Source organism: Equus quagga, chromosome 1 (assembly GCF_021613505.1).
Source record: "Equus quagga isolate Etosha38 chromosome 1, UCLA_HA_Equagga_1.0, whole genome shotgun sequence".
Taxonomy (NCBI): domain Eukaryota; kingdom Metazoa; phylum Chordata; class Mammalia; order Perissodactyla; family Equidae; genus Equus; species Equus quagga.
Window position 1 is genome coordinate 182,861,909 of NC_060267.1, and position 144,179 is coordinate 183,006,087.

The 144,179-nt window shown below is 38.3% G+C and overlaps 4 protein-coding genes and 1 pseudogene across 8 annotated transcripts; 4 read left to right on the top strand and 1 right to left on the bottom strand.

The window, feature by feature from the left end:
* Positions 1–20,231: 20,231 nt before the first annotated feature.
* AADACL2 (arylacetamide deacetylase like 2) lies at positions 20,232–48,720 on the top strand. Of its 3 annotated transcripts, none has more exons than XM_046666669.1 (6): positions 20,232–20,532; positions 23,392–23,614; positions 27,176–27,293; positions 29,092–29,263; positions 40,099–40,670; positions 48,690–48,720. In XM_046666669.1, the coding sequence occupies exons 1-6, from the start codon at positions 20,395–20,397 to the stop codon at positions 48,703–48,705; spliced, it is 1,239 nt and encodes a 412-aa protein (XP_046522625.1). In that variant the 5' UTR covers positions 20,232–20,394; the 3' UTR covers positions 48,706–48,720. The 3 variants fall into 3 exon arrangements, with proteins under 3 accessions (XP_046522625.1, XP_046522616.1, XP_046522634.1); XM_046666660.1 differs by lacking the exon at positions 48,690–48,720 and adding an exon at positions 47,915–47,969; XM_046666678.1 differs by lacking the exon at positions 48,690–48,720 and having other exon boundaries at positions 20,233–20,532; positions 27,224–27,293; positions 40,099–40,821.
* On the bottom strand, positions 43,807–45,441 carry LOC124242105 (polypeptide N-acetylgalactosaminyltransferase 1-like; annotated as a pseudogene).
* A 6,471-nt stretch (positions 48,721–55,191) lies between the features above and the next one.
* Positions 55,192–72,881, top strand: LOC124242109 (arylacetamide deacetylase-like). The gene is given in 6 exon segments (XM_046666717.1): positions 55,192–55,329; positions 64,381–64,603; positions 66,670–66,739; positions 68,013–68,184; positions 70,417–70,737; positions 70,739–72,881. Coding segments are annotated over 6 exon segments (1,200 nt in total). The 3' UTR covers positions 71,015–72,881.
* LOC124242074 (endogenous retrovirus group K member 5 Gag polyprotein) lies at positions 70,512–97,192 on the top strand. 3 transcript variants are annotated; one of them, XM_046666626.1, is made up of 6 exons: positions 70,512–70,649; positions 72,920–73,060; positions 79,080–79,366; positions 89,703–89,851; positions 90,230–90,289; positions 93,983–97,192. In XM_046666626.1, the coding sequence occupies exon 6, from the start codon at positions 94,137–94,139 to the stop codon at positions 95,505–95,507; it is 1,371 nt and encodes a 456-aa protein (XP_046522582.1). In that variant the 5' UTR covers positions 70,512–70,649; positions 72,920–73,060; positions 79,080–79,366; positions 89,703–89,851; positions 90,230–90,289; positions 93,983–94,136; the 3' UTR covers positions 95,508–97,192. The 3 variants fall into 3 exon arrangements, with proteins under 3 accessions (XP_046522582.1, XP_046522591.1, XP_046522601.1); XM_046666635.1 differs by lacking the exon at positions 89,703–89,851; XM_046666645.1 differs by lacking the exons at positions 70,512–70,649; positions 72,920–73,060; positions 79,080–79,366 and having other exon boundaries at positions 88,903–89,851.
* Positions 97,193–109,558: 12,366 nt separating this feature from the next.
* On the top strand, positions 109,559–123,945 carry LOC124242101 (arylacetamide deacetylase-like). The gene is made up of 5 exons (XM_046666692.1): positions 109,559–110,877; positions 113,616–113,838; positions 116,270–116,339; positions 119,085–119,256; positions 121,722–123,945. Exons 1-5 carry the CDS (start codon positions 110,740–110,742, stop codon positions 122,316–122,318), a joined length of 1,200 nt encoding a protein of 399 aa, XP_046522648.1. The 5' UTR covers positions 109,559–110,739; the 3' UTR covers positions 122,319–123,945.
* Positions 123,946–144,179: the final 20,234 nt, after the last annotated feature.

The following is a 144,179-nucleotide window of genomic DNA, read 5'->3' on the forward strand; positions in this document are numbered from 1 at the left end:
TTTTTGTCTTTCATGTCTTTGAAAAATATTTTTGTTTCCCTTTTTTTGAGCTTTATTGAGGTACAATTGGTATACAAAAGACTGCACACATTTAATGTATACAGCTTGATGAGTTTGGACATACGCATACGTCTATGAGACATCACCACAACCAAGGTCCCAACTATATCCATCACCCCCCAAAATTTCCTTGTATTCTTGTGTGTGTGTGTTACCAACATAGGCCCCCTGTGCAGTATGCCAGTCACCAAGACAAAGAGTTTTGCAGCAGAGAAAGGGTTTATTGATGAGGCAGCCAAGCCAGGAGACGAGAGAACAAGTCTCAAATCCACCTCCCTGAAAATGAAAATTAGAGAAATTTATGGGATAAAGGGGCAGGGTGGTCTGAAGTGTGGGGATAGATGATTGGAGGTGAGGAGAGGTGAGGTAATTGATGATCTGCACAAGCATAGTCAAGCTTCATGGCTTTTCATAGGACGCATGTTCACAAAATGGTGGCATTAGATGACCTGAGGGTGGAGTTTTCGGCCCCCTGATGTCAAAGGGTCACCTATTGGACACTTGCACAGGCCTAGTAGATGGGTTGGTGATCTCAGCTGACTTGAACTGGGCAAGGAGTCGACTCTCAGTTCCTGAAAGAACACTTAAGCACCTGTAACTGTGGTGCCCCAAGCATCAGAGATGTTGTCTGTAAGGAACCTTGTGAGAGTGTGATAATATATTACTTATCTACATGACTTTTAAATAAGCAGCACAGCTAACAATCGTAACAAACAGCTACGATTAATAACTGCCTGGAAAAAACTGTGTTACTAGCTATCCAATCATTAATGGCTATCTATCTGGCCACCAGTTTCGTGTGTGTGTGTGTGTGTGTGTGTGTGTGTGTGTGTGTGTGTCTGTCTGTCTGGTGTTTTGGTAAGAACACTTAACATGAGATCTAGCCTCTTAACATATTTTAAAGCACACAACCTTGTATTGTTAACTATAGGTACTATGCGGCACAGTAGATCTCTAGAACTTATTCATTTTGCATGACGGAAACTTTATACTCATTGAAAAGCATTTCCCCAATTCCCCCTCCCCTGGTCCCCTGGCAACCACCATTCTTTTCTCTGCTTCTATGAGTTTGGCTATTTTAGATGTCTTACCTAAGTGGAATCATACCATATATTTTGAACAGCAAAAGCCGGTGATTTTGTAGAATGTCCCGCAGTTTGGATTTGTCTGATGTTTCCTCACAATGAAATCCAGGTTATGCTTTTTGGGTGTTTGAGAAAGACCACAGAAATGATGTTGTATCCTTTGTAGGGCATTACTGTTGATGCTAAATTTAATCACCTGCTGAAGGACTGAAGGGGAGCAGCACACCCACTCCAAAACATGCCTCTTGGCATAAGGATTATTCTGAGAAACAGCAGACACAGGAGAACCTCTGAAAACAGAGCATGAGTGGTCCTGTCGTACGGGATGTTTCCATGTGTAACGGAAGTCTCTGTAAAGCCGTCCCCCTCTCTGCGGCAGGAAGACAAGGTTCTAAATGACAAGAGACTCTTCTCAGTGGAGAAGGCACCCACTTAAATCTGCATAGCAACCTGAGCCTCGTTGACCTTGTTTTCCTGGTCACCTCCCATAACTGGCCTCCCAAACTGTTCTTTCTTTTGCCTCTAGCCGGAGGTGGTATTGAAGCTGGTGGTTTAGGCTACCTTGGGGAGTTACTGACTTTTCCCTGGTGTTTCCCATGTACATGTTAATATACTTCTGCTTGTTCTTTCTCTTGTTAATCTGTCTTTTATTACAGGAGTCTCAGGTAAGAACTCAGAAAGGTAGAGGGAAAGTTAGTTTTTCTCCCCAATCCTGGTTATGTGCTCTACAAAGAGATGAGCGGAATGAATGTGAGGTGGCACGTTGCAGGCTATGAAGTGTGACAGGGAGCACAGAGCATGCAATCATTGTCATAACTGTAATGGGGATACAGAGAGACGGACAGAGAGTGCTGCCTGCTCCACTTGGACTTCCTCCGAGAGGACTGGGTGAGAGTGTTACTTATCTTAGAGGCGTTGAGGTGGAGTCCTTGGGGCGGAGCAGGTTGACTGCTGGGGCTGAGGTGTGGGCAGCATGCTTGAGGCTCTGCAGAGAGGGATTGTGACACATACTGTGTGATGAACACCGCTGGGGAGGCTGGACTCCTCCCTCAATGGTTTTCATGTTGCCTCATAAACTCAAAAAAAAAAAAAAAAAAAAGCCACGATTTGTCAAACAGGGCTCCCATCTCCCCAAGAGCCTTAGATTGATTTCCCTTGAACTGTGTGGTATTACTTCCTTTCAGTGAGATAAGAGATGCTGGTAAAATTCAACTGCAGGACAAACCTGTTCCAGGCCCTGGAACTGGGAGAAATGGCCACACCTACTGAGACTGGGAGAAATTAAAGCCAGCTTTATTGCTTCTGCATTCGTTCTCAACGTCAGTGACCCAAAGGCGTGTGCCATTACAAGGAGCACAGAAGCTCTTCAGAGACACAGAGACTGAGCCCAAAATGAAAGTCCGCGGCAGTCAGGTTCTCTGGGTCATCTCTACACCTTTGCACTCTGCTCTCTGCTTCCCAGATGCTGGTGTCTTCAGGCTGCCTTTTTGCCTTCCCTCATAACCACCCAACTCAGACTCGCCCATTTTCGAAGAGTTCAGTGCTCCCAGTTCTCTCTCTGCCTTTTGCTGTAATCAGATCTCCTGTTTTCAGAGTAGCCAATCTTAGCACTAATTTTGGTAATGATAGCAACAACAACAACATCAATGCTTTACTGCATATCAGCCAATCTGGTGTTATCTGATTAAAGTGATTCATACTTGTTGCTATATATATCATTTCCCAGCCTTTGAATACAAGATGAAGTAAACACTGACCACGTGATTCTCTGCTGGTAAAAATTTCCCCTCAATTTAAACTGCTTTAAATTTAATCTCCTGAAGCTTTATTATCCCATTTATGTCCTTTAACAGACTTAATCTGTTACAATTTGTGTGGGTCAGGTAAATGTGTGCATATGTTATTTAGAATCTTCTTGAATTACCTTCACCTTTACTCTTGCTAATTGTCTTGGTCCCTTTCATTCCTAATCTCTGCTTGTTCTAGTTTGCAGTGTGGGGGATCAGATTTGGCCACCCCAAAAGGTCTCTTTGGTTTGATTATTTTTAAGGACAAAAAGACTCTGAAAGAAACTTTTACCTTAACTGCCTAAAAGAATTTAAGATTGGGAAGTCCTGTTCTACGAAGGAGCTAATACCATAAGATAACATTGTCTATACATGGCCCAACAAACACTTGGTTAACAAACATTTACATTTCTATCTCCATGTAAATTGCCCTCCTCCTTTTTTCGGCCCAAAACCACTACCCCCAATATCCTCCTTTGTCTTTAGCTGAACATGGTTTTTAAGGTGGTGGCTTTGGCCATTCTAGTGAGTTACTCAGTTTTCCTGAGTTTCCCCCATGTAGACATGTTGTAAACCTTTGTTTGATTTTCTCCTGTTAGTCTGTCTCATGTCAATTTAATTCTTAGACCAGCCAGAAGGACCTAGAGGGGAGAGGAATTGTTGTCCTCCCCTACACCAGCTACTATTGCTGTTTTTGGATTGGAGACTTTCCCCTCTTTAGCCTCCTTAGACCTTAATGAATCAATTTGTTAGAATGTTTGCTAAATGCCTACTACAAGCAAAACACTGTTAATTTGAAAGAGCATGTCCAGAAACAAATATAACAAATGAAAATGTACAATATGTCAATGCAAATAATCCATAATCAATCTATAAATCAAAATTTGGGTGAGTTTATTATGAGCCAGATCTGAGGTCCAGCCTGGGCCCTCCCTTCCCTAGGGCACCAAAGAAGTAAGATGTACAGAGTGGCTATGTACCATCTTGGAACAAAGAGCATACATCACACATGATAGGAATGTCCCTTTTACAATTGTCACGAGATGCTTAGCTCACCGCAGATCAGTGGTCAGCAGGTCAGTGGTCACAAAGTGAGTGGTCACAAGGTGAGCACAGCAGGTCAGTAATTAATCCTTAGTTTAGGGAGAGATACTTATCCTAAAGGAAATGATGATACGGGGGCCGTTATGTCCTTATCTTTGGGGGCATCATTCTTGTCTTTGTAAATGTTTAAAGCAGATGTACAGTGTATGTTGAACAGACCATGTCAGGCCCTTTTGGAAAAACAAGGTCAGGCTGAATTAGTATTAAATCAAATGGCTTCCTCATATACTCCAATATATCCTATTGCTTTTCATTTATTTATCAATTAGAATGGCCAAAAGTCCTGGTTTGCCCAGATCAGTCCTGGCTCATGCCCATTTCCCTGGTGTGATTAACCAGTTTTACTCCCACAATGTCCCTGTTTTGATAAAGATTACGTGGTCACCTTTGCTTTCTGAGGGTAACTGGAACACATGGGGAGAATTACCTCACTCATGTCTGGAAGACAAAGGGGTGACTCTTCCCAAAGGGCTGTACTTGAGAACAGACCATATGGTGAGGAGACCTTTGCCTCACGTGTGGGGAAATCACAGGCAGGTCCAAGGTCATGGCAGCTTGAAAATGTGCGAATGCCTGGAAGGCTTTGCAAATCAGAGGTGTCTCTCTCCATTTCTAACTCAGGAGTCTGTCAACTTTTTTACAATTCACTGAAATCATAAATATCTCATTTCAACCTGGCACAGCACCATCATGGTTTGTGATATTTAAGATTTGATAACATGGTGTTACATTTATATTAGGCTTTATAATTTGTATTTCCTCTTCCCAGAGGTAGATTTTATTTCTATATACAATATCAGATTTGAGAGAATTTTAGTACTGATTTCATTCGTAGTTGGAAGTACTCTCTGATTTTTGGTGTCATAGGTTGACGTGTAAATTGATGTGAGACTTTTCATGTTCAGTTTTGAACTCCAGACAAGAAATATCCAGTTCCTGCAGTTCTGAAGGGCCTCGAGGTAAGCAAATCTGGGAGAACGGTCTACCCCTGAGTAGCAGAAACAAGTCACCTTTGGACATGATGTTTTCTGGTATCTTACACCAAAAATATGGATACAGATATCAGAAATCACGTGAAAACTTCCTAGTATTATTAGTCATTAGGGAGATATAAATTAAGCAATGATATACTGTGATACAGCTACGAAAATGTCTAACATTTTTTTGAGAGGCCATACCAACTATTGGCATGAATGTGCAGCAACCGCAGCTCTCGTATGTTTCCAGTGGGAATGCAGAATGACTCAGCTGCTTTGCAGAACAGTTTGGTAATGTCATATAAAGTTAAACATACACTTCCCATATGACCCAGCAGTTACACTTCTAGTTATTTATTCAAGGTAAATGAAAGCATACGAATGCCTGAGTACACCGTTTGTAAGAGCTTTGTTCATAATAGCCCAAATCTGAAAACAACCCAAGTGTCTCTCAGCTAATGAGTGGACAAACTGTGGCACATCACTCTAATGAAATATCATGCAGTGACACAAAAGGGGAAAATTGCTAGGATACAATAGCATGAGTTAGTCTCAGAAGCATTAGTCTAAGTGAAAGAAGCCAGATACAGTAGTATACATAGGTATGTGCCATTCTGCAAAACTATAGGGAGAAACATCAGATGTGTTATTTCCAGGAGATGGGTATGTGTGTTAGGGGTAACAACTCCTAATTGGCAATGAAAAAATGTTATATGTCATTTTGGTGGTGGTTACACGAATGCATGTTTGTAAAAACTCATTCAGCTGTACTGATGAAAAGGGTGAATTTTCCTGGATGTAAAGTATCCTTCCAGAAATCTGACTTAAAATTTTTAAAAATAAAATACTATAGCTTAATATTTCAAGATGAACTAGAAACATTAAGGAAATGATAAAAGAGATGAAAGAAAAACAAAACATTATTAGAAAACAAAGACATGAGTTGAGAGAACTCAAAGAATTTGAAGTAAAAAAATTATTTTGGAGTTGAAGACTAAAATAGAAGCAAGAAAAAAGAAAATAAATTCCATAAAATAATTTTGTAAGGGCCAGCGCAGTGGTGCAGCGGTTAAGTTCACATGTTCTGCTTCTCTGTGGCCTGGGGTTCGCGGGTTCGGATCCTGGGTGCAGACATGGCACCACTTGGCATGCCACGCTGTGGTAGGCGTCCCACATATAAAGTAGAGGGAGAGAGGGAGATGGGCACGGATGTTAGCTCAGGGCCAGGCTTCCTCAGCAAAAAGAGGAGGACAGGAAGTAGTTAGCTCAGGGCTAATCTTCCTCAAAAAAAAAAAAAAAGAAAAAAAAGTAATTCTTTAAGAAAATAGAAGGCCAAAAGGAATAAAATTTTTAAAATCAAAGAGATAAGAAAAAGTATAAAAATTTAAGGCAAAATAATAAATATAGAAAACAGGACAAGAAAAATAATATACAGAAAATGGAATCCTTGAAACAAATAATTCAAGAAATCATGAATTGAAAGCAAAAGTATAATTAAAGAAATCTTTCTGAAATAAAAAAAATATATATTTGGTTGTGCTTTTCGGCTCACCAAGAGACAAACCCATTGAGTTTGGCTAAAATACCAGACAATGTTAAAGATTTCTGGGGAGTAATGATCAGGGATCTCTGTCAGTGCACATATGGTAGAGTTCCTCCCCTGTTCCCTTAGGAGTGGAAGGCCTTGTTGACCACAAATGAGCACATGCAGACTTTCTAGTGATTTGCATTTTGAAAGAGTCCCTTTAGGATAAATCCGGAAAATTATGTTAACCATAGTAATATGTTTACTTGACTTTGTGCATAGTAGAGGGCAACAGAATCCTTGCTCCTTATGGTGTATATGTCTGAGTAGAAAGATAGCATGTATTGTGACAAGCTTAAAGGAAATGGTATTGTTTCAGAGGGAAGTTTTGAGCATTGTTGAATAAATTGATCAAGTTGAAATTTCAGTGACCACCTATACGTAGATTAGCTTATGTTTCCTTCTGCTTCGTATTTGTTTAGTGCCCTTACTAGTCAAAGTTTTCCTCTTGTCCATTTTCAATTTTAAGTTGCTGGATTTCAGGGACTTTGTGATTTGGATAGTAAAGAGTATCTGAAAGGCTCATTAAAAATAGGCTTTTCATAAAAAGGAAATAAGTTAGAAACAGTATTTTTGAGCTCCTTTCGTGTTCTAAGTTTTCTGTGTATGTCCCTCTGTTTCCCACTATCCTCTAAATAGATTTGAAAGTTTATAGAGGAGGAAGCTGAGATGCAGAAGAGGTTGCAAAGCTAGAAAGTGAACCCATGTCCTTTCTGCCAAAACAAACCAATTCCTGTAGGGTTTTGGTTTTTAGGATCATGATGATGGGAGACTAAAAGGAGAAGTCAACAATGGAGAGTTGTTGCCAGTTAAGAGCGAGGACAGTACCTGGAGACAAACCAGGGGGACTAGTGTGCTGGTAAACGTTTAACTGACTCTCCTGAGTAGTGTTTACTGGTTCTGTGCTGTACACACTAGATCCCTGGCTGATTTCAAACGGTCAATGTGATGTAACTGAATCCAAAGTTGGGAACAGATGTGCAGTAGCACACCATTGCATATTTTTTCTACCATGCGTTTACAAGAGACATAAATAAACCCATGAGCATAGATAATAATTTCATAAAATTAATCAGGAAGTGATCAGTTTTAAGTATTTATTACCTTTGTTTTTAATATAATTTAGTTGTAAGTTTATATAATTTCACTTTTTGCGATGGCTGTGTTTAACAACTGGTTTGCAAAATAGCTGAACATTTACAGTCATTTCTTGCCTGCCAGTCTGAGCTGGCTCCTGTACCTGCTGCCCTGCCTCCCATGAGAGATGGCAGTGCATCAATCACATACACCGAAGGTCCACTGTCTGCTGAGTCCCTCTTTTCCTAACTGCTTTTAGTGCCTCACCTTCTCCCTGTGCATCGCTCTCACTGACACTGCTGCACCTGGATTTAAAGGGCGTGGAAGAAGTGAGTAAGCAAGTGACGTTCTCACAGAGAAACTGGTAGGTTGTCTCCCCTGATTATCAAATGTGTCCTTAAACTTCAGAGCGACTGATGTTTATTTTTAATTTTTTCAAAAAAATTTTATCTTTTAGAGCAGTTTTAAGTTCACAGCAAAATCAGGAGGAAGATAAGAGATATCCCGTGTATCCCACACATGCACAGCCTTCCCATTAACAACATCCCCCACCAGAGTGGTACATTTGTTGCAATTGATGAACTGACATGGATATATCATAATGGCCCAAAGTCCATAGGTTACATTAGGGTTCACCCTTGGTGTTGTATATTGTATGGGTTTGGAGAAACATATAGGGACATATATCCATCATTATAATATCATACAGAGTATTTTCACTGCCCTAAAAATCCTCTGAGCTGCACCTGTTCATTCTGCCTATCCCCATCCCAATCCCTGGCAATCACTGATATTTTCGTTGTCTCCATCTTTTTCAAGAATGTCATATAGTTGGAATCATACAAGATGTAGCCTTTTCACATTGGCTTCTTTCACTTAGTAACAGGCATTTAAGTTTCCTCCATGTCTTTTCACAGCTTGACAGCTTGTTTCCTTTTAGTGCTGAGTAATATTCCATTGTCTGGATATGCCACAGTTTATTTAGCCATTCACCAACTGAAGGACATCTTGTTTGCTTCTAAGTTTTGGCAGTTATGAATAAAGATGCTATAAACATCGATGTGGAGCTTTTGTGTGGACATAAGTTTTTAACTCCTTTGGGTAAATAGCAAGGAATGCAATTGCTGGATCGCATGGGAAGAAGAAGTTTAGTTTTGCGTCTGTTTATTTCTGGTAGTGAGGTGTCAAAGTCTCTAACTACGATAGTAGATTCATCTATTTCTCTTTGCAGTTCTGTAAGTTTTTTTGCTTTTAATTTTTTTATTGAAGCGTAGTTGACATTCAATATTGTATTAGTTTCAGGTGTACAACGTAGTGATTTGACATTTATATCTATTATAAAATGATCACCAAGACTAGTCTAGTAACCATCTGTCACCATACAAAGTTATACGGTATGATTGACTTTATTCCCTATGCTGTACATTACATACATCCCATGACTTACTTATTTTATAGCTAGAGGTTTGTACCTCTTAATCCCTCTCACCTGTTTTGCCTGCTGCCCCACCCCCTTGCCTCTGACAATCACCAGTTTGTTCTTTGTATCTATGAGTTTGTTTCTGTTTTGATTTGTTTGTTCATTCGTTTTGTTTTTTAGATTCTCCATAGGAGTGAAATCATGTGGTATTCGTCTTTCTCTGTCTGACTTATTTCACTCAACGTAGCGTCCTCTACATCTGTCCACGTTGTTGTAAATGGCAAGATTTCATTCTTTTTTTGGCTGAGTAATATTGTGTTGTATACATGTACCGCATCTTCTTCATCCATTCATTTATTGCTGGGCACTTAGGTTGCTTCTGTATCTTGGCTATTGTAAATAATACTGCAGTGAACATAGGGGTGCATGTATCTTTTTGAATTAGTGTTTTCATTTTCTTTGGATAAACACTCAAGTAGAATTGCTGGATCATATGGTAGTTCTATTTTTAATTTTTTGAGGAATCTCCATGCTGTTTTCCATAGTGGCTGCACCAATTTACATTCCCACCAACAGTGTACAAGGGTTCCCTTTTCTCCACATCCTCACCAACACTTCTTATTTGTTGTCTTTTTGACAATAGCCATTTTGACAGGTGTGAGGTGATATCTCGTGGGTTTGATTTGCATTTTCTTGATGATTAATGATGTTGAGCATTTCTTAAGGTATTTGTTGACCATCTGTGTGTCTTCTTTGGAAAATTATCTATTCAGGTCCTCTGCCTATTTTTTTTTAATTGTTTGTGTTTTTTTGATATTGAGTTGTTCGAGTCCTTTGTATATTTTGGATATTAACCCCTTATCAGATATATCATTTACAAGTATTTTCTCCCATTCAGAAAGTTGCCTTTTCTTTTTGTTTATCATTTTCATCACAGTGCAAAGCTTTTCAGTTTGTTGTAATCCCATTTGTTAATTTTTGCTTTTGTTGTCTTTGCCTGAGGAGACAGACCCAAAAAAATATTGCTAAAACCAATGTCACAGAGCTTACTGCCTGTTTTCTTCTAGGAGTTTTATGGTTTCAGGTCTTGCATTTAAGTCTTTAATCCGTTTGGAGTTTATTTTTGTAAGTGGTGTAAGCGAGTGCTCCAGTTTCATTCTTTTGTGTGTAGCTGTCCAGTTTTCCCAGCATTATTTATTGAAGAGGCTGTCTTTTCTCCATTGCATGCTCTTGCCTCCTTTGTCATAGATTAATTGACCCTGTAAGCATGGGTTTATTTCTGGGCTCTCTATTCTGTTCCACTGATCTGTGTGTCTGTTTTTGTGCCAGTGCCATACAGTTTTGATTACTATAGCTTTGTAGTGTAGTTTGAAACCAGGGAGTGTGATAGCTCCAGCTTTGTTCTTCTTTCTCAAGATTGCTTTGACTATTTGGGATCTTTTGTAGTTCCATAAAAAGTTTAGGATTATTTTTTTCTAGTTCTGTGAAAAACACCATTGGTATTTTGATAGGGATTGTATTAAATCTGTCAATTGTTTAACAGTATTAATTCTTCCAATCCATGAGCATGGAATATCTTTCCATTTATTTGTGTCATTTTCAGTTTGTTTTATCCATGTCTTATAGTTTTCAGAGTACAGGTATTTCACCTTCTTGGTTAAATTTATTCCTAGATATATAATTTTTTTGATGTAATTGTAAATGGGATTGTTTTCTTAATTTGTCTTTCTGATTGTTCATTATTAGTGTATAGAAATGCAACAGATTATTGGAAATAAACCTACCAAGAAAATAAAGCATGATTATAAAATCCATTATTTTAGATACTAGCATACAATTAAAAAATAATTAAGCCATGTATAAAAGAAGCTGACAGTAGAGTGATGGGTTTCGAAAGAAGTTACTTTTTTTTTTTTTCTGTAAAGATTGTCTCCTGAGCTAACAACTGTTGCCAATCTTCTTTTTTTCTTTTTCTCCCCAAATCCCCCCAGTGCATAGTTGTATATTTTAGTTGTGGGTCCTTCTAGTTGTGGCATGTGGGACACCACCTCAGCATGGCCCAATAAGTGGTGCCATGTCTGCGCCCAGGATCTGAACCAGCAAAACCCTGGGCCACTAAGACAGAGTGCGAGAACTTAACCACTCTGCCACAGGGCCGGCCCCAAATGAAGTTACTCTTATTCTGAAACTCTAAGCATTTGAGATTCCTCCAGAGACAATGGTAATGCGCTACTTTGTGCAGTAATGTCTATATAGTTTTATTTGGAATTAATATTCATAAAATATTTCTTTCCTTTGCTTATTTTCTCCTTTCCTTATTTATTTATTTTTTATACGCATTTACTATGTTCATTTTTTATTTGTTTTCTCTTTGATAGGCTTTTTTTTTTTTTCAAAACATGACTCTTATAATTGAGTGTTGAGATAACAGACCGTATAATGGAATTGGGAAAAATGAAGTCTTTTTGGGAAAAGAAAGGTTTTGCATTTAGCTTCCCTGAAAGGGAGGTTAGAGCCAGGTATTAGATGGTTAAAAATGTTAAAGGCAATTTCCTGGAACTCTTAAGGGGACGCTGGGGTTAGGACTATTCCCACCTGCTTGAGACCTTTTCCTTGGCAGCACTCCTTCCCCAGGAGGGTCCCCAGGGCTGTGGCTGCTGCTGTGCGAGCTGGACCAGTGTCATTAATCTGCGACCAGCTAAAGTGTTGCTGCTGCCTCTTCATGCTGCCCGTCCTGCTCCATCCTGGTTGCAATTAGTAGAAGAAAACTTTGATGTTCTCCCTGTGCTGCCTAAAAAGATTTAAAGCCACTTTTAATCAATGCAATGGCCTTTGGAGGTTCATCTTCATACTGTTATTTCTCTCTAAGTTCTGTGAAATTTGCTTTTGAGGAAATAGGAGTTCAGTTGTCCATAAGCAACTGGAGTTCTTCTCTTTCAAGACTCTGACACCAGGTCTGGTCTTGGACAAAGCCTTACCTGAATCACTAGAAGAGTCTAACTGTGGTGCCAGTTATAAAGAGCTTCCTCTCCAAATGACTGTTAGTTGTGAGATGTTCCAGAACTACCACAGATTTCACTGGCAGTTCTCTTTGTCTGATGCACTGAAGTCTGTCACACGACTCCAGGTAGGTGCCCTGCCAGCTATTGTCTGACTTGCCCTTTGGTGGGAACTGAGTAGTAACTTCCATCGCCGTTCCTCAGGCTGTCAATGTCTCAGGTTAGTGCAGGCAATTTGAAGCCCCTTTGTGTAGCCCTCCCATGTGAACAAGGGCCACTCAAAGTTTCCCAAATATCTCTGAAGGGTTTGGTATTCGCCCTTAGATAACCCATAACATATGGTCTGTTCTGGAGAATGTCCCATGTGTACTGGAGAAGAAGATGTCTTCTATTGTGGTTGGGTAGAATGTTCTGTATATGTTTGTTAGGTCTGGTTGGTTTATTGTGCTGTTACAGTTCTCCATTTTCTTACTTGAACTGTCTATTTCTGCTTCATTTGTTAGGAGAGTCTGTTAGTAGATGCATAATCATTTTTAATTTTTATCTTCTTTTGCTATAAGGAAACTGTTACTAATATATAATCTCCTTTTTTATTCTTGTAGCTTTTTGGATTTAAAGTCTATTTTGTCTGATACTAGTATAGCCATACCAGCTGTCTTTTGGTTATGATTTGCAGAGAATATCTTTTTTACGTCCTTTCACTTTCAACCAAACCTTGTGTCTTTGGATCTATAGTGAGTTTCTTGGAGACAGCATATGGTTGGATCAATTTTTTTCTTTATGGAATTTTTATTTTATTTTATTTTTCCTTTTTGTCCCCAAAGCCCCCCAGTACATAGTTGTGTATTTTTAGTTGTGGGTCCTTCTAGTTGTGGCATATGGGACACTGCCTCAGCATGGCTTGACAAGCGGTGCCATGTACGCACCCAGGATCCAAACTGGCGAAACCCTGGGTTGCCAAAGTGGAGCACGTGAACTTAACCACTTGGCCATGGGGCTGGCCCCAGTTGGATCAAGTTTTAAAATCAATTCTGCCAATCTCTGTCGTTTGATTGGAGGGTTTAGTCCATTTATAATTAAAGTAATTACTAGTAAGAATTAGTTCTGCATTTTACTATTTGTTTTCTATATGCCTTACAGTTTGTCTTTCGTTTCCTCCATTACTGCTTTCTTTTGTTTCATTGATGTGTTTCAAAGTGAAACATCATAATTCCCTTCCTAATTCCTTTTGTGTATATTCTATAGATACTTTCTTGGTGGTTACCATGGAAATTATATTTTAATATTCTAAAGTTATAAAAATCTGTTTTGAATTAATACAAACTTTTATAACCATTATTTCTTCAAATAGTCTTTCTGCCCCTTTTTTCCTATTTTCTTCTTGAATTCCCATAGTGTGTATGTTGGTCCTCTTGACAGTGTCCCAAAGCTCCCTTAGATTCTATTCACTTTTTATTTTTTCTGTTCCTCAGTCTTGATCATTTCAATTGTCTTATTTTCAAGTTCACGATTCTTTCAATCTGATTTTGGACCCCTCTAGTGAATATTCCAATTCAGTTATTGTACTTTTCAGCTCCAGAATTTATTTTCAATTCTTTTTTATAATTTCTACCTTTTTAGTGGTATTCTCATTTTGTTCATAAATCATTTTCCTGTCTTCATACATGTTTTCCTTTAGCTCTTTAGGCAGCTTTAAGATAATTGTTTTAAAGTCTTTGCCTAGGAGGTCAATATCTGAGTGTCCTTGAGGGTAGTTTCTGTTGATTTATTTTGTTCCTTTGAGTGGGTATGCCTTCCTGTTTCTTTGTATATCTTAAGTTTTTGTTGTTGAAAAATAGACATTGCAATCTTATAATGTAGTAACTCTGAAAATCAGATTCTCCCCTTCCCCTGGGTTTGCTGAGCTTTATCTGTTTTTGCTTTTAAATTTTTCAGGAGAGTCTCTGTGCCAAGGATCAGCCTGAGGAGAAACTTAAGGTCTTCTCAGGTGTTTTCTAAGCCTACATCTTTCTCTGAGTGGAGACCTTCTAAATTCCCTTGTATATATGGTTGCTTTTGATTAAATGTTTGGCTCCTGAAATTGGAAAAAGGGAAAAAAGAATGGCTTCTTTAAATCCCCTGGAGACTGCCTCACCTATTGGGAGTTGAAAGAATGACAACTAGTCTCTGTGTCATTGGAACACAGAACCCCAGTATTTGAAGGAAAGTATTCTTAGTCTACCCCAGCTCCAGCAAGCTGCACTGGGAGTGCTGGCATAGCTGCTTCCCCCAGGGCTGAGGAGTGGGGAATGGGTAGCCACTATCGCACAAAAGGCTAAAATTGGCCAAAATTAACCACAACCAACTAGCCAAACTTGCTCCTGGAAGCATCAAGTATTCAAGTAGACATGAGTTCCCAAATAGGTACTCCAGAAAGGCTGCCAGTACAGTTGCTTTCTTGGTAGAGAGATGGATTCCTGGTGCTTCCCATTCTGCCATCTTCCCTGACATCACTTGTTCCTTCATTTTTAAAGGATAGTTTTGCTGGGTCTAGAGTTCTCATTGAAAGGTTTTTCTTTCAGTATTTTGAGTATTTCGTCTACTGTTTTCTAGTTTCCATGGTTTCTGATAAGAAATTAGCTGTTAATCTGATTGAGGATGCTTTGTTCTTACTGCTTTCAAAATTCTCTCTTTGTCTTTGGGTTTCACAGTCTGATTTTGATGTGTCTAAGTGTCTGAGTTTATTCTACTGGGAACTCACTGAACTTTTTGGATGAATAAATTAATGTAGTAAATCAAATGTGGGACATTCTCAGGCATTATTTTTCAAATATTCTTTCTGCTCATTTATCTGTCTTTACTCCTTCTAGGATTCACATTATCCATATATTGCTATAGTGGATGATGTCCCAAAGGTCTCTGAGGCTCTATTCATTTTCCCATTCATTTTTTCTGTCTGTTTCTCAGTTTGGAGTATCTCACCTGGCTTATCTTCAAGTTTACTGATTCTTTTTTCTGCTAGTTCAAATCTGCTCTTGAGCCCCGTAGTGTTTTACATTTCAGTTTTTGTACTTTTCAATGATAGAATTTCTAATTTTTTTTTTTTGAGGAAGAGTAGCCCTGAGCTAACTGCTGCCAATCCTCCTCTTTTCACTGAGGAAGACTGGCCCTGAGCTCACATCTGTGCTCAATTTCCTCCACTTTATAGGTGGGACACCTACCACGACAAGGCTCTTGCCAAGCAGTGCCATGTCTGCACCCAGGATCCGAACCGGCGAACCCTGGGCCACCGAAGCGGAACGTGCGCACTTAACCGCTGCGCCACCGGGCCGGCCCCAGAATTTCTAATTTTTGAAAACAATTTATTTCCCTCTATGTGTTCTCCATTTAGTGAGACCCTGTCTTCATACTTTCCCTAGGTTCTTTAGACATGGTTTACTTTAGTCCTTTGAACATATTTAAAATATCCGATGTAATATCTTTGTCTAGGAAGCCAATATATGTGCTTCCTCAGGGAAGGTTTCTATTGACTGATATTTATCCTGTGTATCGACCATACTTTCTTGTTTCTTTATATGCCTCGTAAATTTTTGTTCAAAACTAGACATTTTAAGTAATAGAATATGCCAATTCTGGAAATAAGATTCTTCCCTCTTTCCAGTGTTTGTTGTTGATCTCAGATGTGGTTGCTGTTTTTTTGTTTAATAACAAATGGGGAAAATGGCAATTAAAGGATTAAAGTATAAATAAATTGTGATCTATGAATACAAGGACATATTACTAGATGTTAAAGGTCACAGATAGTAGACAACTGTGGCTTGAAGTCTGAGGTCAGGAGATGTTAACTGCAAAGAGGCTCAAGGAAATTCTGAGGTGATGGAATTGTGGTATTTATTTTTTATGGTACAGAATTATACAGGCGTATGTATTTGTGAAAACTGTTAAAATTTATACCTAAATGAGTAAAATTTGACGTAAATATTTGATTTAATTATAAAATAAAGGCAGATAATTTTGAAAACTGATGAAATCCATAAAGCAGGGTAAATAAAGATGCTCTGCTATACATTTAATATAACTACAGAAAACTAAAGTCAGAAATAATAAAACACACAGACAAAAAAGTTAACCTCCCAGGAAGCAGTAATTAGATGAGCTCACAAAAGAAAAAAAAAAAGCCACAAAGTAGTGGAATAACGTCAGTGCTGAAAAAAATAGGTGTCCACACAGAATTCTACACTCTTTACAGCATATTCTTCAAGAATAAAGATGAAATAAAGATAATTTCACGGGAATAAAAATAAAGAGAATTTTTCACTAGCACACTCAGAATAGGGACATATTAAAGGATGCTCTTCAGGTCCAGATGAAAGCACAAGGATACAAAAGAGAAAAAAGTATGAATATATTTATCTTGTATGTAAGCAATACTTATGTTTTATTTGTATGCCTAGTAGGCATCATGCATGAATGTCAGTGTTGTTTGGGGTTTTTCTGAGTCCGTTCTGGCTGCTATAACAAAATACCATAGATTAAGTAGCTTAAACAGCGAACATTTATTTCTCACAATTCTGGAGGCAGGGAGGTCCACCCAAGGTGTCTGCAGGTTTGCTCCGTGGGGAGAGCCCGCTTCCTGGTTCCTAGACAAGTGTCTCTTTGCTGTGTCTTCACATGGCAGGAGGTGCAAGGGAGCTCTCCGAGGTCTTTTTGTAAGGGCGCTATCCAATTTATTATGACCTAATGACCTCCTTTGGGTGCCACCTCCTAACCACCTCCTGGTTGTTAGATTTTCAACATGTGAATTTTAGGGGGACACAAACATTCAGTCCATAGCAAGGTTTAAAGGAATATTCATGTGCCCGTATCATTAAGAGGTCAAGATTCATGCCTGCTATGTAGATTCAGTTTGGTTACTGGGACTACGCTAAAAGTCTACACTTCTTCAGGAGAAGGTAAAGAAATGGAAATTGATTAACCTCACTTGTTAGGGATCACAAAAAGCAACATAGAAGGGATTGAGCTGAAAATCAAAAGCAGAAAAAGTATTTGACAAGGGGGTAGGATCAGAGAGAAATTGAGGGGGCTCATTCTAGGAAGAGAGTTGTAACAAAAGCTCCAGAGGGCTTATATGGCTTGTTGTGATAGGGTAACTTCCTTCCGGCACTTGAAGTTGGCCTGGGTTACAAGATAAAAGGAGCGGCACTGTGAAGATGATTGGAAATGTACAATGCTCTCATGAGGAATTTGGATTTCATCTGGGAGGAACTAGGGAAAATATTTCTTACTATAAAGGTGACATGGATAGAACTGAGGTGTGGGAAGGGACCTCCACAACTCCACAGATATTAGTCGACTGATAATGACACTGTGTGATGGAAACCTGTGGGGAATGAAATAAGCACACTCTGTCCTGAACTATGCGCGTGGTGCTTTATAACCTCACAAACCAAAAGCCCCAAATTGACAGACTATCATGCACGTAAAGGCCTTATCCTTACTTCATTTAGCGAGTGAAAAAAGATAAACATTAAGGGTGACCGTAGAACGATGCTGCTGACAGCTCTGTGAAGTAGGAAAAGACCCACAGCCGTGGAATCTGGGAGAAGATGGGGTGAATTTCATCCCTTCTTTGTGTTGTGCATCTGATCTGTTCTCCTTCTGTACTAAACAATGGTGACCCAAGGGACGTGTAAGATTGTGAATGTAAGAGACCTTCAGCACCCAGGGCTGAACCTCAGGAACTTCAAAGTAGACAAATTCTTCGGACGTGTTTTGTCTGCACCCCTTTCTCTAGGTCCCCAGGTGCTTTTGACCTGTGACTGCGGTTGGGGATCTAAAGTCCCCCTGGAATCCCACTATGCAGCCCTGGACCTTCCTGAAGGGTCTTATGCTTTCAACTTACCTCTTTTCTGTGACCTCAGCAATAAGAATAAAAATAATATTCACAATAATAATGACAATGACAGTAGGTAATATTTCTTTTTTTTTCCTAAAGATTGGCAGCTGAACTAACATCTGCTGCCAATCTTCTTTTCTTTTTCTTCTTCTTCCCAAAGCCCCTCGTACATAGTTGTATATTCTAATTGTAGGTCCTTCTGGTTGTGCAATGTGGGATGCCACCTCAGCATGGCCTGATGAATGGTGCTAGGTCTGTGCCCAGGATCTGAACCGGTGAAACGCCGGGCCATCAAGTGGAGCGTGCAAACTTAACCTCTTGGCCCTGGGACCGGCCCCAACAGGTAATATTTCTTGACTGCTTACTATGTGTTAAGCAAACTGCTCTGGTCTGATTAAGTAATTCAGTCTTCACATCACATGCCTCTGCTCATCTTTCCAAACATGAGAAGAACAGTGTCAGCCACATGATATGTGGCTTTTGATAGATTCCATATACCTTCTCTAAACTTCTTGGTATATATTACTTGGTATATATATATATACCTTCTCTAAACTACTTGGTATATATATATTAGCAGTGTATCTGCTAAATACTTGTGGTTAGCACCTCCTCCTTCTCATGGCTATAGCAAATATTTAGCTTCCTAACATCATTCCTCTTTCTTCTCCAGCCCCAAATTCCGTTCATTTGCATGTGTGTGGGTGTGTGTGTATGTGGTGGTGTGAAGGCAGAGAACTTATCTTCACCTTAACTCTGTATTTCTCTTGCTCCTGTCGTCACTGACCATTTCTGATTTTAGTTTCCACATGCCGTTGCTGTTGACGGATTTGAGATTTCCTCCTTCTTAGTATCCACAAGCGTTAATTAATCACTTAACCAGGACATCCATTAATTTATGTAAAATGTACATCTACATGCAGAGTTTACAAGGATAAAAAAAGTATGATGTCTTCCTTCCTTGAGAAGGCAAGCATACAAATTAAACTAAATTTGATGAAAGAGTTAGAATTAGGTTAAGACTCTATGTCCCAGTTTGTCCAGGACAGTTCTAGTTTATCTGAGTTATTATTAACAGTGTCTCTTTCACTTTTAACGATGTTCTACTTTGAATGATAAACTCTATTACTAAGTTATGCCTAGGGGATTCAGGGAAGACTGCAACATAGATGAATAAAAATAAATTTTTTTTTTTTTGGTGAGGAAGATTAGCCCTGAGCTAACATCTGTGCCACTCTTCCTCCATTTCGTTTGTGGGTTGCCACCACAGCATGGCTTGATGAGTGGTGGAGGTCCACGTCTTGGACCCAAACCTGCAAACCTGAGCCGCCAAAATGGAGCACGCTGAGCTTAACCACTACGCCATGGGGCCAGCCCCCAAAATAAACATTTTAACAATTAAGTTTATGATAGACTTCGTAGTTAATATTTCTACTTTCAAGAGATCCAATATATACTTATATTGGACAGCTGATTGGATTGAAATCTATCACTAAAAATTACTTCCCGTAAGTACTGCTTCCTGGTTGATGAGCTTGAGAATTGTGGGTTTATTGACCTGTGACTGTTCATTTCTTTACTAGGTCCTGACATATCAGATGGAAAATCTCTAGTTTTTGCATCTCTAAAGAACTTCCAGGTGATCAGCTTCATGCCCAGATCTCTCTCAGGCTCACAGTTTGTGGGAGGCATGAGACCAGTATTTGTCCTTGATGTTTCCTGACACCCTAGGCTGAGTTTTTGATGTAGATTAATTTGAAATATTTACCACTTAACCATATGAATGGAGTCACTATGTAATCCTTTAAAAAAAACAGTGTTTTCTGAGACACTGATACCAAACCTTGTGGTGCTTCAGTCTATGAAAAAGTTCCAGTTTGATGATGATGGAACTTAGACAAGACGCTACACCCCCTATCTTTTGGCCCAAAGCTTGGTCCACCACAACAAGCAGGGTTTGTTAACATGGTTAGTAATCCATGCTAATGGCATAAGCCTGGAGTTTGACTAAATATCAGCTAAAGTTTTTTTTGAACTTCTTGCAAAACGTTGCAACCCACCAATCACAAAATTTTCCTCCATGGCTTCTTCAGCACTGTCATTTAGGCTCTTGTTTATGTCTTAACAATCAGGCTGTTTCAAAATGACAATGGCATCCCAGGTGAGGAAACATTGTGCAAGTTTTTAATCACCTGCTAATAATACAGGCAAGAAGTGACAAATTACACCACCTGTCTCAGAGTCTATATAGTTGCAAAACAAGTTACTACTGAGCTGTAAAATTTGGATTGAAAATTAGCTGTCTGTTGTTCAGAAAACCATACTACCCGAAAGGGTTCCCAGTCTGTGTTTGTTCTGCTCTATATTTAGTACTCATAGAAAAGTTTTAATCTCGGCCCTCTGAAGAGGCTGGAAGAGGGATATCATGACATTCAAAGCTCTCTGTTTGGGGCTGCTTTGTGTTCTCTTTGATTTTTATATTTGTGTACCTGTACCAGGCAACATTGAAGAACCCTGGAAAGTAAGGGCCTTGGATGCATTTATTAAAACTATTGATTTTGTGGTAAGTCACATTTTTTCTCCTAGATATTGGGATGCCTTATTGACTAAAAATCAGTGCCTATGAACTGTCTGTTAATTACTGTTTTAAAATAATCATTGCTTGTTTCTTTGTTAGCATAAATCAGTTACATAAAATTAAGTAAATAAAACTTGCTGCATCTGTGCAAAACTGAGTGAGATAGATTTCTTGTTCCCAAGGACTTTATGTCTAAATGTAAATACCCTGTATATTGTGCTATGCATAAAATAAATGGCATTGTTGAAGGGAAAAGCTTTGAAGTTTATTTGATAACTTGGCTTAGATTTGAGTGGTCAGGGACAACCTAGTCCTGTAATTATCTTATAGTGTACAGGTAAGCATTATTAATGTTTGTACCTGTTTGACATTCATGTAGGGCTCTTACTATTTCAGTGGCTTCCATTGTGCATCTTCAGTTTTTAATTGCTGGATTTCAGGGATTGTCCGACTTGGAATATGCAGGATGGATTATGAATTCAAGCAAAAATAGCTCCTTAGTAAGAGGGAGTATGGTTAGATACTAACATTTTTGAGCTCTTCAAATGTATAGGCTTTCTAGAATATGTACCTCTTCTTATCCCCACTATACTCCAATTATTTTTACCAATTTATGGAGAAAGAAAAAGAGGCTCAGCAGAGCTCATGCAGCTAGAAAGTGACAGCTCCAGAATTTGAACTCAGGACTGCCTCATTTCAAAACCATGCTCTCTGCCAAACCGGGTGGCTGCCAGGAAGGTTCTTCCATGGTAATAACAATAAGAGGCTGAAAAGAGAAGGCAACACCAGCAGCAGATGATCGGAGAAGAGAGAGCAATCCATGGAACAGGAGGGAGGGGCTGTCCTGTGGTGCTTTGTAAGCAGATGACAGTTCTGTGAAACCACAGCCAGCTCCTGTCTGTGTCTGCTGAGTCTTGATATTTCTCTTTCTGATCACTTCTAGAGGCTCTTCACCATAACTTTCTTTCTCAACGCTCTTACTCCTTGAATTTACATAAAATGAAAGAATATGTGGATAAGCAAATGTCGGCTCCACAGAGAAACTGCTGCTATCTTCCTTGATTATTTCATACATATTTAAAACTCAGTGACTGATATTGATGTTATCACCAAAAATATAACATTAGCATAATATCCAACTCTAAACTTCTACTCTTACTTTCTCAGCTACAAATTGTTCTTACCATTATCCATCTATAGTAAAATTATGCAATTGATGTATTTGATATTGTATATGCATTACCCTTTATATTAAAAAATATAATAATAAACCACACACATAGTTACTTTAAAGATTATTCTACAGTCTTTGGTTCTATGGAAAACAATTTTATTCTTGTCAGTACTGAATTTTGTAACTCAAAGTTGTGATATCTGTAAGAAAAGTTAATTTTTCAACATATGAAAGGGAAGTGAAAATTAAAGTTCTTGATAAAGTGGCCTTCAAAAATGAATGCATTACTTTGCAGTCGTGTGTTAAATCAGAAGGTGGGGCTGGGTAGGAGAAAGCATTCCAACCCTGAAAAATTTCCTTTCCCCTTCATTGTATGTTGTTTACCTATAAACAGGGATACTAATAATAAATGCTTTGCAGGATTGCTCTGAAATTAAAGATCATGTATGCTAGAAGAGTACAAAATAATCTGTAAAGTGGTAGTTTTTGTTATGGTTTTAAAAATACTGAAGTGTCTGCTCAAGATAGAAAATATCTGAGAAATGACGAACAAGGCAATTTGGCAAAAGTCTTTTAAAAGCCACTTCACCAAATGAAAAATTAACCTAATTTACCAAAAACTTGCTTTCAGGGGTGCTCTTAAATTGATTGTATTCAATTAGCATGAAAATACTTAAGAATTCTTCTTAGCGAAGGAAACTTAAGGAAAGATTTATTGAATCCTGACACGTGCCAGGCACTCTTCTACGGGTGGTAAAAGTCCTAACTCACTTAACCTCTACTACAACCCACTGAGGGATTTCTTACTGTTCTTACAGTTGTGTAGATAAGGAAACTGAAGCACAGAGAGCAAGTAATTGGCTTAAGGTCGTGCAGGCAGTGAGTGGCAGTACAAGAGGCTGGTCTAGGAAAATGGGTGCAGATTTGGCTTTGACGCTTACTGGCTGCAACTGAGAGCTTTTGATTCTCTCCCTATCCTTAATGTCTAGGGGTTAGAAGTTCCCTAAGACCGTGTAACCTAAAACTTTTTGGAATAATTGTAGTATTGCGGCAAGAAAAGTTGTTTAATATACTATCGACCACATAATTTTTAGAGTTTTTCTTTTGAGTAAACTGTCCGGTGACATATCACAAAGGTCCTAGAGAAGCTGGTTAGAAATACCAAGGAGAGCTTTCTTCAGTGATATCAAATATGGGATTTGGGGGGGGGGGGGGCGTGTGCAGTGGGGGAACGAAGGACACAAATGTATTTGGAGTTGAAAACAGGATATTTGAATCGTTAGTAGTGTGGTCACAAATGACTTAAAATTTTGGATTAAATAAAATGAACAATAAAAAAAGGAAAATATGACAGCATGTCTGCAAAAAAGAAAAGATGTTATAAGACATGGAAAATTTTCAAATAAGAATTTACAATTAAGAAATAATTACAATACACATAAAAACTGCCAGTAAATTGGAAGCTTTTGAATGACATCGTTATCTTAAATACAGGATACTTGAGATTTTCAAAGGCAATAAGATTATGCCATAAGATCTATACAGTATGATTTGGAAATAATTTTTGCAAACATTCTGTTTATTTATTTTGTTTGTTTTTTAGTTTTCTCCTTATATGCATTTGATGTTATTTAAAGATGGAAATGTTTAATTTTGTTTTGCTCTTACAGGCCACATGTTTTGAAAATGCAGGTATTATGAAATATGAAGAGTTTGTATCGATCATATTCAAGCTGGACCATACCGACCCACTTTCAGATGAACACGTCACAGTGATTGAGACAGCATTTGCTGATATTCCAGTACGTTTGTACACGCCAAAGAGAAAGTCCAAAATGCCACGACGAGCTGTAATCTATATTCATGGTGGTGCTTTTTGTTTTGGAAGTTTCAGTAAGTTTACTGTATAAGGAAAACGTATAACTGGCTGTATGTTTTTGCTGTAAGAACTATTTTATATAAATATACATACTTATGTATACAAGCATATATACCTACTCATATGTGTAAGCAAAGCTATAAATATTAGATATCTAATAGAGAGAGAGACATAGACAGATTTGGCGAAAAAATATTATGGAGATTATGACTTCTGTTTTTGTTTTGCTTTTTGGTAATCACTTTCTTCTCCTCAGGTTTTATATTGAATAGAGTTACATCAAGTGAAAGTAGGACGTGGACAAGTCAGTTAGTAAAACTTTTTTCCTTTGGGATCAGAATATGTTGAAGAGCAGAAACACTGAAGTGATGGGGATGTTGGAAACGGTCATTTGGGATCACACGCTGTTGGCGCTAAAAGATCAACTTTGTCATTACTGATAACGACGCTCACTGTGGTAAAGCTCAGAATGCTTGCTAACCTTGCTTCTAAAAGGAAAACACAAATAGAACTAGGCAAGAATAAGCTCTTCCCAGGAAGTCCAGTTTCCTTACCCATCTCTGGCGATGATTCTAAGAGGCATAAATGGCAGATTCAAAACAAAAATGTGGATAAATATACCTTTATGAAAACTCCATCATAGAATGCTGGCATATGAGGGCCACTGTTCTATTTAATTCACATCATAAAATTAAATGAATAGAACTGAAGAAAGCCACACAGGTAATTAATGAATTTTTTTTTTTTTACCTTTTCTCTTTCTCTAAGTCCCATTTGGTTCCAAATAGTTTGAGAACCTTATAAAGATATCTACAATATAACAAGCTACACTTAACCAAATATTAGTAATGAGTAATCAAAGAGAAGATAAATATGGAAAATTAACAAGGCACAAAGACTCAGATTAATGTACAAAGCTCTAAAATGGTTTGGCTGCAATTGTGGCTTTCTAGTTTTCCTCTTCCTAGCTTTCTGACAATTAACATATGGGAAAAAACCATAATCAGTTACAAATTTCACAGTGACTTTGTCAAAAGAAAATGACTTAGGTGACTCTAAAAGAGATTAAATACTTTCTTCAGGTGAAGAGCCTCAGGGAGCATTTGAAGACCACGTGGCTCCTCAGTTGAAGAAGGGTTATGGGTTTTTTGTGGGCTGGGAAAAATTGAATGCGACCCCCTGCAGCTTCAGCTTAGGCAGCAGTACTCAACTTTGACAAAAACTCATGGTTGGGGGTCACTCCTCTGTTCATGTCCCTTGCTTGGATTGGTTGGTAGAATCCTGAAAACCATCACAAGAGTATTGCTTTCCACAAGCAATCACAATCACAATTACAAGAATATTGCTTTTGCGAGCCTTATGTCTTCTCAGCTGCTCAACATTCACAGTGTGGGGAAGGTAGCTAGCCACAGAGTAGAAACAAGGGGCTAAATGTAGAAGGCCAGAGGAAACAGGGAGCCTCTCGTGTTTGTTTTATTCTTTTTACAGTCTACAAGGTGAAAATTACAAAATATAAAACTGGATAATTTGCAACACTGAGATGAGAAATCCAGCTCTTGTGCTTTAGAAAAAGACTTTCTATTCTAGATAAACATCTTAAAACTCTTCGTACAGTTAGCTGTTGATTGTTATGATCATTCTTATAAGTATAGGCTGATAGCATGACTCCAAGGCATTCTTCTTTTCAGTTGCTTTCCTGTCTGCAGATTATAAAAGTAACCAGCCCCAAATAATCCTCATGCCAAAGAGATGTATCTTGGGGTGGCCAATTCCAGGGCCCCACAGGCTTTAAACATGAAAGTCAGGGGGTTTTTATATCTTGTACATTTTGGCCTTCATCTGTGCATGGACTTTCCTTGCAAATTATTGACGCAATTTTTAATGAAAACATTATTTTTCTACTTAAAAGACTAGGTCATTTACTTTTCTGTTTTCAAGGTTGTTACACAGCTGTGTTTAATTAGTTTTCAATTTGAAGTTTTGCTACTATGTGAGAAGATGCCTTGGAAAGTTTGAATTTGGATCACAACTCTAGAATTCTCTGGATTTCCAGAATCTTATAATAAATAAAGTCATAGCAGATGTCACAGATTTGCCAAGGTGTTGTTGCTGGGGCACTGATAAACTGGTGAGAGTACCTGGGGAGAGAAGTGTGTGTGTGTGTTTGTGTGTGTGTGGGTGTACGTGTGTGTTGCAGGGAGAGCTGATGGCTTGTGTGCCAAGCATGCCAGAATGCATATGATGAGGATTATTTTAGGCTGGTTACTTTTAAAAATTGCAGATGGGAAGGAGGCTCTGAAAAGTAGAATTTACTTACCCTTTGTTAAGAGGCACTTACATTGTAAAGGAAATCTCCATCTGTAAAGGTGTCTCCCTCTCTGTACCAGGAAGAAGAGGGGATGACCTTATCTCTAGAAACCCTTAATCAATGCCAAAGGCAGGGACTTAAATCTGCATTTCTTTACTGTTCTTGTGTGGTCATCTCCCATGATGACTCCCCCTCCACTCCCAACATCCTCCTTTGTCTTTAGCTAAAAATAATATTTAAGGTGGGGGCTTCAGCCATTTACTTAATCTGGTTTGATTCTTATCTAAGACCACTCAATAACCAGACCCCACCTGCACTGATACCATTTTAACAACTTATTTTTACATATTCTTTCCTTTGTCTTGTAAAGAGATAACTCACATACCTATGCCTTAAATTTAGCCCTACCCTCAACCCATGTTTGCAGCAGCTCTTTACTGCCCATGGGTCTTGTCCCCATGCAATTCCACACTATTCTCTGAATAAAAGAGCATTACTGCCAGACCTTGAGAGTCCAAGAAATCTTTCTTTTGACTCCGTGGCTCACCCACCCCACATCAGATAAGTACATCTAAGTGCACACACTGACTTGTCAGAGGCTCTCTCAAGATCTCTATCTTAAATGCCAAGGTTGTTGGACCATTTCATAATGTGGGATATTTAAAGAAAATGGAGGTTTTGAGGAATCATGTTATTGAGTGTTGCAGTTTGAGAGAGTCAATGCATCTATTAGTACTTTCTTTCTCCCCTGAATTCTAAACCAATTGAAAGATTATACATGGAATTCAAGTAAATGAAAGTCAAAACATGACCATTCTTTTATGAAGGCTTTGGAGAATGCATGTGTAGGTGTTGTTGATAGTCAGTCACCCTTGCACTGGAGAGATTAATCCGTCTGTAGTGGCTAGTGCTGCTGCCTACATCCTCTGCCTCCTGCTTGTGAAACTCATTGCCTGGAGGAGCTGAGGAGAGTGGAATGCCCCAGGTGACAAAGCATTCTTGGGAGGATCATTGTGTGCAGACAGCAGAAGGTAAGAGAAAATTAGAATGGGCTGAACCTAGTTTTTCCTCCCCAAAATACTGATGAGCCATGTTATCTTCCCACCCTTGGAAAGAGTGGCTGAAGAGACACTCCTGCAGACCATGCCATGCTGATTCCAGTCCCTCGCGTAGAAACGGGTGGGAAAAAAGATTCCTTGTAATAATGACAAATCACATTTGTTTCCAAGTTCATAGTTATAACATTTCTATTGTTTTTTAATTACAGGGAGTATTTTGATTTTAATTACAGGGAGTATTTATTTCTTCACTTCAGAGCAGATGTCTTTTGACTTCCTGAATAGATGGACAGCAAACAAACTTAATGCTGTTGTTGTGGGACTGGAGTAAGAAAATGATTTTCTTTGACCCCTGTGATTTTGCCCTTCACCAAGTAGAGGTTTGATTTCCAAATCAAGGCAGTTATGCCTCAAATACAAATTCTTTTAATTAATACATTTTATTTGTCAGCATTGCAATTCCTCAAAGGGGTCAGTATCTCAATATTCTCCTGTGATTGTGGGAATCTCTTAGTGACAGCCCAGAGCGATCGTTTTTGGAAACAGTGTTGCTCTAGACACACAAAACTACTAAAAAACTAAAGGCCTACTTATGCCCCAAGTAACATAGCTAGACAGGAGGAAATAAACGATTACAGATTTTTGGATGTTAGGTTGTATTTGGGCTAAGAGTAATTCTTGTCTAGAAGAATGTAGAAGGTAAAGTTTGAGATCAGCTGAGAATTTTAAGCCACTCTCAGGAAAAGTGATCTGACATTCTGGATTTTGCTACGACATACTAGAATGTCTTAGGATGGTCCAGTAGTTTCTTACACTAGTATAGTTTGGATTTCTGAAGCTGACATCCTCAGGAGGATTTTTTTTCTCCCATCTCTTCCATAGCAACAAAAGCATAATTAGAGACTTTTAATCCAGTAGTTTTTAGAAGACATTCTGACATAGTTTTTTGTTTGTTTGTTTAGCTAGGAAGCTATGGAAGTTTAGAGAAAAAAACCAAAGTGAAAATTTCATCCATCTAAAGAGTGGTTGCCATCATTGTCGTTATGGTTACTTACAGAACCTAGAAGGACTTCCTGTTTTTAGGGATATTTCTAATTTATAATATTAGACTGTTGTCCTTTTTACCTCCATAGTTTTTGAGGTAATCGAAATCTCATCAGTTTAAATCTTTTTTAATATAGTGATACGTTTGTGCATGGCTTATATATTCTATCAAATCCTTAGATTTGTGTTGTTTTTTGCCCTAAAAAGTCTAAATCTACTACATTTAAAGCAATAGACACCAACCTCTTTTTGGTACATACCTGTATTTAAATTATACTTTTTAGGACTTTCTCAATACGTACAGTTTATAATAAAATTTTAAGGATCATCTCCCCAACAGTTAATGTAAAGTACAGTTATTTATGACGTTTAGCATTCTGAAGATCAGAAAGGAAGTTAGCCCTGAGAATAGATAAGAGAGGTATTCTCCTGTTTTTACTGGCCTAAATATATAGGGGAAAAATCCACTTGTATCCATTAAAAAAATGATGTGATAATGTGCCTTACACATGAATCTACCAGAAACAAGCAAGCTCCCTAGCATATTTAAATGTTATTTACATTTCAACATTTTTATCTAGAATCAACTCCTCAGCATTGTCTATGATGAGGTATGAGCATTGCCAGCACGTAGAATTTTTATCTAAGTGATCTTGAAAAAAATAGGACACTGCTTAGAATATGCTCTCAGATCTGCAGCCTTCAAAAATCCATGGTGCTTTTCTAATACTGTTTTTCAATGTTTCGATCGCCAGTTACACTGAGAGTATGATGTAAGCTGCAAAGCCTCTCTGATCCAGAATGTAGCTGGACTAAAAATTACACTTACGACCTCAGGGAGTTCTCAACATTCTCCTTACTCCTCACACGCAATGCCACCTGTGGATCTGAGACACGAGGTTGACAAGCTGTATACCAGTTTTCGTTTTTTCACAAAATAGGAAGTTAGTAGAAAGCTCAAGTTTGATTTTTGGAAGATTAAACAACAGAACCTGGTGTTAAATTATGTCTATTTGGTATTTGAAAGCCACATAAATGGTACTTTTAAAAATTGTCTAAATCAATTGTTCTTTTTTTAAAGCTATAGACTAGCTCCTCAACACCAGTTTCCTGCTCAGTTTGAAGATAGCTTTGCTGCAGTCAAGTTTTTTCTTCAGGATGAAGTTCTTACAAAATACGGAGTGGATCCCACCCGAATCTGTATTGCAGGAGACAGTTTTGGGGGCACGTTAGCAGCTGCAGTGACTCAACAGGTACATAATATTTATCTTTGTGCTCTGAAGTAGAGGTTGGAGATCCTTTTTTTCTCTCATACAGATACCCAGTTCTTCCAGAGACACTTGTTGAGAAGACTGCCCTTTCTCATTGGATTACAATGATGCTTGAATCTAAAAATCAACTGACTGTAACATGACTATCTCTTTCTGAATTCTCTCGTCTGTTCCATTGATCTATGTGTCTCTCCTTATGCCAATACTGAGCTGACAATAGTTTTGTTCTTTTTTCTAAATCCATGTCTTTTCCATCAAAATATTAGGCTATCTTTTCAATTTATAAAAAATAAAGGCTAATTAGATTTTGATTGCTATTGTATTGTGTTGAATCTATAGATTTGGGGAGAATGGACATCTTAATGATATTGGAACTTCCAGTTAATGCACGTGGTATATCTCATATTTTATTTAGGTCCTCTTCAATTTCTTCAGTACTATTTCACTGTTTTCAGTGAGGATGTTTTGCAAATCTCTCAAATTTATTCCTGAGTTATTTTGGAAAATTTCATTTAAAATAATATTTTCCAAATGTTTATTGAAGGTATATAGAAATACATTTGATTTTTACATTGGTCTTTTACAATCATGTCCTTGAAAGATTCACTTATAAATTCTAGTAGTTAAATTTTTTTTACGTTTCCTAGGATTTTCTTCACAAGCAATCATATCTTCTGCAACTAGGAACAGTTTTAATTCTTCCTTTCCAATCTTTATGCTTTTCTTTTCTTAATTAGCGCACTGACTAGGGCCTTCAGTACAATGTTGAATGTAATTGGCTTCCTCTGTATCTTAGGAGAAAATTGTTTAATATTTCAACAATAAACATAATGTTAACTGGAGGCTCTTCATAGTTGGCTTTGTCATGTTAAGGAAGTTCCTTCTATTTCTAGCCTGCTGAGAGTTTTTGCGTAAGTGGCTATTGAATCTACTAAATGTTTTTAATGCATTTATCGAGGTGATTGTGTGATTTGCCTCCTTTATTCTTTTAATGTGGTATGTTATATTAATTGACCTTCAGATATTAAATTAGGCTCACATTCCAGGCACTTGGTCATGATGAATTAAAATTTTTATACGTTCCTGTTTTCCACTTGCTAAAATTAAAGATTTTGTGTTTTTTGAGGGATTGATTTCCATGTTTTAAAAATTCTTTGTTCAGTTTTGATATAAGCCCTCATTAAAATCATTTGGGAGCATTCCAACTCCTCTTTTTAAAAAATATCTTTCCTCTTAAGCATGAAAATAAAATGCTCAGAATTGGAGCACTTAGAGGAAGATTATACATGCACACACAGACATATATTTATTTGTTTGTATACGCCTATGCACTTGCCACTGTATACACACACATACACAAATACATCTATATAAGTACATATGCATATGCTTCATGTGTGTACTAATCTGTAACACACATGCACATGCAAAGCTCTTGTGTGGAGCCAGAGTGGCAGTGGTGGCAAAGCTTCACATGTCGCTCTGTACCCTCGGCCTCCTTCAACCCCACATACTCCACTTTAATTCCCTTTCTGTTTAGAGTTCTATATACATTTTCTTAGGGGAAAAAAATAAAATAGAATTTCATCACCAAAAAGAAAGTTTACAAACCGTTAGACTTGTTGATTCCTGAGGCCCTTTCAGCCTGAACTAATTTGCTGTGTATTTGAAATAATGTCTCTTATCTGAAGGATCTTGCTGGGGTGGAGTGGGGAGAGTGACGGGGAATGAAAATTGGAGACCGTCTTGCTTTGAGATTTTTACGCTAATTGCTCTGCCGAGTCATATAGCAATCTGTGATCTTGAATTTTATCTAAAACTGGTTTTGTGGATGTAGAGATTCTGAAAACTGTCCAACAGTTTCCCAGTAATCATCATGCACCATCTCGCCACACTATAATCTCGGCTTGCGCACTGTAATGTTTGCTTGGCACTATAAGTGAAGAAAGCTTTCAAAATAATGATTAGATGGTAGCCATAGAAATTTATTAAGAAATTTATTAAGAATTTATTAAGATGTGAAGACTGGCCTTACAGTTTTCTAGCAGGGCAATCCTGAATATTAACACAGCCACCGAAACCCGACACAATTCTCAATAAAATTTGTAGGGCAGTACAGATTGTTCTCTGGAAGTGAATTAAAATTTGACATTATTCTATTCTTTGAATTAGCTCATTAAACAAGAACATAGTATCTATTTAACTTCCTGATCTTCTGTTCGACGAGATTGTTACAGCTGAAAGTACGACATCAGAACTCAGTGTGCTTAGTGTGCTTACATAGCACAGAAAGGTGATTGCCATTATCTTTTCTTATTTATTTTTCTGGTCACATTCTAAGCTACTTGTTCTTCTTGGTCTGCCAGACTTTCTGCACGAGTTATATTTTCATCCAAGAGTTTTATTCCCCGCGCTAGGTTTGTGCTTCATCTGGCTCACTAGGATCAACTTTTACTGTGTTATTATTATAAATCTTTTTTGTTTTAAAGTCTCATGACCCTATGATTAAGAGTATGGTATAGATTTATGGCTTGAGGAACTCAGTTTGAACAAGAATACACCACTGAGAGATCAATATTGTTGTGGACTCTGAGAAAACTTCAAGAGAATATATTAGATTTGTTTTCCTATACAGATACAAAAAAAATCACTCATTGTCTCATATAGAATTCACAATATAAAAAGATGTTCTCATAGGTTAGGAGGATGAGTAGATCCGTAATTTTCTTTTGAGGACTTTGTCCACTTTTAAATTATAGTCCCATTATTAGAAGGTATGAAAATCATCCGAGATCTTCTGGAAACCTCATATAAAGTATCCTAAAATCCTGATGTTGTTTGCCTGTCATGATGATCTGGACAGTCACTACAGGAAAGGAAACTTTTCTGGACATCGTTTCTTAATCTTTAATTAAGAGGAACAAATATTTTTAGTTTAACCATAGCATTTAAATCCAATTTCACAGCCATCTCATTCAATTTTATTTTAAAGTAATCTCTGCATTGCTTTTATTTATTGAGGATCATAAATATCTTCTTCACTTTGGAAAATAATGTGAATTGATTTTAGACTCTGAAGTAATTGTGAAGTCCCACTTTCCTTAATTTTTAAAAACTATGTATTTCAGTATAGTTAATTTATAAAGGAAGCTATGATATTAGCTATCTGTATTTGCTAAAGTTTATAGTTTTGGTCTTTCTAAATACCCTATTCCTGCTAATTTGGATCATTTGTCATAACGTGGTAATGTGGACTTGTGATCTGATTTCGACAATATTTCTCTGGCATCTCACTACCATATTTCTCTGGCCACAAAAGAGCTTGCATGTTTGACACTTCAAAGATATTTAAAAATTTTCTTTAAAAAACAGTCTTAATAGTAAATATTAATAAGACACTATAATTCATGATGATACTTTAAAAAAAACTTTGCTGACGCTCACCACCCTTGGACATGGGATGATTTTCAGTAGTATGGATGCTAGTTTCTGCCATTTTTGTTGCTTCTCTCTGTGTTATCACAACATCTCAGTGTTATACAGACTACCTGAAATCCATTGAAAGCAGAAACATCTGTCCTCTGTTACTTTGAATCTTGCCTCACCACTGCTCTGGAAGCTTCTATCCATCTGTACTAACCAAATCAAGATGAATTGCAGAAGCCACTGTGTAGTCCCGGGATGGTCTCTGTCACCATTTATTAGATCTTGAACTGAGTAGCCCTCTCCTAGGACTGAGAGAGCTTCCTCAGCTCCTCTCTTATGGGTCAATCAGCAATATGTTAGTCAAGTGGAACACTTGTCTTAGGAGGTACCCCTCGCCTTCGGTAAAAAGATACCTCAGTAAGATTGCTACATTAAAGAAAAGATTGGCTAGCTTCTTTAGTCTGTAGAACTCACACACCCTTATCAGTAGTGCAAGTTAAGCCTGTACTGTATAGGGCTTTGGAATTATTACCTTTTAACATTTGAAGGCTGTTCCTGATACACCGTGACAGCAAAGTTGCCTTATCCTGAAGTGACAGGTGGACGTCAATTTGGTAGATAAGAAAGTTGTTTTGTTCCAGCCTGACATCAGAAATTCTGTTTCACTGCCACCAAATTTTGGATTCCAGTTGGTCCATGATTATGTTGAGGATGGTTTTAAGGAGGCACTGTTTTCCTTAAGTAGCCAGGGTTTTTGTTTGTTTTTTAAGATTGGCACCTGAGCTAATATCTGTTGCCAATCTTATTCTTTTTTTTTCCTTTCTCCCCAGAGCCCCCCAGTACATAGTTGTATATTCTAGTCGTAGGTCCTTCTGGTTGTGCTGTGTGGGATGCCGCCTCAGCATGGCTTGATGAGTGGTGCCATGTCCACGCCCAGGATCCAAACCAATGAAACCCTGGGCCGCTGCGGCAGAGAGCATGAACTTAATCACTCGTTCACGGAGCCGGCCCAAGTAAGTAGCCAGTTTTTTGCATGGAAGTTTAAAGGTCAGAGACATTCATGTTAGCCAGATAAAGAATAATGTGTTAAGAATTTCTCTCTATCTCTCTGTCTCTGCCTCTTTCCCTGACCTCCCTATCGCCTCCAAAAGACCTCCAACTTGAAATTCGTTTTGACTCAAGTCTATTGTCTATGAAGTGAAATGTATTTTCTTAAAGAGGTAATGAACAAATGGGCACCAGACATGCACTGCTTTTAAATCATGTATTATTTCCAAAACAAACAGACAAATCAACCAACCATCAAAGAAATCTCCTCTGTGTAAGTTCGCATGTGTACTGTCTTCTCTGTTTCTTTGACTACCTAAATCATCCCGCTACCTCTGCTAGATTGGGGCCCTCCCACCTCCCACCTCCTCAGGGATCTTTCGCTGGAAGTTATTTCCTTTCTTTCCGCTTTCTTCAAGATCTCTAACTTTATTTGCTCTTTCACGTCAGCATGTAGTCATTTCTAGGCTTTCTCATCTTAAAATCAAAAGAAAAAAGAAAGACAAAGCTAACAAGCCTTTCTTAACCCTTTATCCAATCTTCCATGCTGTCACTAGTCTTTCTTTTTTTTTTTTTTTATTAATGTTATGATAGATTACAACCTTGTGAGATTTCAGTTGTACATTTTTGTTAGTCATGTTGTGGGTACACCACTTGCCCCTCTGTGCCCTCCCCCCACCCCCCCACTAGTCTTTCTTTTTGTACTCAACTTCAATGAAAAGAAAATTATACTCTTTTCCTACATACTCGAATGTGCACCCTCCTCACTTTGTCACTGTGTTCTGCCCTCCCCATTCCTTTCCAATTGCTGTGGCTAAGTTTGTCAATGATTTCTTTTTTTCTAAATCCAAGGGTGTTTTTTGTTGTTGTTCTTTTATATAGCTTCTTATCCTCATTTAAAACGCTTGCTGAATTTTGTCTAAGAAAGCTCTTTCTTCCTGTGAGGTCTACAATAGTGCTCCCTCCTTGTTCTCTTCCAGTGTTATGTGAGACAAGCTCCTTCTCTGTATACTCCTTTAAACCTGGCATTTCCTGGGGCTCATCTCATGCTCATTCTGTCTTTTATCCCACTCTCTGCCCGGTCTCAAGGCTTTAGCTCTGATTTATCTGCTGAAGGCTCTCAGATCTGTGCCTTCCACTAAGACCACTGTCATGGGCTCAAAACCCAGATATCCAAATGGATTTCTCCACTTTGATGTTCCCTAAGCTCCAGAAACATCTCCAGGCAAACCTCTTCTATGCTGCATCTACATTACCTGAAGTAGTTTATACACAGTTACAGTAGAGAGATTATTCTATTGTTTGTTGCTTGTGCATATCCCCAACTAGAATCTAAATGTTTTGGTATCTGGGACAATAATTTTTTTTAATCTTTATATCTCCAAACCGTGACATCGTGCCTGTACTCCTCCCATCTTCTTCCTCTACCCTTCAGAATATCTCAGGGTTGACCTCTGCCTCTCTTCAACATGTTTTACCTGATTAGCTACTTTCTCTAAACCTGTCCCATTGCATAACAGAACACAGTCTCGCAGATTATCCTTAATTTGTCTTTGTGGAAAAAATTTAGAGGTTAAATAAAGACACTACCGTGCACACAGCTGGAATGAGCAGCACCCAATTACTCATCTTTGGAATCAGGTTGGTTTTGCTGTTTTCTTGAGAGGAGTGTAGGTGGATTCATTTTGTCCGCTCCCTGTTTATGTAGTCACTGTTTCTTCCCCTGGATCTTGGTGCAAATAAAGGAAAGAAGTCCATAAACGTTACATCAGAGGAAAGGAGGGTGAGCAATGAGGTACGAAATGTTGGCAGGGGCATGTCATGGAAGGGCCTTGTGAGATTCTTTTACTTGACTCCAAGAGCATTGTGAAGTCATTGAAAAGTCTTAATCACGTTTGTATTTTTAAAAAATACTATTCTCACAAAATGGAGAATAGATTGGAAGGTGAGAAAGGATGGAAAGGAGAGCATAGGGAAAGAATTGCAATAGTTTGAGCAACAAATAGAGTGTTGTGGATCCGGATGGCCGCAGTAGGAATGAGAAAAGCGGACAAATTAGTGAAATAAAAAGCGATGGGATCGACAGCCTGGAGGACTGTCAGACTGGGGACTAATGAATAAAGAAGAGTCAGGTAGGTTGATGGGAAGTGGGTTTTAGTGTTCCGTGATATATGCAAGAGGAAATTCCATGTAAAACACTAACCAGAATGTCTCACTTGTAGCAATTGCTCGTTGAATATTAGCAATCATGCTTTCTCGAAAAGTAGGTGGCTTCTGATCCAAAGTAAACTTCTGGGAGCTAGGTTTGTGTTTGAAAGTGGAGGTCAGGCCAGTCAAAAACATCTAATCAAGAGAAATAAGGGAAATGAAAGTAGGAAGAACTAGATAACAGACTAGATTAAACAAGTGATTAAAATGGTGAAAAGAAGCAGTGTATGATGATGATCCTCCATTTTACAGCAAGACTTACGTGGGGGAGCCGCCCTGTGGCCAAGTGGTTAAGTTCGTGTGCTCCGCTTCTGTGGCCCAGGGTTTTGCTGGTTGGGATCCTGGGCGCAGACATGGCACAGCTCGTCTGGCCGTGCTGAGGCGGCATCCCACATAGCACAACCAGAGGCACTCACGAGTAGAATATACAATTATGTATTGGGGGGCTTGGGGAGAAGAAGAAAAAAGAAAAGATTGGTAACAGATGTTAGCTCAGGTGCCAATCTTTAAAGAAAAAAAGACTTACATGGAGTTCGGGAGCCTATGGTTTCAGAAGGCTTCTGCGGTCTGAGCCAGGGTTTGTACAGGAGTTATTAAAGTGTTTTTCCAGGTCAGACACCGCCTCTGCATTCTCAAACAAGATGGAGCTGAGCCAATATTTCCTATGGTTTGCCTGCTGGAAGATCAACAAACATTTTCTGAAGCATTCCAAGGATAGGCTGTTGGGTTCCTTTTACATTTGTTTCAATGACAATAAGAAGTATAACTAGAATTTACTGAGTGTTTACTGTATGCCCAGAACTGTGCTATAAACGTGTTATCTCACCCCCACAAAAACCATATGCCAAATTTACTAAGGTCACATCAATTTTAGCAATCAGGAAACTGAGGCTTTACAAGGTGAAGCAACTTGTCCAAGGTCATAGAGTTAATATGTTATAAATCCAGGGTGTTTACCTGGACACGGGTATTGGGTATTGCACCTGGACATGGTGTTACCAGGAATCTAGTCTTTTTGAGTCATACAATCTGTCTCACTGTCCTGCTTCAAATTGGGTGGTCTAATAAAGAAGGACAGTGAATAATTTACGTGGGAGAATTTTACTTTAAATATCATAAATTTGAGATTAATGGTGTTTAAGTATAAAAGGAAAGTTCAAATGCACCATATCCATTGTGTTCTCATTGAAATAATGTTATTTACTGAAAAAGATTAAGAATAAGGATGGGCTTTGTTGAATATCTTTCATAACCGTTTAATGACTGAGTTACTCAAAGGTCTTTATTATACTTAAAAAGTAATAAAAAATGTAAATGGACAATTTAAGTTTAGTCACATGTTTCTAAACCTCAAGGATATTTCCACAAGCAGGATACGTTCTCTCAACTTTGTTGATTTTGTACTTTCATTCTTATTGTTTCAAAGTAATAACATCCTGAGATGAATGCCTTGTACATATATATTTTTTGCTCTCACATACATATGAGTTGCCTACAAAATGAGGAATACAAATCCATTCATGTGATATTCATGTCCACTCTATATGATGGTCCATTCAGGGCTTTTTCAGTACTAATGTTGATGGTTCAGAATTAACGTTTATTTACACCTTTGCTCTCTGAATAGCTAGTTATCTTTGAGTCTATGTGAATCTAGAAGTAAAGAACTAAGCTATTGATAGTTCAATAATTTAGAGTTATTGTTGGGGCCTACTTGTTATATATACCTGTTACTGCTTCTTGCATCTTATGACTTCTGGTTCCAAAGATAGTGTCTTCTTAAAAGAATTATAAACTGAAAGCAATATTCATTCACTCATTTTTCTATTTTTTCACATTCTATTGAGCATTTTGCTATCTTAGACCCACTAAGAGAGATGATAACTTAGATATTGAGTCAGCGTTTATAGTATTCAAAATCCAGTAGAAAGATCCATTATGTACATTTTTATAAGAAAAGGGGAAGTGATATTGGCCTGAAAGAGGTAAAGAGTTTTGGAAGTTTAAAGTAGACAAGAGAAAGGTAAGTTAACTTTGATCAGGTATTTACATGCATAATCACACATATATGGTTATAAGTATATATAAAATGTGTAGAAAGTATCTGAAAAGATTCACACCAGACTGATCACATAGTTATTCGGACTAGGGCAAAACTGCCAGATGTGCAGGATCCGATCAGCAGGTGTTCTTCCAGTATCTGGAGGGGCGGACTTTGAAATGAGTTTTGGAGGAGAGCGGAGAGAGAAGTAAAAGTATTGAATGGTAAAGCGACAAATGACATCATAGGGACAGCGAGCTGACAAATAGTGGCACTTTTGTGGGAAAGCGATTTATTTCACATGACATCCCAGAAAGGAAGGTCAAGCTAGGTCAGGGGTGGGTGGATTCTTTTTCGCCCCACCCCTGGGTGTGTGGTCGCTGTTTGTTTCTTTTCCTGGGTTTGGGACGTTTTCCGAGGGTGGGATGTTGATAGAGGACTTTTGCTCAGTAAATCTTCTGCCTGAGGGCCTTTGGGAGAGACTTGCCATCTAGGGGAGTTTTTGTCAGGAAACTTTGTCCCAGCTCATTCTCATTCGAAACTTGTGAAACCTCTAGCATCTTGGGCGCGCCTTGGGGAGGTGGTAGGTTGTCATTTCCCGTCCGAGGTGCCTCTTGGATTTCAGTTTATTCCCTCCTCGGGGTTCAGCCAGCGCTGTGGTAAGAGTTTGACTTAGAGACACGTCCTCCAGTCTTGGACTTTTCACTTGGAGCTGCACCGGGGGTTTTTCATGGTCCAGATGCCGTTTTCTCAGATGTAACCCTCCAGCTGACACACTTACTCCTTGGAGATGATTTCAAGGTTCTGTCCTGCAGTCTGCAGGGTCATCAATGAGACCTCAGGACACCCTTCACCTCTGGAGAGGAAAAAGGGCTCCTGGTCAAATATGCCTCATTTTCTTCTTACGCATCAAACTTAGTGAATCTCAATAAGGGTTTTTCATAGTTTTATCCCTTTGTTTCTCAAACACTTCACTATTTTTTCAGAATGTAAGTTACAGATCTGTTGGCTTTTTTTTGTTTTATATGCTTTTGCGCTTTGATAATGTTTCTTCAAATTTATCGTATTATGTTGGGAACTTTTGCTTGATAGCCAAATAACATTATTTTAAACTTAAATTGTAGTTTTAATACTATTTATTTTGAATTTCTTAGATTTTAAAATGAAATATTATTTTAATAGTTGTATTTATTTATTCTGTTAGCTTCGGTTACTTTCAGTCAAGAATTTTTGCAAACCTGTTATGTACTGTCGATTTCCCCCAGGACTATTATGTTTAGGTTGTTTCCATTGGTGATTTTTGACACAAACATCATTGCATGTATTTATCTCCCTCTCTCTTTCTCTTTCTATTTTGCCTCCTTGCCCGCTGTACCAAACTCATGCTATGCACCAACTCAACTGATGTTAAGGCACCGATTTGCTAAAGCAGATCGAACCGTGCTTTACGCCATTACTGTGGTCATGGAGCCAGCTTGCTGCTATTTCTCTCTCCACCTTGGATTGAGGAACTCACTGTGGCTGCTGCTTCCCGACCCCCAAATTGTTCTTGAGTATAACCCAATAGTGCCTCACCTTCAGCTATATGCCTTTTAAAAAAAATTCTTATTGAGGTATAATTGACATATAACATTAGTTTCAGGTGTACAACCTAATGATTTGATATATGCATATATTGTAAAATGATCACCACAATAAGTCCAGTTGGCATCTATCACCACTTATATTTACAATTTTTTTTCTTATGATGAGAACCTTTAAGATTTACTCTCCTAGCAACTTTCAAATATACAATACAGTAATACTAGCTATAGTCAGCATGCTGCACATGACATCCCCAGGACTTATTTGTTTTATCACTGGAAGTTTGTATCTCTCTCTCTTTTTCACACACACAACCAAAATTTTTTAAACTTTACTGTTGAAATGAGCTTCACATTTTTTCATGCCACTGAAAGACATCATCAATATTGTGAAAATAATTATAACATCCAACAACTTATGTAGATTTGTTTACCTCAAGATTGCTTAAATTATTAAAATTAACTCTCCTTGGTGTTTTGGAAGTCTTTGTCTTATCATCATGTTTTTTCAGGTGCAGAATAATCTTGAAATACAACATAAAATCAAGCTACAAGCATTGCTTTACCCTAGTTTACAGCTGATTGATTCTTACTTGCCGGCTCACCGAGACAATGAGTATGGTTTAATTCTGACAAGGAAAACAGGCATAAAACTCATAAGTTTATATCTCACTGCCAGTGAAACATTATCCCTGGCAGTCCTGAGAAACCAACATATGCCTCTGGAATCAGCACATCTCTTCAAGTTTGTTAATTGGAGTATTCTCTTACCCAAGAAGTACAGAAAGGACTACGTTTATACTGAACCAGTTCTTGGACGATGTAATCATTCACTTCCAGCATTCATGGATATCAGGGCATCACCTTTGCTGGCCAATGATTCCCAGTTACGGAATTTGCCATCAACCTATATTCTTACCTGTCAATATGATCTCGTGAGAGATGATGGCTTTATGTACACTTCCAGACTTCAAAATGTTGGAGTTCAAGTCACTCATGACCATCTTGAAGATGGAATTCATGGAGCTTTATCGTTCATGACATCACCACTGCATTTACATCTAGGCCTCAGGATAAAAGACAGGTATATTAGTTGGCTGGATAAGAATTTATAAGTATCTTTTATAGAAAATATATATAGCCATCACTTACTGGGTTGTAATTTTTGATATTTGTAGTTGTAAATGCAAAGAACAGCGTCACTTGTGTTGTGTAAATTGATATTTGAATCACAACGGTCTCCGTGTTTCCTTGAACTGGTTATTAATTTCTCTGACTCACAGAACCTGCATGTGTAAAATGTATATAATCCTGTTTATTTGGCCTTTACTTAGAGTTTATTATAATTATGCTGGTCTCAATAGAGACCAAAGCTTATTAAACTTGAGAAATAAAAATAGTTACTGGCAAGTTAGCAAAGATAGTTTCCAGACAGGTACAGAAATTGTAGTAGTGGGTAGAAAGAGGAAAAATAAGGGAAAAAACTGCAAGGTAATTGTATTAGTTTTCTGTGGCTGTTGTAACAAATTACTAAAAATTTGGTAGCTTAAAACAACAGAAATTTATTCTCTCAGAGGTCAGGGGGGCTGAAGTCCACAAGGAGTATCACTGGGCCAAAATCAAGGTGCTGGCAAGAGCCACGCTGCCTCTGGAGGGGGAGGTCGAGCTCCTTGCCTCTTTTATCTGGTGGCTGCCATATTCCTCACTGTAGCCACATCACTTTAATCTCGCAGGCCAGCATTTTCAAGTTTCTCTCTTCTCTATCTTCACAGGACTTCTCCTCTGCCTCCATCTTAGAAAAATATGTGCGTTTGCGTTTGGGATCCACCCAAATAATCCAAGATAATCCCCCCATCTCAAGATCCTTAATTTAAGTACATTTGCACATCCCCCCCTTTCTTCCCATATAAGTAACATTTACAGGGACTAGAATTTAGGTGTCTTTTGGGAGGCCTTATTTTTTTAACATTTTCAGTCAAATTTAATTTTTTAAAAAAGGCAACAGATCAACATTACAATCATTATAATTCAATCTAATCTACATCTGAACAATGTAGCCCATCTGAGTATGGAGTGAGAAAAGTTTTCCCAAAAAACTGTCAAATACATCATCTCAAAATACTCAAATAATAAATCACTTCTGCCAGCATTTTGTTGAGTGTAATCATAAACTAAAAACAAAGGTTTATTGCTGTAAAAACAAATCTGTACTTTGTAGGATGAATCTTGAGTATTAAGCGTAATCAGTTGAATCAAGTTAAGAAATTAAAAATGCAGCAAGAAATGTATGTGTGTGTCTGTGTATGTATGTGTCTGTGTGTGTGTGTATGTGTCTGTGTGTGTGTGTGTGTGAGAGAGTGTGTGTGTGTGTGTGTGTGTGTGTGTGTGTGTTGGGGCGGGATCTAGAAGCCAGTTGACCCAAGAGCAGCCCAGATATCAAACTTGTTCAGTTGAGACCAGACGTTATGTCAAATCTCCTTTTCTCACAAGGCAATTACAAATGGCAATTTTAACTGTCTGCAAACCACATACATTTTTTGAAATGTAGAAAGAAATGAACTATTTAAGAAGAACCACTTTTCTTCAGCTCAATATCAGCACCCAAAGGATAAAAAAAGCATACATGAGTATCACAAATGAAAACAAAATGAATGTCACTGGAATCAGCTATGTTTCCCCAGTTAGGCTTGCAAAACTGATACAGAAATTTGATACCATAACAAATTATATTTTCATAGTTCTGATTTAATTTCCTTTAAAGTCTTTTAAAATATATTTTTTGAGTTATGAAAATGTTTTGTTCATGATACTGAATCTTTTTGATTCAATACTCATTTGAATATTATGGTCAAGCCATTAAGTTTGGAAACATCCAAGCAAAGGTCATCAGTTATTGGCAGTGGGGAAGACCTGATTACATCCCATATCATGACCGATAAAATTTCCAAGCTTTTCGTTATCTTTTCTAGCTGTGTTATCCAGACATTGATGTGTTTCCACATTTCTTATCTCTCCCCAAAAGAAATAGTGACATGGAACTTGAGAATCAGGATGAATATTCTCTGGGTACCAGGAAAAGGGTTTGCGTTGTGGTTTGTGTCTTAGACCAAATCTTGTTGATCTAGCTCTGTAATCTACTTTTGTAACATCTGGGGAAGTTATATACAAGAATTTCCTGATTTCATCTATCCAAACTCTGCAGGTTATCTGTTATTTTTATTGATAATCTTCCCTGTGCCTCCCGGAAACATATAAAGTGTAGATTTCCAAAACACATATCCAAGGTGTAAGCAAGTAACAATTTCCAAAGTATGTCAACAGTGTCCAACACTAAAGGAAATTTCTAGGTTTTCTCCTCCTCAAATATCCATTCCAGCACTGTATTAATTTGCTACGACTGCCATAAGAAAGCACCACAAATTGAGTGGCTTAAACAACAGGAATTTATTGTCTCACGGTTCTGGAGGCTGTGAAGATGTGAAATCAAGACGGTCCCAGGTCATTCTCCCTTTGAAGGGTCAGGTGATGTGTCTATTCCAGGCTTCTCTCCTAGCCTCTGGTAGTCCTTGGTTTGTGGCAGCTCAACTCCAATTGTCACACAGTGTTCGCCCTATCCAAATTTTCTCCTTTTTATAAGAACACAAATCATATTGGATTAGGGCCCACTCTCATAACCTCTTTTTAACTTGACTGCTTCTATAAAGACCCCATCTCCAAAAGAGGTCAGAGTCTGAGGTACTTGGGGCTAGGACTCCAATTGATCTTTTATGGGGGACACAAGTCAACCCATAGCAAGCATGATATATTCCAATTTCTTAAAAGTAATTGTTACCAGCTACAAACATAGGTTTTTACCCACCACACAAGAGGGGCCAAGTAAAAACTGGAACACCAGGCCTATGGCAAGGAAAGAGTTTTTATTTTGGGTGACATCAGCCGAGAGACAAGAGTGAGACTTGTTTCATCTCATCCCCCCAAAAGAGAGGAGGTGAGGGGTTTTAAAGGTTTGTGAGGAGTGTGGCTGCTTATGGATGAGGAGGATCACTGGCCTTGCTGGTTGGAGCTTTTCCACCAGCCTGTGTTCAGCCTTGGGACACTGCTTACGGGGAGGGAGGGGATGATATGGAATCTGGGTGCTTATCCTTGGCTGTCTGTCTCCATGGCAGATAGTGCATTCTGGGGCCAGGGAGCCAGGGAGTAAGCAGGGAAAGAGTGCTTTGGTTTTAACCCCATATATGCTGGGTTTAATGTAGGGGAACTGATATCAGGGCCAGCATCTATGATCTCTGATAATCTCTGTCTATTGAAAAAGGGCTCTTGCCAATGATGATGGTCTGACAGGAAGAATCCGATCAACTCTCCTCAGTCCTCCTTCTCTTTGGGGAACAGGTTGTCAGCAAGAATTGAGCTTCCAGTTGAATACAATGTAGGTCACATCCTAGCCTGCCATTTACTCCAAAGTATCCGTGATGTATCACCTCATTGATAAGACATACTGCCATTGTCCTGTCATGTCTGATTCAGGCTAAGGGAGGCTGCAGCCACCCTGTTGTACGCTCACAGCATGAAGGTGATCCTTTGCCTTTTAGACACCGCAGCTCCTTTTTAATCTAGCTCTGACCAATCCAGAACTTTGTTCCATTTGGATTACATGAACCAGCAGTTTTTAGTTTTTTCACAGAACTCTCTAGAGGTTCTTTCGAAAAGTCTCTCATTGATATCAGTGACCAGGACAATTTCTTCTAGCACGTGCCTTGATGAGCGACTAATGACGCTATGGACAGGAGACTTCTGCAGAAGGGTGCTCCAGGCCTTGTCTCTGGAAGCCATCACCAACCAGCTCATAGGAAGATTAACTGGGTACATGTTTGTTTGACACCATCTCTAGCGGGAAGCTCTCTCTCCTTTTTTCCATCCCATGTGTTGTGTTCACTGAAGTCAAGCAGCAGGAACCTGTGCAAGAGTACCCAAATCAAGGAGGAGGCTGGGTCCACCTTGTGATATGCAAATTTTCTCATGTCACTTTAATTCAAATGTAAAATTTAGACAGATGGTCCTGACTTACTATTTTTTGACTTAACGATGGTGCGAAAGCGATAGCTTTCAGTAGAAACCATCCATCACAGTTTGAATTGTGACTTCTTCCTGGGCGCGCAGTATGTGATAGGATCCTCTCTCCCCATGCTGGGCAGGGCAGCAAGCCGCAGCTCCCAGTCCGCCACACAATCGCAGGCTTAAACAGCTGATACACTTAAAATCCTTCTGTCCCACACAACCCATTCTGTTTTTCCCTTTCAGTGTAGTATTGAGTAAATTACAGGAGACATTAACACTTCCTTATAAAACAGGCTTGTGTTAGATGATTTTGCCTGACTGTAGGCTCAAATAAGTGTTCTGAGCACCTTTATCAGGACTAACCCCAGGTAAGTCTGAAACTGAGGATGAAGGGGTGAAAATTTCCCTGCATTAGGGTAAAACTGTGCCTTGTGCCCACAAGGTTAATGTGGGAAACAAAATAACCCAAGTTTCTGAGCTTACCCTGCAGAACAGCAGGAGGACGGCTGATAGAGCGGAACTTTCTAACAGCCCCCTACCTGGCTAAGCATCTCGTAGCAACCTTCAGAAGCTAAAATGACCAATTGTGAACTTTAGACGTCAAAGACTGAAAATCTACCACATGCAACACAAGGAGCAGGCAGTCCCACCTGTCCAGAGGACTCAGAACTCCAGCCCCCAAGGCCGCATGCTCCCCATCCCCTACTTAAATCCCCAAATAAAAACCCTTGCTTGTGGCTCTTCAGTGAGTTCAGGATGCTGCCCTTTCTCCTTGCTCAGCTCTTTGCAATAAAATTCCTACTTTCTTCCACTACATCCAGTGTCAGAGATTGGCTTGCTGCAGGATGGGTGAGCGAACTCACTTCAGGTCTGATACCAAGTTGAGGAAGATCTGTATATTGACATGTATGTGTATATACATATGAAGCATGAAAAATACAACTATACAAATATCATCATTGAAATCATTATTTCATTGTTATTTCCATTCATGATTTCATCATTAATTCAATCCACTTGCATCGGAAACCACTTTCCTGCACCATCCCCGGGGGCAGCCCAGTCCTTGCAGTGCTCTGATGCCTGCGTGCTGGTGGGGAGGCTGCCCAGGCTTGGGTCTTTGTACCTAGCATGATAGTTGTCAGGAGGGCATCGTTATGCTCCCTTCAAGTCTATTTATGCTTCAAAAGCATTCAGGTTAACTGCTCTCAGTGTGACATCGCTTCAACTTTTATGTAAACTCAATGAGAAAATTTGCTTTCAATTGTATAACTGTGCTTTTTGCTTCATCTCAAAACATGTTGTGTTCACTAACCTTCTTGCTGTTGTGCACTGATAAGTCAGTCTTCAGACTCAAGTTCTGAGCTGCTGCGGCACTGCAAAAAGGCTTTGGTTGACCTATGTTGTCTTTCCTATTAGTTGTCACAAGGTACAGTGAGCATGACAGGGTCAAGTGTATAAGATTTTGTATTTCATCACCTTTGAGGCTATTTATCATTCCACCTTCTTCCATTAGTGTGACTATTTTGGTGTTAATTTTATCATAAGATACGTAAAATATTTCCATAGAGACTAAAGGGAAATATTTAACCAAATTGCTGGTGTCATAGTAATGTTACAAATGTTTATATATTTGGATATAAATGTGTCTGTGTGTACATATATAGTATTTTGGATATACACAGAAGTGAATATCCTTTAGAATGTTTCCCTACAATTAAAATATGGGTTGTACTTTGCCATTTGTGAAAAACAAATGAGGGATAAACAAATCAAAGATGATAATTTTTCTTGACCAATAAGACAAATAAACCCCCCTCCTAGGTTCATAAAATAAAGAAAATGCACCATTAGGAATGAAAAAAGACATAGGAAATGTTAAAATAATTAAAAGTGACTGCTACATGCTAATGAGGGCAAAATAGTTAAAAACTTAAGAGGGCATGAGTAAGATATAAACAGGTTAAAAAATAACCCTCCCTCAATTTGTAAAGTTGGAAACAAATTGGAAAATCAACCAATCATACATCGCTAGAGAAGACATCAGGGCCAGATGGATTCACAGTAGGGTGAGTTTTATCTAAAACTAGTTAATTTCAATGTTATTAAAATTATTCCAAGTGACAGAAAAGCAATTCAAGTCTCCCTGTTCCTTTTAGGAAGCAATCCAGCAGTGTATCAACAGAAGCGTGTAATTTGACCAAGCACGCTTTCTTCAGGCTGCCATAGTGACTGAGCACGAGAATATGCATCAATGTAATTTATTATATCAAAAAATTAACCCAGAAGGACCAAAAGCGCAAAAGACTTGAAAAAGGCATGATAAAGTTAATAACTGGTCCTAATTGATATAAATCTAAGAAAAATAATAAGTGAAAATTTGTTAACACAATAAAGGCTAAATTGCCAAATGAGAGAAAAGATTATCATAAATAATAAATCGCTGAAACATTTTCAGTTGAAATTGTGAACAGGAAGTGATGCATATTGCCACTATTACTGTTTATTCCTTGGATAAAATACCTCATGACTATTTCCAATTCAAAGCCAGGACTGCAGGGTGTTTATGAACATTTCCACTTGACACCTCTGTCTCCTTTTCGTCACAGCGAGATTCCTGGTTCTCATGTACATGGGAGATGACAGAATTATAATTATATTATATAAATAAAATAAACTATATTAAATATAAATAACTATATTAAATACATATATATATATCGTTTCATATATATCTCGTTCATCTGCTTTATCCCACATTACACAAAAATTGTTTCCAGACTAACATCCTACCACCAGCAATGTGGTTATTGAAAACAGTTTGAAATTTTTGGTAGGTTTTCTTCCTATTTGCTTCCCATTTTTAAAAATAAGCTTTCTATTTTGAAATAATTTTAGATTCTCAGAAAAGTTGCAGAGATAGCACAGAGAAATCCTGTACACCTCTCACCCATTTTCCCCGATTGTTAACATCTTACATAACTGTGATATGTTTATCAAAACTAAGAAATCAACATTAGTATATTACTATTAACTAAACTCCAGACTTTATTCAGACTTCACTGCTTTTTCAAGTAATGTCCTTTTTCTATTGCAGGATCTAATCCAGGATACCATATTGTGTGTAATTGTCATGTCAGTTCGCTCTCCTCTGCTCTGTGATAGTTTCTCAATCTTTGTTTTTCATGACCTTGACAGTTTTGAGGAGTACTGGTTAAATAGTTTGTACAACGTCCCTCACTTTGGATTTGTCTTCTGTTTTCTCATAAGCAGCCTGGATTATGGTCCTTTGGAAGGAAGATCACAGAGGTGAAACGTCCTTCTCATGTCATCATATCAGGGGATACAATGCTGTCAACATAACTCAGCTTATGATGTTAACCTTATTCATTTGGCCAGTGTGGTTTTGGTCGGATGTCTCCGCTGTAAAGTTACTTTTTCCTCCATCTTTCCATACTCTATTCATTGGAAGCAAGTCATTAAGTCCAAATACACTCAGGAAGCAGGGAGAATTAAACTCTACCTCTTGTTGGCAAGATCTACATAAATTATTTGGAATCCTTCTGTGAGGAAGACTTGTCTCTTCCTTCCCACTTGTTTATTTATTCAATCATTTACTTGTATCACTGGGGACTCCCATATGTTTGTTTGGTATCTGGGGTTATAAACCAGTACTATGTTATTTATTTTGGCACTCAAATTGCTCTAGCTTTGGTCATTTGCAGCTTGTGTCCCTTTGACACATCCCTATCCTTTTCATTTTGAGCACTTCCTTATTTCTGGCACCACAAGATGCTCCATGCTCATCTTGTATTTATCCTGCCCTAGTCCAAGAATAAGCCATTTCTTCAAGGATTTGGATAACAGTATTTAGGAATAAGCATCTGGCAATGGGTATGCTCATTGCTACTTTTTAAAATAGCTGTACTCTAGCTGTATTTTCAGAGCATGTACACCTCGCATGCTATACTCTCTCATAGCCCCCATAGTTCCACGTGTAAATACATAGTTAATGCTCATCACCAGTTTTGTTTTGTTGTCTCCCCAGCAATGTGTCTGTTTGATGCTTCTTCAGTGCTGTCTGATGCTTTCACGTTGACTTCCAAAGGAAGAACTAGTGACGATGATATTTCTGGCGTTCTTGGATAGTGATGGTCATTTTTCTTCAGCCTTTATACTTGAAATTAATTTTGGCTGGATAAAAAATCATTGAGAGATATATATTTTTTTCCTTTTGGCCTAAAAATTGCTATAAAATATCTGAAGACCTTTGGTTTTTTCCCCCATAAGTTATTTGATTTTTTTTTCTTTACGTGCGAAAGATTCTTATTTTTTTTCTTTAAAGTCTAATAATTTTTACTAAACTATGTCTCAGTGTTGGCTATTCTGATTTGATTTTTCCCAGGTATGTCATTTACCTTATCGATATCTAATTTCAAATGTATGTATTTTTAATTTTGAAGACGTCTTCTTGAATTACAGTTTTTAGGAGTTGTTCCCTTCTCTTGCTTGGGTTTTTCTTGGGTGGGAAATTTCGTCATATCGGGGTTGGTTGTTCTCTCCCTGTGTTAATTATTTGTTGGTTTTGAAAATCATTTTAGGGGCCAGCCCAGTTGCCTAGTGGTTAAATTCACATGCTCCACTCGGCAGCCCAGGGTTTGCAGGTTCGGATCCCGGGCATGGACCTACCCACGGCTCATCAAGCCATGCTCTGGTGGCGTCCCACATACAAAAAATTAAGAGAAAGATTGGTGCAGATGTTAGCTCAGGGCCAATCTTCCTCCAAAAAAAAAAAAATCATTTTACTCTTGTTCCCAATCTCTTCTTCACATTCACTTTTTTACATTTCCACACTATTCAGTTCACTATATTTGCTGTACAAGCCTGTGTGTTCTGACAAATGCATGCCCTCCTGTAGATTCCTCCAAGGAGGAGGCATAGACAGCTGCATCCCCAGACATTTCTTCCTGCAGCCCCTGGTTCCCAAAACCTACTCATTTATTTTCTATCTCTGTGAGTTCACCTTTCCTGGAAAATCATATAAATGCCGTCATATCATATGTGGCCATTAAATTCCTTTTTATTTTAAACTTTTTCTTAATTTTCAGGCTACATTTCCGCTATGACATTTTCTGTATTCTTTGTTCTTCTTTGTGTCCATTCTGGTCTAGTCTTCATTGTTGAGATGTTGTTTTGTTTCCTGAAATATTTTTTGGGTGTTAGTAATTAATTTTTGAGTTTTTATAATTTTGGATTATGTTGCTCATTAGCATTGATGATCAGTGTCTAACTAACTTTAGGCAATTTTAAAATATGAGGGTATGGTTTTCCTCTGCTTTTAGGGGAGTTTTTCTGCTTTGCTTTCATTGCCCAGAGGGACGTTGTTCTGCTTGCTCTTATGTTAAATCTGAGTGATATTTAACTCCAGTCATTTTCTGATGCTCATTTCTACATGAAATTGGTCATCTTAACTTTTCAAAGGGGGGGGTGTGATTTTATATATTTTCTGACTCTGTGACTCTCGAGCTCCCTTTTCTGTCATTCTTGTGAAATATTCCATTTTGTCATTTAGTCCACACTGTCTTTCCCCAGTCCTGCTCTGTTCCCTGTGGTCCCTCCTCACTGTGGAGGTCTGTCCTGGAAGAGGCTTGGGCTGCTTAACGTTGAGGGGTGGTCCGGCCCGCTCTCCCGGCCCCTTCAGCTCTAACTGCAGATGGCTTGTACTCACCTACTAACAGGATGCACAGATCCCTGCCAGTGTCACCTGCTTTCCAGATTTGTTCCCAAGGTGCGTGGTGAACACGTGCTGGTAAGCTCTGGGCCTGTCATGGGCTCCCTTGCTTCCCTCTGTTTCCTCCTGCACAGGCACTCCCGCCACACAGGCCTCCGAGGGCTTGGTGGGTTGTTCCTGCCACTCGTACTGGGAGGTTTGTGCACAGACTTTATATTCTGGCTCATATTTTCCTTCATCTTATGCTGTCCATAGATTTTTGGTTTTATCATCCAAGTTTCTCTGTGGGTTTTTATGGGGAGATTTGAGGATTTTTCGAAAGTTAAGGACCCATAGTGGAAGATTTTAACTCATTTATTTTCAGTGGCTGATAGAAAAAACAGATGAAAATTAATGAGAGGATTTCAACAATGCAATTAATAAAAATAATTTAATTTACACATTGAACCCAGTAGCAAATGATGTCATAATACACATTCTTTTCAAGTACACATGAAAGATTAGAAAATATTCTTGGCCATAAAACAGTTATTATCAAATTTAAAATGATGGGAACCATGTAGAGAATATTCTCTGACTACAGTGAAATCAAGCTAGAAGTTAATAACAACATGGTAATTAGAAAATCAGCGGTTTGAAAGTAATAAACATACTAAGAAATAACTTATGGTCCAAAAACTTCACTATAGTAATTAGAAAATACTTTGGATTGAATGATAATGAAAACACACACATATCAAGACTTGTGGGATGCAGATAAGCTGGTCTGAGAAGGGAGTTTATAACATACATTATAATTTCTAATGCATACATTAGGAAGAAGCAATGTCAATCATCAATTAGCTAATGATCCATCTGACAAAGTCTTCAGCTTGTATTTCACAGAATCCCCTCTGCCTTTCACAGCCTAGTCATCAAAATACTTCAAGCCCCCCAGTCAAACCAGACTGTCATGCCTATGGGCTTGTGCTCATACATACCCCTCTGCTTAGAAGACCGTCCTTTTAGCTTCCTCCTTTGCATCATAAATTGACTCCCTGTTCACGATCTAATCTCAGTGCAGGACTTATTGATACCCTTTATAAATGATTACTACTTTTGTTTCGCCTCCATTTTTGCTGTACAGACTTCTGTCAGTCGCTGTAGTGTTTTAATTATTTGTGTAGGGGAATATGGATCTCATTGAAGTAGTTCCATTCTTTTCAATCTTTTCTTTTTCTTTTTCCTTTGGAGCTGGAGGGATAGTTTGGCTGAGCAGCACAGGGGTGTGGGGTGGGAGAGCGCCTATGAGAGCATGAAGGCCATGAATGGCCTCTGTGTCTGGCTCCCACCGATTACAGATGGCCTGTGCTGGTCAGGCGTGAATTCATGGGGCCGGCCGGGTGGCACAGCAGTTAAGTGCGCACGCTGCGCCTCTCAGCGGCCCGGGGCTCGCTGGTTTGGATCCTGGGTGCGGACATGGCACCACTTGGCAAAAGCCATGCTGTGGTAGGCATCCCACATATAAAGTAGAGGCAGATGGACATGGATGTTAGCTCAGGGCCAGTCTTCCTCAGCAAAAAGGGGAGGATTGGGAGTAGTTAGCTCAGGGCTAATCTTCCTCAAAAACAAAACAAAACAAAACAAAAGAACTCTTGTTCACCATGTGACTGTGGGCAAAGTCCTTATTCCTCCCTGATCTTCAGCTTCCTCATTAGTGAGAATTGGTAAAATAATACACACTGTTAGAGCAGTTTAAAGTTGAATGAGGAAATCACTGTAAAGCCCGTAGCACTGAACCTGGCACATCGGTGGGCTCTCTTCAACCATTGCTTCCCTTTGGTCTGGGTCTCGAAGTCATTTAATCCTCTCCACTACTCTTCCCAAGTGAACACATGCACAGAAAAATTTCAGAAGTTAAGTTTATTGCCAGGCAAACTATACATAGTAGAAAACAATTGCACTGGGTAATTTTCTGAGGGGAAAAAGTCAAAGTCAAAGTTCAAACTGAAGTGTTAGAAAGGAAAGGGAGAATAGTTCATGGAGATAATGGTAATTAATGATTAATTAATGATTGAAATTAATTTGTGATTATGATATTTACAAAAATAATTAATTTAATGATTGCAAACTAGGTCAAAGGGTAGGACATATGAGTCCACAGGTCTGTACATTATTGGTTAAAACAAGTTTCATTATTCCTTGGTCCAGAAATAAAAATCTTCAGTTACTGTCAGTAAGAATCTGACTTAGTAAGTTTATTAAGCTCTTGGTTCTTTCAGAGCATTAGTGTTGGAACAGTTGATGTGAAATACTACAGCATTTAGCAACTAATGCTCTAAATTGAAAGTTTTCATTTTACACCACCCCTTTTTCCCTGTGAGAATCTCTTTAGTGGAGCAGAAAGAATGGTCATCCAACTTTTAGACAGTAAACACACAAAGTCCAACCAATAAGGATCACTGCAATACACAAATGGAAAAGATAACGATCAGCCACAGTTGTATATTAACTGAGATAGAACTTGATGTATGAAAGAGTTAGTAGTTAGATATAAAACTGAGAAATTTCCCTAAATGTCTTTATTTTAAAATAATTTTAGCTGGAAAATGTTTTTTTTCTCTAACTCACTAGCCCATCACCCTTTCCAAAACATGTGGCTCAATGCAACCTATGCTGTAAACCTTTACGATTTGCATGTTAGTGTTCAGCTCTTCTATTTATCTACATAAAGCCTTCTATAGGAATTCCTTCAGCCCCTCACTCCCAGCTTCAAGGGGGCGTGCTGACCTAAATGTGCATCCCCGATAGGATATAAACTCTTTGAAATCAGAAAATGTATTTTCATCTTTGTATTCCCAGCACCTCACAGCAAGCCAATCATATGGAAGGCAGCTGCATCAGTGTTGGCTGCTGGAATAGGGTCTGGATGGGTCCTGAGAGAACGGCACTTGTTTAGAATAACCAATGTGGAAATGGAAAAGAAAGCTGATCAGGGCAAGTCAAAAAATCACTGACCAGTGTGTTCATTAATTATGTTTGAGACCACCCTGAGATTTTCTCCCTAGGATTCCCAGGTAAATTATAGACATATCAAACTATCGCAGGAGGCTGTCTGTAAAGAAAGAAACAGAATCACATCATTTGTTAATTCTCATTAATACTTTGATTTTATTTTTTTTTATTTGAAGTCTTTTTCGGTATGATCTGTCAAGATGGACAGTAGACAGACTTGAGGTGTTGTCAAGTAACTTCAGGGTTGGTTATCCTCTAGGCCAGGTGCCCTATTGACCAAAATACTCTCAGTTTTCTTGAATACTTTATTATGCCCCAAATAAATTTGTCTCCCAGATGAAGCTGAGTGTGGAAAGAGAAGCTGATGTCAGTACCTGCCCAGTGCTGAGTTAGAGAGAAAAGGCAGATACAGGTAGGAAAAGGGGGATGCAGGTGCTGAAAGTTCAAGCAACAGTTCAAATAAAACTAAACAGTGATGCTACACGGATGTAACTAGCTCCTGGGAATCCCCACATCTCATTAATTTGCAGACTGTTGAGAGTAAAGACCTTAGAGCCAGAGGATCCAGGCTAACACAACAGCTTTGGAAACATGTAATGATGTGACCTTGGGAAGGAAAGCAAACGTCTTGTCATGGTAGTTCTTGCCTTCCACTGGTGACGTGAGGACTGAGTGATACCATACATTCGACACGATATGAGGATTAAGTCATACAATACTTGAAACTTGGCATAAAACTTACTTGCTCCTTAAGAAAATTCTTAGGGAGTTTGAGCAACTGAACTCTTGGGTCACTCAGCAATCCAAAGGACCTGTATTTGGTGATGCCACCGTTTCAAAAGATAGTCTCCAGGTTTTGTGGATCTTAACTACTTCTGTCTGGAAGTGACACACATGAACTTCTGTCAGATCCCTTTGTCCAGCACTAGTCCCATAACCTCACTTAACTGCAAGAGCAGAGATCTAAAAAGCACAGGGGGGCGTGGACACTCAGTGAGCAGTAAACGTCTCTCACACTACTACTTGTTTTCATAGGACCTTGACAAGTTACTTAAGCTTCTGATCTCAGTTGCTTCTCTGTAATCTGAGACTAATTAAACTCTGGGACAAGGGCGGTTGAATGAGCGCTCACGGAAGACTGTCCTGGCTTCGCTCTGTACTGCTGAACGAGCTCGTACAACTCTCTAGACGTCCCTCAGTCTCAGCTTCCCTCTCTCCCGTATGACAATAATCCTATTGAGGATTAAATAGATTGAATTGGTTTAGCACACTGCTTGGGGTACAGAGTAAGTGCTCAAAAACTGTTAGCTGTCTCCATGATTGTTGTATAATTTTAACATAATTAGTATTATTCATTGATTATCGTAATTGTTGGAAGACAATAAAAGATAATATAAACTACATGCGACCAGATCCATCTTACGTTGTAAAAGCTCTCAATACTTTTACAATATTTGTTTGCCTTCCTCCACTCTGAGGTTTGTTGTTTGAATTTTTCTATGGCCTAAAAAAAATAGTTAAAGTTTTCTGCATCTAGCAGTTGTGAAATGAATGTTTGTTTTTGACTGCCTAGCAACAACCCAAGGGTGTTGGGTTTGACAGAACTTCCAGACAGCAGGTTCTGTTTCTTTTGCATAGTCCTTCCTTTGTGCTTTGACTAAGTTTAGTTATTTCTGGATGGCCTATGAAACGACAAACTGACCAGTGAACTTTGTGTTCAAGAAATTGGGTAGCACTATGATCTCTACTGGGTATAAAATAATCTTTCAATGTTTCAGAAGCGCACTTCCTGTGCTGCCAAGTAGAAAGGGCAGAGAGAAACATCATGGGAAGAAAGACTATTTTGCTCCTGACCATGGGCATCCTCGGGGCATATTACGTCTACACCCCTCTACCAGATAACATTGAGGAACCATGGAGACTGGTGTGGGTGGACACGGTTTCGAGAAGTATAAGAAATCTGGTAAGTATAGAATTTTATCGACTCTGAATATTTAACAGTTTAATCAGAAGAAAAGTAATTTTCTGTTTCATTATTTTTTAGAATTTCTACTGTCTTGGAAATTCTGCTCTTAAAGTTTGCTTGCTGATTGTAAAAGCTTTTTTGCAATTTAACTCTTCCTTAATGCAGACTCCTAACAGAACGAATATGGAGGAAGTAGTCAATAGTTCTGATTTTAAATATTAAAAGGCAAAACATGCTGGCTGGGAAAAACAAAAGGTCTTATTGTGAGTTTTACGGCACGAATGCTGCCAGAATGCGGCATTTTAAAGTATGAACTTCGGAAATGGAAGAATTTAGCAGTATTGTGATTACTTAGAGAATTCTAGGCCATAATCTTGTATTCAGACATGAAAATACGTTCTCACTGAAATAGTTGTAAACAGGTCACTGGTAAAAAGCCAAGGGAAAATGGACGTGTGTGACTTCCAGCTGTCGAGGTTGAGCTGCTGAGGTGAAGGGCAGCTGCTGGCTGGCTGCCCACCGGGTGTCCGTGGCTGGTCCTGGGAGACCCGCGGTTCGTTTCCAGTGAAACTCATTGCTTGGAAGGGAAACCATATGTTATCTCTCTTAAGCTTCTCTGTAGCAAATTGCCTTCCTGTACCGAAAAAAAAAAAAAGAAAAGAAAAGAAAAGAAAATTCAAGTAGAGTTAGCCTGGGTATTATAACACTTAGCTCGTTTTATCTTTCCTTGTGTATTGTTTTAGGTGTTTTAACACTCTCTTCTGACATTTAATGTCGCTCTGAATAAGTGTGATACATGTCTTATTTTCATTTTCTTATTAGTGATTTGATCATCTTTTAGTATTCTATTAGGACATAGGTTGTAGCTGAATTTGGGTCAATCTCACTAGAATAGAATTTCAAGTCTTAATTTTTTAAAAGTTATTCTTGGGCCAGCCCCAGGGGCCTAGTGGTTAAGTTTGGTGTGCTCTGCTTCGGCAGCCTAGCTTTGGCCCCCGGGTGCAGACATACACCATTTATCCATCAGTGTCCATGCTGTGATGGCGGCTCATGTACAAAATAGAGGAAGATTGGCAACAGATGTTAGCTCAGGGTGAAACTTCCTCAGCAAAGGAAAAAAAAATTATTCTTGAATTGTATTTAAAAATAGTTATTTTGGTTCATTGTTTTGATTTCTCAGTATTTGGGTAAATTATGTGTATATATATTTATATACACACCTTTGTACACACATATAGTCCTCTTTGTGTGTCTTCTAAAGCAAGGTCGTTTTCTCTTTAGTACTTTTTAATCTTTTTCTTCGTTTTTCTTTCCTTTTGTTTGCTTTTCTTATTTCTATCAGATAGACTACCTTGGGTTTCTTTTAATTTGGTGTTTCTTTCTGAGATTATTTTGTTTTTCTTCTTCTCTTCTTTTTCTGAGTTCTACGGGACCAGTTTTCGGTCTCCCGTCATTTTGACTAGGGATCCCCTCCGGATATCGCTGTATCTTCCTTGGAGATGTGTCTTTCTGCTTCGTAATATTTCTTCTTATGTTATTTTAAAAATTCCTTTTACAATATCGTGTAACTCATTGCATCTGCCTTGTAGCAACTTTTTTCTAGTTTGTTTTCTTCGTGTGTTGGAGCCTTGCTATTTTTTATAGAACATAACACCTTGATTAAATGTTGTGAATACAACTTTTGTGTTATTTTTATTTGAATGAGATGAGTTTTCTTGGACAAGCTATTTCAAGAATGTGCTGGGGAGCAGAGGTAGGGTCAAGACATTTTTCTTTCAGTGGTTTTTGTGCTCAAGGACTCGTATTGCTACAGTTTGTTTCTGTGCCTGGATACCTGGAAATTCTCACCTATTCTTCCTCTCCAGCTCTCCTGAATGCCCTGGTCCCTCACTGACAGCTGTTAGCAAAGGATCCGGCCACGCCCTCCCAGTGTAGCCCTCCCCTTGGAAGTTCCTTCTCAGCTCAGTTTCCTGGGACCCTCCTGGGTGGCTCTGCGTTTCAAGGGCTGTGTCTCTCGCCATCAGGCCGGTTCCTTCCTGTCCTGCTCCTGGGAAGCTTTGATTGTGCAGAAGCTCTTTCATTCTGGGAGTAGATATTTCTTGTCTTTTTCTAGGATCTGCCACTTTTAGGGCCCTTTGCTCTCCTTTCTGGCCTTTCATACTGTGCTAACACCAAGGTTTTCTGGGCAGTTCTGCTGGTTTTGGCTGCTTTGGTCCAATACTGCACGTAATTTGTAGTTCACGAGTTTTCTGTGACTCTTGGTTCTTGGAAGAAATGGAGTTTATCTTTGTGATTATTTATTTGCTGTTTTCTTTCTTGCTCTGTGTGCTTTCCTACAGAAGAAAAGTGTAGGTTTACCTTAAAGCCCTCATGCCTTTTTTTAAAGAAAAAATCTAATTTGTTTGCTAGGTGTATGAGATTACCATACAATATGGCATCTTTCCAAAGTCCTTACAAAGCCCATTATCTACTGATGAAGTTGTCAAATTTTCTCCCATCCTCCTCTCCTCTCCCCAAAGAAACAAACCTTAACAACTTCTTACTGGAACTTAATGTTGTCTGGTCCTACTCTGTGCTCGACCCATCAATTTGAGCATAAGATAAAGAATGGCAAGACAAACTTTTAATAATTCAGTGATGGAGACCAGTGGGAGTCATGGAATGGAATCAACTGTTGACTGACCTGGGATGCAGCCTTATCTCCTAGGACAGGAATATCAAATATGGGTAACGACAATGCCAGTTCCCCTAGACTTCTCAGCAGTACCCTGAAGGTCCCTGAGGTTGCATGTAGGCTTGGTAACAAAGAACACTGCAAGTAAATAACACCATCGGATTTATCTCAGGCTCGGGATTATATGCACCTATGAAAAGTGTTTTCTGCCCTTAAACTGGGTTGTAAGGTTTTTCTTAGTTGCACTGGGACAGTTTGAAGCTTCTAGGTTTGAGGCAACTCCTGAATATATGTCTATATCATAACATTATTGCTTTTCAATCAAATTAGTCTGAGACACGAAATTAAATAATACAGAATAACTGGAAATGACCTTTCAATATATGAAGTAGAAAATTATAAATAGATCATTGTCAGTTTAACTCTTAGATTATGTTCCAAAATGCCCACATTTTAAAAAAAAGTATTGTTTTAAGTGATTTATTTGATGATTATATTTAATGATCCATTTATATCATTTATGTTGTTGTTGGCTAGTTATAACACGTTAAGCTGCTTGTTAATACTTACAAAGAAAGAATGGACAACTGTGCTCTGAAAATAGCTCCCCACAGTGCAGCCTTACTGGTTCCCAGTATAGATTCAGCCATATAGTCCAAGAAAGTTGGTTAGCTTCCAGATAAAGTGCTTTTCATAAGCACCTTTGAAATTCCTGTCCTTCTGGTCTTTGATCAAATTTTCTCTCCTTTCTCATTAAATATAAAAATTTTAAACTCATAATTTTTCAGATCTAATGTTGATTCTGAGATCAGTGGAGCGCCCATCAGAAACTTCCTTTGTGTTGGTCGGTGAGAATCGATGCCCCCCTCGTCCTACCTGAGTACCTGTTCAAGGTCTTTCTTCATTCTGCCTTTTACTGGAGATTGTGTGAATGTCCATTTTTACCAATGGTCCATGAAGGCTGGGACCTATATCACAGGCATCTTGCATTAATCCTGCTTTCTAGCACTGTGCTTTGCACATAGTGAACATCCAGTACATTATGTGAAGTTATATCACGTTCACTTGCATTGAAGAAACTTGCCTTCCAGGGACCGCCCCCCCCCGGGTTGGCCTGAGTCCCTGCAGAGACGTCATTGCTCCCAGAGGCCTCTCTGCTTCCTTCCCTCTGGGATCCCAGGGGATTACTGCTCCCAGTGCTTTTAAAGGGGACTCTGCTCAGTGAATTTGCCAATACGGTAAACACACAGGTTAGATGTAATTTCAGTGTAGCTTTTCTTTTAAAACCCAGGAAGGCTGCAGGAAATACAGTTTATGTAAGAGAAAATGAGAGTTCGGGTAGGAGTCTGTAAAAAAATAGGAAACTTTCCAAAATGAACATCAGAAAAAGAGTGTAAAATGATAAATTTTATAATAGTTAAAATGTAGAGGTGTGATTATTTTTATGACTATTTCTCTGATGCCAATTTTGTTTTGGTGAATCTGGAGTCCTTGGAAGGTTACAGAGACAGTGACTAAAGGAAGAAACTAGAGATTTAGTTACTGCAACTGGGGGAAAACAGGAGTATGACAGCATAGGAAAATCCCGGGGCCTGGAGTAAATCTGCGCACAGGGGAATGTTAACTTAGCAGGATATGTGTGTGTGTGTGTACTCACACATACACTCATATATAAATACACTCATATATATGCTCATATATATAAATGAATGCACTATATATATACGATTATATGTAAATATATTTCTGTCTTTGTATTATGTGCTTATGAACTATAGACAAGCATGAGGAAGCGTAGGAAAAAAGGGATGCAGATGACTATGAAGGAGTAAGGCAGCTGCATTTTCATTTCATTGGGAAGTTGTATAAAGTGTTACCAGTACTTAAAAGCAAGCCAGGGTCATATCTCAGAGGAAGAGGAATGGATTTGCTCCCAAGTCACCAGTTCCTGAGCTCCATACCACAACCCCAGCGGCCCCAGACCCTTTGATCCGCATTGGATCTGCTTGGGGGCAGAGCAATTTGCAGTGCAGCCTGGACCCGAGGCAGAGCCTCCCCTGTCTTTAGTTCCCGCTCAAAGCCAGCGGGCTGAGGACCAGGCTTCCTGGGTAAGTAATTGGGAGTATTTTGCTACCATAATCTGAAGTGGGTCACGCAGCCTTTTGCCTTTGTTTTAGTGGTGAGGGTACAAGATGTAGCAACTTCCTCTCCCTGTGGAAAGAATATTGCAGTAAGCCCCAGACTTACCAATGGCCAGAAACCTGACCAAAGGGCAAGTCCCTAAATTTCCATGAGGTTTACCATGCGCCCTTTGTTACGCATATGTGGCATTTGCTACTTCCTGATCACCAGATCCATAAGCTTGATGCCCAGTGGTGTGGACCAGTGTGATGTCCTGTGGCAGAGAGAGACAATCAAGGCCCTTGTGGACAAGATTATGCAGGGAGCAGGAGGCTCCCACAGACTGGAAGCAAGATGGTGATGGTGCACTGCTTTCTTTGCTGACTGGTAGGGAAGGAAAACCCTCTTGAATCACAAGCTGCACCCTGCATGCCAGGGGCTGTGTTGATTTGCCCATTAAAGAGGTCACATCTGGAATAGCAGCTGCAGTGGAGTTACCAACTGAAGACGTTTAGGATGGTTCCACCATCTTTCTCAGACATTCGTCTGTGCTCTGCACAAGTTATGTAGTCAACACACCCTTTACAAAATAAAACAGAGCCGGACACTTTACCACCTTGGTTAAAGCGATCAGGACAGATTTCAATCAGTAATATACTCTTGTAACAGGGAAGAGGCTCCAGCGTGACCTGAACAACTTCGATTTGTACAGAGGTGGCTGGGTGTTTTAAAGGGAGACTGGGAGTAGAGCAGGCAGCAAGTGAGTGCTCAGTAGAGGCAGGAAGTGAAAAATGACAAAGGTTGGTCAGTGTAAATGCAATTAGGCTGTCTGGGTCTGTCTGCGAGCTGGCAATTATGGAAGTTAAGATTCTGTTGTCCCACAGGCTGGGAGACAGCGGCCCTGTTCTTCCTAACAATTACATTCCGAAGGAGGGGCTTTCAGGTCCTTGGGAAAGATACATACACATCTCAAAGGGACAGAGGAAGGACTCACTATTGTAAGGCCTTCTAGCAAAGGCTCTAAGAAAGGATGGTCAGGGGCTTATCTGTCAGGTGTTGGCTAGAACCAACAGTTCATTTTAGGGGGAGCATTGAACTTTCTCAGGCAGGCGCTTTAAGGGGTTTAGGGTCATCCTAGCGATGGGACCTTGAGCTTGACCTTCTTAGCAACTATGTTAGTATTTGTTTAAGTCTTCTAACGTGGGGAGATGGGGGTGGATGAAACCATTTGTGTTGAGAGTCTGTAGTTTTTATAGGCCAGGCTGATGCCTAGTTGGGAAGGGGACTCTTAGGAGCTTGGCTAGTGTTTGGTCAAGGAGAGAATCTTTGTCACCTCGAGACTTGCGACAGAAATCATCATGTCTGAATTTTTCAAATCTTTGATTGTGGCACTGATCTTTGCAATTCCCTGGGATGCACTATTGCTTTGTTTCACTGTTTCAGTAGGGAGGAGCAGTTTCAAGTGTTGCTACATGGTCCTGACCTCCATAATGTCTCCCAGTTGATGGAACAAGGAGCCAATGGAAGGACACTGTCAGTAACCAAGTATGACTAATTCAACTACTCATTGAGAGAAACTGGGGGAATAAACACAATGTGGATTTTCAGAACCACTGGACTCATTTTAACATGGAATCAGTCTAACGCACTGTTTCACACTTGATATCCCCAAGCCCCCACTCTGCTTAATGGCCACAGTTGCTCTGGAGTTCCCAGGAATTAATACCATTTCAGAACCAGCGCCCAGTATTCCTTTTCCAAAATCTGAGTGTTCCCCTTTCCCCAGTATAAAGTCATCCAAGCCAAAGGTCTTGTTTTTCTTTGGGAATGCTAAGAAGCTGACTTATAGTACACATTTGTAACAGTGTTGCATGGACCTCCCTTAGGGCACCCTGACTTTCCTTCATTCAAGGGATCTGAGTCTGTGAAGTGGCTTAGCTCTGAAAATTGTGTGAGAAGCCATAACAATACAGATTAAGTCGGACTTCAGTCCATTGCCCAACCACAACAGCCTTCCAGACATCATGATCACTTAGTTGCTGACAGAGATCTCTGAGATTATGTCTCAACACTGCTGCTCGTTGCAGCAGCTACATAAACCTTATATTTGGGTTTTAATCTCTGCTGCTTGGCCTACAAGACTTTGGGAATCTCGTCGTCCCCACTGAAATCAGAAAGTCCATGTCAATGTCAGAATCTCCCACTGTCATTGCTGGACAGCAGATGACAAGCATCACAGGTAGTTTTATAAGATGCCAGGGTTCCACTCAAGAATATATTTCCAGCGTCTTAGTATAGAGTATGCTCTGGACTTTGGTGAAATACACAGTGTTGGGGTGGGTTATGGGTTATGATAATAAATTAGATCCAATATTACTATTTTCCTAGGGCTTTGGATTTCTTCCTCTACAATTTATAGAAATTTGGCCTCTAATCTTCCTTGAATGCATCCGCTGCTGAGGCTGGTTGCTATTGCTTCTGCTGGGGGAGGCTCAGTAGGATATGGGAGTTTAGGGTGTTCTAAATCCATATAAGTGTTTCTAGACCTGTACTCAGAATATCACTTAGATGTCAAAGATAGACCAAACTGTGACATTCAACTAAGACATCTGGCAGGACTGTGACTTCATCTTGCAATGTAATTCCACAATCTGGAAGATCAGAAAGAGATGTCAGAGAGAAGAGATTTCTTTTAGGGAAGGTGTGCAGAGTCTCTGCTTTACTGAGTGTGATTTCAGCTGAAACACTAAAAACTTGAGAACATAATTTTTCTTTCAGTAAACTTTCAAGTGCAGTCAATGCTTGAACTCATCATTTTTGCTGTAATGTTTTGTTACAACAGCTACTTGGTCTCTCAAAACTCTCCCTTATTAGGGATGATTACAAATTTTAAATTTAATAATTGTTTTGCTATTACATTTCATGCATTAACAGGTCCCATTTTACATTGGCAATAAGGCCATCACTATACTTAAATCTAACCAAGTCAGTTATCTAATTCCAACGTGTGTCTTAAGTGGTCTCCTTTCTGAGAACTCCTTCTAGACTTTATTCTCTATCTATCATGGCTTTGTTAGAATATCGACACTGCTATCAGTATCACAATAGAAATAGATTAAGAATGTGGAGTTTGAGATATACAACTTTGAGAGTGCAGGGGTGAAGAGAAGGCACCGATAATTCCAGCTGCCTACATCATTGAAGTGGTAGTTCTCGGAAGGACAACCAGACGCATCGAAAGCCACATGTTTGTCAATGTCCATATGAATGCCCACGGTGGCTCAGAGAAAATAATGGCTTTCCTTCATTTCTGCCCTCTCAATCTTGTGAGAGTCTCTCTGTGGCGTAGTTTCATCTGGCAAGGTGCTGTGGGAAATGTGTCTCCCTGACTCGCCTTTCAGGAACAAGGCAGGGATGACTCAGTGTTGAAAACAGACAATTTTGCTCATTCGTTTTGTAGTTATTTTATCTTCATATATTGGGGCAACGACTGACCCAGCTATTTAATTGATCACCTAGTACCATAGTCCACATGTTTTCAATTTAAGATTGGAGAATAAGGCTATTTGATTCTTGGAATCCCAACATTGTAAGTCCGTTATGATTTGGCATACACTCACCTCTTGACGTCCCTTTTCTGTCATGCATCCTTGTGTGGACCACACTTCACAGCCTTACTAAACTACCTGCATTTCTCCAATTGTAATAGGAGCGTCCCTCTGTCTGTTCCTTTGGCCTAGAGTGAGATTTCCTCCTTTGTTTGGCCAAACTCTACTCCCCTTTCAGCACTCATATCGGAGTCCACCTATTGTTTGAAAACTCCCCAGGTCTCACATCTAGGCAACTAGTTTATCTCCCCATTGACCTTTGCCAGAGTTCTTTGTACATGTCTGTGAGATGTGCAGTTGTGTTGTTTTATAACTGCTTATATATTCATTTCTCCCACTTGACTCAGAGCCTCTCTGAGTAGAGAACTTACCTTGTTTATCTTTGTACACAAAGTAGGAAGCATAGAATCTGCCAAGTTGTAATACTTCTTTGATTCTTTATCTTTTTCACCTGAGTCAACTATTGTGGTAAAGATTCTGAATCTCCAGTACTTTTAACTGTGTCATTCAGATTCACCTGTGACAACATGACCCAGGACCAGTGAGAGCATATATGCATACTTCTATGTTCATGAACAATGTTGGCATTTGATATTTGTAACCTGGTGTTAATTGATTTTTTTCTCTCTCTCACTCTCCTTTTAGGGTCTGTTTGTTGAACTATTGGGAATCACCCATTTTATGAACGTTATAACGTTCTTTATGTGGTTTCAAGAAGTTCCACCCACATCTGATGAAAATGTCACTGTGACGGACACAAGTTTCAACAACGTTCCTGTCCGTATGTATGTACCAAAACGAAAGTCAGAGACACTAAGAAGGGGTTTATTTTTTATTCATGGTGGTGGTTGGTTCTCGGGGAGTGCTGGTATGTGCCCATTGTTGAAAATTTTAGTTTCTCATATAGCTTACATTTTATTAAGATGTTGCCTCCAACATATCAAGAAGATATATCTGTTAAACATTGTCACAGAAAACAGAACACTTTAGCTGTCTGAAATTTATTTCTTTGGAGGTATGTTAGTCTATAGGAATTATTTTAAATCTCTTTCTGAAAGGGAATAATCAATACCAACAGCTGTAGCAAATCTCAGGTAAGAAGAAGAAGTGTTTCATGAACTTAGAAACGTATTGTTAAATGCAGAAATGATGAAATGTTGTAATGAAAACCAAAATGAAGCGAGTGGAATAGTGGATATGAAATGAGGAAATGGAGATGCTTACTCCAGTCTTTCCCTAAGCTTAGATATGAAGCAAATGAGAAGAAAGGTGTTAGATAGAAAAGAAGTACAGAGTTGGGTAAAGGTATTTTTATTTTTATTTGACATAAAATACGTATACTTTCAATTTATTTTATGTATTTTCTATAAATAGATCTAATATATAATATTTTATCAAATATATAATTTTACTTTATGTAACATAAAATTATATTTTATTTATCTATAAACATATTTCATATTACATATATTTTAAATTTATATATGGGCAGTCTATGACCATGTTTATAAGCTAAAGGTAAAGATGGCAGTTAAAAGTAGCGCACTGAGGCAACGGGGCGGGGCGGGGCTGCAGGGGGATGAGGTTTGCCTGACCTAGAGGATCTGGGAGGCAACTGGATTCACTGCAGAGGGGAAGTGTTGGCAACACGCGGGAGAAGGAACCCAGCTTTTCCTCTGGACTCGAGGAGAAGAGGTGTTGATAGGCATTGGTGTAGGTTGGAAATGTAAATTGGAGCAATAAAGGCTATGATCCTGTCTATCATTTTCTATAAATTCAGGCAGCACAGTCATCAGCTGGCAATGAAGTGATGTTTCTAAGACAAAACCTGACTATGCCATGATTCAGTTAGTTCTCAAGTCCCTACTGCCCAAGGCACTTCTTTAGAAAGCTATCCATCAAAGTACCCATGAAGAACAGGACTATGCCTACCAAGGTAAAGGAGCTAAGTACCAGCAAGCTCTGGAACACAATAGTATTTGCCTCATGCTTTCTATTTCAATATTAAATAGAAACACAAAAATGTGTGCTCTCATTCAAAATATAAGCATGACTTTATATAGTAAGTGTTAAATAAAAATTTAAAGCTTAATCTGTATTTGACAATTTAAGATTATTCAGCACCTGACTTTGGAAGCATCACAAGGTAATCTCTACTCCCCTTTTTGCGGCCCACATGACACAACCTTTGTGACAACCTCATATCCTGATACTTCTCCTTTAGCACTTTATGATTTCTCCCTCTTCTTGTTACTAGCAAAAGCTATTTTATCTACTTAAAATTTTCTTATATACAAAACGGAGCACTTACCCAAGCCCAATAGCAAACATGTGTGACCCATCCCCACCCCGTATACATGGTCAAAAAACTCCAGAAAACACCTTCCTTCTTGTCTGCCTGGAAAATATGAATACGGAAATCATGTCTCCGCTGTCTCTTCTTCCTCTTTACTCTTCTTTATCTTCCCCTGGCAGTTTTGATGAAGTCTAATACTCTTGCCATGCAGCTCTTTCTGTATCCCTCCATTAAAGCAATTACTATTTTGCATTATTGCTTTTTGTTTGTATGCCTGCCCCTCCCTGCCCCTGTTTCCAGTAGACTGTACTTCCTGAAAGTCAGGCCGTTCATGTTTATGTGTTTGTACTTTCAACACCTAATGCCTGCTGAATGAAGGGAGAAGAGATTAATGTTAAAGAGAATGAAGTTGGTTTAAATTATCCAGTGTGAAAATGGGGGGAAGGACAGGAGAGCAGACAACATGCATTAAAAGATCACTGAGTGAAGGATTCACATTCCATAACGATGATGCAATATTAGACATATTTTCCCCCGAACATTTCAGTGAGGAACAAGGTGTCGTAGTTGGCTTTCTGCTGAAGGAAACACCCATCGAATCACTTGTCAGTCTCTGATTTTATTTTCTTTTATCTCAGCTTGGTTTAGTTATGACCTTCTGTCAAGACGGACGGCTGATAGACTTGATGCTGTTGTCATTTCAACCAAGTAAGAGCACTGTTGGTTTGCTTGGGTTTTGGCCAGCTGCCTAATATAGTAAAATGTTCTCAGCTGTCTTGCTCACTCCTGGGTTATGCCAGGAGTGTCTCAAATGAAACAGAGACGGTGAGAATAGAGAAAGTAAGCTTGAGTATGACCAGAAAAGGAGTCAGAGAGAAAAGAGTTGTGTAGTTAGGTCAAGCATGGATCAAAAACAGGAAGTCAAGAAATTGTTAGAATAAAATTAAACTATTGCATCTTATGGACAAATGACCTCCGCTGGATTTCTAGCCTACTCCTAATTAACAGAGTGAATAAGAAGGAGAGCTTTGTAGTCAGGGAATCCAGTTCAAAGCCTCATTCTAGAATTAATTAAATGACTTTGTGCCAGTTAAATATTATTTTAGCTCAGTTTTCTCATATGTAAACTGGGAGTCATATAATATTTTCTATATCATAGAGTTGTTTAGAGGTTTAGGTGATAAAATACATTTAAAGCAATTAGTATAGTATATTTTTGGTATAATTCATCATTAAAAGCAATTAAGCATCAAATAACATATAGGAATTCAGGCAAAAGCTATTTCCAAAAAGTATTCTAGGGGCTGGCCTAGTGGTATAGTGGTTAAGTTCATGCGCTACGCCTTGGGGGCCCTGGGTTTGCAGGTTCAGATCCTGGGTGTGGTCCACCGCACATCAAGCCATGCTGTGGTGGCATTCTATATACAAAGTAGAGGGAAATTGGCACAGATGTTGGCTTAGGGACCATCTTCCTCACCAAAAAGAAAAAAATGGCGCTCTAGATCAATAATTAATAACAGAATATAAACCCAATGGGAATGAACAGAAAAATGAAGAAACTATGACAAAAAACAAACCAGTAACTACATGTGAACTTGATCATTAGATTAAATTGGAATGGAATAAGTCCTAAGATTTGCTTGCTATTTATTGTTTACTAATAAAGTATAGTAATTACAAAGAAAATAACATCTGGGGAAGTTTATTTAGGGGAAATTATTACCTGGGTTTTCTTTTTTTTTCCTTAAGCCTAATCCAAGTTTTGCATTCAAACCTTTACTTGTGTAAAAATGACTTTCATAAATGCCTTCACATCAAGCATTGACATAAGGATAAAGTCTGTCTTTGAATTTGTACTGGCTCAAAATATCAGGTTTGCTAAAGCAAAATTTTACTTTTGATTTTAGGGTTAGAGCTGCACACACACACGGTTTTTTATTAAAAATAATTGACTTGAAGAACATTGTTGTTCTGCCCACAGCTACAGACTGGCGCCTAAACATCACTTTCCAAATCAATTTGAAGATGTATATAATGCGACAAGGTGGTTCTTACGCCAAGATGTGCTTGATGAGTGCAGTGTAGATCCCGAGAGAGTCGGTATTTCTGGGACGAGCTCTGGAGGGAACTTAGCCGCAGCAGTGGCTCAACAGGTATGGTGCTCAAATTTGTTTCATTTTCTGAAAATATCCTGTACTTAAATATATTTATTTCAAATGTTAAAATATCAATGCCATTATGTCATTATATTAATGTATTAGAGATCATGGATACATAGAGATTAATATGAAAGCACTTTTATGTGCCTGCTGCTTTTATTCTTACCTCCTGCCAGAGTGTTTTTAATAAAATGATAACATCCCCTTTGTAAGTCATTAGTTTAAACAAAATTAATATGGTCAGCTAAGTATCACACTGTTTTGTTATATTAATGGATCTATTTGTGAAATCAATCAATGACACCAATCACCGTAACTAGAGAATCAGATGATTTTAGTATTCTTCAGTAGAATAAGCTAAAATTTGCATGAAAACTGTTGTTATCAGAATAATCAAATTGCCCATAGACAAAAATTTTAGCAGATTCACAGATATCGTTTACTTGTGGAAGGAATTATAATTTTCAGATATTAATTTTCATCCTATTTCTATGACATCTAGCTAAAACTGGACACTTAGTTACCAGTTTAACATGGTACGTAATTATAATTAGTCTAATAGATTATGAGTAAAATTGGTTTTGATACTGGTTATCTGACTTAAGAAATAAGCCAGGCACTAATAGATTAGAACAATGTGGCTATAGGAAAAACTTCCTTAGAGATTTGCAAGTGAATGTCTTCAATTTAATAATTGACTCTAATCACAAATATTGCACATTAACTTGTGCAATGAAACAAAACTTGCTTTGATTTTATTATTCACTTTTATACACATTTTAAAGTATATAAGCTTTGGCTTCCGGTACCTTTAAGATAACCTTCTCATGATTTCTGGCCAAAGGAAAGATGTGAATTCTGTGATTTGTTCTAAATATACTGCAGAGCAGATATCTGCTACTTTCCAGAAATTGAGTTCCATGTTCCCTACTCATTGTTGCTCCGAGAGGCATATTGATGAATACAAAGAACACACATCAGGAGACAACACAGATTTTTGGAGCTGAAGGAATGTCTAACTGCGACCTTGGACAAACCTAATCTCCTCAAGCATCAGAGTTTTTTTTTTTTTTACTGTATTGCATAATAAGCCCTTCCTCTTATGTAGGTCAGGTCAACTAATTCTGACCCATAATTATTAGAAATCTGGATAAAGTATTCTGGAAAGCATCAATGAGCTAAGAAGATATGAAAAATTGCCAGGCCAAAGGTTTTTTTTTATACTTTTTGTTTTTGGAAAGGAAGATTGGCCCTGAGCTAACATTTGTTGCCAATCTTCCTCTTTTTGTTTCTCCCTAAAGCCCCAGTGCATAGTTGCATATCCTAGTTGTTAGCATTCTAGCTCTTCTATGTGGGATGCCACCACAGCATGGCTTGATGAGTGGTGTGTAGGTTGGTGCCCAGGATCCGAACTGGTGAACCCCAGGCCGTCAAAGCAGAGTGTGTGAACTTAACCACTCAGCCATGGAGCCAGTCCCCCGAAATGTTTAAAAAACTAGAAACAAAACCCTACAACAATAAACCCAGGACTCAATGACCTCTCCACCCTAAAGGCATATGCCAATCAAAAGGATTCTGTTCAATCAAGGTGAGCTCTGGAAGCTTTTCTCTGGGCTAGAGAGTTGAAGTCAAATTCCAGGGCCCTCCAAATATGGGGACACACATGCATCCAATTAACAGGAACATTTTACTACACCTCAAATATATGCATGTTAATTTGTAGATAAATTTGTCTTAATGCACTAGTGTAATTTGAATATTTAGAACACATAAATGTTAAAATGAATTAGACTTTTGCCCAAGATTCATCTGTTTAATGTCAGAGCCAAATTAGAATTCCTAGTTACATGATCTTTCCCTTAAATAGGAATGTCTGTTGGTATAATAATATATGTACGTAAACTTTTTGCTTAAAAAGAATCAGTTTCCTCTGATTGCCGTTCTTGGTCGGGAGAGTAGATCACAGAGCAGACGTCCTCTCTCCCACTCCCCATGAGGAAAGTTGTACACATCACTTGGTCTACATTCACGGTATTTAAGTATAGACACCCAATCTTAGATATAATATTGAAAATTGGAGAGTTTTTTGAGACATATTTCTTGTTGTTTTTGATTATCTTTTTGAGATTCTGAATTTACCTCATGTAAACCTATTGTTTTTAAATGAAAAAATATATTTCTAAATGAAAACTATTCTTTGAGCAACTTATGTTAAATTGTTTTCAGCTCCTAGATGACCCAGATGTCAAGATCAAACTCAGGACCCAGTCTTTAATGTATCCTGCCCTTCAGTCTCTTGATATGGACTTGCCATCATATCGGGAAAACGCACATTTTCCGCCTCTGTCCAGATCATTCGGGGTCAGGATCTTGAGTGAATACTTTACCACAGACAGATCACTTGAAAAAGCCATGCTCTTCAATCAGCACGTACCAGTGGAATCAAGCCATCTGTTCCAGTATGTTAATTGGAGTTCTTTGCTCCCTGAGAAGTTTAAGAAAGGGCAATTTTATAACAGTCCAACTCTTGGTAGCTCTCAGTTGGCTAAAAAAATATCCAGGGTTTCTAGACGTGAGGGCATCCCCCTTGTTGGCTGATGACAGAAAGTTGCATCGTTTACCCTTGACCTACATCATCACCTGTCAGCATGACGTGTTAAGGGACGATGGATTCATGTATGCCTCCCGACTTCGGAACGCTGGAGTTAGGGTGACCCATAACCACGTTGAGGACGGATTCCACGGAATACTTTCCTATCATGAATTTAAAATTGGACATAGAACACAAAATCAGTATTTGAACTGGCTAAGTGAAAATCTGTAGTAAAAATCTGAGCAGTGGTTCATAAAAATACACAAACCTCAAGATAGGAAACAAATTAGTGAGAATCAAAGGGTGTTTGAATTGCTGTGTATCCGCGTGACCTTTCTAAGTTCCTCATAGCTATAGCGTTGTTGGTTTATTTTTTTAACTCAGCGGTTTCTCCTCTATTCCTTATTCTGTGTTGTTTATTCACTTCTATACCTTAGAAAATATCTACTTTCCCACATATTTTTTTCTTGCTATTGTTACTCCTTTTTTCTATCTCTAATTTACAGCCCTAGTTTTTTGATTGCCTGGTAATATTGCTGTTGAGAAGACAGTTTTGAACAAACTTGTCTGGCTCGTGAAGTCCCAGAACTTCAATTAGTGCGATGTGGAGCCTCCAGATGCCTCCTGGTGGGCACTAACATGAGTTGTGTGCTAACTCTTCTTCAAAGCGTTTGCCTCAGTATAATGTCTAGCACTATAAAATTCACTTCTTAATGCAAACCTGTGCTACGAAACAAAAATAATGCCAGTGATCTCTCAGGTACTTTAGGGAAAAGCAGCTCTATTCTTGTGAGCAATTAGGAACACTGAAGTGGGAGGCGGTACCTCCACATGTAGCAGTGATGAGTGGAGCTGAGGACATGGAAGAAATAATAAAACTGAATTGAATAATTTGAATCTCTGAAAGTTCTTATGTCCATATGGGCATAGTAGAGGGAAAACTAAGATTAAATTGGTGTGTTCTTGGACTATCTTAGACAGTTTGGGCTGGTAAAACACAATACTAGAGTGGTGGCTTATAAACAACAGAAATTTATTTCTCACGGTTCTGGATGCTCAGGGTGTCAGCATAGACAAGTTCCAATGAGAGCAGTCTTCTGGGTTGCAGACTGCCAGCTTTTCACTGTACCTCACATGGCAGAAGGCAGGAAGAGGAAGCAAGCTCTCTCATGACTCTTATGAGGCCACTAATCCTTTTCATAAGGGCTCTACCTTCATGACCTCATCTAATCTTAATTACCTCCCATGGGTCCACCTCCTAATACCACCACATGAGAAGGCAGGGCTTCAACATATGAAATGTGGGGAGACACAAACCTTCCGTCTATGGCATGTCTATGGAGAATAGACTGTAGCAGCCACATGTTACGCAACGTTTGATAATTCTGAGGAAGCACTGAGGAAGGCAGCTCAGGGCTTCTCACGGTCACCAGAAATCAAGGCTATTGTCAGACAGAAAAAGGTGTTGTTTGGGGGATGGGAGAATCACAAACTTTCATTTCTATTTTTATTAGGAAAAACAGTAGCATTCCTGGAAGTCCCACCCAATATGTTTCTCATTTTATGTCTCATTTGACAGAATTTCATTTCCACGTGGACACCCTTAGCTGCCAAGGTTGCTTGAGGAGTCAGATTTTTTAACCTGTGCACATCATCCTGAACAAAATTAGTATTCTTTCAAGTAAAATAATAAGTGAGGAATGGATAGGCAACTAGCAGATAGGCCACAGATTCCATAGGAATAAGTGGCGTAAATTACTTGTGGAAAATACATAGGAATGTTTGGGGTCATATATTACATGGGATGGAGGTACAAATGAATCGTATCTGTGGTTCCCAATGGAACATCATTGGGATATTTGCGTATTGTAATGTTTGTATATTCAGTTAGTTGAACAGGGCTTTCCTTTTTCCTTTTTTACTTGCGTCTCTATGTCCCACTCCTTTACCTCCTTCAATCACCTACCCATCAATCAAAATAATCTGTGTTAATTTCCATGTGTGGACATAGTCTTAATTTGAAATAGGAAGCTTCATTTAAATATGGACACGAGTCATGAAACAAAATAGCTTGTTAAAGCTATGCACATAATAATGATGCAATGACCTGATATTAATTGGACTGTGTTTTTCCAGAATTCCTGCCTGAAGATACAGTAGAGGGCGGGAGCACTAACTAACACAGCAACAGCAACGGAAGAATTCCCTGTTCTTCACCTACAGGTTAAATTTCTGGTACAAAAGTCGATCCAGATCCCTACTTTTGGTTTCTACAAGGTAAAAAAGATGAATAATTATAGGCATCCCCACCTCACCAGGAGGCTTCTTGCCAGACTGTTCTCTCTCCTGACAGCCTCCTGTATCATGGTGACCAACTATATCACCAATGACTCTTCCATTATGTAGTCATCTCCTGGCCTCTGAGTACTGGCTCTTGTGTCTCAAAGATTTCACCTTTCAGCTCACTGTTACTATCTCTAATATTACAACTGGGGATCAAAATCGGGATGGATGATACAACTAGAGACATAGACTTTAAGTTGTTTGACTTGCACCTCCCCCGCAACGATCTTGTCCTCCATTCTGCACAAACCATTTGCCCTTATGATCTTCCTTAGACCTCATTACTGACAAAAACTCAGTAACAAATAGGGTAACTGTCACCTGCTGTCTTTTCAGGTCACTCCCACTAATACTCCCAATTTCCACAATACTCCAATTTTACAATTCCTCATTCTGCTCTTATTTTTTAATTTTCTTCCCTACTCAGATTAAGTTCTACAGTCAGTCATTATAATCAGTTCCTTGCACACACCGCCTGCCCCGCCCCCCCAGCTTCCATCTGTCTCTTCTTCTCAGTCACATTTTCTGCACTATCCTTGTTCCCTGATCTCTTCTCAGTGGAATGTTTCTAGTCTCAGGACTCATGACTTTCAATGATATATAAGCTGAAACCCCAACTCACATCTCCAGCCTGGGTCTTCTTGACTCCAGATTAGTATCTACCCATTTGCATACTTGAAATCTCCAGTTGAATTTAAATAAACACCTCAAACTCAAATTTCTGATCTTCTCTCAAATAACTACCAATCTTCATCTCTCTCATTTCTGTAAATGGCAACTCCATATTTCCAGTTATTCAGGCTAAAACAAACAAAAACAAAACAAATGAACAAGAAACACATCTCTATCTTTGGTTCCTTTCTTTCGGTCACAGATATTATTGAATCCTCTCAGCCAAAATAAATCCCTGTATTTGATCCTTTTTTATTCTTGTTTCATTGCTGACACCTTGACCTAATGGACTCTTAATTTTCACTGGGAATAGTCCGATAGAATTCTAACTGATCTCTCGTCTTTCACCCTGTGCCCTTCAAGTCAATGTGCAACATGTCAAGCAGAATGATCTTTGTGAAATGAAAGATCATGTTACTCCTCTATTCAAGGCCCCCCAAGGTCTTCTCAGCTCAATAAGACTGAAAGCACTGACCACTAACCACTCTAACTCCTCTGGCCTCTGAGTTCATCAAACATCCCAGGAGGCTCCAACCTCATCATGAAGGTTCTGCTATCTCTGTGTATTCAATGCTCCTTCCTTAGATACTCACATGACTCACTCTCTTACCTCCCTAAATGTTGCTTTGTAAACTCCACAACAACCACCAAAATAATGAGATATTGCTAATAAGCCTTAAGTGAAGGCAAAAGAGAATCATAGAAATACTCAATTCAAAATAAGGCTGGAAAAGAGGAAAATGGTACAAAGAACACATGGGATAAGTAGAAATCAAATAGCAAGATGTAAGCCAAACCTGATCAATGATTACATAAAATGTAAATGGCCTATACATCAAATTAAAAGTGAAAGATTGTCAGACTGGATTAAAGTGAAAGCTCCATCTGCAATCTAAGAAAAATCCCCTTTAAATTAATAACTTAGATTAAAAGTAAAAAGATTGACTAAGACATACCATACATCTTGTATTCATAGGAAATCTGGAGTGGCCGTATTAATATCAGATAAAGTAACTATCAGAACAAGGAACAAAATCAAGGAAAAAGAGAATATTTCAAAGATAAAGAGGTCAATTCATCAAGAAAACAAAAGCATCTTGAATGTGTATATACCCAGTGGCAGAAATTCAAAGTGAGGGAAGCAAAGAGTGATGAAATTAAAAGGAGAAATGGCAAATCCATAGTTATAACTGAAGATTTCAAAACTCCTCTCTCAGTAATTGATAGAACAAGTAGGGAGTGTCGATACAAGTAATCAATAACCAATCTATGGATAATAAGAAAGATACTTAATGAGCTAATGTGAGGACTAGTCCCTTCTCCAGGGAAGAAAGCACTCTGGGCAAATGTAGTTTACAGCATGGTTTTATACCATTTCAGAACAAAGAACATCCATCAAGCATGACAGGAACACAATTTCTTTTTCCCCCCAAAGTCACAAGGAGAGGTTTTGCTGAAGTTTAGCTCGTTCACAGAAGGTCAACTTGACCTTGGTTCTCTGGGAAGAAAAGCTTATCTTTAAAGAAATACTGGTATTGGCGTCAGATAGGGAGACATTACATCCCTATCTTTAAAGAGTGCATCCTTTGCTTTGGGAAAATGTTTGAAGCAGATGTACAATGCACATTTGGTGAGCCATAAGTCAGGCCGCTCTGGGAAAAACAAGTTTTAGACTAAATCAGATTTAAACCAGAATGGCTTCTCCATATACCTCCATATGTGAAAACTTATTATCATTCTTATTATTTTCATCAGGAGCAAATTATAAGTTCTTGAATAATACCACCATCCAACTTGACCTAAATGATATCTATAGAACACTCCACCCAACAACTGGAGCATAGACATTGTTTTCAAATATCTATGGAACGTTCACCAAGATAAACCACAAGGTGTACTGACTCATACAAGTCTCCTCGCCGCTTTTAGTTTTGTGTCAATATATATTAATTAAGCATAGGCTTGGGAGTGTTAGGTGCCAAAAGATTACCAATAATCAGCAGGTTTTAAAGACCCGAAAATGAGAATGAGAATACTATATATTTCAGATATTTAGTTTAGAGAACCAGAAGCATATGCGGCTTGTAGCTACTGAAGAGTAGATTCATTATCAACTTTGTAATAAGCCTGGACATGCTGTTCTCGAGTCGTGTTTAGTAACGATTCTAAAGGACATTACACAGTGGAACCTGGATACAAGCATCATTATCAGTCTGTCAGTATATAATCTTGTAGTGACAGGACATTGTATACAAGCCACCTGGGATATATTTGATGCAAAATTCAGCATGACAAACAAAAACATAGTGGCCTATATAAGAGGTTTCCATACTTCAGGATTTAATGAACCATTAAGATAAAAAAGGGGTGAGGGGAAATGAAATGAGGTTTCAAGGTTTTAATTTTGCCAAAAATAAAAAGGAAATTCCAAAGAAGGAAAGAAAGAAAAGAAAAACAAAAATCCAAAGTGTTATCTAATACTAATTGAAAAAGGAAAGCTCTTTTTAACACTAAAGATGTAGGGTTTTTCTAATCTCTGAAATTAAAAAATAAGCTTATAAAAAGCTTATATTCAATTTTGTCTTCAATGGTGCAGCAGCTAAGATGTCTAAAGAAAACCTTTAGGTACACACAGCTCCAACTGCTCAATGAAATATGTAATGAATTTTTATAAATCATGAATGGGTTGGGTGAAAAGTTGAGGAATGTTCAGTGGCAAAAATGTTAAGAAAGTGCAAACCCAGATTCTTACCTGAGATTTCTCCCTGACAGTGTAAGTGACACAGTGAGTATCGCACGTCTAAGGCGATCAGGTGGCCTTATGTGGTGGGAGCTGTGTGCACGATAGCCCAGTAATAGGTGAGCCATCTTCTTTCATCAGGTAGTTTTTGAATCTATAATCCTGTTTTAAAATGTAGGTTTTATTACTATTCAGGTATGGCGAGGCAAACAGATCTGGAGACTACTGCCATTGGAAAGGTAGCTTGTTACGTATGCCAAGAGGAGGGGACACACCACCCCATGGGGGACTGCATGGGGAAGCACCGGGATTGGTCAGGATGCAGAGGGAGCAGGAGGAAATGTGGGCAAGAACCTTTTTTTGTGGTTTCCGTGGGAAGGCACAGGCAAGATAAACAGGAATAGGATCCGCTAGTTTGAATAATTTCAGTGGGCTCTCAGGAATAGTGGCTGTCTTAGCTGTCTGACACCTGGTCCTAGGGTGACTAGGACAAAGGAGTAATGGACCAAGGAGGCTGTGGGATATGGGTTCTGCACTGGTGGGATTGCGTGTGAAAGGTGTGCCAAAGGTGATTTGGTTGCTTATCTCTGGGCATCAGCTGACCCGGCCAAGGGCAGTCCTTCCCTGCTTAGCAAGACCTCAGATGTTGACAGACTAAAGTATAGAAAATAAAAAGACATCATTAATATAAACCCCAAAGCCACTGGGTAGCAACACGGGAATTTTATCAGAGACTCTGTCTGCACTTGTCCAAGTAGCAGACACCTCCCAAATTGTCCAGGCATGGACTACAGAAACTTTTAAAACACTTCCAAATACATAGAAATTATATTTCAAAAGTCTCCTTAACTTCTGAAAAAATAAGTTATTAAAATGAAACTTGCAAAATAGAAAATAAAATCTCTCATTCTCTCTATATACATGTATATATGTGGAAAGGTAGATATATAGATATATGGGCATATACTAAATATCATCCAATCTCGAGGATAAACCTGTTGTATTGAAAGGAAACTTCACAGTCTCATATACCTATAACAATATGTAAAAAAAATAGGCTCAAATTTACACTCAAGATGTTAGAAAAAATAACATAAACCCAAAGAAATCAGAAAGAAAATTATTAAATTTTAAAAATATCTAAATAAATAAAATTTGCAGAGTTAATTAATGAAATTTCTGGGTCTCTCTAGGTCAATAAGATTGATGAACCTAATCAACCTGTTATCCTAACTGAGAAGAAAAAAATGCACCAAATAAGAAAGGATAAATGAAAAAACACAAACACAAAAGAAATTTGTGACTTGGTTTGCTCAATAGAGACAATAAAGTTTTAAAATTGGAAAATAGATATTTTTAGCAAAATAAACATGAATCTAAAATGTATTTTCTATCTAAAAAGGTACATTACCAACCCAAAAATTTAAAAAGAATTTTGACCATGATCAGGTTACTGCCTTTCCCACCACAAAAAAGCAGTGTTCTGGGGTGGCCTAGAGCAGAAAATCCACCAAAACATAAACACGCAATTCCAGGGAACATTTCTGTCTCCACTTTATGAAATAATTCTAGCAAAACTAGAATGACAGTAGGAAATGAGAAAACTACAGATGCATTTCACTCAGGCATAGCAATGAAATATTCTAAAAGCAAAGAGAACACATTAGCAGATTATAAGACTAATACATTATGACTAAGAAGTTTTATATAAGGAATGAAAGGATTGTCAATATTTTTATTAGCAATAACATGGAAAATCATATGCATATCTCTAAATATAAGAAATACAAAAATTAATATTCACTTTTTAATTTTTATGTAATTTTAATAGAAGGGTATTTTCATGGCTAAATATAAGGATTATAATCCAAAATTAGTTTCATGCTAATCTCTATTAAAGTTAAATAGAAATCGTGAATATCCATTATTACTTTTACTATATTTTATTGTTCTGGATAGATACTATCCATCTCCATTCCACAAGAAAATAAGATTTAAAAGACGAAACAATTGGAAAGGACTTAAATTATGATTATTTCAAATAATGAATAAATTAAGATAATCAAATAAGAAGCTACTAAAATAGAAATTAAGAAGGGTGGCAGTTAGGAAATTTAATAAATGAAAATTGGTATATTTCATATAAACAAAAAACCACCAGTTAGAATAAAAGTTAGAAAATATTTACCAGTCTTCTCTTTTCTCTTCCTGTTAAGCCCCGTGTCCGTGGGCCCCTCTCTCTCCTTTGCCATCCCCTCCCTCAGTGCTGTCCCGCAGTGAGCAGTGTGCACCTCTTACTGTCTCTTCACTTTAGCGAGTTCTGTGATTTACTACGACTCATACAGAATTGTCACCCTTGGGCGTCCCTTCTCTTTTGGGGTAAGGGTGGGTAGTCATACCTCAATCTTCTGCCTTTCATTTCCTTCTCTCTTCTGGGTGGTTTTTCCAGATATGTCTCTCCTGCATCCCACTCTGTAGAGATTTGAGGCAAGAGCTTGAGAAATGATTGCTCTAATTTGTTGCTTACTCTTCTATTTACAGGTAATTTGACGTTTGAGGTTGTGTAGTTTTACTTGTTCTTGTTGAACTGTGTAGTTTTTTGGGAAGATGTTTCCTGAGACGTAAATTTTTTTGGTCACCAATATCCCTGACTACTTGGAACACTAACAATTGAAAATTAGAACATAAAGGATGGTTTTAACAACATACTAAATCCAGTGGAAGTGAATATTAGAGGACTAAAAGAGATCCAAAGAAGTGGACTGCATCACAGACTGAGAGAAAGATGTGGAAGATTTGAGAAATTAAATACACGGAGAACGAAGACAGTAAGTACTGGCGGCTAATTTGCGATCCTTGCCCTAATGCATAGTATATGGTTAGGGCATATTTAAATTTATTTTTCCATGAGCTGCTAGTTCATAATCTTTCTCTATTTTTCTATTAAGTCATTGCTATTTTTATTATTAATATGTAGGAATGTGATATATAGTAAAGGAAATTAATCCTTTGTTGCTAGATGAGCTGTCACTTTCTTTTGAGATAGTCATTTGTCTTTTGACAAAATTTGTCTGCATTCTGTAAAATTTGATGTGCTATTATTTTAAAATCAATTTCAAGTTTTATTGCATGGTGATAATACATAATCTAATATGTCAAAATGCTTTAAAAATGGTGAATTTTTAGTATGCAAACTATATTTCAATAAAGCAGTTATTTTAAAAGTGGCATCAAAAAACCATGACATATTTAGAGATAAATTTAGCAAAACATGTCCGAGACATGTTCACAGACAAACGAAAGCTTTTCTATGAGAAATTGAACATGTCCTAAATGAATGGAGTGCAATAACGTGCTCACTGTTCTGAAGATTCGAGGCTGTTGAGATGTCAGTTCTGTAAATTTACCGTCATCCAAGTCTAGCTCCCCAGAGGCTTTAAGTTAGTTTTTTAAAGGAAATGTCATGTTTATTCTAAAACACGTATAGAAATAAAATGGATATCAAAAAACTATTTTTTAAAGGGAAAATATTTAGAGACCTTACAGTCCATGATTTCAAGAAAAATAAAGCTACTATAATCAAGGTAGTATGGTATTTCAATAAGGGTAGGCAAATAGATAATAAAATAGATTCCAGAAATTAACCCATACATGTACGGTCAATTTTGGAGACAAAGTTGCCAAAGTAATTCAGTTCCAAAAGTATAATAAATTTTTTAATGGTGCTTAATCATTTGAATATCCATTTAAAAAAATGCTTACCCCTGACCCTTACTGCACACCTATACAACACAAAAATTAACTCAAAATAAATCAGGAATTTAAATATAAAAATCTAAAACTTTAAAATTTCTAGAAAAAACACAAGAGAAAAATCTTTGTGCACTTTATTTAGGCAAAGATTTCTTAGACAAAACGTGGGACAGAAAAAGTCACCGGACATAAAAGGAAAACAGATAAATTGGATTTTATCAAAATTCAAACCCTTTACTTCTTGAAAGACACTATATAGAGAACTAAGATGAAGGGAAATTACTTGCAAAATATGTGTGCTAATGCACTTGGGTCCAGCGTACATAAAGAGCTTTTACAATTCTATAACAAGAAAAAAAATATCTGAGGAAAGAAATGGATGGAATATTTGAGCAGCTACTTCACTGAAGAAGATATATGAATGGCCAGTAGGCACATGAAATAAATTCAACATTGTTAATCGTTGATAAATAGTTTATCCATTTCTTATAAAGCTAAACAGAGCTTATTAGATGGCCCAGAAATTGCATTTCCAAAAAAATATGAAAATACATATCCTCATAAATACATACATATATGTTCAAGACAGTTTTAGTTGTTATGGTCAAAAGCTGAAAACAATCCAGCTGTTCATCTCCTGGGGAATAGATGAACTGCCACATCCGTGCGATGGAATGCTGCCGAAGGGTGCGAAGGAGCAGAAACCAACATCTGTGACAACGTGCAACCACTTGCAACAACACGGGGCATTCTCAAAAGCACAATGCTAAGTGAAAGAAGTCAAATAAAAAAGAATACATACCGTGTGATTCCATTTATATCTGAAACTCTGGAAAAGGCAAAGCAATGGGACAGGAAGCCGATGAGTGGTTGCCACCGGCTGTAGGTTGAGAGAGAAGACAACTCCAGTGACTGTTAGAATGCTGTACGCGTTTGTCAAACTTGAACTCTACCTTTTGAATTGACGAATTTTACTGTATGTAAATTTGACCTCAATAAAGCTACTTTTTCAAAAAAAAAATGACGGGACACCAAGAGAGGGAAAAAAATAGTGACTATGCAACACGTTTGAGTATGTTTGAGGCAAAGGAAAGCAAAGGATTGCATGACAGACTTCAGGCTCCCCGTGTCAACAGAGACAACATAACATAGAATCGTAATCAGGTGTGGACTTTATCTTACTGAAGTGTGTAAGTAAACTTTATCTTCTTGAAGAATGGAAAGCATTTATTCCTAAAAAGAATAATATCCATTATGCTAATATGTAGATCTACGAAAATAATCTGATCAGTACAACTTTCCAAATGCATAATTGCTATCTTTTAGATTCTGAAATGCTATCATTAAGCCAATCTATTTTAAAGGAAAATTTGTTAAACGTCACAGAAACTTTAGATTAGCATTTATAGTGAAGAGAAAATAAATGTTTTACATAGTTTTCAAACTTAAATCTAAGTTTATTCAAATAAAATAAAATAAAAAATTTTGTTTCTCAACAAAACCCTTTATTTTTTGAACAGGACTACATTTTACCTGGACTGTTGTGTCACATAAGCCATCAGTGCACTGCAGTGTCTGGTGTGCGCATTGTTTCAGTACGACACAAAAACACGATCTAGGCAGTGTCCAAAGATTGATTTAGTACAAATTATTTTTTCTAAACACTGATGTTGCACTGTCTTGTGTTTATTTGAATATTTTCTGAAGGAACTAGAACTTACAGTGATATTTTTGTAAATCTTACTTGGTAATTACATTGAACTACTTATTGTTATTTTGATTACAATTCTGTGATTTTTCTAGTATGAAAAAATAAATTGGACACATTTTAACACCTGAAGTGAACTCATACCACTGATATAGAGTCAAATGGAAATGCATAAGCTGGTGCAATTCCTGGGACCGTCACACAAAGAAGAAACTGGAAGAAGGTGTGTTGCAAACTTTGCAGGAGGCGATAGCACTTTTCTGTAGCAGAGCAAAACGAGAGGGTGTTTGTCTGTTGGACAAAACAAACTTGGATAATATCAGCAGAAATATTTAGCAAATGCATAATTTTAAGAAGTTCCTTTTCAAGAGTCAAGAAAGAATCAATACAATTATTCACCTGAAATCAGAATTAAATATTCAACCAAATTTTTGTAAGTGAGTTTTAACATGACCTGAACTTACAACTTTGGCCTACTATAAAATAGTCTGCATTTTTATGCAAAAAAGAAAACCATTTTTAGATGGAGAGATGGCTAAAACTATGTATTTACATAAACAGCATGTATATAATACATATAATATATATGTATTACTTATTACAGTTATGGAGTTTGTGTTAGAGGATTATGAGGTAAAGACTAAAAGTGATAGTTTAAAAGAAGTGAAATATCTTCGTTTAAGCCACCAAACAATTACATGTAGAATACAAAACTTTTGTAATAATACCAAATGTCAGTTGATTAAAAATTTGAAAAATTCCAGCACTTTGTTTTCGTTTTAGGTGAGTTGTGTGACATGAGACACATCACTTCCCGATGAATACTTTGGGTATGTTCTGTCTCAGAAAAACTCCACATTTGTCAATTTGTGATCAAAAATATTGAACTTATGGCATAGACATATTTGAATATTTTACATCCATCAAAGAATAATTTTAACTAGACATGAAAAAATTATCATGACAGAAAGTGCTGCAGTTATGTGAGGTCAAGTTTCTAGACCTACCAGAATTTTAAAACAAGAGACTAATATTCCCCACGTGATACACACTGAAAAGATTTGACTCAGCTTTCTGAAGACAACTATGAAAAGCGCCACAGATCCTATTTTTAAAATCGTTCACTATATATGTGGAAATGTTATGAATCATTGCCAATTTACGGATCTATTGCAAGAAATAGAATACAATGATTTTAATCATCTCATGTTCTTTGAAAATGCTTGTTGTTGAGTGATTGAAGAGTTTTGCAAAGACTCACTGTACTGTTAATTCCAAATCAAGATTTTCTTGAAATGAAAAGAATGTTTGCCAAGTGTGCAATTATCACGTGCAAAGAATAACAGTGTGACTTGTTTCTCTCTTATGAATGAGCTAATTTTGAAACTCCAAGTAAAGAAAAGCTTACTTGTGACCTAGCTAGAAAGGTACAAAATTTTGTACCGAAATTCATTTTTTTCATAATAAAAATCAGTGAAAGTGATTTTCACATTTTTCTAAGAGGAATCAATATCCAGAAGATGTTAATACACAATATTTGAAGAACATGCAATAGATATTGACAAATTTAGAGTTGCTTTTCAATTTACTCACCACTCCTTTGAATTTAGTGTTAATTATATTGAGTTCACACAAGAGTTATTGAATTTTCTTAACTTGGGCAGATACAGTTTTGAATACACTTTTGCTCAAAAGGCCAATCAATTTTAAAAGATAAACCAATTTCGTCAATATAGATGAATATAAACATTAAAGGACAATGATTTTTCTTTTTTTTGAGGAAGATCAGCCCCTAACTAACATCTGCTGCCAATCCTCCTCTTTTTGCTAAGGAAGACTGGCCCTGAGCTAACATCCGTGCCCATCTTCCTCTACTTTATATGTGGGATGCCTACCACAGCATGGCTTGCCAAGTGGTGCCATGTCCACACCTGGGATCCGAACCAGCAAACCCGGGGCCGCCAAAGTGGAACATGTGAACTTAACTGCTGCGCCACTGGGGTGGCCCCAAAGGAAAATGATTTTTTGATATTCAATTCAGTTATTGAAAAAGTTTTGTGTGCTTATGAAAATTTGGGTATGTGATTCTACAGTTTCAATCAATTTTATAAAGGTTTAGTACAAAAATATCTTATTTTTATATTGATTATTATATATTAGTAAAATTAATTGAAGCTATTTTTACATTTTATTGAGGTTATGCTAGAAAGTTGACTGTTTATACTAGAAAGTTATACTAGAAAGTTTAAAATTCCATATGGCTTGCATGGTGGCTCCTATTTTCTGATGGACAGCAGTGATATAGATGATTCTTAACTTGTTTTCCTTGTGGATGCAATTTATTAGAAAGTTTACTTTAGCATATTTTATTTTTTTCTTTAAACTAGTCATAAGTAATGTGTGTACATTTTGTTGGAAGGCATGTAGAAGTTTCAAGTAAATTAGTTATCTTTGGCTAGGAAGAGACAATTGGGAGTATATATATATATATATATATATACATATATATTTTTTTTTTTTTTGATGAGGACGATTGGCCCTGAGCTAACATCTGTTGCCAATCCTCTCTTTTTGCTTGAGGAAGATGGTTGCTGAGCTAACATCTGTGCCCATCTTCCCCTATTTTGTGTGTGGGATGCTGCCACAAAATGTCTTGATGAGCGGTGTGTAGGTCCACACTGGGGATCCAAACTTGTGAACCCCGGCCCACCAAAGCCGAGCATGCAAACTCAACCACTGCACCACCGGGCCGGTCCCGATGGGAGTATATTTTAAATGTTAACTTACATATTTAGAAATATCCTAATGTACATTTTACTGTCCTGTTTCTAATTGAATGTCTCATTATATGTGTAGTTACAACTCACTATTAGAAGAGATACTAAAAAGAAGGCAAACATTTAAAAAGAGCTTTAAATCCCTTGTCTGCGAGAGAGGCATCGTAATTCCCTAACAGCTAAAGGCAAATTTATTCATTAAGCGAACATGTGCTAGAAGGCCACTACACACCAGCCTCTGGGTTGGGATTGGGTTCACAGCCAGGAGACAAGCTCTCAATGTTAAGCCTCTGTTGAGAGAGAGAAAAAGAGGGGGAATAATTAAAACACGGCATGTGCTGTGATCGAGATTTGCCTGTAAATGTGCAGGCTCACGGGTTAGACTTGAGCCTGTTTTGCTGCTCTCTCCAGAGCATAGGGAGTAACTCATATTGCAAACCCCACTGCACTTGCAATATTTCTGAAGCCACCAAGCTTGCCATTGTGAGAGAATCGCAAAGAAAAGTGAGGACATAGCTGTTTCTTTGCCCGTGTGCTGGCAAAGTCTTGGCACTCAGAGGCTGAAGGATGACAGAGCTGAAAATCTTGACTGTGGGAGAGAAGTTCCCCAAAATTCTTCTGCCCTCCCTGACCCACAGCTGTGCGGGCCAGTCCATGAAGGAAGTAGTCAACTTGTCCACTTCCTACTCCACAGTTGTCTCCTGCTTCCTGTCACACGGCCGGTGGCCCTGCCAGGTTGGGGCAGTACATTGCAATATTAATAATTGCCTGATTTTGAAGGGCTTATGTGTATGTGCATGCATCATGATTTATGTCAGCGTTTGCCTGTGTCTTTCTGCAGCAATAAATGTCGCTTCAGTTAAGTCCCTTTGGTCCATCAACAACTAATGACAGCCCATCTGATAAATAGATTGCTTGGAGTCGAGCTATTTTTCCCAGATGGGGTGAGAAGATTGAAGGGAGGAAATGCAAACACCTTCTTAAGGGATTTCTCTCTCTCTGAGATCTTTTGCAATAGCCGCGATGATATTTCAAGGTCATGAGCAGATTTCTGCGTCCTTGGAAAGAAAGATAGGTATTACTTGAAAAGCTGAGATGAATTTGGTGAGAATCATACACTCTCAAGTCACAGTCATTTTCTAAGCATGTGAGAAAAGCCTTAATTTGCTATTGGAAACATATTTAAATCTTAACACTGAATTGGGTCACAGAATATAAGATCCTAAATTTTAGTTATTATTTAAATTTTAAAAGCATTTCTGTGAACATTTTGGAAACATTCGCAGCAGCAAGATTGGAAGTCACACACATCTCCTGCCTGGGTGAAACTTCCTTTGAATATGAGTGAAACTGAATATCAGAAAAGTCAGGAATCTGGTTCACCAACAAGCTCTTATGTCACTATTTTTACAGGGTTGTGTCTGGTGCTCTGATGTACCATTATTTTTATTTCCTTTTTTTCTTCTCTAGTACACAGATTCATGTAAGAGAAAAATGTCCTTTTCCTGGTGAGCAGTATTCTTTCCTTTCTTGTCCATGCACCATGCTCCTCTCAACTCAATACCTGCTCATAGGTGAGGAGAAGAGTACCCATGGCTCACTCCCGAAAGCCTGACTTGCTTGAATCTTACCTAGTGCGTACTATCTGAAAGGGAGGGTGTGAGCTTGGGGACAGTGGGGGGCGGGGGGAAATCAACAAAAACTTTTTCATCTCTGTGTAAAAGCTGCATTCCTTTAATTTCTAGATTTTCACTTAGCGTGCATTATCCCTTTTCTCCATTTTTTAACAGATGAATAATCCACCAGCAGTCAAAGAGAAGAAGGTTTTGATTCTCATTGGTCATTATGCCTTTTTTCTACTACGCTGTCTGCACTGTGCAATCTTGGCCTTTGCTATGTGGCCACCCAATTTGCAGGAGCAGTTCTTAGGGTCCACGCATTAAATTGCCGCACTTGACATTTCAATCCAGCAGTTTAGGCAACAACGACGGGTAAAATTTTTTTAAATGAGGGGTGGGTTAATTCAGATTCATCTGGGCATGAATTTTAATTACGTTAATAATAATAATGTATACAGTGATACTAATAGTAGTTATAACATTACCGTTTATTGAGGACCTCCTAGATGCCCAGAGCTATGCTTCATTCTTTGCATTCATTCATAGTTTAATTCAAACAGCAACCCTATTAGATAGGAATTAACATGCCTTTGTCATAAAATTATTGCATCGAGTGGTCTAAGAACTTTCCCTTTGATCCTACACCTAGTAATTATGTGTTTCAATTACCTCATCTTCGAAATAGTAAGCAGAATATAGACTTACCATATTTTTTAAACAATATATACCTTTATTACATAGGCTTTGATTGGACAGAAGAGGGTTTATTTAGTTTTCTGTACCTCGACCTTACTCAGAACTCCAGCTTCTTGATCTCTAGCACATGGCAAACTCGATTGCACTGGGACTGAACTGGCCTCAGGGTGGTGGATGCAGGAGTGCACCTGCTGGAATTCTAGCTGCAGTCCACTGGTCTCGGCATCCTTTCTTCTCATTGCTCTTGAGCTCCTCCCTTCCTTCTTGGGATTCTGTTAATGAAACATAGAGACTGGTTAGATAGAATTCACTAGGGCTTCTAGCTCGGGCAGAGAGAGTCATCAAGAAGACTACCTGCTCAAAATTGCACTATTTTGAAGAGAAAGACACACACAAACACAAGATTGGGGAGAATCCTGAAAAAACTTCCCTTGTGGTGTAACCTTGGGAAGGGGACAGCAGCTTCTCCAGAAGAGTGACAGAAGTCGAGCAGGACCCTACCCTTGTTCTCTCTTGTGTGAAATGAAACCTTAATAAGCAGGTGAGAAGGGTGACAAGGCAGTTGTCCTTTGGGCTTTGGTGAAGACATTGCAGCTGTCAGAGGGGACAAAAGCAGCAACAGCAGCAAGAACAACCACTTTCTGTATGGGGAGGGGCAGTATTTAAAATGAGAGCAGCACAGTTAAGAAAATAATCTTTTTTTTTTTCAGCTTTATTGAAGATAATTGACAAATAAAATTGTAAGAGGTTTAAAGTATGCAATGTGATGATTTGGTGCACGTATACATTGTGAAATGATTTCCCATATGGAGTTAATTAACACGTCCATCACCTCGTAGACTTAGATATTTATTTTTGGTGAGAACATTTAAGCTTTACTCTCTTAGCAAATCTTAATTCTATAGAACAGTGTTGTCAACTATAGCCACCATGTTTTACATTAGATCCTCAGACTTTATTCGTCTGATAGCTGAAAGTTTGTACCCTTTTACCAACCTCTCCCTATTTCCTTCAACCCTCAGCTCCTGGCAACCACTTTTCTATTCTGTTTCTCTGAGGTTGACTTTTTAAAAACAATAGATCACACATATAAGTGATAGAGTAAAGTGTCTGTCTTTCTCCGTCTGGCTTATTTCATTCAGCATAATGTCCTCCAGGGTCAACCATGTTGTTGCAAATGACAGGATCTCCTTCTTTTTTAAGGCTGAATCATGTTCCACTATATGTGTATATTTCACATTTTCTTGATCCATTCATTTGTTTACAGACACTTTGGTTGTTTCCGTACCTTGGCTGTTGTGAATAATGCTGCAGTAAACATGGGAGGACAGATATCTTGACAACGGTCCTGGCAATGGTTTTTTGGATTTCACACCAAAAGCAAATGCAACAAAAGCAATAATGAACAAATGGGACTACACCAAACTAAAAAGCTTCTGCACAGCAAAGGAAAGCATCAACAAAATGAAAGGGCAGCCTATGGAATGGGAGAAGATATTTGCAAACCACATATCCAATAAGGGGTTAATACCCCAAAAATACAAGGGCTTCATTCAACTCAATAGCAAAAAACCAAATACCTCTATTAAAAAATTGGCAAAGGGTCTAAATAAACATTTTTCCAATAAAGACATACAAATGACCTACAAGTACATGAAAAAATGCTCAACATCACTAACTACCAGGGAAATGCAAATCAAAACCACAATGAGATATCACTTCACATCTGTCAAGATGGCTGCTATCAAAAAAAGACAAGAAATAACAAGTGTTAGTGAAGATGTGGAGAAAAGAGTACTCTTGCTTACTGCCGGTGGGAATGTAAATTGGCGTAGACACTATGGAAAAGAGCATGGAGATTCCTCAAGAAATTAAAAAGAAAAAAGAAAAGAAATCTGAATAATGAAGTTTAATTTTCACATATCTATTTTTATCTGAGAAAGGTTTGCTTTTTGATAAGAAAATGATAGCCCACAATTTCTATTACTTACATTTATTAGTGTGACATCACACATTTTCACTCTAATGTTCTTTGAAGTATATTTTAAAAAGAAGCTGTCTTGAGTAAGGAAAAACAAAGGGAGAAAGAATAGAGAGAAATGTGATAAGTGATATTCAAACATTTTCTGCTGGGCCTTAAGCTGCCATTTATTCCTGTCCACTGCTTCTCCCTACTGTCAAATAATAAAACAAAGACTATCTGGTTTTTGGTTTTTTTTTAATGCTGAGTTAAATGCCAGGCAAAGTAGACTCATCGGACAAGAAATTCACTGAGTAATTTCCTGAGGAGGAAAAGCAGACATTTTTAAGTACTTAGAAGTGAAGGGACATGGTTCCCAATGGCTGTGGTAGTTAAGAATTGAATACTAGCTGTCCATGTAGCACAGATGAGTCCATATGTCTGTACACAACTGGTTAAAACAAGTTCCAGTGATCATAGACAGGAAAGACTCTTCAGTTAGATTCAGGTCAAGGTACTTAACATTCGTGATTCTTTAAGAGCATTAGTGCCAGAAGAGCGGAGGTGAAACAAACATTGTTTTGATTCTCTCTTGGGCAAGTGCTGCTGTAAATTAAAATTTTTCCTTTATACCACCCACCCTCCCTGCAGGAATTCCCTTGATAACACAGAAAAAGGTGGTTATCCAAATTCTTTTTCTTGCTTTTCTGGAAAGCAGAACAGTGACAAAGAAAAAAGTATTCTTCTATTCAAGTCAGCAGAACCAGCTTAAGGACACATCTAGGATGTTTTTATTTCTGGTATGTTTCATTGGAGTTAACAACATATCAATTGGGGTTATGTATTAACCAAGATAGAACTGGAAAGAACAAGAGGTTACATATTAAGCTGAGAAATGCACTTTAAAAGTTGGACTTAGAACCTGTGCTGCAATGCCTTTCATCTTACGAGATCCTTTAGCCGGCTCCAGTCTACCAAACCAGGGACCTTTCTTAAACTTGACACAAAGTTACCTTTGCAAGTTCTCCATTATTCACTCTGAACTACTCCAGTCACTTAAGATATTCAATTTGCATGCAATTATATGGCTTTTCTTAAAGATATATTAAAGATAAAGATACATCATTAAAATATATCAAAACTTTTTTAATGAATCTCTTTGCTTGTCTCTCTTCTAGGGGGAATGTACTGCTACTGTATTTTCCAGAACCTTTGAGAATTAACATATTCTTCTCCAGGTTGGTGTTCAACAGATATTTGCCCAGTGACTATCTGAAGATACAATATATGGAGAAAAGAACACACACACACACACACACACACACACACACACGTTCTTTTACATAACCCATTTGTTATGTGTATAAATAAACCATAGTTTATTTAATCAAGCCTATTTAGGTGGAAACTTTTGTTGTTTTTAGTGCTTTGTTATTAGAAACAACAAAATGATATCACACGAATAACGTTTAGAGGCAGTTTTGTCTATGATAAACCCATGAGGTAGAATTGTTAGACCAATTAATTATTGCAGAATTGCCCTGTGATAATTTTCCTCTCTTACCAACATGGCATGGGAATATCTGTGTCTTGTCAGCTTCTTAGCAAAGTGTGTTGTGATTTTTCTGGATTTTGTTTTTCCAGTGTAAGTAATAAATTGTATCATAGTACAATTTTATTTTATGTTTCTCATATTAAGGGTAAGTCTTATAATCTTTTACGTTTAAGAGCCATTAGCATTTCTTCTCTTTGAACTATCTGAAAAGAAAGCTCCTTAGGCCCAATTTTTAATTGGGCTTTTGTTCTTTTTTATTTCTTTTTATACTAGGGGGATTAGGACTTTGTGAAAGGAAGTGCAAGTTTTGTTCCCAGCTTGTCTTTTGTCTTTAATACAATAAATTGGCCATGATGAGGTATTTCTTATTATTCTTCATGCTTTAAAAATTATAATTTATCAATATTTAAATTATAGCTTCTAGACTTCGATGAATAGTTAGAAAGGTGTTCCCCAAGACTGTAGGCGAATTCACTCAGAGCCTCTGCCAGTACCTCCCTGGCTTCCTGTTTGCATTTACATCCTTGTTCCAACTGGAATTTATGTTGATAAATAGTGAGAGATATAGTTTAAACTTTACTGCTTCCAGTACCATTTCTTTTAAAGTCCATAGTGATTTGAGTCCAATACAAAAGATTCATGCAAGTCAAGCCTCTAGGAAGGAGCCAAAAGGAAATGCCTCCTACAACATGCACTAAAATATATTAGATAAAGATAACACGGTGACTAGTGCAGTGCTCTAAGAAAAAGGGTGCTGGTGCATTCCATAGAGAGGGGCCACATTCCCTTAAACACACAACAGGTGGCCAAAAATGAGAGCAAAAATGGCAGTCCAGGGCACCATACTCAAGAAGGCTGGAAAACTGTGTCAGGAGCCCACCATGAACCCAAGTCCTGGAATTTTTTTTCTTACATTTAAAGGTTCACTTGCATTGGATGGAGTATTCACCCTGTCTGGGAATGTCTATGACTTCCAAACTTTCAGCTGTGATAAAGGTCCCAAAATTGTCCAGGAAAATGCTTTTGGAAATTAAATGATAACTAAATCTAGATTTTGTGTGACTCTAATGGATGCCAGTGATTAATTATGCTTCCAGTAAGCAAATCAAGGCTTTTCTCAAGAACTTGGGAAAATATTCAAGTTTTGATTATTTTTATGATTCTTGCCAAATTCATCTCTGCTTCTCAGTAAACACTTTCTTCTCATTCTGAGAGTCTTGGAATCTGCTGACAAACTTGGAACATCAGGTTTTGGTATCTCTGATGTTATGGACATTGAAGAGTTCTAATTGAATAGAGATACACCAAATTTGAGGTACTTCATCTTGGGCAAATAGCTCGAGTGAAAAAAGTATAATTTATGAAATGTACTCTTGTTGGAGATTGGAGAACAAGGAGGCCCCCTAAGAAAGCTACCTTTATTGTTATCCTGAGAATCTGTGTAGAAACCACATCATGGGGACTTGTCAATGAGTGTCTGAGCATCCAAGGACAGCAGTCCATTCTTTCTTCATATAAATATTAACATTCTCATCACCAAACATGAAAAATATATGGCCCATAACAAGAAGAAAATTTTATCCAAAGAAATAGACTCAGGAATGAATTAGCAGATATTTAATATAAAACAGCTATTATTAATACGACCAAGGATTTCATTAAAAAGGAAAAATAACGAGGATAGAAATGAAAGCTATAAAAAGCAACCAAGTGGAAATTCTAGAGCTGAGAAGCAAAACATCTGAAATGGAAATTTCAGCGTAATAATAAAAAGCAGATTAAACTCTGCAGAAGGAAATATTAGTGATTTTGAAAACAGAAAAAAATAAACTGTCAATCTCAAGTAAAAAGATTCCAATTCTAAAGGGAAGGGAATATTAAACATGGATCTTGAGTTTGATCTTGGCATCTGGGTCTTCTAAGAGCTGAAAAACCAATTAGAATATGTTGCTTAAATAAATCACTTTAATTTAAAAAATAAAATAACCACAACACAAAAAGCTATTCTAAAACTTAAAATCCCTAAAAATAAAATGTACACATCTCAATAAAAATCATAATATTAAATAACTTTTCATACTAGATGTTCATAAATTAAATGTAAGTTTTAATTTCCAAAACAAACAAAAAAATCAATACCAATCTCCCCAAAAAATGTGAAGGAGGATCTTTTTTTTTTTTAAGATTTTATTTTTCCTTCTTCTGCCCAAAACCCCCCAGTACATAGTTGCATATTTTAGTTGTGGGTCCTTCTAGTTGTGGCATGTGGGATGCTGTCTCAGCATGGCCTGATGAGCGGTGCCAGGTCCATGCCCAGGATCTGAACCAGCAAAACCCTGGGCCATGGAAGCAGGCACGCAAACTTAACCACTCAGCCACAGGGCTGGCACAAGGATCTTTGATTATAATGTGAATTTCATACTTATGTAACTCGGGCTTACAATCTGAGGTATTGCATATATTTGATCCTCTTTCTTGCTATTAAGAATATGTTAGATATCAACGAGACTTGAGATATGGGAAAATGCTATTTCTTTTTTTAGCTCTGATGCTAAAGAGATGTTAGATCTTGGATAAATCTAGATCATGTGAAACAATTAATTTTTAATTTTGGGGGGCATTTCTCTGTCTTTTCTAGGTATAGTCCCTTTCTTTTTCCAGGAACAGTAGAATTTTACAGTTTTCTTCAAGCTAATTTTCCTGTGATGTGCTTCTGCTATTGGGACAAAATGATTATGGTACCAGTCAGAAAATATACACCTATTAGCCTATGATTTTTTTTATATAGTGATGTTTGGGTAAATTACTTACAATTTTCAGACTTTGAAAAGGTTGTCTCTTTCCAAACACTACCACGTTTATCTTGCATATGTCTGAAGCACTGGCATACTCAAGAAGAGTCAAACTGATTAGCAGACAAAATTGGTCGTAGTCTCTTATCGGTTAGAGCACTGGCCAGGATCAGGTACAATTTTAAATAGAAGTTGTAGCCTCCCCTGATGCGGGAAGGGTTAATAATCACTGGAAAAGGCTTGCCAACAAACTGTGACCCAGAGGTGAGAAGGCCGGTTAGCCAATGACGGGTAAGACCTCCACGGGGAGGCAACCTAAGCTAGGCATGGTCACCTGGGGGCACAGATGGAGACACGATATGGGGAGCAGGAGGGGCCGTTGCCTAGGAGGCCTTGCATGCTTCTAGACAAAAAAATACGAGCACAGCAATAACATGATAATATCAAAACAGAGGCCGAGGGAGGGCTCCTTGAGAAATCACTAAGAATCTTGGCATCCGCTAATTACATTGTCCAGAACACCTGTGTATGTTTAACAGCTGTAAGCTATGTATATATTGAAACGCTGGTTAGAATAACCTCAGAGTGGCCATCAGCCTTCTCCGCATCTATCCTGATGTGTACATTGGATTGCGACACCGACATGTGGTGACCCTGACGTGATCCAAGATCGGCGGCATTATTGGTGAGTAACGATATTGGGGAATTTCAACTGCCTTTCGGCGGTCCGCCGTGAGAATGATGGGCCAACAATTGAGGACCCAGCAGAAATTATACTTTAAGACACTTCAGCGGCTGCTGAAGGTGATTTCAGTTTCGGTTTCTCCCGCCGAGTTACAGAAGCTGTTGCTAGCAATATCTACACATTGCCCCTGGTTCCCTGAGGATGGTACCTTGGACATTGAGCTATGGGAAAGGGCTCGCAAGGCACTAAAGTCTCGCTTTGAGCATGGCCTTTTAAAGTATGTACATACCTTAACGACTTGGGGAACAGTACGTACTGCGCTGTTCCCTTTGTTGGATCTATCGGATGAGGAAAAATCGGCCTCTTCACCTGAGCGCCCTTCAGGCAAAGCTGAGGAGGCGCCGACACTGCCTCCTCCGCCTTGCTCGCCACCAAGAGACTCTTTTAAAAGGGCCGTTAGTAAATCTCAGACAAATTTTGAACAAACGTCCTCAGACAATGACGCTTTACCATTCCCCCCTCCTTTAGAGAGGCGTTTCGCCTTCAAGAACCCTCCTGTCTTGCCTACTGCTCCTCCTTGTACTCCACCCGCCCCGTATGTTGATTCCAGGCAGTATAGTGTGGTTCATAATTGCCTTCGGGAAGGATTAAACAGTGGAGATCCTGATGTTTTCCCCTGTGCCTTCCCCGTAATGGTCAATCGTGGGCGAAGAGAACTTCCTTTTTGGGTGTTTAAGGAGCTGAAAAAGAGCATTAGAGAGAATGCAGGGCAGTCACCTTTCACTGTTGGGATGACAGAGGCACTGGGAGCTGGTTATAGTATGCTACCCTGTGATTGGCTTTTGCTCGCAAAGACTCTTTTGTCGCATGCTGAATATACTCTTTTCAGGTCTGAGTATAATGAAATATCTGTATCCCAATCTATGGATAATCTGTCTTTAAACCCCCTCTCCCAATCAGTGCCGACATGTTACGGGGTGGGGGTCGGCCAATATGCGACGCCTCAAGCACAGGGTGAGGCAAATGGAATGTTTCATAGACAATGTTCAGAGGTGGCATTAGCAGCCTGGAAGGCAATTCCCCCTTCAGGGGCAGACAGAGCCACCAATTCCTTTGTGAATGTCCGACAAGGGCCAAACGAGCCATACATAGAATTTATTGACCGTCTCCAGCAGGCAATTGAGAGACAAATAGCTCATCCTGAAGCAGCTCAAATTATCCTGTTGAAAATAGCCTTTGAAAATGCTAATGCTGATTGCCAGTCTGCTATGTCTCACCTTAAAGGGAGAATTCATACTTTAGGGGATATGCTGCGAGCCTGTCAGGAAGTAGGAACTCAGTCATGTGGCCAAAGTAATGGCGGCAGAGTTTTCGCAGCTGCCCAAAGGTGCTTTTTGATAATGCCTGGTTTAAGTGTGGCATAACAATGGACACCGTGCAAAACAATGCAAGTCCGGTCCAAAAGATATCCCTGGTAAAGGAGGGCCAGCCGATATTAAAACGCCGCCTTCTAAACCATGTCTTTGGTGTTGAAGGGGATTCTATTAGGTGAATCAATGTTGCTCTAAAATTAACGTAGATGGTAATCTAATCAACCGTGACTTGGCGTCGGGAAACTCGAAATGGGGCACACTCCCCACAGCCCCGAAAAACCAAGTTTGGGGAGCTCTCAATCAGCAGGCCGACTCTATGTGAATGATTTCGTGGCGGCCTCCTCAGGAAGTGCCGGAGTGGATCTCATGGCCTCAGAGACAGTTGTCATAGATTGTGCTGACAAAACCTTTCTTGTTCCTACCAATGTATGGGGACCTTTACAATCAGGATATTTTGGGTTATTAATGGGACGCTCTAGCTCAGCTTTGAAGGGCTTAAACATCATTCCCGGGGTAATTGATGATGACTATCAAGGTGAAATAAAAATCGTGGTCCGTTCATCTAGTTATTATGTGATAGAAGCTTTGACGAGGATAGCTCAGTTAATATTAATACCTTACTTGTCCCCTGCTCACGCCTCCGCTGCCAAGAGGGGTGCCAGTGGCTTCGGCCACACTGGCGATGGTGCTTTTTGGATACTGTTATTAACATTAAATCAGCCCATTCTTACAGTATACATACAGGAGATTCCCTGTGAAGGGCTCCTGGATACTGGGACCAATAAAACCATTAGAGCCTTGCCCACTTGGCCTCCCCATTGGCCTAAAATCAAAACTCTGCATCTGTACAAGATGTAGGGGGGCTTATGATGCTTGAGGGAAGTGATCTCGTACTCAAAGTCAGAGGACCCGAAAACAGAATTGCCTTACTTACACCCTACATTCTTCCAACTCCATACTCCCTATGGAGGTGAGATTTGCTTTCTCAATGGAAATTATCTCTAAACTTTAAGCCTTTTTCCTAGGGGCCGCTGATGTTATTAACATTCCTCCCATACCTATTCAATGGAAAACAACTACGCCTGTATGGATAGATCAATGGCCCCTTCCAAAAGAAAAATTACAGGCTTTAAAGATGCTAGTAGAGGTACAACTAAAATTAGGCCATATTGAACCCTCAACTAGTCCCTGGAACACTCCAGTATTTGTGATAAAAAAGAAATCTGGAAAATGGAGATTACTCCAGGACTTGAGGGCAATTAATGCTGTCATGCAACCTATGGCGGCTTTACAGAAGGGATTGCCAAACCCTTCTTTAATACCTGAGAATTGGCAAATTGTTGTTATTGACATTAGAGACTGTTTCTTTTCTCTACCTTTGTGCGCTGCTGAGAGGGAAAAGTTTGCATTCACTGTCCCAGTTTATAACAATCAAGAGGTCCCTCAGAGATATCAGTGGAAGGTCTTGCCTCAGGGCATGAAAAGCAGTCCTACCTGTCGACGAAAATAATCCATAACCAATCTATAAATGAAAATTTGGGTGAGTTTATTCTGAGCTTAAATTTTAGGATTATAACCCGGAAGAGTCTTTCCACACAGTAACAGACCACTAAGAAGTGGGAGTACACAGGGTGGTTATATACCCTCAAAGAGGGTGTTTCACATATGATTGAAATGTCCCTCCCACAATAGTCACAAGATTGCCCTGTCGGCACAGCACTTGATGGACACAGCAGGTAGTGGGTCTGCTATCTTGGTGGGCATAGCAGGAGGCAAGTCTATTGTCTCCAGCTGGGCGGTCACAGGTGCGGGCAGCAATCAGTTTCTAGCCTAAGGAAAGATACTTAATCCTTAAGGAGACGCCAACGTTGGGAGGGGGAGGGAAGTTGCACCTTTATCTCAAGGGCCTTTTGCTCTTGCCATAGGGAATCTCTAAAGCAGATATACAATGCATGCTCAATGGCCTCGGTCAGGCCCTTTTGGAAAGACAAGGTCAGACCGAATTAGGTTTACACCAAATGGCTTCCTCATATATTCCAATATATCCTATTACTTGCCATTTTTATTTGTCATACCATATGCCAACAATTAGTAGGACATGTGTTATTAAGTTTTCGAAGGAAATACCCTACCAGACAACTTTACCATTATATGGATGATATTTTATTAGCAGCACCAACTAAAAATTTATTATTAACTGCATACCAACAATTAACTGAATTGCTAAAAGGCAAAGGCCTGCTTATGGCTCAAGATAAGGTACAGTTTACCTCCCCCTGGAAATTTCTAGGATTAATGATTGATAGAACCTGGTAAAGCCATTCATTCCCTCTATTTCCATACCCAATACTTTAACATTAGTTACATTGCAACAGCCTTTAGGAAATATCAATTGGATACGTCCTTTTCTTGGCATCCCGACACATTGTCCGAGTCACTTGTTTTCCTTGCTACATGGTGACTCTTCCCCCTCTTCTACGCGCACTCTTATCCCTGAGGCAAAACAAGAACTAAGCCTCGTAAACAAGGCTCTAACCTCCCAATTTTTAAATCACTTTGATCCGGAAATTCCCTTATGCCTTTATGTGATAAACACACCTAAAAGTCCTACTGGTATCGTCTTTCAAAAAGCGGGCAAGGTTATAAAATGCTTGGAGTGGATATACTTGCCCCACACACCAGCTAAGGTACTCTATACACATTTTGATGGAACAGCAGAGGTTATTCAAAGGGGACGTTTACGGTATTTACAATTGTGAGGCGCTGACCCTCAGACCATTTTTTTACCTTGCACGTCTTCTCAGTTTGATCATGTTATGATGATCAATTCACAAATACAAGTGGTTTTGCAATCTTATATGGGTGAGATTTCTTTTAAATCCCTGTCCCATCCACTCTTTCGTTTTTGTACACAAACTCCGCTTCACTGATGGCTCCGGAAAAACCAGAATAACCGGTATAGCTTGGTTTGCTAATAATGACTGGCAGACCAAAGTCTCTCACGGATATTCAACTACTCAAATTGCAGAATTGGCAGCTGTGTATCTAGCCCTGTGCACCTATCCTTCTGTTCCTTTGAATATTCTTACAGATCCCGCTTATGTAGCTAATGCTGTCCCACTTTTGCCCTCCGTTTTATACTTTCATCCATAAAACTGGCATCCTCTATAATTCTATGGGACAAGCTATTATTGAGCGATGTCATAGAACACTAAAGGCTGCTTTACAGAAAATGAAAGGGGGAAATGAGTATTATAAGAATGATCCACAGGGTATTCTCAATCACGCCTTATTTACTTTAAATTTTTTGAATCTAGTAGAGGATGGCACATCAGCTACAGAAAGATATATGGGTCAAACTCAGAACGATATGGCCCAGCAAAGGCCAGCATTACACACATCTGTTTCAACACAAAATCTTGGCAAAGTGTGGATTAAACGTCCTTATATGGATATCTGGGAGGGGCCTTTTATGGTTAAATGTGGGAAGAGAGGAGCTCTTTGTGTTTTGACAGATAAAGGCATTAAGTGGACTCCATCAAAACGCACACAGCCTGCTCTGGAATTACCGGAAAATGGACAAATGGATAAGTAAATCAGTTTTTGTCTTTTTCCTCTTTTCTTCTCTAATGCGTGTTGAGGTAATTTCAGAGCATGAGAATCTCACATATTGGGCCTTTATTCCTAATCTTCCTCTCTTTACTCTGGTTACTTGATGGCATGCTGATCCCCCTATGTCCTCTAACAATTCTGATTGGACAGGAGGAACCGGGGTACCTCCACAATAACATACAGGCCTGCGCCGAAAGGAAGAAGAACCTCTGCGATGTATGCTAATGATTTACCTTTTTGTATGGTTTTATCAAAACAAAAGCACAACATGTGTCACCTTTCAGGAACAAATGTATTTATATTACCAACCTAAGAAAGGACAACAGGCAGCCAATCTGACATACATTACTGCTATGTCAACATCTTACGAAGACAAAAGTAATGTCACACAAGTTCCTTCCGTCCCAAATTGCCGTCTAAAATCTGATTGGCGTTACCAACATTACTCAGTACAGGGTCCCCTTGCCATACAGCATATCCAAGGCGGGGCAACATCTTTGGGGCCAACATGCTGGATTGGGGACCTCATGGACGTCTTTTGAGTGACAATCATACTTGGGCCTTCAACAGATCAAGTCAGAAACCTATAACATGGAGCGAACACAGCCTATCTGGACCCCTGTTACAACTATCTCACAATGAGACAGTGTGCAGCCCCCTCACAAAGGAATATGGAGGGTCGGGTTGCCTTTTATATCACGGGGATTGTCCCACGGTAAATATGAGAATGCAACTGGCAATTATTCATTGACTCTGATTCGAAATGTTTCTGATACCGTTATGATCTGTACCACCCATCCTTATGTGTTATTATGGGGAAAAAATGTCCCTACTATCGAAGAATCTTCTAGTATGTGTGTAGTTAATATTTCTCCCTCGTATTGGTATTCTGATTGTTTAACACATTGTAATGTAACCTCATTGAATGTGACCTATGTAATGGTGTTAAAAAGAAGAGCGTGTATTTGGTTACCTGTTTCTCTAAATCGGACATGGTCTGAAGAGCGTGCTCTGCATATCCTCCTTGAGTCCATGAGAAAATTACGCCCTAAGCGGTTTTTGGCTACGCTAATCACGTTCATTGTGTCTGCGGTGATTATCATTGCATCGGCCGCTACAGCTACTACTGCCTTGGTTAACAGTGTTCAAACAGCCCATAAAGTGGAGTCCGTCTTGGTAAATGTCACTCAAGAATTACAGACACAGGCGGATATTGATAAAGGGCTAATGTCACGATTGCAGGCATTAGAGGCAGCAGTAGAGTGGCTGGGAGAGCAGCAAAATGCATTAAATATGCATATGAAACTAAAATGTGACTGGCAATTTACCATGCAATGTGTTACCCCCTACCATATAATAGCTCGCTGACATCTTGGGAAGAAATAAGAAAACATTTACAAGGGGCATTTAATACCTCCCTGGCCAATGACATCACTGGGCTATAAGCTCGGTTAGAGAGGCAGTTACAAGAAGTACATAAAGTGTTCTCTCAACAAATATTTCAAAACATTGAAAATGGGTTACACTGGCTAGAGCCCTCCAATTGGTTCTCGGGCCTCAATTTACGCATATTTGTTAATGCTGGTGTGATTTTGATATTATCCATGTTAATAGTTTATGTTTTACATCTGCTGTGCTCCCTGAAAAAACAACAAAGGCAACAAGAGCAAGCATTGGTTATGATGGGCCTTCTGGCCTCAGCACAACATGACGCCTTCCTTGCTTTAAAAAACCAAAAGGGGGAAATGTAGCCGCCCCTGACTCAGGAAGGGTTAATAATCACTGGAAAAGGCTTGCCAACAAACTGTGACCCAGAGGTGAGAAGGCTGGTTAGCCAATGACAGGTAAGACCTCCAGGGGGAGGCAAGCTAAGCCAGGCACGGTCGCCTGGGGACACAGATGGAGACATGATATCCAGAGCAGGAGGGCCCATTACCTAGGAGGACTTGCATGCTCTGAGATAAAAAAAACGGGCACAGCATAACACGATAATACGAAAACAGAGGCCGAGGGAGGGCTCCTTGAGAAATCACTAAGAATTTTTGGCATCTGCTAATTACATTGTCCAGAACACCTGTGTATGTTTAACAAATGTAAACTATGTATATGTTGAAACGCTGGTTATAATAACCTCAGAGTGGCCATCAGCCCTCTCCACATCTATCCTGATGTGTACATTGGATTGCGACACTGACAGAAGTGATGGTAGGGCATATCCAATTTCAAGGAGAAAATATTTAATGACTATTAAGTATGATGTTTCCTGTAAGTGTTTTTGTTTACATTCTTTTTCAAATTTAGGAAGTTCACTTCTGTTTCTAGTTTGCTAATTTGTTTCATCTTTATAGATGCTGAAAATTATCTGTAAACAATGTGCTTTTATGGAGATAATCACATGATTTTCTCCTTTAAATCATTAATTTTGAGAATTGTACTAACAGGTGTTCTGCTGTAGGACCTACCACACTCTGCTAGAATAAACTCAAGGTGATCATGATATATTACCCTTTTAATGTATTGTTCAATTTTTTTTGGTAGTATTTTAGTTTAGGATTTTGCATCTATGTTCATAAATGCGAGTGCCTGTAATTTTTACTTCTCAAACTGACCTTGTCAGGTTAAGAATCAAAGTATGTTAGCTTCTTAAAAATACAACTTTTACTATTTTTTGGAATTTTTTTTAGGACTGGCACTATTTCTTTTTAAAATATTTGTTAGAATTTGTTTTTGAAGTTGTTTGATCCTAGAGTGTGTGTATGTGTGTAACTAATATTAAAATTATCAGTCAATTTATTTCAGGGTAATAGGATATTCCTTACTTTTTATTTCTTCTTGTGTCAATTCTTTTTTCAATTAATCTTTCCATTTCATGTAAATTTAAATGTATTCCAGTAAAAGTGATCAAAGTAGCCCCCTCTTATCTGCAGGAGATACATTCCAAGACCCCCATGGAAGCCTGAAACTCAGGATAGTGCCAAAACCTATATATACACACATACCTATGATAAAGTTTGATTTATAAATTAGGCACAGTAAGAGATTAATAGTGCTTTGGGACCATTATTGAGCAAAATAAGGATTACTGAAACACAAGCACTGTGATGCCATGGCAGTCAATCTGATAACCGAGACGGCTACTAAGTGACTAACAGGTGGACAGGTGGTAGTGTAGACAGTGTGGACACATTGGACAGCATGATGACTCATGGTCTCAGGTAGGATGGAGCAGGACAGCACGAGATTTCATCACACTACTGGGAATGGCATACAATTCAAAACTTATGAATTGCTTATTTCCAGAATTTTTCCTTTATTATATTTGGACCACAGTTGACCACAGGTAACTGAAACCACAGAAGGTGAAACTGTGGATAAGTAGGGGTGGGCGGAGGGGGACACTACTCTATTGTATTTTTAATATCTGCAAGATATTTAGTTATATTCTTTTTTCATTCCTTATATTGGTTTATTGTGATTTCCCTCTTTTTGCTCAGTCAGTCTCATCAGAGATTAATTAATTTTGTTACTTTTTTCAAGGAACTACATTTGTTGACTTTATTGATCCTATTGTGTTTGTTTTCAATTCATTTTTTATGTTCTCATCTTTCTCTTCTTTTCTCTCCCATTTCATCTTTCCTTTTACTTTTGAGACATTATTTTTCTTAATTACATGAAATGAGTGATTACTTGTTAATTTCAGTCATTTTTATATTATTTAATACTCTATCTTTTCCTCTGGATATTGATATAGATGTATTTCATAGAGCATAATATGTAATATTTTCATTATAATGCAGTTCCAAATATTTTCAAATTTCCAATATGATTTCTTCTTTGACACTTGAATTAATCAGAAGTATCTTAATTTCAGAACAGGTAGGATTTTCTAGTTATATTTTATTAGTAATTCAAAGCATAATGATAACTGTGGACAGAGGACATAAAATAATTTGACTCCTCAACTTTTACTATGCATACAAATCATTAGGAATTCTTGTTAATGTGCATATTATTATTCAGGAAGTCTGCAGTAAGACCCATGATTCTCTATTTCTAACAAGGCCCAGATGCTACAAATGCTGCAAGTCCACAGCCTGTGCAATGACTAGCAGGAGTCAATATGCTGTCGCTCCTTTGACATTGTTTGAGACTTGGCTTATAACCCCAAGTATACTTGATTTTAAAAAAAGTGTTTTGTATGTTTGAAAACAATGTACATTCTGCTGTTTTTTTATAGTCATTAGTTCAAATTTGTTAGCCATGTTATTCTAACAATTATTGAAAGAGGTTTGTAAAATTCTTTCATTTTTGCTATTAATTTGTCTATATTTGCTTTATTTCTATTAGTTTTGCTCTACGTATTTTCAGGCTATGTTATTAAGTGCATACAAATTCATAGTTTTTTTCATCTTCCAGGTGAATAGAATTATTAGGAATGTTGCACGTTAACTCTATTAATAGTTTTTGCATCAAAGATTATTTAATCTGACGACAAAATAATTATACTAGTTAGTATTTTCATGACATACTAGTTAGTATTTTCATGACATACCTTTTTTCTTTCCATTTTATATATATTTATATGCAATACTTATATTTTATTGCATTTCCTTTACACAACTTATATTGGATTTTTAAATTGTCTCTAGTTTGGCATTGTGTGTCTTCTACTAAAAGTTTTAGTCCATCGACATTAAAATTTTTCTTAATCTTTTAGGTTTAAGTTCACAATCTATTATTGTGCTTTCTGTTTGTCTCACTTGTATGATTTCTCTCCTCCACATTCTTTTAGAATATTGTTTTGTTATTCCATTTTCCTGTGATATCTTTTTATTTGTACATTCTTTTTAGAATTCTTACATTAGGTTACACTACAGATTAAAATAAAATTCATTAATTTATCAGTCTAATATCAATTATATCTCTATTGTCCTCTTGGATAATAGAAAATTGTTAGAACACTTTGATGTTTTGATCAATCCCTTGATGCATTGGCTGTTTTCTTTGTGTGTATCAATTTCTTTCTAATTTTTAATCTCACAGGACATAATCATTATTATTTTATAAAGTCAATGTTCATTTTGGTTTATCAATACATTTACAACTTTTTTCCTGCTCTTTATTTTGTCCTGCCTCCTTGATCTTTTATCAGGGATTGATGTTCTTCTATACTTGAAATATCTTATTTAAAGTCCCAAGTGTCAGTATGCTGGGTTGTGAATTCTCTTGAATTTTGTTTGTAAAGAAAAGTCCTCATTTTGTCCTCAGACTTGAAGAGTATATTTATATTAGCTTTTCTCACGATATTCTTGGTGTCTATTCTATTTTGTATGTTTTATCTTTTAATCTGTCTGTTCATTATTATGGATAATTTTTCTGATCTGTCTTCCAATTTGCTACATTGTTTTACTGCAGTTAATATATTAACAAACATCTACCTTGCAACACCAAGAGTGAACTCTAAAGGATACTATGCACTTTGGGTGATTATGATGTATGAAGGTAAGTTCATAATTGAAACAAATGTACTATTCTGGTGGAAGATATTGATAATGGGTGAGTCTATGCATGTTTGGGGCAAGCGGTATATTGAAATTTCTTATCTTCCTCTCAATTTTGCTGTGAACCTAAAATTGTTCTAAAATATAAAGCGTTAAAAAAGTCCTACATTGAACATTTAATTTTTATGGTTAGTGTTTTCATTTTTTGAAGTTTTGTTTATTTTTCAAATCTCTCATATCATCTTTTATAGTTTCTCCTTCCATGAACATATTCTCAAGGTTTAAAATATATTTTTATTTATATTAAGTATATATAATACTTAATGTAGCATCAAGTCAAATGCCTACCAGCACAAGTCTGGTTTCCATCCATCACCATACAGTTGGCCCCCTTCCCCCATTTATCCCACTCCCTCAGTCCCCTCCCCTCTCGTAACCATTAATCTGTTCTCTGTATCTATGAGTTTGTTTTTGTTTTATTTTGTTTGTTTTGGGTTTTTAGAGTCCACATATGAGTGAAATCATGTGAAACTTGACTTTTGCTGTCTCACACTCTTCTTTATCAAGTTCTGAATTGTACACAAGAGGCTTGGAAGGACAGTGAATGTACCTTGCAAACTTTGGCTTTAGTGTCAAATACATTAGCCCTATATCTGTCAGAGATGTAATTTTGTCAGGGCAGGAATAGATATCTGGATTTCTGATGGTGCCATGAGCTGAATATCTAAAGGCTTAGTTTTATAATTTTTTCTTTCAGTAAACTTTCCATTGTGATCAGTACTTAAACTCATTATTTTCACCAAAATATTTCTTCGCCACAGGGACTTGATGTCCCAAACAGGCATTTCTGTAGTCACCATAGTTCCGTAAGAAAAATACCAGCTTTCTATGTATCTCTATCAGAATAGATAAAGAAGGGAAAATTAGATGTGCAGAACCATTCGTACGGTTTGGGGATAAAAGGAAGATGCTATTAATCTCAGTTGCCTGCCGCACTGCAATGCTATTGTGTCTCTGAACATAAGATATTTCTTATGGAGACATCATGTAGTTGGTTCTTACTTTTCATTCAATATGACAATCTCTGCCTTTTTATTGGAAGACTTGGTCCTTTGTCAATGGAGTAGTTGATATCGTTGGAATTATATTTGCCATTTTGCTCTTTGTTTTCTAAATGGTTTGAGTCATTTTTCCCTCTGTTCCTTTTGAATGTCTTATTTTGTGTTACTAGTTAAAACTTCTATCAATTCTTTAAATATGTTTGAGTTATTTTCTTAGTGGTTGTTCTATGAATATGCACTTTTAATTTATCACAATCTACTTCTGATTAATACTGACTAAATTACAGTAAGATATGGAAACGTCAGTGCAGAGTAACTCTATTTACCATCCCCTTTTCAGCTATCAGTGTTATATATTTTATATCTATATATGTAATAAACATAACATAGGAAAGAGAAAATAAGTACACACAGAAATAGGCTAAAAGCAAAAGGAAGGAAAAAGATATACCATGAAAACAGTAACTATAAAAATACTGGATGTATCTAATAATATCAGAAAAAAAATAGGCTTTAAAAGAAACATTGTTAGAGACATAGAAGGTCATCCACACAAAGTCTTTTCTGTTGGCCAATATGTTTATGATTTCCAGTGCTCCTCATTCCTTCTTGTGGATTTGAGTGACTGTGTTGTACCATTTCCATTCAATCTGAAGGATTTCCTTTAATATTCTTTGAAGGGCAAGTCTGAAAGCAACAAAGTCAGTCAGTTTCCATTTATCTAGTAATGACTATATTTTGCCTTCATTTTGAAGGATGGTTTTTCTGGATATAGAATTCTTGCTTGAGAGTGTATTTCCCCCAGCACTTTGTATATGTCATTCTACTGTCCTCTGCCTGCATTATTTCTGGTGAAAAGACAGCATTCTCTTAGAGAATAGATTTTGTATTAGTATCACGTGTAATTAGGTGACTAATTGCTTTTTTTTGGAAGGCTTAAAATATGAAAAATTGCTATGCATTTTCAGTATATTTAATCACTTAATCCTCAAAAAAATCCTATGATCTAAAAAGCATTATGGTGATTCCAGTACACAGATGAAGAAAGCCAGAGAGATATTTAACTTACACAAAGTCACTCAATTAATCTGAAAGACAGAATTTAAACCTCATCTTCTGTCTCTGGAACCCTCATTCTTATTCACTCTGATAATTAATGATTGACTAGAAATCCAAAGATAGCAATTTTGTCCTTGAGACGTCATATTTTAATTTTATTAAGACAGCTTGACACCCTGCCATTGACTCCCATTTACATTCACTATATCACGTTTTCTCTCTAACTCCATGCTGACAGACTCGAGCTCACTTTTTCTATCCCCAGTCACGCAGTTTCATCAGTACCACAGATTTATAACTATAGTTATAGCCACAACAAATTACCATGGAAGCTGAGAGTGTCATCATATATAAAGCCTTTAGCTTAAAACCAAACCAACATAGAGCTCTTACTTGGTTGACATGACAACAGAATCCAACAAGTGTCCCAGCTATCTGTTTTCATAGATCACAATTATACAAAACTGAAAAGAAAACAAAATGAGGATACTAGTTGGAATTGACAAACAAACTGATGGTTGTTTCCTTGAGCCGAAATCCTACAGTCACGTTTTTATATTTCCGCGGAATGACAAATCTACAGTAATGAACGCTACAGTTATGTTTTTATATTCCCTTAACTAAAACTTTGCTCTTCATTGACATGCTCTGGAGAAAATCAATCCAACATTAAACTCATCATAGCTGCGGATCGGGCAGTAGCAGAGTCTGTCTCCACCAACTGCTCCTGATTTACTTGGAGACTCACGGTTGCCTGGAGAATTGCACCTCATGTATGTCAGCAATTTTTGTGAGTAAATTTTGAAATTGATGTGGTGAAATTCTTGTTGTTTGGCTTCTTCTTTTGTTCCAACTGCTTCAGAAGAATAGCTAAAAGTAACAAGCAAAGAAAGCCTGGCATGTACAACTGTGACAAATGGGCACACAAATGCATTACTCATTTGTATTGTCAGGGTCCAGACAGGAAATTGAAATCATGCAGTGTATCAAACAGAGGGAATTTGATACAGATCATTATCTACAAAAGCATTAGAAGTTTAAAAAAACAAATCGCAGAGATTGGTAGCTGCCAGAAGCAGCGAGCACTCCTAGGGCCAGGTGAACAAAGGAAGAGGTAGTGATCAGAACCCACGTGTGCAGAAGGGCTGTTGTGCTTCTCGGGGCTCAGACCCCCCAGGGATGCCGCATGGCCCATGTGGAGACTGCAGGAGCTTGGCCCTTCAGCAGGCAGGGGTCTGGCTCTCGCTGGGAGTTCAGGAAGATGCTGCAGCAAGTATGTCTCTGGCTGTTAGAAGGCTGCCAAGAGAAACCAGAAGTAGGAAGAGGAATCCCTTTTCCTCTTTCCCAACTGCCAGTCTCCTGCTCGTGCTTACCATTGGCTGAAACTCACCAGCATCCAGAGGACAAGGAGGTTTGGAAACAGTCTGTAGAAGACCAACCCTAGCATTACAGAGAAGAATACAGAAAGGCAGGCTAGAATCAGAGACACTGTAAGGATATTGCTAACCGACATAAAATTAAATTAAATATAAAATATTTCCAGAAATTAAACACAAACTGAAACTAATGAACCTGACCACATATTCCATTGGTAACATTACACAAAGAATGAATTTCTACTGACTTTATTGAGTGCTTGAGTCAAGTAGATGAATTTAAGGTAGAAAGTTCTATAAGTAAATTTTCATGGTGATTTTACTAATTGCAATAGTGTTACTATTGATATTTTGAGACAATTTCTTATATTTCAGGTAAAGCAAATATGAAATAATATCAGCAATAAAATTTTAGGATAATAAAGATATATAGCTAATGCAAGTCCAGACTGGCTGGTTCCAAAGAGAATATAGGATGAGGAAAGATATAATTCCACATTTAAGAAATAGATTCTCCATTAGTAATAAGAAACTATTATGGTAGAGGTAGATAATTAGCTGTATGCCTTTGATGAGCTAATTAACCTTTCTGTGCAACAGTTTCCTCACGTTTAATATGTAGATAGTGCCAATTTGTCAATGCTTGGGAAAATTAAATGAGAAAACCATATGATATCACTAATGTTAGCAAAAATTATTATTATTACTACTGATAACTTTATTTATGTGAAGAAACCAACTCCAATGCTGGACTCTCCCTTGAAGAAAAGACTTTACGAGACTTCCTTAAATGGTGAGGACATAATACCTAGAGGCCAAAAAAGGAGGTTCTATAACAACTGAAACAGAGTCAAGCATCTCAGGGGTGGGTAAGCTTCACCACAGGACGGTGCACACTCCAGAAATTAGAGGGCGCACAAACAGGCAGAATCCAGAACGTGCACAAGCAGAGATGTCTTCGAGTCAGGCTCCTGGGTGACAGTTGGTCTGTTGCATTAATTTTAAAATCTACTCTAATATTGTTTTTATATTGCTTCTACACCCAAAATGAATGCATAGAAGGTATAAAAAGCACCCATGCAATTTAACTGTTTTTGTCAGCATGCCGCTTAAAAGCAGTCGACTGCATGGAGCACGTTAAAGGTTTTTTATTGTCCTTTTTGCATATCAGTGTTTCCTAATCTTACAGCAATAGCACATAAGATTCCAGTAATATAAAATGCTCACTTAGAAAACTTTATGAAATTACAACAATAAAGAGATTAAGGAACAATCCTGCGGTGTTAAATTTAAAATCATTATAAACATTTTTTTTTTTTAAAGATTGGCACCTGAGCTAACATCTGTTGCCAATCTTCTTCTTTTTCTTCTTCTTCTCCCCAAAGCCCCCCAGTCCATAGTTGTACATTCTGGTTGTAGCTCCTTCTCATTCTGCTATGTGGAATGCCGCCTCAGCATGGCCTGATGAGCGGTGCCATGTCTGTGCCCAGGATCCGAACCAGCAAAACCCTGGGCCACCAAAGCGGAGCGCGCAAACTTAACCACTGGGCCACGGAGCTGGCCCCTCGTCTATTTTCTTAAATCTATATTTTCTAGCTCTGTACCCTAAAATGGCCTGGCATCAATGAGTATGTCTAGTGCCAATTTTTTTTTCTCTACTTTCATTCCTCACTAGAGGAAACCAGAACTCCTTGAAGAAGTGGTTTGTCCAGGTCTCAGGTAGAGAAAATGTGGTTATATAGAAAAAAGATAGAGCAGGAAATACACTAAGGTGTCAACAGCAGTGATCTCAGTAGAGATGTGATTTATATTTATTATTTTCCTTTTGTATTTCCAAATATTCTCGGAGGTATATATAACAGGCCTGGGGGGGGAAAAGTTGTTTTAAAAGTTTTCTATGTACTTTCTTAGACACCTGGATTTTTCTGGCTCCAATATTTAAACTTATATGACGTTGGCCAAGTTATTTAACCTTCTGAAAACTCATTCTACTCATTGATGGGAAGACAATAATACTGGTCTTGTAGGTTTATGGTTTGGACTGATGTAGATTACATATACAAGTCATTTAGCATAGGGCCTAGATCGCAATGTAAATGATTCATAAATGCTCTCTATTACTGTTATCATTATCACCGTCACTATTTGTATAACTCTTCTCTCAAAAAATGATCAGGCTTAATTGCTAATGTTTCTGTTTCCTGCAAGATAATGTAGATTCTGCAGGGCAGAGATCATGGCTGTCTTGTTTCCTACCCTCTCGCTTTAAAAATGTGTATGTCTGTTTTCTCTTGTTCTGTGGTAATTTACTGTAGAAAAAAGATTCTGCAACACGTGTATTTAATATGGACTATTCTCTTTGCATTAAAAGACTCTTTCCCAAGCTATTGTTCAATCCCTGTTTGTTTACTGGAATACAAATAAGAGTGTGTAGTTCACACAGCTTGCCCAGGTCTCTGTGATTCACTGAACCTTGAACGCTTACTCAGTGTGATTATTTCTGGATAGCCAATGAAGGGTAAACCTTTTGCCAGCCCCAAAACTAGGTGAGCAGCTCTATATTCAAAAAGGAAGATAAAGCCTCTGTGTGGAGCTGAAACTCAGTACACTGTTCCTGCATATCAAGTAAGTTTACTCTGTGATTTGGAAGACAGAGGAGCGTAGGAGCTGCATCATGGGAAGAAAATCACTGTACCTTCTGAGCGTGGGCATCCTCTTAGCGTATTACGTTTACACACCTCTCCCAGAGAATTTTGAGGAGCCATGGAGGATGATGTTGTTCAACACATATCTGAAATCTGCAGTGCATTTGGTAAGTTTGGGGTTTTATGCATTTAGAAGTGCAGATGCAACCATTTAATCTGGAGAATTAAGTTTTTCAGGATTTGGGGGTTTTTTCTGTTTTTTTTTTTTTTTATTGATTCACTTTTGAAAAATAAATGCTGTATTTTTTGTCTATTGACTGTTTAGAAGTGTTGCTCCCTTGTTTGTTTGCTTGCTTTCTAGTTTATATATCAGAATCATGTTAAACAGTATCAAGGAAAACAAGCGAGGAGGCATTTGAGTAGCTTTTACTAAAAAATGCTTTGTTTAGGGAGCATTAACGTCATGAGAGTGTCAGTTGTTTGAAATGCCTATCTTAGAGGTAGTTTGCTCTGTAATTTTGTCAACAAGTCAGAGATCATCTGACTCTGTGGCACTCTGCTGGTTACAGACTTTTCTGCAATCCTTTTGGGATCCAGAGTCTAGACTAAGGGCCTGTCAGTAAGTTCTCAAGGAAGTGCCCTGTAAGCAGGCAGGTTGGCATGTGCCCAGGGTTAACCATGAGAGTCATGACACTCAGAAAAGGAAGGGGGCACCCTGGGGTGTCCTGGCAACTGGCTGCCTGCCTGAGCGGCTCTTGGGCTCACCTGCAAAAACAGGGCAGATCTCTCTGCCTCCTTGGGGATGTTTTCCCATTACTTCTTTGATTATTGTATTCCCTTCAGTCTCTAAAAGTCTCTTTCTAGAGACTGATCTTTTATTTCTCACATTGAACAACTGAACTATATTAAATCCTATTGGAAAAACAAGGAGTCTGCCGCCACAGAACTTCCATTCAAGTGGTGGAGAAAAATAACAAACTAAAATCAAATGACTGAATAATTCATGAGCATGAGCAGTGCCTAGAAGGAGTCAAGCAGGAGGAGAAAAGAGTCATTCAGGCAAATGGCAGGAGCAGGGCTGTATGATCAGAGAAAGCCCCTCTGAAGAAGAAACCCCTGATTTGAGACCAGAATGATGAAAAGGAACCAGCCACCTAAGTGTTAAGAAAGAGTGTTCCAGCAGAGCCAGCAACAAGTGCAAAAGTTCCAGCTGCAAAACAGTGACAAGTTCAAGAAATCACGTGAGCCAGTGGGATTGTGGGGAAGTTCTTGGAATTTAGCGAGGAGAGGCTGGATGTCATGTCACGCATGCTCTGTGGGCAGTGGCAGGAGGCTTTGATTGAATTCTGTGCGCAGAGTAGAGCTATCAAAGAGCTTCAAGAAGCCAAATAATTTTTTTCTCATATTTCCTTTCTTTGCTCTGCAATCTGTGAGAGGATTTGGTTATTGTTTCTTTGAGTCTTGCTATTAATTACTTTTTAAAAATTCATTTAAGCAATTCTATTTCTACGTTTTTGAGCTTTTCTTCTTCTCCAGTCGCCTTTTTTTTGCAGTCTGTCCACCATTTGTGAGCGTAACATATTTTCAGGGCTCTCAGAGGATATACATTTTAAAAATTGTTTCAACGTCTTTTCTCATTTTTGATTTACCTTTTTGGTTTGTTGGTTTGTTGTTTGGGTAGTGAGTTATTCTCTTGATTTGTCTTGTTTTTCCCGATTAGTTTGGCTGGCTTCCCTCACATGTCTGGCAGTCTTTGAATATCTTTTCACATATTTATTTATTATGCTATGAACATTAAATCAAGACTCAAACTACTGGATTTCAATCCTGGTAAATACGACTCACCAGCTGTGTGACTTTGAACTACTCATGTAACCTTCCTGGGCTCATTTTCCTCTTCTCTGAATATATAATATTACCTACCTCATGTGCAGGCTAGTCATTAATATTATTAAGATTAATCCACGTAAAGGGCTTAGGACACCGACTGTTCTAGAATGAAAAGATGGGATGCAGGTGGCAGGCTGGCCCTCCCTTTTTGTCCCGCCCATTGCTTCACTCCCAGTGTGACCCAGCTTTATAGCTGTACCTCGGGGGATCCATAAGGGCCTCCCTATCTCCAAACTAAATTAGTTTCTCTGTCTGGAAGGGTTTTTTGATTTTTAGTTTAGCCAAATTCTTCAGAAAAGGCCTTACTTTTTTTTTTTTTTTTTTTAAAGATTTTATTTTTTCCTTTTTCTCCCCAAAGCCCCCCCGGTACACAGTTGTATATTCTTCGTTGTGGGTCCTTCTAGTTGTGGTATGTGGGACGCCGCCTCAGCGTGGTTTGATGAGCAGTGTCATGTCCGCGCCCAGGATTCGAACCAACGAAACACTGGGCCGCCTGCAGCAGAGCGCGCGAACTTAACCACTCGGCCACGGGGCCAGCCCCAGAAAAGGCCTTACTTTTAAGACTTAGATAAAATTGCACTTCCTGCTTGAAAACTGCTCTCCGTTTGCCACGCCCAGGGAGCTTTTGTAATCATGTGCTGTCTGCTCCCAAAGTACATGTGCAGAGATGTAGGGATGTATTTACATTGTTTTTCAAACAGTTTCTTCTTTGTCTTTCCCACTTAACTCTGAGGTTCTCGAGAGCAGCCTTTCTCGTGCTCAGCTGTGTAACCCTGAAGCTTAGTGCGGAACCTGACACATTTTTATGGAATAAGGACTAACTGAGCACTCACTCTCCTTTTTAACAACCACTGTAGGCACAACTTCTGACTTCTGGTTCTTCTAAAAGGACCAAAGAGGGTTCATGAACAAGAATTTAGTTCATTTCACTTGAGCTTATTAAAGGACAGCGTGTACTTGTTCATAGCTCTCTTTGGAACTTGAATTCCAAGGTGGGTGTGAATTTCGTTTTTAGGCTACATTTCTGGAGATGCTGGGACTCAACCATTTGATGGATTCCATGATGACTGGTATGAGTTTTGATGAAGTTCCACCAACCTCAGATGAAAATGTCACTGTGACTGAGACAACATTCAACCATATTCCTGTCCGTGTGTACGTGCCCAAGAGGAAGTCAGAAGCCCTGAGGAGGGGTGTGTTTTACATCCATGGCGGTGGTTGGTGTTTGGGAAGTGCTGGTAAGTGAATGCTTTGAAAAATCTCTATCACTAAGATAGTTTGCAAAAATTTTATTAGAAAACAGCGTCTCCAATAGGTATACAGGGCTCTTCTGCCGGGACACTGCAGTCTCTTTCGTCTTCTCTTGCTTTGTTCTCCTGCCTAAGTTTTACTCTTCTTTGAAGCTTCAAATTATTCTCTTCCACATATACTTTTCTCTTCAATCCAGGTAGAATTGAGAAGACAGTGTTTTCATATTTATTGCAGCGACTCTAAAAGAACAGACTTTGCTATTTCTGCGTTTCTCCGTCTGATATGAGAGGACCAGCTGACATGTCAACCCATTTACTCACATATTTGCTACATGACTGGCAACATTCTAGGAGCTCTGGATCTGTCTCTTTGAATAGACAAGACTCCCTGCTTCTTGGAGCTTACATTCTAATGGAGATAATCTCTAATCACTGGATAAATAAATAAAGCACACAGTGTGTTTTTAAAAAAGTGATAAATTTAGCAAATAATAGACCAGTGTAATCAAGATTGAATGTGCAGGTTGCAAATTTCTTGATGAATAGGATTATAGCAGAAAGAGGACCATACTTAGAAGTGAAAGCACTGGTTTAAAGGTCCCAGTTGTGTGACTTTGAGAAAATCACCTCACCCGCCTGAGTCCCAGGGTGCTTGATACTCACCTGCTTACCTCAGATAAATGGGATACAGATCAGTTAAGGAAATGGAGATTGAATTGGGCTCTAATTAAGAACTCTGAGCTCTCTCAGAGAGGAAGAATAAATTAGTCCAAATAAGAAATGTTACAGGCTTGAAATTAAGCAAAATTTTCAATTGATGTGCGAAGTTAGGAGGGAAGGAGAGGAGAAGAAAGAGAAAGATTGAGAGGGAATCTAAGATGATTGTCTTGCTTCTGATGGGGGGACTGGGAGGGTGAGGACAGATGCCTGAGGAACAGAGACATAGCATTGGCTGAAAGAATAAGCAACCAGCAAGGCACTGAGAAGTGGCCAAAGAGGTAAAAAAATGAAAAGAAAGCCAGAAGAGGTGAGAGTCTCAAGAAAGAAAGATTAATAAAAACTACTGAATGGTGTAGAGGTGCCAAGTCAGGACAGAAGTATGTCTCTTGGGTGTTGAATTTTTTATGACAATATTGTTGCGGACAGATTTGACAGAACATTCACATAGAAATGCATTGCAATGAGCAAAAAGTGAGAGGAAAGGAAATGGTAAGAAGGATTGATGGCCTTAAAGGGACTTAGTTAAGAAAGGAATAAGCAAGAAAATGATAAATTGAAAGGAGAGTTAAGTAAGAGCATTTTGTATTATTTTATTTTTTTTATGTGGGAAAGACATGAGCAAGTTGGTAGACTGAAGGAAATGAAGGCAATAAGTAGATGCGTGCTAGAATAGGTGGGCTTCAAGCGTTGACCAATGAGGAACATCCCAGAGGAGATAAGAGGGAAGGAGAGTCAGAGCAGTGGTAAAGTATTGGATATGGATAGGAGGGTTGGAGACGGTTAAGAAGAGCATCAGGGGGCCGGCCCCGTGGCCGAATGGTTAGGTTCAGGTGCTCCGCTTCAGCGGCCCAGGGTTTTGCCAGTTCGGATCCTGGGCATGGACATGGCACCAATCATCAAGCCACGCTGAGGCGGCATCCCACATAGCACAACTGGAAGTACCTACACCTACGATATACAACTATGTACTGGGGCTCTTCCGGGAAAAGAAGGGAACAAAAAAAGAAAAGATTGCCGACAGATTTAGCTCAGGTGCCAATCTTTATTAAAAAAAACTAGAAAAGCATCAGTCTTCCTCCTAGACAAGAGAAAAAGAGGCAAAGACAGAGCTCAGCTAGATACATCTTTAGGATAGCAGTGTGGATGCAAGCTGTAAATGAGGGAGTTCCAACTCTGTGTGTTAAGGGGGCATAGTTCTACCCCCCTTATTTTCAGATGTTTTTCTATTGTCCCATGCAGATTTAGGGGGTCCTTCTATGTTACCACAATTCTGTTTATATCTCCTTGGCTCACTTATCTAACAGCACATTCGTCAAGTCAGTAACTTGTCTTTTTGTCTTAAATACTCATCACCTAACACAGAGTCAAGTCAATATCTCTTCCAGTAAGGGAGATGAGATTAGTCTTCCGGAGAATAAAGCTGGCTCAGAAGAGCCAAAGACAAAATGTGAAGGACAAAAGATAAAGAGAAGAACAGCGGTGAGGAGGTTCTATGTGAAACTCAGATTCTACTGAGTTGTGGATGGGTGGTTTCCTATGGATAAGTCCAGCACTTCATTTGTCTCCCTGGTATTTCTGTGCAGAGCAGATGGAGAATTCTCAGAATATAAAGCAAGCACAATGGGATTTTTGTGAAGGAAATATCCTGTCTTCATTTGTCCATTTTCACTAAAGTCCTGCTTTTTTCCTTTTATTTCAGCTTTAAAAGGTTATGACTCACTGTCAAGATGGACAGCAGACAGACTTGATGCTGTTGTCATATCAGCTGAGTAAGAGCTGTGTTTCTTTGTTTTCAGACCAGATGCCTTACATGCCCACAATCACTCAACTTCATTGGTCGATGCATGATTATGCCAAAATCAATGTTTCTCAGATAAGATTAAGTAGGTGATAGAACGTGAAGTCTAGACTACTCGGATCAGAGTCAAGAAAGAAAATACGTGTACGTATGTGTGTGTATGCTCTTAAGGCAAGAAGGAAGAGCTAAAAGTAAAGGGTTTTTCACGTAAATTTTAACTGTGTTATCCATGGACATAATTACTTGGACTGGATTTCCTCTCAATGTTACACTGACAATCTTTAGGATGAGTGCCTTGGCGTCAAAGAATCATCTATAAAAGTGTGTCATAAATGGTTCCTACTTGAGGTGGTTATTGTGAAGATGAAGTGGTAACATTCCTGGAAGGGACTCAGCCCAGTGACTAACACTTGATTAGTCCAAACAATTAAAATGTATTATCAAACTAAACAAACCAAGCCAATAAGTTAGTGTAAAATAGCATGTTAGACCAATAATCCGCACTTGAAAAGAACACTTAGGGAGAGTAAAATCAGGTGGTGAATTAGCAGGCAGACCATGTCAGAGCCGCATACGCCTGTGTAAACTTCAACTTCAGGAAATGAAGGAAAAGTTAAGAGTTAACGGTCGTGGCCATTTATCAAGGTAATTCATTATTATAAAATTGAATTATAGTCATATAGTGATTAGAATAAAAATTTTTTAAATCCAAGCTTATGCAAAATTTTGTATTCCAAGTTTATTTTTAAAGATGATTTTCTTAAAGCTGCAAGTCAAATGACACCGTTAAGATACTCACCTATGTTTGGTTCATTAAATTACTAAAAAATCACACATTCTTGAAAAATGAAATATGCTTTCAAATTTTTATGCAAACACAGGCCTTGCCTTTTAATACACTTATTTTATTTGTATTAAAGGTAAATGACACTCTTTAAAAATTCAATAATTTTGACTCTAAAATTATAATGGCCAATAAGCACATGAAAAGATTCTCAGCATCATTAGCCATCAGATAAACACAAATCAAAACCACAATGAGAATTTCACACACACAATTTCACGCACACTAGGATGAGCATAATAAAAAGATAGATTACAAGTTTTAGCAAGGAAATGGAGAAATTGGAACCCTCCATAATGCCGGTGGGAGTGTGAAAGGTGCAGCCACTTTGGAAAAGCTTTTGGCTGTTCCTCAAAGGGTTAAACAGAGTTAGCATATGACTCAGCATATTCACTCCTTGATATATATGCAGGGGAAATAAAACATATGTTTACAAAAACGTGTATGTGCATAGCAGCATTATTAATAAAACCCCGAAAGTGGAAAAAGCCCAATGTCCACTGACGCATGAAAGGATAAATAAAATGTAATATACCCGTATAATTGAAAGATGAATGCTCATTGTCAATAAAAAGGAATGCTATAACATGGGTAAAGCTTGAAATTAGTATGCTAAGTGAAAAGCCAGTCACAAAAGGCCACCGATTTTCTGATTCCATTTATATGAAATGTCCAGAGTAGGCAAATCTATAGAGACAGAAAGTAGATTAGTGGTTGCCTAGGGCTGGGGGTGGAGGATGAGGAGAAATGAGAAGCAACTACTAACGGGTACAGGGGTTATTTTTGGGGTAATGAAAATGTTCTAACATTGATTGTGATGATGGTTGCACAGCTCTCTGAATACACTAAGAACCATTGAACTGCACTCTTTAAGTGGGTTAATTTTATAGTGTGTGAATTATATCACAATGAAGTGGTTATATTAAAAATTAAGAAAACATATATGTGCATATTAAACATTAAGAGAACATATATGTGTATATAAGAATGTATTTCTTTAATCCAAAATATATAGACATCTACCAATTAATAGAAGTATGGAGGAAAAAGCTCAAAAAGACAACGTACAGAAAAGGAGATCCAAATCACCAATAAACATACGAAAAGTTAGTTTACGCCAGGAAAGTACAAATTAAAATGACAAGGAAATACTTCTATACACTCAGTATTATAGCTAAATGAAAAAGACATAAATAAGAAGTGTTGGTGAGAAGATGTATTAACAGGCACTTTCATAAACTTCTGGCTCAAGAATAACTTGGTACCACCACCTTGCAAAACTCTTTGACGATATTAAGTACAGCTAAGCATATACTCTGTGACCATCAATAACACTTACAGGTATATGTCAGCAAAAATGCATACGTATGTTCATCAAAAAACACGTGCTAGGATATTCACAGCATCACTGTTTGTGAAGGTCCAAGAGTGCAAACAACGCAAATGCCCATCAACATTTTGATGGATAAGTGAGTTGTGACATAGTCACACAGTAGAGTATCCGACACGAGGTCAGAAGCACACAGCAAAGGGGATGAGGCTCCAAATCGTCATGGTGAACAATGGAGGCCAGACACCTGGGAGTACAGGCCGAATGATTCCATTTGTTGAAAGGGCAAAACCAGGCAAAATTAACCTACGCTGTGTGTCAGGCTGGTGGATGCTTCAGGGCTTGGGGAGATTAAATGGAAGAGAGCTTCAGGGAGGGCTCTGGCAACCCTCTATTGCATGGTCCAGGTGTTGGTTATATGGCTGTGTTCCATTTGGAAACTGAGTTGTACACTTGAGATACATGCATTTCTGACATGCGTATTATGCTTTCATAGAAAGCAAAAATATAAGTGACATGAAAAGCATGTTTTCTCTCCACAGCTACAGATTAGCCCCTAAGTATCATTTCCCAACTCAATTTGAAGATGTGTATAATGCCTTAAAGTGGTTCTTACATGAAAAAGTTCTTGCAAAATACGGCGTGAACCCTGAGAGGGTTGCTGTTTCTGGAGACAGCGCGGGAGGAAATTTAGCGGCAGCAGTAACGCAACAGGTACGATGCTCATCATTTCTAGGTTTGTCTTTTTTTTTTAAATAGTCTACTTATAAACAGTACTTTAATAAATATATTAAAATGTAAATGCAAGTGCAGACGGTCCCTGACTTAGATATTTCGACTTTACGATGGTGCGAAAGCGGTGTGCATTCAGCAGAAACCATACCGGGAATTTTGAATTTTGATCCTGGGCTAGCGATATGCAGTACAATGCTCTCTTGTGATTCTGGGCACGGGCAGCCACAGCTCCCAGTCAGCCATGCAATCACGAGGGTAAACCACTGATGCACTCACAACCCTTCTGTACCCACGCGGCCATTCTGTTTCTCACTTTCAGTACAGTATTCAATTAATAATGTGAGATACTCAACACTTTATTATGAAATAGGCTTTGTGTTAGATGATTTTGACCAACGGTAGGCTAACGTCAGTGTTGCAGGCGTGTTTCTAGTAGGGAGGCTGAACCAGGTTGCTGGGTAGGTTAGGCAAGTTAAATGCATTTTCCACGTAGGAGATTTTCAACTTGAATGGGTTTATGCGGAAGTAACCCCATCCTAAGATCGGGAAGACCTGTATAAGGATAGTGATTTTGGGGGAAATATTAAAGAGAATGTTGAGAAGAAATGTCTAAAATATCAAAATGTGAATCGCTACTCCTGTCATAGGTTCCTTTCTTTCTTAATGAAATGATAATTCTCTAGATAGATTGTTGATTTAAAATTATATACATGTCAGTAAAATATTATACTAGTGAGATGAATGAGTTTATATACTTGTGTGACCGAACACTGATCTTATCACATTGTTAGAGGTGCGGATGGACTCGGTCACCTCCAGTGCGGTCTTCCTGGATTGCCTGAAGAAGCACACTACTTTTAGAAACTAACAGCACATTCAAAACTTTCTATGCCATTTACAAAGAAGAAATATAAAGTATTCAAAAAATTTCTTTGCTTACATAAAATCAGTTGTTTTTATCTGTCACTTAATAATAGTAATATAATAATAATAATACATAGCATATTTTATCCCAGATTATATGTAACATGAGTTTAGTTTCCATGAACAGAAAAAAAAAAACCTGCTATTGATTGTTTAAAATCCAAGCTGTTTTCCCATTTAGCGGTGGAAGCCAGACGGGGAAGCTGCCTGTGGACTACAGGTGTAGAGTCTGGATTTTACTAGTTGATTTTAATTATAAAGGATGGATTTAGAGCAATTAAAAAACATTGCTTTATTTGTCTTGTTGATGATATTCATTTATAATTATTTTACACTAAAAAGGTATTTTGGCCACTAGAGTTTCTTGTACAATATTTCCAAAAGGAAAGAGTGTTATGGTGAGGCTTTGCTGCAACCACAGTGTGGAACAGGAGTTTGAAACTTCCCAGAGCGGATTTCTGACTGTTGCCTTAGGTTTCAGAGTCTGGCAGAAAAACACGAAATTAGACAGCAGAGGACTTGGATTTTCTTGAGAAGCAGTCACTCTACATGTGATCTTCGCCAGTTTACTTAATCCCTGTAAGCACCCACTTCCTCAACTATGAGACGAAATGAGACCTTTCAACTTTACAGAGTTGTTTTTAGGGGCACATGAATAAATTTATATAAAAATACCTGGTAACCTGTAATGATCTTCATAAATGGTCTTCAAAGTGTCCAAAGAGGTCTACTTTGATTATTATGTTACAACATGGATAAACACTATTAGCAAAATATTTGAGGAATCCAATATCTGTATTTTTATGTAGAAGTTATATACATTTTTTTTACAGTATAGTATATTGTGTGTTTTGAAAACATATAAAACTGCATTTTAAAACATGTTTTCAAAAATTGAAATATGTTTTGAATTTTTATTCTAACTTATGGATCACCGTTTCGGCCACTATGGTGTTTGTGCACCTCTCTGCAGACCATTGACCTTTACAAACATGAGCACCTTAGGCCTGATATAGGAAAGAGTCATTTTAACAGAATGTTTCACACAGAAAGCCTGCCCAAATCCCTCAAAATAGGACGTCACTGGCATCAAAGCCAGGTCAGAAATCCCTGTTAAGTGATCCTTTCTTTCCATGGCAAAGCCTACTGGCATAGTAGACTCTTTTAATAAACTCTCATATTAACAAAGGAGTAAAAAGGTCAAATTTATGCATGTTCTTCTGGTTGTCATTCTTTGTAGAAAGGGTAAGACATTAACTTTCTAATTATTGCTTAGATATTTTGCATTATCCATGAGGAGTATGAGACAGATGATTATCCTTAAGTTAAAAGTACCCTTTAATTAAAGAATATCTAGTTCTGGAATCCTATTTTGGATATTTGAAATTTTGTTCAGATGGTGTATTCCAATTACTACTTACGTCTTTCTGAGATTATGAATCTATATATAATTTTGTTACAGTTATTTTATTGTTTTAAAATGAAAATATTTCACGCAAGTAATTTTAATTATTTCTCAGCTCTTAGATGATCCGGATGTCAAGATCAAACTCAAGGTCCAGTCTTTAATTTATCCTGCCCTTCAGCCTCTTGACGTAGATACACCATCATACCAAGGATATTCGCATTTTCCTGTTCTGTCCAAATCACTCATGGTCAGGTTCTGGAGTGAATATTTTACTACAGATAGATCACTTGAGAAAGCCATGCTTTCCCACCAACATGTTCCTGTGGAATCAAGTCAGTTATTCAAGTTTGTTAATTGGAGTTCCTTGCTCCCTGAGAGGTTTCTAAAAGGATATGTGTATAACAATCCAATTTATGGCAGTTCTGAGCTATCAAAGAAATATCCAGGATTCCTGGATGTGAGGGCAGCCCCCCTGCTGGCTGATGACCACAAGTTGCGTGGTTTACCTCTGACCTACATCATCACCTGTCAGTATGACGTGTTAAGAGACGATGGACTCATGTATGTCTCCCGACTTCGGAACGCTGGAGTTAGGGTGACCCATAACCACGTTGAGGACGGATTCCATGGATCATTTTCACTTCTGAATTTTAAAATTGGTTACAGGCTCATCAATCAGTATATTAGCTGGCTAAGTGAAAATCTATAGCAGAATATTTATCAAAGATATATTTTAAAAATAAAGCAAATTTCAATACATCAGAAAATCTAGATGTTAGAAATTGGCCTTTCTTGGTCTCTGTAAGGTCTATGTATAGCATAATGATTATTTTCTGTTTTACTTTTTTACTCTGAGGGATTTCGTTTAGTTTTCCACATTGTGTATCTGGTAATTCAATGAGGTTTTTCCTCTTAACGAATATAATCTTACTTTTTAAAATATCTTATTTTCTTGGATACTCTTTTTGTGTATGTTGGCTACTACTTACTATTTACAATTGCGAGAGGATAAATGCAAGCAAATATTGCTCATCTAAATAATGTCAAAGTTTTAATTGATGTACATTTACAGTCTGAAACACTCCCAGTACCTGATCTAAGTGCCAACTCTGAACATAGTTGCCTCAACACGGTGCCATTTTATTATCACTGTAAATTCTTCTTTTTCTTTGCAACACCTCTAGAATCCAAGTCGCAGGAGTTACACTATTTAATGCTAAAAATCACTGTGGTACTCTGGGGAACTAGCTGCTTTACACTTGGGGAGGAGTTAGAGAAAGTGACATTTAGTAAAGATGGAGGAAGTCTTTAGAATGGGCAATGACCTAGTAACAGCCAGAGACTACAGACGTGGAAGCAACTGACCAATGATAGAAAAAGCACAGAAAAACTTAATCTGTGAAAAGTCCATCCTGACATTGCAGGGAGGAAGGCAAAATAAAGTGGATTGTTGAGGAGCCAGCCCGGTGACATAGTGGTTAAGTTTGCGTGCTCAGCTTCAGTGGCCCAGGGTTCACAGGTTTGGATCCTGGGTGCAGACCTACGCACCGCTCATCAAGCCATGCTGTGGTGACATCCCACATGAAATAGAGGAAGATGGGCACAGATGTTAGCTCCGCAATAATCTTCCTCAAGCAAAAAGAGGAAGACTGGCAACAGATGTTAGCTCAGAGCCAATCTTCCTCACACACACACAAAAATGGATTGTGTTTCAAGGCTGAGCAGAATTATTTGTATTGGCCACGAGCTGTGTGACGTATTCTAACTGTGAAGAAGCACAGCCACAGTCAGTCTTCCAATGGTGCGGGAGCTCCACATGGCCCTCAGGGACCAGGGCTCCTTCTATCTTTGTACTTCAGCACACTCAGTGTCTGTTTTTGTGTCCATACACACAATTATTGTACTTTTGAGTATCATCTGAATATCCTATCTTGGCAGAGATGGAGTATGGTAAAAGCTGAGTCACATTTGAGGCCATTCCATTTTCTTAAGGAACCAGTAGCTATCCCAGAAGCTCCACCCAATAGACTTCTCTATTTTGTTTTCTAGGACTGAGTCACAAGAAATTTTGCAAAACAGAAACTTTGTAGTTGAGCAAATGACATTTTCTTGTGCTGAGGAATAAGAAAATAACAAAGCAACTAGGAGAACATGCTATACATATCTATAGCAGTAAATTGTCAAACAGCAATTGTGGGATAATTTTCTGAGTAAATAAGTAAAGAGAGTTGAGGATTAATAACAAATGTACTGAATATATATATGTCAGATCTATGGTCCCAAATGAATCATCGATGTACCATGTATAAATAAAAGAATATGTTGATTGCTTTGAAGTAAACTCTTGAATGCATCCATGGTTGGTACTTGCTATTCTTTCCTCTGAACTCTCCTTAAGGGAGCGGGTGATGACACTAATATAAATGTTTACAAGCAGACATCTGATTGACCAGAGAGCTGGGGACTCAAATAGCATCTATGATGTTTTCACATTAAGCAAACATTCTCTCTGACAATTAAAGTCATGGGGGCAGACAAGAGGAGTGGGCCAGAGGATCAATTTACTGAGATTTGTGAAACTAACATTCTAGAAGTTTTCGCTATATCTTGATAAGAATGATAATATTTTTAGATCAGTTTAATTGTTAGTATTGTTAGTCAAATTGAGTAGCAGGGATGCAATTTTCAAGCACAGTGATCCCTTTAGGGGGGAAAAAAAACTCCTGAAAATTCCAATGATCTGGCAATTCCACATTCAGATATTTTCTCAAAATAAAATGAAACAGGGCCACAAAAAAGGACTGGCGCAGGAATGTTTATTTTAGCTTTATCCACATCAGCAAAGAATTGGAGGGAAAATTCCTTAACTTCTTGTTTTTTCCTTCTCTTAAACTGCCTACAACTGAAATATAGTACTTACTCCAAGACGTTGCTTCCCTTATTTTTCCTTATACTGCAAGAGCTGGAGGTGAGGTAAGGCTTACCTATTGCTCCTTCCAGACCATCCTCTCTCCTCCACCCTTGTTCAGGGGTCAGCAAACTACAGCCTGCAGGCAAAATCACTTCTGTTCCTGTTTTTGTATAACCCTGAGCTAAGAACGTTTTATTCTTAATAAATAATAATGTTATATAATAATATAATAATGTAATACAATAATGTTATAAAGCATTATGGAAAAAAAAGAAGAGAAAAAAAGGAGGAGGATGGGGGAAACACCTGTGACTTGCAAAGACTAAAATATTTATTAGTTGTCCCTTTACAGGAAAAGCTTACAACACACCATATCTCACTACCTTCCTCGTTGTAGTCATCTGCTGAGCCCACGGACATCTTAGCCCATGTCGTGTCTCCAAAGATTTTTATCTTTGAGTTTACTGTCAATATCTTATGAACGTATTGGTAATCTCAGTATTTATTTAGATAATCCATGAAGCACCCTGGACTCCTAGCTGTTTGGCATGCTCTCCTCCGAGGATCTTGTTCCCTCCTTGAATAAAACACTCTCATGGCCATACCCTGAGATGTATCATGACCAACAACTGTGCCCCCTTCACAATCTCAGTACTAAACACTCCGGTTTATTCCTGCTTAGTCCTCAATTTCAATAATATTTGAAACATATGGATCTTAAAATTGATTGACTATACCAACACTCCACTATTCCTCACTTTTCTCATATAATTTCTTCTCCTTCTTGTCCAAAATATATTCTTTGGTCAGTCAGAATAATCCCCCTCCTGAGTACATCATCAGCTCCCTTGTCTCTCTACTCACCTCCTTGTCTATCATAACCCAAATCTGAATAAACCCGTCTTTATGCCTACTCTGCACTATGCAGCTACTGCCTGTGCAGCTGAACATGGTTGAAGAAAAACAGAGAGGCATGCTAGAATTTGCCACTTTAATCAAGACTGCAAACCATATGTGTGTCCTTAATGATTCCCAGCCATCATACTATGGTTTTCCAGTCAAGTGAGCCTTCTAACCTGCTTAATTACTCAAATCTCCTCTACCTCCTCCTCCATCCTTTATCTCAGCTAATGATCTTGTTTTCTATTTTGCTGAGAAAACAGAAACCACAGAAGCAAAGTCCCACAAGCTCTCACCCCATGTTGACCCCTGCACCGGTATCCTCACCCACATAGTCTAACTCACCACCTATCACTGTAGATGAACTAAGGATTCGCACTTCCATGGAAGCATTGTCTCCCTCTATTTGTGCACTTGTTCCCTCCTCTTTTGGGTTCTCAAGGCATTCCTCCAGGAGTTCTCTCCTTGCAATCCTGCACCGTCAATTTCTCCCTCTCCACTGGATCATTCCCATTAAATTACAAATAAATTTCTTTTTCGCATATCTTAGAAAACAAAAAGCAGACGAAAAAATAACAACGAAACTTTCTTGACATCATTTTCCTCTCCAGCTTCCTCCCTTTTTTCTCTGTTTTCTTTCACAGCAATACTCTTGGGGAGAGTTTTCTGTCCTTGCTGTCTCTGTTTCCTCTCACTCCATGCTCTTATATTTACTCCAATCAGTCCTTCTTTTTTCATGAACTACCAAAATTGTCTTGTCAAGGTTAGCAGTGACCTCTGCGTTGCTAAACTCAAGGGTTGATTCTCAGTCCTCATCTTACTTGATTCAGCCAGTCACTCCCTCTTCCTCGCAGCACTTTCTTCACTTGGCTCAGGATCGTCAAATGCTCCTGGATTCCCTCCCACCTTTCGGGCCACTTGTTCTAAGTCTCTTTTGCTGTGTCTATCTCTGTTCATTCTCAGTGGAGTGCTTCCAGTCTCAGGACTTGGACTTCTTCTCTCTCTGTACTCACTTCTCTGGGGATGGCCCTTGGTCTCAAGGCTTTATATGGCCTATAAGCTGACACCCCTAACTCACATCTCCACCATGGAGCTCCTCAATTCCTGATTAGCATATGTCCAACGGCCTACTTGACAACATTTGGATGTATAAAGACATCTCAAATTTAAATTTCTGATCTTCTACATGAAATAACTCCTACTCAAAGATGATCTCATTTTAGTAAGTGGAAAACTCCAAAATTCCTCCTGTGGGCTCAGGTCAAAAGAACATTAAAGTCAAACTTGATTTCTTTCTTTCTGTGTGTCATATGTCCATACATTATCAAATCCTTTTGGTTGTATCTTCAAAATACTTGGAGAATTCAACCATTTCTTAGCACTCACGGCTAACATCCTCTATGATACACCATCATTCTTCACTTTTATTATTCCCACAGCATCCTAATTGGTCTGGCTTTACCCTATCCCCATAGATACTACTCTTAACACACCAGCCAGGATGGTCTTTTTCAGATGGAAGACAGAACATGTCACTTCTCTGCTCAAAATCCCCAAAAGGCTTCTTATTTGAGGCAGACTGTGGGTCTTTACGACGTCTGTAAGCTAGTTCTTACAATGACCTACTAAGTCTTACACACTATGTAGGCTATCATTTATCTCTTCTTTCAGTTCATATTGATGCAGGGTCGGTGAGCCAAGGAGTCGAAAGAAAGACTTCTTGGACTCTCAAGGTCTGGCAGTAGTGCTCTTTTATTTAGAGAATAGTGTGGAATAGCATGGAGACAGGACCCATAGGCAGTAAAGAGTTGCTGCTGCCACTGCTGCTGCATGAGGACAGGATGCACGGGCAGTCAAAGCTGCTGCTGCCCGCATGGGGACAGGAACCATGGGCAGTCAGAGCTGCTGCGTGGGGACAGGACCCATGGTCAGGTGGAGCTGCTGCTGCCGGCGTGGGGACAGGACCCATGAGCAGTCAGAGATGCTGCAGCTGCTGCAAATGTGAGTTGAGGGTAGGGCTAAATTTAAGGCATAGGTATGTGAGTTATCTCTTTACAAGACAAAGGAAAGAATATGTGAAAAGAGTTGTTAAAATGGTATCAGTGCCGGTAGGGTCTGGTTATTGGGTATACCGTCCTATAACTTTTAGATAAGAATCAAGCCGGATTAAGTAAATGGCAGAAACCACCGCTTAAATATTATCTTCAGCTAAAGATGATAAAGGAGGATGTTGGGGGGGTTCAGTTACATGAGGTTGCCAGACAGTAAACAACATAAGTCCTTGCCTTCCCCATTAAGAGTTTCCAGAGACAAGGCCATCCCGCCTTCCTCCTGGTGCAGAGAGGGAGACATCCCCCACAGATGGAGACTTCCTTCACAAATGCAAATGTCTCTCATCAAAGGGCAAGCAAATTCCACTCCTCAGAGCCTCCTTCTCATCTTCAGTTTTAAAAATTAACCAGCCTAAAATCCTCTTCAATGTTATTGCGTTCTACACTTCAATTCCTCTAGCCTCTTTGACGTTCTTCGAATTCCAATCTCAGGGACTTTGCTTCAATAACCCTCCTCAGATATTCACCTCCTCACATGTCACTTTCTCATGGAGGACTTTTGTCATCACTATTTAAGATCATCTCCCATCTGTCCTGTACCTACCACAGTGCATGATCTGTTTTCTCTTCTTCAAATAGGTCAACCTAATCCCACCTGTTTGATTGGTTCATAGAATGTATTACTCTCTGAGGTGATCTTTTTCCTTTATTCACATAGATTAGTGTTATTGGTTTTATCATTTGCACACCTTGCCATATCTTTACAAGAGGATCATTAACACATAGTTATATCTATGCTTCTTCAGATTAGTCTGTAGCTAGAAGCAGAGAATGTCAGATCTATCAGCTAATTTCTTTCCTCATCAATATTCCCATTTGTATGTGAGAAAATCAAACAAGTAATTCAACTAACAGACAAAATTGTTAACAAAGATATCATTGTTAGAAATTTTCCTATGATTTATTTCACAAATTGGCCACAATAATGAGCAAATTCTGAAATAATGACTGAATTGTTACTATAATAATGAATTGTTACTATAATAATGTCAAAAGTTGGGATAAGTGTTGGAAATGGAATCCTAGTTGTCAGGCATAGTAAACTCAGGTAGTACGGTCTCCATTCATGGAAACAAGTGTCCATTAGTTCTCTTGTCCGTTTCACAAGAGAAAGCAAGGAAACTTTGCAAACAATGAAGCTTTATGCAGATTATTTGTTTACCATAATCTATTCCCTTAGTGCACTTACACACGCTAACATTTTAGAAGTAGCAGAGAGAATTTATTCCATATTGTTAGAGAAAAAACAGCTTGTCTGATCGCTATCCATTTCCTATGAAAAGGAAGTATTCTTCAGTCCACTTTTAGGGAATTTTCTCAACAGTCTTCTCTAACATGGAGTTAAACAAACATTCTTTGGACATAGGATTTTTCCAATCTTACTCTGCCAGCTTTAATTATTTCTTTGACAGTTTATGGACATTTCCTTATACTCAAATATTAGTAGACATCCCTAATCCCAGTTCTAGTTTTCTTTAAAAAGATTTTTTATAGAGCAAGATACTTTCTTAAGTATTCATATTGAAGGAGCACATAAGCTAGAAGGGTAGTTCTCAAACTTTTGCGAGCATCAGAATCACCCAGAGAGCTTGCATATATACCTGGGCTCCAACCCAGAGTCTCCGATTCAGTAGGTCTGGATCAGGGCCAAAGAGTTTGCACTTCCAACAAGTTCCGGAGCAATGTCGATAGTCCTGCTCCAATAATCACATGTCAATGATTACGGATTTTGATATTTTCAAATTTAGTGTGAAATAAGAATCATCGGAGAGAGTTCTTTTAAAGAAAAAATTCTGGGATACCATCACCCTGAGTTTTCATTCTTCCAGAAGCCCCTCAAATGATTCCAAATAAAGAACATTTTGAAATAAAACCAATCTGGTGACAGAGAAAGAGAAAAATCAGCCACTTCAGTTGATAACTGAAGATAAAGATGATAACTCTATATAAGTTGATATAGTTGATAGCTGTAGATAAGGATGCTATTATTCAGTGGAGAGAGGGGGAGAGGCATACTGCCAAGGAACCCTTCAGGAGACTCGGCACTTGCCCTGAATTTTGGCCAAATAAGAATGCGCATTTCTAAAAACTTCCGCAGTGATGCTGATGCTTGTGGTCCAAAAACCACCACAAGTGACTACTGATTTCAACGTCTCTTCAAATTTAGTGTGAAGCATGAAACAGTTAACTACCTAGGTACCTCAGGCAAGTGCCAAGCTTCCTGGCTCTGCCCCAAAGCTCTACAGTTCCACTGGGGATGGCGTATCATGTAGATCATCAAGTGTTAATTATGCTTAATTGTCCACCATATAAACCAAACCACACCTTCAGTCAGAACATGTTTCTGATGTACCTCAACAGCGTAAACAACATTTAACGCTCTGCAAAATAACCACTGCCAATACTGTGGCGGTAAGTATTCTTCCTAAGAGCCTAGCTCAGGCTGGCTCTCGCCCCAAGTGTGTGTGTTGGGGGAGGAGCAGGAGAGCTCGACCTGCAGAAATACCCAGTGTGCTAGGAAGATGCTCAGTGTTCGGAAATTCACCAGATTCCAGAAGGGGCATGAGGCACAGGAGCCAGAAGAAAGGATTTAGATTTCCTCTGTGCTCTAAGCATTTTAACCTGGACCAGAGGAGAATCTGCCTAGCAACCTATCAGAAGGAAACAGAGGGGAAAAAGCCACAAAGTTGTGGCTAGTGGACACAGAACATTTTAGCGCAAACAAACACAGCAGCTCTTTGTCATCGAATGCTGGGAAATCACCCACGACGGTTCATTGTGCTACATAATTTATACTTACCCTTCTAGTCTTTAAAATTTTACATATTTTGGCATGCCTTCTTCAAGTTTTTTTTTTTATATATTAGAGTTTAAACTGGAGTCTAATCTTGGGTAGGCACTACTCTAGACGGGACTGTCTTCCCAGGACTGGTGTTCACTTGTTTTTCTTGGGTAGGGCTGCAATTATTTCTGATGGTATTGCTAGAATTCTCAGCTCTTCCCTTTCCCTAGGCTCTGGGCTAGGGCATCATTAGACAATAAAAATAGAACCCTTTTTGGAAAGCCTAAGACCCCTTAAAACTCAAGTCCTGTATAAAAGACTGTAGAATTCTGACCGGAGGCTGAATGTGGGCTTGCCACTCATTTGTCAGTTTCTTGAAAATGGGAGATTATTATTATTATTATTATTGCTATTATTATTATTATTTTGGTATGTTTAAGGCTCTGAAGAAGATGGGATGCCTACATAAGAAGAATGAACATTCATTCTAGCACTGTTTTCTCTCAGCGAACATCTCTTGACTCCATTTGGAGGGCGTCTCTCAGTAAGAGATCTCTTTTGCAAGTAAAACCCTAAAAAGCTGACTCTTTGTCAGACAAACATACACTCCAGTTTGTCTCTTGACAACATGCTGTCACTCTTCTCTTCCAAATTGAAGCCTCGGATTCTCAGAAGGCCTCGACCTCCTGTAAGTCCTCATGAGGTGAGTCACTCTTCCGGGAGCCCCACGATTATGCCAGTGACAGGACCCAGCACGCCTGCAGGCTCCTGCTTCCGAGACCTGGAGAGAAAGGTCCTGATTGCTTCTGGATGGGCCAAGCACACCACTATGATTCATGTCATCCAAAAAGGGACTTCATGTTCTTTTTAACTCTAAGCTACTGAAGCTGAAAGTTCCATTCTTCTGATCCTAGCAGAGCCTCCAACATTCTGCCGCCTGGAGATTAAACTCCCTCCCTAAAAAGTGGCTGAATTTACGGGATGATCATGATTTATCAGCGTTTGTCTCGGGCTTTAAAATTCTATGCCTGAAAAAGAACAGAAGGTTAGAAAATGTAATTCCTCTTTTTCAAACACTTCTCCCTAGCTTGCGTGAGGTACAATCATTTCAGCAAGACGAAGTGTGCATTGGCTCCTCAGCTATGAACAGGGCAAATTCCAGCACTCTGTCTCCTGCACGCCTTTTATCTCTAGGTCAAGATGCACGGTGTCTAGTTAGATCTAACCACAGTTTTGCATCTTTAAAGATCTTTATTTTATGAATTAAACACCAAATTTAAACAAGTTTTTTTTTTTTTTTATCGAACAGAAGAATTGACAACGAGATTAAGTTGTGACTACTTAGAATGTAGGAGGCATTATACCTGTACTAGAGTTCAATTAGAAATTTGGAATTGGAGACAGGGGCTAGTTGAAGAGCAACTCTCATACTTTATAATAATTTAAGTGACATACCTCACTCGAACATCTGTGGGCTGTTAGATGACTTCCACCTTTAAGTCTAGCTGAATTTAGAAGCAATAGAGATAAACGTATTAGCTAACTCATTTATTTATAGTAGATCAAAAGGTTGACTTCAGTGAAGACCTTTTGAATATTCCTTTAATCACGCAATAGTGAATTTGTCCTTCTTGTGCCAGAGAATGGCTTTCAATGGCTTAGTCTCATAGCTGTTACACAAGGGCTATCATTTCTAGATAGATGAACACACAAACACAATACCTCTTTGAAAAAATAGCTCCTCTTGGAAAATACTTTCCCAACTAATCAAATGATCTTCAAGCAAATATAAAGAGATGTTTAAAAGTTTTAGTCAAACTATGAAGCCACAATAAGAACGAGAGAAATACAAGAGTACTCAAACCATTTTTTTTTTTAAGATTGGCACCTGAGCTAACAACTGTTGCCAATCTTTTTTTTCCTGCTTCTTTCTCCCCAAATCCCCCCAGTTACATAGCTGTATATTTTTTTAGTTGTGGGTCCTTCTAGTTGTGTCAAACCATTTTTTGTTAAAATACTGATCTATATAATTGGTACAAAAACAAATAGGGCATTAGTTATGACTAATATGACTCTAACTTTCTTTTGAAAATAAGCAAAATATTATAAGGAAAATTAACTAGTGGAAAATAGCGGAATGGAAACTATGAAAATTTACTCCTCCAGCTTAATGTATGACTTCAACACAGTTATTCTCTCTCTTAGAAGAAAATAAGAGCTAAGATACCCATGGTCAACTGAGTTTAGTTTTTTAGTGCTCAATCAATCTTCCAATATTGTTAAAGAAACTAGGAAATTGCTTCCACAGTCAAGAGAAAATGAGATAAAATTCAGTAAAAAGGAAATAAATAAAACCGGATCATTCAGTTTGAAGGTGGCTTTTCACCAGAGGAGGATAAGAGGCTACAAATTGAGGATTTTCTTTCGTTTGTTCTTGGTCTGTCCCCTGGTGGTGGTCTCCAGGAGGCTGTCACTCACGTGAGCTAAAACAGGAAATTGATTAACAGTCTCGTAATAGATCTCCAATAAGATCAAGTTTTAATATTTCTTTTAAAGCAGTTTAGAAAAACGTCTCAGCCAGCTTCAACTGAGCAAACAAAAAATATTTAAAACTAGAAATAAATACCTCAAACCAACATCTTTGAATAAATTGAAGGAAGATATTTCCTTTAATTTCGAAAATACTTTTTAAGAATGAAAATGCTATATAACTATAGACATTTCAAGAATTCAAGATTTTTTATGTCTATGAACTTAATAAAGATAAACTTTCTGAAGCGACTGTCAAAAAGTGCTCTGTGGAGCAATTTGGATTTTTTGCATCCATTCAACGTCCTGTGCATAGATTGAAAGCATTTCATTATCACTTCTTTACAAAATAAACTGCTATGATGACCTGAGAGAGGAAGAGGCACGTTAAGGAGCTACTGCCACTTGTTGTCTCTGGAAGCTGGTGTGATGGAGATATGGCCAACCAACCAGATGTGGACTCCATTGCTGATGCTGTCGTCATTTCCTGATTTGTCTAAACTTTAAATGTCAATGTTTGTAGGTTGTCAAAGGTGTACAGTGACAACTACCTCCTGCCATATTTTATAACTAATAGGTCAATATTGATGATGGTTCTTAAATTCTGAGTATTTAAACAGGTAATCTCTAAACTGTAATATTATCGATCAATATTATTCTTGATTTAGCTTCTTATTGCCTATTCCATATCTTTCATTTTATTTTCTACATTGCATGAATTAGGAGATTTGTTCTTGTTTCGTGTTCTTTTTCGGCTGGGCAATGGGTTTTAGCTTTTCATGTTTGAATGGGCAAGTGGATTCTTAAACGAAATGAATAAGGAAAGAGCAAACACAGATATTGCACTTAATGACAATACTACTTTCCCAAGTGGTGCTCTGGGAATCAGTACGACCATAACCTTTAAATAAAGAACAATGCATTGTTCCAAGATGGAAAGCAAAGGAAATCCAGGTGACCACAAAGCCTGCTATCTGCACGCACAAGCACACGCCTGTGCAACCCGGTTTCTCACCAAGGCTTCTCCCTCTAACTCCCTGGAGACCCTGGACAAGCCCCCCCCCCTCACCTCTTTGTGTTTAGCTTTCTCACCTACAAAACGATAGTGTAGGAGCTGGTCGGCAATCCTAGAACCGAGGTCTACAGATCGATTTCTAACGTCCGCAAGTCCTCCAGGAGAATTTTTAAGTATTTTTTTCACAATCATGATAATCTAAATACATATGCAAATTGTGGATAATTTTCATGACCACCTTATAACCCAGCACAGCCGTGGAGCCAAAACCTAAAGCAGGGCCTTTGAATTTGTAAAAAGAGTTTCTCAATATATAGTTTGACAATCTTTGTGATCCTCAAAGGTATTTTTGATAGTCTACAAGTGCTCAAATTTGAGAAACATTTATTAAATTCCTTTCGGCATTTAATAATTTATTTTAAAATACGATATCCAGTTGCTTTACACGGAGCTACCAGTAGAAGGCAGCACAACACAAAAGAAAGACCAATTGGTTTTTCTCTATTAATTTTGGGAGCTCAGCTCCTATAAGCTTCAAAAGAAGCAAACGGATTTAGGAGACTATAAGGCAGGGGGTGTCCAAAGCAGAGCTGTGACAATGCTTGTGAAAGAAAAGTGAGAGCTTCCAGGAAATGTTCGACCGAAGCACAATGAGGGTGATGTGTTGTGCCCCCTGGCGGGCTAGGAGGATGAGACGCCTGAACTTGGAGAGAAAACAAAAACTAAAAAATAAAATGTGTATGTGATATTATTGATACTCAAGAGAAAAACGTGAAGCGTTTCAAGGAAATACACTCCACAAGCCCACAAGTCATTCCAGGAAGCCTTCAAAAACAATTGAGCTTATGCAAAGATGAGGATATGCACAAATGGACTGGACAATAATGAGAGCAACCGATCAAAAGACGAACTGGCTGCTGATCAGATCCAGAATGAACATCCACCAGAGGAGAAGATGGCTCAGCGTATTTGGACTAATCAACTGGAATAACTCCAGACAGAAGAAAATAGGTGGTAAATAAAAAGGCCAGTGTCTACTGGGCTTCTAACATGGGTTTGTTTATTTTAAACGGATTATAACTAAGATCATCTACCAATAAAAATGACAGGTTCAAATTCTGTCACCATTAACAAATATTTTAAGATCCAAAAGTTTGTTAAGATCACTAAAAAAAATAGCATTCAAAAATTGTCACAGTATTTCTTATTTTTAAGAACCAATATAATTAGCTACCAAACTTTTTAATTGTTGTACTGATGTCACCTTCCTGATCCGATTAGCTGAGTTTTATTTAATTTTATCCGATAATTTGAATATAACACAATCGTGAGTCTGTTACCAAAATATTTAATGGTTAGAATTTCTTACTAAACAATTATAATTAATTAAAAATTCATAACTCAATAAGCATTTTAATATAAAACATACCATATCCTACAATTAATTTCTTTTTTATTCATATATATGTTTTATTTCTGGACATAGACTAGAGGGGATATATTTCTAATTAATAGTGAAAGTATTTTAAAAAGCAGCATATATTTCTTTATAAGGAAATTTTTTTAATCCTAAAGAAGCCTCTTTATGGCCCTATATAATCATTATTGATCAAACACAGCCAAAAGAAAAACCAAACCCAGATCAAAACAAAAACTGCACATCTCAGTTGCGTCTGCCACTTCCTCTCTTACCAGTAATGGAAAGATAACTGGCTTTGTAGAAAAGATGCAGCTGACCTAGGGTCAAAGACAAATAGCGAACAGGCCATATTTTATTACGACAATAACACAAACAAAGGAGAAAGCTAACCTCTCTCTCCTGCTTTCATAGCACACAAGCTTGAAAGCAACAGCTGGCCGTGCCTTCCTGAAGCCATCCATCATGATGACGATTGCCTGATGCCGACAAGGAAGGAGCACAAGTGGAGTTGAAGGGACGTGCAGAGAAGGGCCCAGCGTATCTGAGCTGGGACTCCTGGCTGACTGAGGCCCCTGAAATCTACAGCACACCCTCTCACAGGCTCCTCCAGCTCAGAGCAACGTCCCAGCGCTTCGAAAACTGGGGTAACAGCCTCGTGATTTTGCCATATCTATGTGCCACCTGCACTAGCAATTTTCTTAAGTTTTTTAGTAAGTAACTTTTTTTTTTTTTTGAGGAAGATTAGCCCTGAGCTAACTGCTGCCAATCCTCCTCTTTTTGCTGAGGAAGACTGGCCCTGAGCTAACATCTGTGCCCATCTTCCTCCACTTTATATGTGGGACACCCACCACAGCATGGCTGGCCAAGCAGTGCCATGTCCGCACCCGGGATCCAAACCCAAGAATCCCAGGCCACCGAAGTGGAATGTGCGCACTTAACCACTGAGCCACTGGGCTGGCCCCAGTAATTAACTATTTTTAAATTAAATACATTTATTCTTAAAAAGGGAATGTATTACATCAAATAGGAAAATGCTATCACTGGCCATGAATGTAATGAACACAGAATACTAATAAACACTGTCTGAATACTCTCGCTTATCAACGCTCCGAGCCTGAGGCCTCACACTCCCTTTTTAAAAGGGGAATAGCAAATGTTAAGGAATATTAAAAAACTTGAAACAATCAAAGTCAGACTTTCTTCTTGATGCATTCCAAAATGTTGGAAGGTAATTGAAAAGGCGATGAAACTCTTTCTCAGGATGAGTGGATGTCCAAGTTTCCCCTCCAATCATCTGGGGTCTTGCCTTTGTTAAAAGAACCATAATCCAGAAAAGCAGGGTGAGAGCAGGGTATAACAAGGCCAAGACTGATGATGGTTCAGACCCTGAACTTTCTAGCCACTTCATACAGAAAAATATGAATCATATCAAGCTCCGAGATGACTCAGCTTAGCCTACCAGGCCTCTCTAAGGCTGGAGGTCAGTACTCACCATGAGGCATAATAGTTTTCCTCCGCAAAGACTCTGTGCTCTGCATCTGTCCTTATCATTCCTTTCTTCCCATATGCTCCTCTCTCCCCACGTTCGCTCCAAGTCAACCGGCTGTTTGTGTGCACTAGGTGTTTGTTCTATGAGTCAGAGCAAGTTAGGGTTCGAGTTAAACATAATCAAGAAGATTTGGGAAAAATGTGAAGTCTGGAATTTGCTGTTGTTTCCAAATGTACTTATCTCCAATGCTGGCCTGAAGTCAGAGTTGTGTTTGTTTGTCTGTTTTCTCCTCAGTTTATTAATCGTTGAGTATTTAAGACATATTTTTTTTTTTACCTCCAAAGTCTACCACTGATCAACCTGTAATTCCATTTCTAGAAATAAATGATTAAACTTGACAAAATGAAGGATGCCCTGATCACATCAATGCTTTGGTCAATTAACACCGCATGGCTGAACACAAGCCCTTTCATTCTCCCAGGCTCACCACGAAAGCACATCCTCTTGCTTTGTTTCTCTGACAAGAACTCTCCTCATTTATCTGCAGAAACTCAATCTCATCCTCTTTTATTAGCAGCAGTTCACCTATTTTCCATGTCTGTATTGAATTCCTCCCCTCATCGGTAACAGGCACCGAGTTTTGAACTTAAAAAACAAATAAATAGTTCCTGAAGCCATTTATGGAAGGAATAAATAGGAAGCGATTATATTCAGACAAGTTTCTATTAAAGTCATCACAAGTAATATGTTGATTTTTGTAAAGAGAATAGCTATTGTTTCTTGCATGAAAATATTTTGAATCTCTAGCGAAAATGAGCTGTGAAAATATGATATTTAGGAGATTAACTTGGTATTTTAAAGTCCAATGTGTAGAATTTTTACAAACTTGCCAGTGTTCTGTTTTCAAAGGTATTCCTCCCTCCCCCAAGAAGAATGGAGAAAGTCATAGTTTTTTTTTTTCCCCATTGCAGTAACATTTGGTTGAAATGCTACATAAATTTCAGGTGTACATCATTGCATTTTGACTTCTGCATAGACTGGATGGTGTTCACCACCCAAAGTCTAGCTTCCATCCGCCACTATTCCTGTGTGCCCCTTCACCCCTTTTGCCAGCCCCCAACCCCATTCCCCTCTGGTAACCACCTGTCTGTTCTCTGTATCTACGTATTCGTTTGTTGTTGTTACTTTTCATCTTCCACATGAGTGAAATCAAACGCTGTTTGTCTTTCTTCATCTGACTTATTTCACTTAGCATAATACCCACAATTGTGTGTGGACACACAATGTGTGTCCATTCACATTGTCACTAATGGCAAGATTTCATCTTTTTTGGTGGCCAAGTAGTATTCCATTGTGTATATACATACCACATCTTCTTCATCCAATCATCAGTTGATGGGCACTTAGGTTGTTCCCACGTCTTGGCTATTGTGAATAACGTTGCAATGAAAGTTGTAGTTTTATCCTTATTTCATTTAATAAAATGTATATCAGCCCTCAGAGAATTTACTTCACCAAATGTTTATTTTTTATAAATTAAAACTACCATAAACATGTCACATAATAGCAACTTATATTCAGATATAGAGACTAAAGTTTTTAGAATTCTTTTACAAAAGCAGAGCTGATAAACTCTTTTAAAATGTTTATTTTTTTGACCTAGCTATAATTTATTACTGAGTAAGATATGAATCACAGTTATTGTGCTCCATATTTTTATCGTTTTAAAAAGATGCCTAAAATAGCAAATTATTTCCTCATTGGAATTTTAATGAATTACAGATGTATTTTATAATTTATTTATTAATTCAGCAAATATTTAATCTGTTCTTATGTGTCAGGCTCTTCAAGTACATAATAACGAATCAGTGTTTGTCCATTCTGTTTAATTGGCGCTCTTTTGGTTGAAAGTAAAAGAAACACATCCAAGCCAGCTAAATAACGGGGCAGTTAGTGGAGAAGGTATGTGGGCGGGAGGTGATGAAAATACAGGAACTGCTCGGAGACAGCAAGGCGGGGCCTGCGAGGGCGGCCACGGAAATGCCAAGACGACAGCGACCTGGACCCCAGGCTTCTCCCTCCCTTGGGGTGGTTCCTCCTCCTTGCTCTGGACTTCCGATTGAAAATTGAAATGATGACACAGCAACACACTGTACTTCATAGAAAATCGTGATATATGCTTTGGCTTCTGCTCTTGATGTTACCTCATTTTCTCAGTTATCCAAATTTTGCAAGGGGAAATCTGATCGTCAAGCTTACTTTTCCAAATGAGGCCATTTAAACGATAGGTCAAACCATGAGCGGCCGCCCCTAAACAGCTTTCAGAATAGGGGCTGACTGCTCGGCAGGGCCTGCAGTGCGCAGGATCCGCTGTGGCTGGGCTGTCTCCTACATTTTCCTGCAAAAGCTGAGGATTCTGTTGAGGTCGATAAGCACATTAGCCAAAGCCTTCTTCGCACATTCAGAGGTAGAACCTACCTTACTAGTTTTTGAAAAAAAAAAAAAAATGTCGACTTAGAATAATATATTTTTCCCACATCACTTTGCAAATAAAATTCTTAGCAAGTTATAGATTAAATTCCATTTCTAAAGATATTCTTCAACACTTTATTTTAAAAGTTTTCAAACTCTTTCTTCAGACTTTATTTCAGCTCCATGTATCTATCTTTATAATACACTAGTGCATATATTTCCTTTCGGTTTTGCTCTGGTCAATGCTGGGAGAAAAACCACACTTTTTTTTCTTGATAAAAGAAACCAGGCAATCAATCATGCTTTCTATATCTTAGAGAAATATATGTAATAAAAATTATTTATTACTAGAAAATTTTGAAAAATTCCATGCAGTTTATCTTTGAAATTATTATTTCTTTTTTCCCATTATTCCTCTTTTATTGTTCCTATGTTCTCTATTTAATATTATAATTTTTGCTATTTTATACTTTTAAGTAGTTTTCCATTTTCAGTTGGAAATGGAAATTTGTATTATGTAAATATAATATTTCAACTGTCTAATGTATAACCTTTCTCTGGTTCTTATTTTGTTTAATGACACATCATATCTTGTTTTTCATTAATTAGGCTGATAGTTTGTGTATTTGAAAATTCATATAACTTGATTTCATTTGTTTTCAATTTTGTTTACTTCTGCTCTTTCAATATTCCCCCTTTCTGGGTTCTTTTCATGTTCTTTAGATGCAGACTTACTGGCAGCAGTTAACATTTTGTCTGTTTCACAAATATAGAAGGTTAGGTCAATACATGATCCCGTAAGGAAGATCCCGTGACAAAGCATAGCTTCTCTGAGATGCTGTGTTTTTATTTTCAGTTTTTGTCCATTCTTTTCCAACATTTAAGATGAAAATTTTCAAACATACAGAAAAGCTGGAAGAATTTTACAGTGAATACTCATATACCAACTGCCTAGATTTGACAATAAACATCTCATTACACCTGTTTCATTAGTGCTCTGTCCATCTGTCTACCCATTCTCCAGCTGTCCATCAATCCACCTGATTTTTGGATGCATTTTAAAGTTGCAGACATCAGTACGCTCCACCCTGAACATTTTAGCATGCATTCCACTAACCAGAGTACTGTAGTCCTTTTTGTTTTTGCTTTCTTTGAGGTGAAATTTATATAGAACGAAATGCACAAGTCTTAAATATGTCATCCATTGAGTTCTAACAAATGCATATACCTGGGCAACCCAAATCCCATCCCTGCATCCCTGTCAAGATATAGAACATCACTATCAACCATCATGGCCAAGAGTTCCCCACACCCCTTTTCCAGTAAATCCCAGGCCCGTTACCAGAGAAACAACCTTTGTTCTGATTTTTTTCCACAATAGATTTGTATTTGTAGTTGTAAGAAATCTTCTCATATGCCTTAGTTTTCAACATTAATCAAAGCATTATTTGATAAAATACTGTTACATGTCAGTAATAAGAACAATGTCAGAATACTTGATAGTCTAAAAGCATTTCAAATGTTGCACACTATCTGATTCGACCCTCTCAGCAGCCTTATTTTACAGATGAAGAATCTTAGGCTGTTAGAGGCATAAAAACCCACCTCAGTGCAGTCAGGACTGAGTCCCAGGTTTACAAAGTCCAGAATCAATGCTCTTTCTCATTATTTCACATAGTGCGGTTGCTCTAATTTTACTGTATTGTGCAATGAGAATGCACAGATTAGCATAACGTCTGGAAACATAGATAATGTTTAGTTTTTTTTTAAAAAGGAATGAAACTACTTACTTTTTCTCAGGAATATGCTAATGATAAAGTTTCATTCAGTGAAAATGAGAGACGTGTCGTGTGAGGCAGCACCACGGGTGCATCACGTCATCACACGCAGCGTCACAGGTGTGAGTGCCCGGGTCAGGGACACACTCTGGGAATGCCTTGTGTTCACTATCCTTTTGCACAGCACCTTGAACTATGCATTGCTGATGAAGAACAACACATCGAACACACCAGTTAATGTCATGGAACGTGTCATGCACTGCAATATTATATCAATAACCTTTATGTATATTTGTATTTGTTACCAAATTTCATAGTAACTCTGCAGCATTTAGAATTCTGCCTATTAAGATTATACTAAAGGAGATTTTCCTTGCCAGAATGTGAATAAGGTTTACTAGTGATTTCTATGAATGAAAAAAAATGATTTTAATTTATTACCGTCAAGCTGTTTTCTTAATCAGCTGTGTGTCGGCTGTGTCCCTGACCCGGGCACTTGCACCTGTGACGCTGCATGTGATGACGTGATGCACCCGTGGTGCTGCCTCACATGACACGTCTCTCATTTTCACTTAATCTCAATCTATCAAGTTTATTAATTCATCAGATTAATTTCTTCATCTGTTGTTTAAATGAGCTGCAGTATTCTGGAAATGAAGTGCTAACCAAACTGATTATTTTATTTCTATTTTTCTTTCTTTTATTTTAGTTATCTCATTGTATATTTGACTCCAACGTTGTTTAAAACTAAAATACAGGATCAATCAAACAGTAAAGTTATAATTTTGCCATTCTCATCACTCTTATAAACTCCACCCAAAACCACTCTATGGACCTATTTCTTATTAGTTCTCATAAATTAACTTCCTATGTTGAATAGTTGTATATCTACAGAAATTGAAGATCATCTGCTAAACAACATGTGTGTACTCTTTCATTTCTGGTGTGATTCTTTCAGAGTTTTAAAATGAATTTTATTTAACTATTTTATAGATCTAATCAATTCATAATTAATAAGTTTATATTAGTCTTTATTTCCCTGAAAGTTCAGCTTTGATGTAGGCTTTTAATAATTAATTTTACTTTTCTGAAATGGAATGGTTTCTTCAGATTATAGACTAAATACAGTGATAAAGAGAAATTCTAAATGCCGTGAATGAGAATATGACCATGATTTGAAAATTTTCATTTATTTATGTTTAGAGAAATAAAAAGTAGAGTGATAATAAATGCTAAATTTGATTTAAAAGTAAGTTCAATAAACCACTTTTTGTTCACCATAAGATTTAGAAGATGTGATAAACTTTTCCTAGGGATCTGTGTTAGTTTCTATTTAAACAGACCATTGAACAAATACGTATTTCTCTGCCTCCTCAAAAAACACCACTAAAATGAGAATGAAGTAATTGCATCCTGTAAACCCACAAGAAGAAGATAACAGAAATGAGAAAACAGAAATCTACAAGTTTTTGGGAGATAGAAAAATTTGAGAAAGCTGGAGGAGCAGATGTCTATGAGAAGAGGCTGATTCTGGCCGTAGAAACCAGCTCTGTTAGCGGTTTGAGGCATAAGGTGTTTTGAAAGTCAGTGGTTGGGTGGGGAAATAAAACATATCGATTTGATGAAAATCTCCAAAAGGAAATGTTAAATTTATAGAAGACTGGGTATTAACCTGTAATCAGTGTATTCATTACCATAAAAGAAAAACTAACATCACCAAAACAAGAACGGGATAAAATGAACAGAGAACAAGAAAAAATATCTTGGAAAATAAATATATGGTAGCATAAGTGAAAATTTCAATAGAAATATTGGAATATAGAGGCACATAAATCTCATAAAAGTCGATAGTAAAAAAGATAACCAGATGGAGAATAGGAGATAAAAGATAACTTGAGGATTAATTTAGTAGTTTCAAGATCTGAATAAAAGCGGTTACCAGAAAAGGAAGCATAACAAAGAGATGAAGGGAGCTGTACTTGTTTGCTGGAGCTGCACGAAGTACCTCAGACCGGGGCCTTACACAACAGAAGTGTATTTTCTCACAGTTCTGCAGGAACTGAGATCAAGGTACTGGCAGGGTTGGTTTCTTCTGTGGCCTCTCTCTTTGGCTTGTAGATGGTTGTCTTTTCTCTGTGTCTTCACAAGGTCTTTCCTCTGTATGTGTCTGTGTCCTAATCTCTTTTTTTTATAAGGACTGGATTTTCAAAGATCCAGTCATATTGGATTAGGGTCCACCGGAAAGACTTTATTTTAACTTAATACCTCTTTAAAGACCCTGTCTCCAAATGTAGTCGCATTCTGAAGTTCTAAAGGCTGAGACTTGAACATATGAATTTGAAGAGGCACAATTCAGCCCATAACAGGAGGGAAAAATAATAAATTATCCAATGAAAGTACATGTATTTCTAAATTTAAAGGCCCAGTCAAATGCCCGGCACATTCAATAGAAAATATCTACCCCTAGCTACTTTAGTATCAAATTTAAGACCACTGCTGGGGGGAACAGAAGAGTGGAAAAAGAGTGCCCTTTAACAAAGGGCAAAATATTTTTGTTACAAACAAACCGAAATCAGAATGGCATTGAACTTCTCAACTCTGAGAGCTTGAAGACAAGGGAAAGTGCCTTTAAAATTCTGAGATACAATTATTTTCAATGAAAAAAAAATTGTATCCATCCAAACCCTCAATTCAGCATGAAGGAAGAAGAAGTAATTTTCAGCCAGTTTCAGGCATAAACTGCACTTTCCATGGACCATTTTTGAGATAGTTACTTTTGCTGAGAGAGCAACTTCTCAGGAATTTTCTTTTCCACTAAAATTTGCTTTTCCACTAAAAATATGGAGAACTCATATAAAGAAAGACATTGAATCCAGAAAATACTGATCCAATACTGGAAAGAGGCAAAGGGAAGCCCTCAAAATCCAACTCTGTCCCGGGCCAGAGAGCAAATCCGGGTCTCAGTAAGAAGATAGGGAACTCTGGGAAGGATGTCCCCAGGGAGGAAGACTGGAAGAGATGTGTTTGATCACGTGGAAAATAGAATTCAGAGGTACTTTACTGCTCTGTTGAAGAGTTTGGGAATAATTTGTATTAGGGACACACAAAACCAACCAAGCAAACAACAAAAAAAAACCACTTCAGTTGTTCCTTCTGACCTCAT

Coding starts and splice junctions, on each gene's coding strand:
- AADACL2 (XM_046666660.1), top strand. CDS start 20,395: ATGACATTCAAAGCTCTCTGTTTGGGGCTGCTTTGTGTTCTCTTTGAT. Junction 20,533..23,391: donor TTAAAACTATTGATTTTGTG/GTAAGTCACATT, acceptor TTGCTCTTACAG/GCCACATGTTTTGAAAATGC. Junction 27,294..29,091: donor GCTGTTGTTGTGGGACTGGA/GTAAGAAAATGA, acceptor CTTTTTTTAAAG/CTATAGACTAGCTCCTCAAC.
- LOC124242074 (XM_046666626.1), top strand. CDS start 94,137: ATGATGGGCCAACAATTGAGGACCCAGCAGAAATTATACTTTAAGACA.
- LOC124242101 (XM_046666692.1), top strand. CDS start 110,740: ATGGGAAGAAAATCACTGTACCTTCTGAGCGTGGGCATCCTCTTAGCG. Junction 113,839..116,269: donor TTGGTGTTTGGGAAGTGCTG/GTAAGTGAATGC, acceptor CTTTTATTTCAG/CTTTAAAAGGTTATGACTCA. Junction 116,340..119,084: donor GCTGTTGTCATATCAGCTGA/GTAAGAGCTGTG, acceptor TTCTCTCCACAG/CTACAGATTAGCCCCTAAGT.